Source organism: Erinaceus europaeus, chromosome 12 (genome assembly GCF_950295315.1).
Source record: "Erinaceus europaeus chromosome 12, mEriEur2.1, whole genome shotgun sequence".
Lineage (NCBI taxonomy): Eukaryota > Metazoa > Chordata > Mammalia > Eulipotyphla > Erinaceidae > Erinaceus > Erinaceus europaeus.
This window is the reverse complement of record NC_080173.1, coordinates 92,631,723-92,775,901: the sequence shown is the minus strand read 5'-3', so window position 1 is coordinate 92,775,901 and position 144,179 is coordinate 92,631,723.

The window sequence follows — 144,179 nt, the reverse complement described above, 5'->3', positions numbered from 1 at the left end:
TTCTAGATAGAACGTGTCCATTGTTCTAGAGAGAACGTGTCCATTGTCCTAGATAGAAAGTGCCCATTGTCCTAGATAGAACGTGTCCATTGTTCTAGATAGAACGTGTCCATTGTTCTAGAGAGAACGTGTCCATTGTTCTAGATAGAACGTGTCCATCGTTCTAGATAGAAAGTGTCCATCGTTCTAGATAGAAAGTGCCCATCGTTCTAGATAGAACATATCCATTGTTCTAGATAGAACATGTCCATTGCTCTAGATAGAAAGTGTTTATTGTTCTAGATAGAATGTGTCCATTGTTTTAGATTTGTCAGATGATGCGACACATCAGTTTGTTCCTCTAGCTACTAATGAGCTTTAGGCTCTGTCATCTTGGAGCATTAGAAAGAGGATCTAAAGTCAAGAGACCAACACTCCTTAATGAAGGCCCTTTTGATCACTAGCTGGCCACCCCATCATCTGGGGCTCAAGTCAAAGAATGCTGGGGTTCCCACATAAATATAATGGGCCTACACCTCTAACAGATCCTTCTCTCCACTATCACTGGTCATCTCCATCAGGAACAACATCATAAACTCCACTGTGGGTTTCTACAATTTGCCCTCTGTGTAGAACAACAATGGTAGAAACTGCCCTACTCTCTTAAATGGAGGCTGGGTCAACATACTCTATCACTTGAGGAAGACTGGTCCTTCCAGTGGCAGGGAGAGTATATAGAACTCCGGTAGTGAGAATTATATGGAATTGTACCCCTCACCTCACAGTCTTGTCAATTATTATTAAACTACTAATAAATTTTAAAAAAAGATCTAGTCACTAAACTATAGGCTCTAGTCTGCTAATCTACCATGTACCTCAATTGTCTCTCATGATTTTCTAACTTTTGCCAGCCATGAAAAAATAAAGATTAGACAAAATAGGGGCCAAGAAGTGGCACAGCCAGCTATGTGCACCTAGTACCATGCACAAGTACCTGGGTTAGAGTCTCCACTTTCCACCTACAAGAAGAATGCTTCAGGAAAAGTGAAGCAAGTCTGCAGTATAGTCCCTTTCAGTCTCTCTTTCCCCTCTCAATTTCTTTCTGTCCTAGCCAATAAACTAGAAGGGGGGGAATAAGACTAGACAAAATGCAAATCTAAAGTTAGCGAAAGGATGTGGAAAGTGGTTGCTCTTTTTTTACTGGTTGATTATACCACCACTGCCATTGTCTAAGACTTAAGTTTCTCTCTTAGTTGCCATGTATGAATACATGGCATACTCTCATGCCTTTAATTAGTCATTTATATCCCTGCTGATTCAATTTTAAATTTAAGTGTATTTTATTGTGAGAGATTTAAAGGTAAATAACCAACTCACAGGCTTAACCTATCACTTTCTCTGACTTTAGACCCCTACCCTTGAAGTTGCAGTGGGGCTGAACTTGGCCTTCAGAAGCTGAACTAGCACAAACTCCATCTGGTGAAAATGCCTTCCTCTGAGGCCACTTACAAGTTTACCACTCCGTCTCCTAGACCTCACTTTCCCCAAACTAATGAAGTCAATTCTTCCCATTTATAAACTACTTTAGACTCATTTTTAATCATGTTTCCTCTCTCAAATGCCCCCCTCTTTTTTGCATTCTGTCTTTATTTCATGATAGGAACTCAAACTGTGGATTAGATCGAGAGCACCTGCAGTCACCCCGTACTTACTGCTAAGATATCTATGAAGAGACCTCCCTGGGAAATCATTAAATAAACTTTAAGGACACAAGGACAGGCTCAATTGTGAATATATATATACCATCTAAATGACATAAGCAGTTAAAAGGACAATAGTGAGGAAAGACCTCCGAGGAAAGGAATGCATGAGCTAAGCTTTGGGAGAAAATGAACAAGCAAAGCCTGAAAGGCTATTCCAGATAGAAGGAATTATGTGAGAAAAGGGACAGAGATAACATAGAAGATACATAGCTAAGTTGCCTATACAAGTCAGCCTGAACATTGGGGATAAGAGGCGGTGAAAAGAACTTTATGATTAAAAAAATAATAATTATAGGTAAGAGTTCAGGTTATGGAAAACCTTGTGTGACACCTAATTTTGAGAGAAAACTAGTGCTTATTCAAAATAATACCTAAGGTAGCAATGAGTAATGAACCAAATGATCCCTTGATTTTTTTTTTGGTGGATTAACATATGAAGTGTTTCCTTTTCTTTATTCATGGTAAAGCCCAATGATAAAACTTTTTTTTAGGAAGTGAGCTAAAGGTGGGCTGACTTTCATACTTGAGAGATAATCATCAGCAGATATAATCATCACAAACTTCAAATCAAGAGATGTCAAAAATAAGAACAATCTAGAAAGTAGTGAGGAGGGAAGAGAGATTATTAAGTCACTTTATTTACATTTAATTTGAAGTTCTCTGGCATATTTGTGAAAGAAGCATCTTGTTTTGTTGTCTGTTTTATTTTATCTTTATTTATTGAATAAAGACAACCAGAAATTGAGAGGGTATGGAGTAGATAGAGAAGGAGAGAGACAGAGAGACACCTGTAGCACTGCTTTACCACTCGCAAAACAGGTGAGAGCCAGGGAGGCTGGAACCCAGGTCCTTTCACATTGTAATATGCCACCACCGGCCCCTGAAAGAAGCATCTTGTAAAACCAGGTGCAGAAGTAAGCTGAAGTTGCACACATAGGTTTGAAATTTCAGGAATGGAGTTAATTTATATGCAGCCCCCTGCGAGTTGGGTTGTAACTGGCCACTTGTCCCGAAGCCTTCACTCTTTCTCTGACTCTTTTTTTTCCAATAAACTAGTTTCTGATATTAGAATACTAAATATTCTTCCCCGCAAACTCACATTTCTTTAGTTATCTGACTAGAATTTACATGATTTTTTCCCTTAACTACAAAAATGTCATGTTCATTGTAGATAACATTCGGGAGAGGGAGGTGGAGACTAGGGAGATGGATAGGACATGCCTTGCCATGTGTTCGACTCAGGTTCAAGCCCCAGCACTACACGGGAAGTGTTATGGAGCCAGAGGAAGTGCATGTGATGTGGAGTCTCTCCCTCCCTCTGTCTCTCTCTGAATGAAATGGTGTCCCAGAGTGCTACAAGCATATAGGTGCAGGCTTCACTCCCCTGCCACTCCCCCCCCCCCCGAAAAAAAAAAGAAAGCAAAAAGAGAAAGAAACTGTTTGGACTTTCAGTCAAGATGCAAGACCAGAACCAGCTCAGCATTCTCTTTCTTCAGACTCCTTATTCAAAATGGGTATGTTTAAAAAATAAAGAATGCAGATTTATTTTATAAATAAGAATTTTTCAGAGTCTAAAATCAAAGTGAGATTACACCTAGTCATTTGGTCTGCATACACGCCTTGGTTGCACTTATGCCTGTGAGCAAGGAGTTTTAAAGTCTGTGGAACAAAAGACTTTAAAGTCTTTTGAGAAACCCCCATCTTCAATCCTAGAAGGAAATTTGTAATTCTCTATCCACTGACCCAGAGTCTGAAGCTGGAAATGAGCCAAACCACACACCACTGATAGAAACTGAATTACCTGTGAGAGGTTGGATCCTTGAGCTATGTCATATGTAGCTTGGAGTCTCAAGTCCCATCATGTACTATGAAAAAATGTCCCATGGAGAAACAGCTTAAATACTGGTGTGGATTATGTGACATTTTTTAAAAAATATACATATATATATATTTATTTATTTATTCCCTTTTGTTGCCTTTGTTGTTTTATTGTATTTATTGATGTCGTCGTTGTTGGATAGGACAGAGAGAAATGGAGAGAGGAGGGGAAGACAGAGAGGGGAGAGAAAGACAGACACCTGCAGACCTGCTTCACCGCTTGTGAAGCGACTCCCCTGCAGGTGGGGAGCTGGGGGCTCGAACCAGGATCCTTATACTTGTGACATCTTTTAATTCAGAGCATAATTTAGTTCATAAGCTGAAGTTCAACTAAAGATGAGTTCTTGGTCAAGAGTTACAAAAAACCACAAGGAAATAATCCTAATGAATATATATATATTTCCAATTATAATACTATTAAATATTAAATAAATCTATTAAAATAAAATTATTGAAAGAAAGAACACCAAAACAAAGAACTCTAAGGAAAGAGAGAAAAGGACGAGATGGATGGGAGTGCTCTGGTGTATGATGGTGAAGAGGACCCAGGCTGGGGGAGAGAATGCCTTGCAGACAACTATAATGGAGAGGAGAGAAGTTGTACCTATCAGTGTGTCAACAACTCAACCTTAAGTCTTTAACCCTCCTCCCAATAAAGTGTGTCAGGCCCAGGGGAAATCATTAAAAGAAATATAAAGGAGGAAAGTGAATCTTTCATGTAACTAGCATTTGAAAAATAACTTTAAAAGGGAAAAGTAGAAATTCTATAAATAAGGATGATAATTCATAATAAAATTTAGTGGAATTTGGGCTAATAAGATATAAAAGTCCATGAAGGCAGAGTTTGGCAGTATGATTATTTTATGTTTTGTTTACTGTTTATGTCCTAGCACACAGGGCTTAAACCTGATACACTTACCCATTTAAATATTTTAAATTGATGAATCAGTAAGATAAATAATAAATTTGGTAGAGTCCCCACCTGCAAGGGAAAAGTTTCAAGAGTGGTGAGACAGGGCTGCAGGTGTCTCTCTGTCTTTCGCCTCCTCTCTCCCCCCCCCCTCGGTCTTTATCCATTAATAGATTAATTAAATGTTTGAAAAAATAAATAAATAAATTTAGTAGAGGAAAACCAGTGAATTAGATGAGTTAACAAAAAACATGGAAAGCATACAGGCATAGAATAAAAAAGAATTTAAGAGAACTGGGAAAGATAATCATTATTTCTAAATACACTTAATAGGCACTGCAGAAGAACAAAATAAAAAGAGATGATTGTCAAAAGGATGCGATTTCCCAGTGTGCTGATGTTTAACAAACTTCTAAAATTTAATAAAATTAAATGAGCAAAGAGGAAAATGAAAGAAGGTGATTAAGAGCCTATTTGCAAGCTATATTCTGTGAGTTAATAATTATATAGAAAGATACTCAGGCTCATTAGTAATTAGGAGAATCAATTGAAAACAGCAATTAAATATCATATTGTATTCATCTGATTAGAAATAATTAACTAATAGCATCAAGTGTGGGAAACTAACAACTCTTATATTTTACAGGTAGGAGTATAATTTGAAACAATTAACATTGATATTATCCATTCTAGTTAAATATATACTTGCTATAAGGCAACACACTTGCTTGTAGTTTTGACCCTAGAGAAAAATCTTACATGTGTATTCAAGGTACCATAAGAATATATAATAAAAAGGACTGTTGTATTGTCATATTGTCATACTGACATATGCAGGCAGGTCAACTAATTCTCCTTTGGGGAGGATATCGACAATTGAACTGTGGTTACTTTAGGGGCCAGGTGGTGGCACATATGGTTAAGCATTCACACTACAGTGTGCAAGGACCTAGGTTCAAGCCCCTGGTCCACACATGCAGGGGGAACGCTTCACGAATGCTGAAGCAGGCCTGAAAAATGTCTCTCTCCTTCTCTACCTCCTCCTCCCCTTTCAGCTTTTCTCTGCCTTATCCAATAATAAATAAATTAAAATATTTTTTAAAAACTGGTTATTTTATACCATAATATTATTATAACAACAAATAAAAATAGTCAAGGAGACCTGAATCCAACAGGAACAGTTCACATGAGTGAACGAAATGCAAGACTATTAATTATAATACAAATAGTGCTTATAAATATTTATTTAAATATACATATATTTATCTGTATAAAACCATGCAAGAGAATGACACACATCAATTTCAGATTAGTGATTATTCCTTGGGTCTCTAGGTTAAGTAGTGAAGGGAGTAAGATTTTAGTTCTGTCTAAACAAACTAGAAGTACATGCAGAGAAAATGGCAAAATGTCAACTTTTTTTGAAAAAAAAGATTTTATTTATTATTGTCATTTTTTATTTCCTTTTGTTGCCCTTGTTTTATTGTTGTAGTTATCAATGTAGTTGTTGTTGGATAGGACAGAAAGAAATGGAGAGAGGAGGGTGAGAGAAAGATAGACACTTGCAGATCTACTTCACCGTCTGTGAAGCAACTCCCAGGCAGGTGGGGAGCTGAGACTCGAACCCAGATCTTTAACGCAGGTTCTTGCTTTTTACGCCATGTGCACTTAACCTGCTGTGCTACCACCTGACTCCCCAAATGTTAACTTTTAAAGAGCTATTTCATTATTTGTGCTGTTTTGTTGTTAAAAGTTGATAAAGGAGTAACTTTTTTAAAAAGATCAATTAGAGATATTTCCAAGTCTTAAAATTTTCAGGTAGTTTATAACCTAAATACCCTTGCTGACATAAAATTAGTAGGTTTATGCATGTTAGAGGGTTTTGTTTTCTTATTTTTGGGAAGGAGTTACATATTAAAAATAGTGGTAGGCAAGAAGCATTAAAAAAATCATATTGGAAGGGGGCTATGTGGTGGTGCACCTGGTTGAGTGCATGTTATAATGCGTAAAGACCCAGGTTTGAGTCCCTGGTCTTCACCTACAGGGGAAAAGCTTCATGAGTGGTAAGGCAGGGCTGCAGGTGTCTGTCATTCTCTCTCCTCTGCCTTCTCCTACTCTCTCAATGTCTGGCTGTCTCTAACCAATAAATAAAGATAATTTTAAAAAAAATAACTATAGCTGTACACTGTTTTTAGAAAAAAATCATATTGGAAAACTTAAATAACCACAGACAGTAAGGCAGATTGGTTTCTGTGATTAATGATTTTTGTTGCAAAACCATGTGCAAGTGAAGTGACTAAATTCAGAAAGAGAAATATGAGGCCAGCATGACAGTTCACAAGACATCTGCTTTGCCATGTGTGCCACCCAGGTTTGAGCTTCTGGTATACCACGGGGGTTATAAAAACACTGGAAGAAGCTTTGGTGTTCTGATGCCGTGTCCACTTTTACTTTGACTCTTTCTTCTTTTTCTTCTCCTTCTCCTTCTCCTTCTCCTTCTCCTTCTCCTTCTTCTTCTTTTTTCTTATGGGAGTGAGGATAATGGTTGACAGTATACACGGCCTCTCACCTCTCCTTGAGAGATATCTGGGAGACACTCTTTTTCACTTTATATCTTTATATCCCCAGTAGTGATTTTAAAAAGTGGGGGGTGGGGGGGTGGGGAAATCATAATTGGAAAATAATTAAAAATATAGACATTTTCCTAGTAACATGTAATAGTTCATAAACATACAGAAGCTGCCTCCTTAGCATAGTAGGCAGCGTGTCACAGTCTCATAAACATATGCAAACATATTGGACAGGGATATGAATACAGTGCATGATTTCCACGTTAGTTGACAGGAAGAAAAAGAATGAGGAAAATATAAGATTTCATTAATTCAGGAAAAAGCAAAAGGTATCAAAAACAAACTAAAGAAAAAGCTTATTATTGAAAATGTTAAATAAAAAATATGGTAACCGGAGGGCCAGGAGGTAATGCACATAAGCACAAAGCACAAGGACGGGCACAGGGATCCCGGTTCAAGCTCCCGGTTCCCCACCTGCAGGGTGGTCGCTTCACAAGCGATGAAGCAGGTTTGCAGGTGTCTGTCTTTCTCTCCCCCTCTGTGTCTTCCCTTCCTTTCTCCATTTCACTCTGTCCTATCCAGCAGCAACAGCAACAGCAACAGAAAAAAGATGGCCGCCGCCAGGAGAACTGGATTTGTAGTTCAGGCACCGAACCCCAGCGATAACTCTGGAGATAAATATATATATAGTAACCAAAATAAGTATGAATAGGTTTAATTCATACAGCACCGTGAAACTTTCAGATCTGATAAAAACAGAAACATACTGTGTATGAGTTATTGCGCCCATATTGAAGACTGTTCCTGGAGTCAGCAAGATAACCTACTTGGAGAGTTTCCTGCCTATCATATGTCTGTCCCAGGTTGAAGTCGACATTGAAGGAAGTGTTGGTGCTGCGAATTCTTCCTTTCTGTCTTTGTCTCTCTCTTGGATCATCTGGAGTGGGCAAACATGGAGACAATAAAAAAAACTGATGTCAACTTTGACTTTCCCGGCAGATGACCTCACCAATGAACTCCTTAACCTCATCTCTCTGGAGCCCTGCCCCCGAGGGAAAGATAGAAAAAAGCTGGAAGCATGGATTGACCTGCCAACATCCATGTTCATCAGAGAAGCAATTACAGAAGCCAGACCTCCCACCTCCTGTACCCCACAATGATCCTGGGTTCATACTCCCAGAGGGATAAAGAATAGAAAAACTTCCAGTGGAGGGGATGGGATATGGAACTCTGGTGGTGGGAAATGAGTGGAATTTTACCCCACTTACCCTATGATTTTGTCAATATTTTCTATTTTTTTATTTTGTAAATAAATTCAACTTAAAATAGACTGTACCTGAAGACTTCAAATTGTATAAATGGTAGTGTATACATGGTGAATGGGGCATACATAAAATAAAACAGCAGCAAGGAATTGGGGTGGGGAATTGAACCTGAGATCTTGGAGCCTCAGGTATAAGAGTCTCTTTGCCTAACCATTATGTTGTCCCCTCCACGATAAAGCAGAAAGACTAGCGGGCTGGGTGGTGTCATCCCTGGCAAAGCACTCATATTATAGTATACAGGGATGTAGGTTCAAGCCCTCGCTCCTCAGTTGCAGGGTGGGGGAGCGAGCTTCATGAGCGGTGAGTCAGTGCTACAGGTGTCTCTCTTTTCCTCTCTATCTCGGCTCCCCTCTCTATTGCTCTGTCTTTACGCAATATAGCTAATAATAATATATATTTCATAAAGGGTAGAGAGAAGCAAAATTAAAGTGAATTTTGTGTAATAAAAGCATCCAACAAAATAAAAAGCCAACTAAAAGGGGCCAGGTGGTAGTGCACCTGCTTAAGGGCACACACACTACAATGCCCAACCGACCTGGGTTCAAGCCCCTGGTCCCCACCTGCAGGAAGAAAGCTGCACAAGTGATGAAGCAAGACTGCAGGTATCTCTCTCTCTCTTTACCTCTCTATCTCTCCCTCCCCTCTCAATTTCTCTCTGTCTCTATCCAGTAATAAATTATGAATTAGTTATTTTTTTTTAAAAAAAGCAAACTAAAACACTGAGAATTTTAGAGAATAATGTAGTCATGCATACTGGCAAAGACCAGTAATAGTCACTACTAGTATTTGTATGTGATTTTTCCCAGATTTTGTACTCAAGGATTCTGGTGGAATTTTCTAAAATTTGAATTCTGTTAAGAGCTGTTTTTATGTTTTATTTTTAGCTCTTTAATTTTACATAAATATTTCTTCGTTTCTAGACATCATTCAGTACTATAGAATGCTTTCCAGTAGAAGTCATGATTATTTTGTTGTTGGACACTAAACTTTTGGTAAAATAAATGAAACCATAATGAATCCTTTCCTACCAAATTATATATGTATATGTATGTGTATGTGTATGTGTATATGTATATGTGTAAGTATATCAGGCCCTCTTGTGCCACTCATCACACTGATGGATCCAAAGATGACAAAGGATGAAATCACTTTCTATTCATACATATAACTTGTTATACTCTTGTCTGGTGGTGCATCTGATTGAGCACAAGCTTTACAAAGCACAAGGACCCAGGTTCAAGCCCCCGGTTCCCATGAGCAGGGGGAAAGCTTTGTGAGTGGTAAAGCTTAGTTTGTGCCATGGCTTTGCAACACAAACTTCTTTTTCTAATTTTGGTATTATCTTTATTAACTTATCTAATAAAGATAGCCAGTAATTGAGAGGAAAGGGAAGATCAAGAGGGAGAGAGACAGAGAGACACCTGCAGCACTGCTTCACCACTTATGAAGCTTCTCTCTTCAGGTGGAGACTTAAACCGAGGTCCTTTCACACTGTAACGGGTGCACTCAACCAGGTGCGCCACCACCTAGCCCCCACAAACTTTTCTTTTTTTTAAATTTTATTTATCGGATAGAGACAGCCAGAAATTGAGAGGGCAGGGGGAAATAGAGAGGGAGAGAGACAAAGAGACACCTGCAGCCTGGCTTTACCACTCGCAAAGCTTTCCCTTTGCAGGTGGGGACTAGGGGCTTGAACCTGGGTCCTTGCACTTTGTAATACGTGCGCTCAACCAGATGCACCACCAGACAAGAGTATAACAAGTTATATGTATGAGTAGAAAGTGATTTCATCCTTTGTCATCTTTGGATCCATCAGTGTGATGAGTGGCACAAAAGGGCCTGATATACGTACACACCTAGGGACAAACTCAATTTAACATGTGTTTCCCTTTATTGGTGGGACTGCCCAGAAGGAACAAAAGTGGTCTTCTTGGCCTTTTTATCCCCCCCCCAACAACAACCTGGTGTTCTGATTCAGTTGCCAAGAACTCTGCAGATACACAGACGGTAGGGCAGGTTCCCAATCTGTCCTTGTGGAGTCTTTGTGCTGATGACACTTCTCTGAAGAGAATATGCAAACCCCAGAGGAAGAAGTAGGTGGCGGGTGCTCTAAGGGAGAGAAGTCCAATGGGCCTGATGGGATTTTTCAGGACTTCACTTGTTTTTAACATAAATTAGACATAGCAATTGTTGGGGAGGGGAAGAATGTGTTGAATAATTGATAGAAGTGATTAATAAACACAACCCTAAATACAGGAAATATTGTTGGCAGTGCTTGTCTTCTTGATAAGTGGCTTTTTTTTACTTTTCTCTCTTTCTTTCTTTCTCTCTCTCTCTCCTTCTCTTTCTTTCTTTCTTTTACTAGAGCACTACTTAGCTCTGGTTTATGGTGGTATGGGGGATTGAACCAGAGACCTTGGAGCCTCAGGCACGAGAGTCTTTTTTTGTATTATTATTATTTAAGAAAGGAGACATTAACAAAACCATAGGGTAGGAGGGGTACAACTCCACACAATTCCCACCACCCGATCTCTATATCCCACCCCCTCCCTTGATAGCTTTCCCATTCTCTGTCCCTCTAGGAGTATGGACCCAGGGTCATTATGGGGTATAGAAGGTGGAAGGTCTGACTTCTGTAATTGCTTCCCCACTGAACATGGGCGTTGACTGGTCGATCCATACTCCCAGTCTGCCTCCTTCTGCACTGCTGGTGGGAATGTAAATTGGTCCAGCCTCTCTGGAGAGCAGTCTGGAGAACTCTCACAAGGCTAGACATAGACCTTCCATATGACCCAGTAATTCCTCTCCTAGTGATATACCCCAAGGGTTCCATAATGCCCAATCAAAAAGATATGTGTCCACCTATGTTCATAGCAGCATGATTCATAATAGCTAAAACCTGGAAGAAACTCAGGTGCCCAACAACAGATGAGTGGCTGAAAAAGCTGTGGTATACATACACAAGGCATGAGAGTCTTTTTGCATAACCATTATGCTGTCTCCCTCACCTGTTCTTTCTGTTTGAATGTCTCTCGGACTATTAGTTTCTCAAACAGCAATCTCTATCTAATCCATGATATCCCAGTATTGTATACCTGCTCAGCATCAAAGAGCCAGAGAGTTGTATGACCCTTAAGCTGATAGGATATAGTATAATTCAGCCGGCACCTTGTGTAGACCCAGTGTAATAAAAGCCACAGCACCAATACACCAACCCTTAAGGAACTCTAGTCACTTCCCACCCATAACCATTCAGGAACACCCAAGACACTGTTCAGATGTTTTTCTAATAAGCTAATTAAAAAAAAATACTAAGACAAAAATCAGAACTGAAGGAGCAGAGAGGCAATTTTATAGTTACCACGCTGAATTTTCATCACAAGCATATTGACTGAAAACAAGGCAGATGTGGGAAAGAGCAAGGTATGCTGACAATGGCTTCACTATAAAACAACCCCCCCACACACACTCTCCCCAGAATGTGATCCAAGCACTCATAGACTTCCTTGCCAGAAAGGAACAGCTCTGCCACATGTTGGAAGAAAATACTTACACACCATGAAGAGAACTCAGCATGTGTGACTCACTGTGTGGGGTTAAAATAGATGAGCAGACATTGGGGAATTTCAAGGAAGTTGGAACATTCCAATAAAGGCACATCCATGATGACCCGACAAATACTGATGAGTGCTAACCTCAGTGAGTCAATCAGGGAACAGAGAGAGAAGGGGAAAAAAGGGGGTCAGGTAGTGGCACATTACAGTGTGTAAGGACCCAGGTTCAAGTCCCTGGTCCCCACCTGTAGGGGGAAAGCTTCACAAATGGTGAAATAGGGCTGTAGGTATCTCTCTGTCTCTCTCCCTCTCCCTCTCCTCCCTTCAATCTCTGTCTTTATCTAATAATTAATTAATTAAAGTATTTTTTAAAGAGAGAGAAGGGTAAAAAGTAAAGAGAAGTGTAAGGTTTATCCCACAGTCCTGGCAATTCAGAACTGGAACTGCAGGCAAGCTGATTCCATCCTGACTTCCCTGGGCAGACGACCTCACCAGTGTGTCCCAGAAGCTCACCTCTCCAGCACCCTACCCTACTAGGGAAAGGCAGAAACAGGCTGGGGGTATGGATCAACTTTCTGATGCCCATGTCCACTGGAGAAGCAATTACAAAAGCCAGAACTCCCACCTTCTGCACCCCTATAAAGATTTTTGGTCTACACACCCAGAGAGATAAAGAACAGGGGCGTTTCCAATGGAAGGGATAGGACACAGAACTCAGGTGGTGGAAACTATGTGGAATTGTACCCCTGTTATTGTAGAAACCTGTTAATCATTATTAAATCACTAGCTACAAAAAAGAATAAATGTGGCATCAAAGTGTGGGGGAATTTGAGAGGGAAGGAAATGCTTTAGGCTGGGAGAGTTCAAGGTGTTTCCAAGGAGAAAGATGAATGAGATGGGATTTGCGATGATGGGTGGGACTTTTTTCAAGCACTACATCTTCGGAATGCCATGAAGAAGCCCAATGAGGAGCCCCCCTGACTATAGTGGGTGAGTCCTATGCTGTCGTCCCTATGTGAGTCTCTTAGGCCAGGGATTCTGTCTTTTCCCCATGTGCCCACAAGGTCTGGCACATACAGAAGACTTAACAAGAGAAATGCCAAGACAGAGCAAGACTGAGACCATCACGGTCCTGAAAGGAAGGGCATCTAATAGTCAATACAGGGATTTGGGGTTAATAATGTGGAGTTAGGTAGGAGAGAAACAAAGAAACAAAAGGTGTAGCTGAATGACTGAAGCATAATGCATAGTCTACATAACTAATGAATTGACTGGTTTGCCAGACAAGAGAATGGTTTCATTCAACACATTTTCCTGAATAGGTATGTATATGTCCATTATATGGGCAGGTTCATATAAGACTCTGGGTGAATTGTATAAAGGTAGGGAGTTTTAGGGCCTGATCTGCTTGAATTCTTATGTCCTGTGTAGGCACTAGACAGAGATTTTCTTTAGCAGTGATAGCTCATGGGGAGCCACTGAAGGTTCTTGACAAGAGGGATGCAAAAAAAAAAAAAAAGAAAGAAAGAAAGAAAGAAAGAAAGAAAGAAATCTAAGGCTCTTCGTAACATAACTAAAATAGGCTTACTAGCTATCTACAAAATGGAGACCCCCCCCCAACTCTTCATCTGCACTATTCCAGCCTTTAGATCCATGATTAATCAACAATTTGTTTGGCTTTATATGTTAACTCTTTTTTCAGCCACCAATTCCAGATGCTAGCATGATGCAGACCAGACTTCCCTGGACAGACAACTCCACCAATGTGTCCTGGAGCTCCACTTCCCCAGAGCCCTTCCCCACTAGGGAAAGAGAGAGACAGGCTGGGAGTCTGGATCGACCTGTCAAAGCCCATGTTCAGCAGGGAAGCAATGACAGAAGCCAGACCTTCCACCTTCTGCATCCCACTATGACATTGCGTCCATACTCCCAGAGGGATAAAGAATAGGGAAGCTATCAAGGGAGGGGATGGGATACGGAGATCTGGTGGTGGGAACCGGGTGGAGTTGTACCCCTCCTATCCTACAGTTTTGTTAATGTCTCCTTTTTATAAATAAAAGAAAGAAAAGAGGTATGCTCAAGACAGTACTTTAGAAATATGGCTCAGGAGGGTTGGGTGGTGGTACACTTGATTGGGCACACACATTACAGTACACAAGGACCCAGGTTCAAGGCCCCAGTTCCTATCTGCAGGAAAGAAAGCTTCACAGATGTTAATGCAGTGTTGCAGGTTCATTGCTTTCTCTGTCCCCACTCCACCTGTCTCTCCCCTCTCTACTTCTCTCTGCCTCTATCCAAAACAAATTAAAAGACATTCAAAAAAAGAAAAATGAGTCCGTGATTGCTCAACAATTTGGCTTTGTATGTTAACTCTCTTTTCCGCCACCACGTTCCAGATGCTAGCAGGATGCCAACCAGATTTCCCTAGACAGACAACCCCACCAATGTGTCCTGGAGCTCTGCTTTCCCTGAGACCCTCTCCACTAGGGAAAGAGAGAGACAGGCTGAGAGTATGGATCGACCTGTCAACGCCCATGTTCAGTGGGGAAGCTATTACAGAAGCCAGACTTCCACCTTCTGCACCCCATAATGACCTTGGGTCCATACTCCCAGAAGGATAAAGAATAGAAAAGCTATCAGGGGAGGGGATGGGATATGGAGATCTGTTGGTGGGAATTGTGTGGAGTTGTATCCCTCTTATCCTATGGTTTTGTTAATGTCTCCTTTTTCTAAATAAACAAAAAAAATTTTAAAAAGAAAGAAAAATTATTCACTTAATATCCTACCATTACCCAATACATCCATGTTCCTCATGATAAATGTATGACTGATGTGACACACCATTTCAAGAATAAATTTGATGATCCAGGTGGCACAGTGGATAAAGCTTTGGACTCTCAAGCATGAGGTCCTGAGTTCAATGCCCAGTAGCACATATATCAGAGTCTGATTCTTTCTCTCCTCCTATCTTTCCCATAAATAAATAAATAAATAAAATATTTAATTTAAAAAAATATATAAATTTGGTCTACTGTGTCCAGTTTGTATCTCTTGGTTAACACAGCCCATTATGGGTCTGGGATCATATTTGAAAATGGATTCTGCCACTGTACTTGGTATTCCAGAATTCCAGCATGGAAACTAAAGTCACACAGTGAACTTCCAGTATCTATCTACCCCTCATACCTTCATGGGGAAGGGAAGGAGAAGTGAAGAAGGCTCTGGACTAGGGCAAGTTCAGGTCAGTGTCTTATTGTTAATGTCTTTTTTTATAAATTAAAAAAAATTAAATTAAAAATTAAAATTAAAAAAAAAGAAAGAAATGGACTTCTGAGCCAGCGGAGCTGAGGTAGGCTCAGAATCCAGAGCATGAACCTATAGAGATACACAAGGAACAGTGGTTGCTCAAACCTGCCAAGTCTTGGGGATCAGCCAGTAGGGCAGCAGGTTAAGCACACACGGCACAAAGCACAAGGACCAATGTAAGGATCCCAGTTCGAGCCCCCAGGCTCCCCACCTGCAGGAGAGTCGCTTCACAGGTGGTGAAGCTGGTCTGCAGGTGTCTTTCTCTCCCCTCTCTGTCTTCCCCTTCTCTCCATTCCTCTCTGTCCTATCCAACAATGAACAACATCAGCAACAACAATAATAGCCACAGCAAGGCTACAACAATGAGGGCAACAAAAGGGGGGGATGCCCTCCAGGAGCAGTAGATTCATGGTGCAGGCACTGAGCCCCAGCGATAACCCTGGAGAAAAAAAAAACAAAACTGCCAAGTCCAAGGGCAACCCAGGCAGATGGCTGGGGACAATATATGTCACTAGTATCTGACTTCAGTCACCCCCCCACCCCACCCCCCAAGCTCCACCTTCACTCCAAGACCTGAGACTGGGCTAAGTTCTGATTTATGCCCATACTTTTCGATTAGACTGAATATTTCTTTCCACATCTGCCCTGGCTTGATGCCAGCTCTGCTGGGATAGTTGGCCCAAGGATGGGCTGGAGCCAGGACTGGAGAGGCAAGTGACCAAAAAATTCAAGGTAGCATCCTCTAGGGTGCTTTCTGAATGACAAGTCAAAGACCACACTTTCTCTATCCACTGTGCCACCTCTGAGAACACTAAGAACACACTTTCTTGTGTCTGCACACTGTTATGGTAACTTGTAGACAAACCACTATCTATCTATCTATCTATCTATCTATCTATCTATCTATCTATCTATCTATGTATTTATTTATTTATCTTTCTTTTTTTAACCAAAGCACTGCTTAGCTCTGGCTTACAGTGGTGCAGGGGATTGAACCTGGGACTTTGAAACTTCAGGCATGAGAGTCTCTTTGCATAACCATTATGCAATCTACCCCCTGCCCAAACCACTATCATTTTAATCAAATTTATTAAGATGTAGTTTACATATAATAGAACATTAAAGGTTTTTTTCTGTATCCTATGCTCTCTATTGAAAGCTTCCCTATTCTTTACCCTTCTGGGAGTATGGACCAAAGATCTTTATGGGGTGAAGAAGGTAAGAGTTCTGGCTTCTGTAATTGCTTCTCCAGAAGACATAGGAGTTGACAGGTCAATCCATACCCCCAGCCTGTTCCTTCCTATCTTTCTCTAGTGGGGCAGGGCTCTGGAGAGGTGAGATCGCAGGACATATTGATGAGGTCGTCTGCCAAAGGAAGTCAAGATGGCTTCACAGTAGTGTCTGCAACTTGGTGGCTGAACGGCAATATAATATAAAGCAAGACAAATTATTTAGTAAACAAGAACCCAAAGGTCGTTATAGAGTAGATGAAATTAGGGGTCTTTGTGTGGAAAGAAGCTAGAAAGGATAGTTTAAGTATGTCCCAAGGGCCCATCACTTTAGTAATTTTTGCCTGAGTCCTATAGCTAACAGAGCATTCAAGTTTGAAGTACAGAATTGGGTGAGGTTTGGCAAACACAATCCATGAGCTCCTCAAGTCCACCCTGGGCCCACCACTTCCAGTTCCTGACAATCACTAATTCAATCTTCTCTAGAATTTCATGCAAACAGCATTCTACCACCCAACCCCCAATGACTTAGCTTCTTTAACTCATTCTTATTTATCCATGCCCTTGCCTGGTTTTTTTTTTACTTTTTTTTTTAATTTCTTTGTTGGGGATTAATGTTACAGTCAACAGTAAATACAATCGTTTGTACATGCAGAACATTTCTCAGTTTTCTACATAACAATACAACCCCCACTAGGTCCTCTGTCATCCTTTTCCAGGACCTGAACTCTCCCCTCCTCCCACCCCAGAGTCTTTTACTGTGGTGCAATACACCAACTCCAGTTCAGGTTTTACTTGTGTTTTCTTTTTAATCCTACTTTATTTATCTATTTATTTTAATAATGTAGAGAATTTTTTACATAATATAAGGAATCCAAAAATCAAAGAATTTTGGTCCATACTCACAGAGGGATAAAAAAAAAAAAAAAAATAGGGGAATTTTCACTGGAGGGCATGGGACATGGAACTCTGGTGTAGGGAATTGTGTGGAATTATATCCCTGTTATCTTGCAATCTTGTTAATCATTATTAATTCACTAATAAATTTTTTTAAAAAGAGCTACTGTTAATGTTTCTTATGCAAATTTTAGTGCATAGATGTTCACTTTTCTAATATTTATTTATTCATTTGCTTATTGGATAGAAACAGAGAGAAATTGAGGGGGGAGGAGAGAGACAGAGAGACATTGCAGTTCAGCTTCACCACTCATGAAGCTTTCCCCCTGCAGGTGGGAGCCAGGGGCTTGAACCTGAGTCCCCTTCTCTTGCACACTGTAATGTGAGCACTTAACCAATTGCATGGCGACTAGAGATTACAACTCTGTTGTTGGGTAGTATGCCAGCTCCCCCGGCTTAAAGCTTCTGTCTCTAATCCTGCTTAACTAAGCACCAGCATGCCTGCATGGCATTGGTTTGATCCCACTCAAAGCTGTGGTCTATTGACATAAACCACTGTTAACTAAGCACCACCCTCCCTCCGGGGCATTGGTGGTTCAGTGGTAGAATTCTTGCTTGCTCCGCCCCCACTCCTTGTCACACACTGATTTTCACCAATCTCTTTTTTTCGCTCCACCCTCTCTACCTTACACCCTGTTTACACCCTACTTGGCTAGTATATATACAAGCTGCTTTTCTGAGTAAAATCACTTGGAATTGCTTTCCGGTTCCGAGAGTTCCAGAGTGTATTTCCTGCGACGTTAGCTGGGCACCAGTTCCTGATCCCTTCCGCAGCAGCCTAGGTTGGCTCCAGTTGAGTTCTCTCCAACCCAGAGAGCACTTGCTCAGGAAGAAGCACCCTCAGGCTATCCTGGCACTCTGTGTTGCATATTTTAAATTTCCTAAGAAAGTAATACTTAACTTTTTCTCATAGTCATCTCCTTGGCCACAGTTTGGACAGAACTTGAGGGAATCATGTTAAGTAAGATAAGTTAAACAGAAAAGGGCAAATACCACAGGATCTCATTCGTAGGTGAAATTTAAGGAGAGGACAGTAAAAGAAGACATAGAATGGAACTTGGACAGGATTTGGATGATTACACTCAAGCAAAGGCCTCTGGGGAAGGAATGAAGGAAGAGAGGGTCCTCAGGGTCCTGGTGGAAAGGGACTTAAGCTGTACTGATGTGTCAACTGTACTGTAAACTATTAGCCCCACAGTAAAGCAGAAAAAGAATTATAACAACTATGTCAGGACACAACTGTTGACGAGAAGTACTGAGGTAATCACTTTGCAATGCATGCAAATATCATCTCATTCATTGCCTTGTACACCTGAAGTTAATGAAATGTTATATGCCAATTACATATCAACTAAAAATAATTTTAAGATAAATAGAAATTTTAAACAGTGACTGGGCCACATACCACCAACAACAATGGGTTAATGTTCCAGTGTGTTTGTCAGCAACTGATATTGTCATGCTTTTTCGTCTTTTATCTAATATCTTTGGAGCTTAAAGTTGAGGATCCCTGATGCCCGACTACTGAACAGCTTCTAACATTCTGTTTGACCCATTCACATTGTTTCTGATGGAAAGTGTCTAAGTCATAGAGACAAGTCGCTTTATAAAAACCATGAAGACAATGTAAAGGTTCTGGATTGAGGGTCAAAGAACAAATGTGTCTGAGTCCAGAAAGTAATCTGTAGATTCTAGTTATCTTGGTCTTACCTTTGTGATAATAATAATAATTTTAAAAGGACTAGATTTTTTACCAGATGTTTTGATAAGAAAAATGCTTTGTATGTGAGGTTACTGGATCTTATTTAAATTGCAACTCAGTTTCTTATGGTGATCATTTTGCAGTGCACACAGATGCTAAATTTATATGCAGATATCAAGTGTCACTTTTACTTTTTTAATTTCTTTTTAATCAAAGTATAATTGTCATACAGCATTATTAGTTTCAGGTACACAACATAGAAAATTGGACACTTGTAAACATTGCAAAGTAATCACCATTGTAAGACTGATTGTTACTTTTTTTAAAAAAATTTTATTTATTTATTTTCCCTTTTGTTGCCCTTGTTGTTTTATTGTTGTTGTTATTGATGCCATTGTTGTTGGATAAGACAGAGAGGAAGGGAGAGGGGAGGGGAAGACAGAGAGGGGGAGGGGAAGATAGACACCTGCAGACCAGCTTCACCGCCTGTGAAGTGACTCCCCTGAAGGTGGGGAGACGGGGCGGGAGAGAGGAGGGTTCTCGAACCAGGATCCTTACGCTGGTCCTTGCGCTTCGCTGATTGTTATTTTTTTTCTTACCTCATATACCTATACAAAAATTTTTATTAGTAATTTAGTAATGACTAACAAGACTGTGGGATAAGAGGGGTACAATTCCATATAGTTCCCACCACCAGAGTACCACATCACTTCCCCTACTTTGGGTGATTCCCTATTCTTTATCCCTCTGGGAATATGGACCAAGGATCTTTATGGGGTGCAGAAGGTGAGAGGTCTGGCTTCTGTAATTGCTTCTCTGCTTAGCATGGGAAGTAACAGGTTGATCCATACCCCCAGCCTGTTCCTATCTTTCCTTAGTGGGGTAGGGCTCTGGAGAGATGGGGTCCAGGACACACTGGTGAGGTCGTCTACTCAGGAAAGTCAGGTTGACATCTTGGTAGCGTCTACAACTTGGTAGCTGAAAATCATTAGGATATAAAGAAAAACTAATTATTTAATAATCAGGAACCTAAAAATAAGAGTATAGCAGATGAGATTTAAGGTATTCATGTTAGAAGAAACTAAACAGTCTGCTTAATATTCCAAGGGGTCCATCCATGACTTTACTAATTTTTCACTGAGGTCCACAGCTAACATGCAGGTGAGATCAAAGTATTTTCTGGGAAGATGGTTTCAGAGTTGGAGATAGAACTAGAAAGCTAGATCAGGGCAGAGAAAAGTTCCCAAATATGGGAAAAGTATATAAATACCATTAACTATAAAGCCCATCAATCAGACCTAGGGCCCATGTCTATTCATATTTATCACAGGAGACTGTGCACCCTTTGCATCCCTGTCAGTCTGAGCTCATGGTCATGGTCGTAGCTAGGAACATTCTAGGCTACACTCATTTCAGGATCAGTCTAGTGGCAGAGTATCTTGACCCAGCCTTCCTTCAGAGAGTGAAGCAGTTTCTACCATTGTTGTTCTACATTGAAGGTAAAGTCCTGTGGAAGCCCACAAGAGGGTTTATAATGCTGTTCCTGAGGGAGATGACTAGTGATGGTGGAGAAAGTGATCTGTTAGAAGTCTAGGTCCATCATATCTGTGTGGGAATCTCTAGATGATGAGGTGGCCTAGTAATGACCAAAAGGGCCATCGTTAAAACCTATACAGACTTTTAACAGGATGTCTTTCAGTATATCAGAGATTATAAATACATTTTCCATCTCTTCATTAGAAAACAGGCACATACACAGGGCCTAAACAAGTGCATAGCTGGGTCAGGGATCAGCATATCTGTTAGAGCTCACATATTTCCTTGTGTGAAACCCTGGGTTCAAATATCTGACTTCCACCTGTAGGGAAAAACTTCATCAGTAGTAGAGTAATGCTGGGAGTGCCTTTCTCTCACCTCTCTGTCTCTATCAGAAAGAAAGAAGAGGGAAAAATAGCCACTGGGAATACTTAAGTCATTGTGCAGGCACCAAGTATAACATTAGTGGTAAACAAATGACAGATAGATAGGTAGATAGATAGATAGATAGATAGATAGATAGATAGATAGTGAGAGTGCCACAGAATGTGAAAATAGAAAGAGACACTGGATATTGGATATCTCATCCTGTTTCTGCTTATATTTAGATACTAAGAATACAGCACAGATAACATAACTACATAGTAGCATAGATGCAACTAATCTTCTAATACTTAGAAGGAAATTGCTTTGCACAATCTAGAAGTCCTTTATTGTTAATACACAAGGGTAATTTCTTAAGCCTTAATTCACATTGGCTCTATTAACGATGCACATTAACATAGGAGTTTGAGAAATAGGCATATATACTGACTCTGACTTCAGAGGAAAATACCGTGGGACTAACATCTAAGCAACACGATTTTTCTGCTAACTAAAACTAGGATGTTTTAACTTACAACCCTGGCATTCATACGAGTAATAGGAGAACGATGAAGGATTAGGAGAAGTTCTGAGTCCAGACATCTGTCCGGGGATGCTTCAGCACCTTGGTTTTTGGCACGTGCATTCCCATTAAGACACAGCTCCAGCATCTGTGGCCGAGGTGGCCTGTTTACAGACTTGTGGCTGCTATAAACATCGCCACACAAATGACATTTGCACTCCAGTCTGCAGAACGAGCTCTGTAAACTGACAAGTACTTAGAGGCAGTGGTCTAGTTCTCCGTAATTACAGCACTCCATTCCCAGGGGTGTTAATGTTTATAGAAGGCTAGTTAACCTTGCTAGGGATCTGGGATCACAGGGTTGCTTATACCATTCAAGCTGCAGAGCTGAAGAATTCATTTCCACGCTAGCAACAGTCCTAGTGGACAATTGAGGCTTGTTTTCCAAGGTCAAGGCAAAGACCCTGGGCCGGGCTAACCTGGCCTTGAGTTCCTTGATTGCTTGACCAAGGCCTGGAACTTCACTTTCCCTAGACAACTCCAATTTAATGAACTGTGATGATCGGTCTTACACTGTAACTCAGTGCTGGTCCTTGAGCAAGCCTTGTAGTTAGTTAGTTACTCATTCGTTTGTAACTTTTTAAAACCCTCTAGGAAAGAAGGGGTCATTGTAAACCTTTTGAAACATAACCCAGACCTACTGAGAGCCTTAGAGATTGTTTGAAGCAACAGGAAACTGCTTTTCATCAAGCACTCAAGGAGGCTACATGGTACTTTTGTTCCATAAGTTTACAATCTATAGTTTTCAGATAGACAAAGAAATCACACAGAAGAAATTTGAGGAAAGGGTGGCACGTGTGCTAAATATCTGTTGGAGGGTATAAAAGTTAGTCTGAGAGAGATTGTGAAGCAGGCAAAATTGCTAAGGCCTGCTCATGTAAAGAAAGACTTCAGGGAGGAGATGGGTCTGAAATCACACTTGATAGGTGCTTGAGTTTGAGTAAAAAGTGAATCTGGAGGCCGGGTGATGGTGCACCTGGTTGAATGCTCATATGACAGTGTGCAAGGGCCTGGATTCAAGCTCCCAGTCCCTATCTACAGGGAAGAAGCTTTGAGAATGCTGAAGCAGTGTTGCAGATGTCCTTCTGTTTCTCTCTATCACACCCTTCCATCTTGATTTCTGGGTGTCTCTACCCAACAAATAAATAAAGACTTAATAAATTTTTTCTAAAAACTGAGAACATTTTTAAAAGTGGATCTGCATGTATGAGGTAGAGGAATTTCTATAGATAGCTCCCTGGACTATGTTGAGCCCTGGCACTACACAGGATATGCAATGGTATCTGAGGAAGCTCCAGTATCTAGTCTCTCTAGTCTCTCTCTCTCTTTCTTTTTCTCTCTCATTTTCTATCTGAAGAAGATCCAGTGTAGTGACCTCCCCCACCCCCCTCTCTCTGTGTGTAGTTGAGGAAGTTCCAGTGTAGTGGTCTCTTTCCCTCTCACATTTTCTGTCTATGTGAATGAAAAAGCACCCTGGACTGTTGAAATAGCACATGCATGAGATCCCATTTCAACACACACACAAATAAATCATATATACATGTATATACATGTATATATATATATAAAATAGATCAGGGTTGGACACAAAAGACAGACATACAGATAACCATATGCTGTGTGCCCACTGCCTTCCTAACTTCCTCACAAAGAAACCAAAGTCCAAACAATGGCCCTCCTGCCTACCCCACCCACATCACTCCCCTGAACTCACACTTGCTATTTTTCCCTTTGCTGGTTCCCACAGCAAAGCTACATCAACTTTCTTTTTTTTTATTTTTATTTATAAAATGGAAATACTGACAAGACTATAAGATAAGAGGGTACATTTCCACATAGTGCTCACCCCCAGAGCTCCATATCGCTTCCCCTCCCTTTACTTTAGCTTTCTTCTCCTACAACATGGAGGAAGCTTTTTCCCCCATGTCACTTTCATGTTTTCTTCTCCCTCTGTTAGAAATGCTCTTCCCTTGGAGGTCGGGCGGTTAGCGCAGTGGGTTAAGCACAAGTAGCACAAAGGGCAAGGACTGGCTAAGGTTCCTGGTTTGAGCCATAACATAAGAAGTCACAGGGTTTTGTCTGTTCAGTTTACTCAACACCTGAAACAATCTCTAGATAATCGAAACACACTTGCCTGAAAAATGCAAAGGACAGTGATGTTCACAAACACTAATATGACATTTTGTCCCACTTTATATCTTACTGTCTTTCAGCTGTCAAACTGCAGGTGCTATCATGATTCCATGCTGACTTCCCTGAGCAGACAACTTCACCAGTGTGTCCTAGAACCTCACCTCCCCAAATCCCTGCCCCACTAGAGAAAGACAGAAACAGGCTGAGGGTATGGATCCACCTGTCAACACCCAAGTCCAGCAGAGAAGCAATTACAGAAGCCAGACCTCCCACCTTTGGCACCCCCTAAAGTAATTTTAACTTATACTCCCAGTAGGGGAGAAATGATAGGGGGAAGGTGACCATTGGACTCTAAACTCCATCTCTGCCAAGATCTGGATAGTGAAGAGGAAAAAAAGGGAGGTATATTTAGATATAGTCATAGGTGTATGTGTGACTTGAAAGAGAAGAGAATATGGGACCATGGGGGAAAAGGGCCAAATAAATACAAATTTAGACAGATGGTTGCAGAAATAATAGTTAACTCATATCTGCAACCTTAGGACAACTACCATAGCTTCCAGTGGAGGGAATGGGGATACAGAACTCTGGTGGTGGGAACAGTGTGGAGTTGTACCCCTGTTATCTTATAATTTATTAAATCACTAATAAATTTCTTTTTTTTTTTTTTACTTCTTTTTTTTTTTTACATGCATAACATTCCCCAGATTCCCATTTAACAATACAACCCCCACTATTTCATTCATCATTTTTCATGGACCTGTATTCTCCCCACCCACCCACCCACCCCAGAGTCTTTTACTTTGGTGTAATACTCCAATTCCATTTCAGGTTCGACTTGTGTTTTCTTTTCTAATCTTGTTTTTCAACTTCGGCCTGAGAGTGAGATCATCCCATATTCATCCTTCTGTTTCTGACTTATTTCACTCAACATGATTTTTTCAAGGTCCATCCAAGATCGGCTGAAAACGGCAAAGTCACCATTTTTTACAGCTGAGTAGTATTCCATTGTGTATATATACCACAACTTGCTCAGCCACTCATCTGTTGTTGGACACCTGGGTTGCTTCCAGGTTTTGGCTATTACAAATTGTGCTGCCAAGAACATATGTGTACACAGATCTTTTTGGATGGCTGTTTTGGGTTCCTTAGGATATATCCCCAGGAGGGGAATTGCAGGGTCATAGGGTAGGTCCATTTCTAGCCTTCTGAGAGTTCTCCAAACTGTTCTCCACAGAGGTTGGACCAATTGACATTCCCACCAGCAGTGCAGGAGGGTTCCTTTGACCCCACACCCTCTCCAGCATTTGCTGCTGTTACCTACCAACTTCCAAAACTAAGTAAAGAGGAAGTGGATAACATGAACAGGCCCATCACAGCTAATGAAATTGAAACAGTTATCAAAAATCTTCCCAAAAATAAAAGTCCTGGACCAGATGGTTTTACAAATGAATTCTACAAAACTTTCAAAGAAGAACTAATACCTCTACTTTTAAAAGTCTTCCAGAAGATTGAAGACACTGGAATACTCCCTGCCAGCTTCTATGAAGCCAACATCACCCTGATACCAAAAGCAGACAGGGACACAACCAAAAAAGAAAACTACAGACCAATATCTCTGATGAACATAGATGCGAAAATATTGAACAAAATTCTAGCCAACCGGATACAGCAGTATATCAAAAAAATTGTTCATCATGACCAAGTGGGGTTTATCCCAGGCATGCAAGGTTGGTTTAATATACGTAAATCAATCAATGTGATCCACCACATCAACAAAAGCAAGACCAAAAACCACATGGTCATATCAATAGATGCAGAGAAAGCCTTTGACAAAATACAACATCCCTTTATGATCAAAACACTACAAAAAATAGGAATAGATGGAAAATTCCTGAAGATAGTGGAGTCTATATATAGCAAACTTACAGCCAACATCATACTCAATGGTGAAAAACTGGAAGCATTTCCCCTCAGATCAGGTACTAGACAGGGCTGCCCACTATCACCATTACTATTCAACATAGTGTTGGAAGTTCTTGCCATAGCAATCAGGCAGGAGCAAGGAATTAAAGGCATACAGATTGGAAGAGAAGAAGTCAAACTCTCCTTATTTGCAGATGACATGATAGTATACATGGAAAAACCTAAGGAATCCAGCAAGAAGCTTTTGGAAATCATCAGGCAATACAGTAATGTGTCAGGCTATAAAATTAACATTCAAAAGTCAGTGGCATTCCTCTATGCAAACACTAAGTTAGAAGAAATTGAAATCCAGAAATCAGTTCCTTTTTCTATAGCAACAAAAACTATAAAATATCTAGGAATAAACCTAACCAAAGAAGTGAAAGACTTGTATACTGAAAATTATGAGTCACTACTCAAAGACATTGAAAAAGACACAAAGAAGTGGAAAGATATTCTATGTTCATGGGTTGGAAGAATTAACATCATCAAAATGAATATATTACCCAGAGCCATCTACAAATTTAATGCTATCCCCATCAAGATCCCAAGCACATTTTTTAGGAGAATAGAAAAAATGCTACAAATGTTTCTCTGGAACCAGAAAAGACCTAGAATTGCCAAAACGATCTTGAGAAAAAAGAACAGAACCGGAGGCATCACACTGCCAGATCTCAAACTGTATTATAGGGCCATTGTCATCAAAACTGCTTGGTACTGGAACATGAACAGACACACTGACCAGTGGAATAGAATTGAGAGCCCAGAAATGAGGCCCCACACGTATGGACATCTAATCTTTGACAAAGGGGCCCAGACTATTACATGGGGAAAGCAGAGTCTCTTCAACAAATGGTGTTGGAAACAATGGGTGGAAACATGCAGAAGAATGAAACTGAATCACTGTATTTCACCAAATACAAAAGTAAATTCCAAGTGGATCAAGGACTTGGATGTTAGACCAGAAACTATCAGATACTTAGAGGAAAATATTGGCAGAACTTTTTTCCGCATAAATTTTAAAGACATTTTCAATGAAACGAATCCAATTACAAGGAAGACTAAGGCAAGTATAAACCTATGGGACTACATCAAATTAAAAAGCTTCTTCACAGCAAAAGAAACCACTACCCAAATCAAGAGACCCCTCACAGAATGGAAGAAGATCTTTACATGCCATACATAAGATAAGAGTTTAATAACCAACATATATAAAGAGCTTGCCAGACTCAACAACAAGACAACAAATAACCCCATCCAAAAATGGGGGGAGGACTTGGACAGAATATTCACCACAGAAGAGATCCAAAAGGCCAAGAAACACATGAAAAAATGCTCCAAGTCTCTGATTGTCAGAGAAATGCAAATCAAGACAACAATGAGATATCACTTCACTCCTGTGAGAATGTCACACATCAATAAATTTCTTTTTAAAAAGAACATTGATATGAAAAAGGGACTGTTAAGGGCACACACCCAACAGGAGACAACAAACACAGGGCACAAAACAGCTTGAGGAGATAAGCTTTCTGTTGCTTCTCTTCTAAAGATGGGACGGGTTTCAGTGAATACTCCTTTGTTGTAAGCAACAGAAGTTAACTTTGGCTTAAGCTGACTGAGGAGATGCCAGAAAACTAGACCAGGGAGCAACAGATGAGGAGAAAAAGTATCCCTTGGGGCATCACTTAGCAGGGAGTGTGATGAGCTGGCCTCTACTGAATGGAATGGACCACCGACTGTTTTCAGTTTCCTTGTTCTTCTCCTCAAGAGTTTAATTCTGTGGAGGGTACATACAATTGGGTCAGCTTGGATCTCATGCTACCCTCATCTTTCCTCATAAGGATTTATTGTCTTGGTGTTTCATAAATTGTGTTGGTGTCTCCCTAGAGTTACTAGTCATTTCTCAACAAGTTATGACTTAGTGAGATTGTAAGCAAGAACTTTCTTTTCTGCCCAAGTGCTTAGACTTGTTTTTTTTTTTTAATGTTTTTACTGAATAGTGATAAATTGAGGAATCAAATAAATAAATATATTTCCTTGTAGTGAATTTTTTATTTTATTTTTATTAGTGATTTACAAAATTATAAGATAATAGAGGTATAGTTCTTTTTATTATTTATAAAAAGGAAACACTGACAAAAACTATATGGTAGAGGAGTACAACTCCACACAATTCCTACCACCAGAACTCAATATTCCATCCCCTCCCCTGACAGCTTTCCTACTCTTTATCCCTCTGGGAATATGGATCATTATGAGATGCAGAAGGTGGAAGTACTGGCTTACATAATTGTTTCCCCGCTGAACATGGATGTTGACAGGTGGATCCATACTCCCAGTCTGTCTCTCTCTTTCCCTAGTGGGGCGGGGCTCTGGGGAAGGGGGGCTCCAGGACACATTGGTGGGGTCATCTGCCCAGGGAAGTCCATTGGCATCGTAGTAGCATCTGGAACCTGATGGCTGAAAGAAGAGTTAACATATAAAGCCAAACAAATTGTTGACTAATCGTGAATCTAAAGGCTGGAATATTGCAGATGAAGATTAAGGGGTCTCCATTTTGTAAATAACCAGTAGGCCTATTATAGTTATATTCCAAAGGACCCATGACTTTCTTTCTCTTTTTTTTTTCTTTCTTTTTTTTTTCCTGAGCCTGACATCTGATATGCAGGTGGACCCATGTATTGTCTGGGGAGATGATGTCATGCTGGAAAAAGGGCCAGAAAGCTGGATCAGGGAAGAGAGTAGCTCCCAAATATGGGAAAGATGTATAAGTATTGTTGACTGTAAACCTCATCAATTTGATCTATTCTGGGACCTATATTCAGCTTAGGAGCCTATGTGACCTCTGCATCCTGTAGGTCTGTGGTCATGAGTAGGAATGTTCCAAGCTGCCCCAATTTCTGGACCCATCTTCTTCAGGTGGAAGACTGAATATATTGTCCAGCCTCCCTTTGGAGGATGGAACACTCTCTATCGTTGTTGATCCACATTGAGGGCAAGGTCCTATGGGGGCCCACAAAAGGGTCTATTGTGTTGTTCCTGATAGAGATGACCAGTAACAATGGAAAGAGGGATTTATTTGAGGTCTAGGCCCATCATGTCTGTTTGGAAATCTTGGGACAGGGCCCCAGCTGATGGGTAGCCTGATAGTGACTAAAGAGTCATCATTAAAGTATGCCAGTCTCTTGCCCTTATTCAGCTTTTGTAGTCCTTTCTTTGATAAGGTTATCTTTGGAGTGAGTGAGAGAACTATACTAGAAAGTAGGTGAGGAGAGTATCTAAGTCTAAGTAGACACTATTTCATTAGGAACTTTATGGTGTCTTTTTAGGTCTTTCTACTTGCTGCATATATTGACTCTGCAGACTACTTGTGCACTTTTGCTTTCAGGTATATGTTTTGCCCTAATTTATGGATACATGTGAACATATGCTCTATCTCATGGGACCTGGTCTATATCTAGGTTTTGAGTCTTTGTTAGGGAGTGAACCACCTGAAGTGGAATTAGAAAATCCTATGAAAGGAAAGGTCTCACCCAAGTAATGAGACTGAAGAGCTGACATTCCATGCCTGACATCTCTGGACATATTCCAAAGTGAAACATGCCAAGGTGGTACTCATTGCATTGATTAAGTTGGGATTAGCAGATACAGTCTCAGTTGGTATGAACTGAGAGAAGCATGCAGGAAAGTGAGCCCCACCCTGGATGTTCCAGAACCGGGGGAAATATAGGATCTATAGAAGAAGCGGGGAGGTTCCTGCTGTCTTAGGTTTTAAGAAGGCAATAGATAGTTATTGCTATAATCAAATTATTTGGCAATTGGGTTGACTTTGAAAATCCTATTGTTAGGATTTGCTGTATCATACACGACCTCACCATAATTCATGTCCTTTGACTATATGTGTGTGTGTGTGTGTGTGTGTGTGTGTGTGTGTGTGTGTGTGTCTTATAGACTTTTTTCTCATAACCAGAATACTGCTTAGCTCTGGCTTATGGTAGTGCAAAGGACTGAACATAGGAATTCGGAGTCTCAGGCATGAGGGTCTTTTGAAGAACTATTATGCTGTCTCCCCTGACTCCCAGCGATCTTTTAAGGACTCAACATAACAAAAATTATTTTTATACGATATAAGACCTTACTGTTTATAAAACACTTTGACATATATTGCCTTACTCGAATCACAACCTTGTTATGAAGAACATAGGTAGGTGTTGTTTCCTCATTTTGTTGCTGGGTAAATAGAAACTTGACAATTCAAATATATATATTTCAAATTCACAATGCCAGGATAGGATAGTTTAATATCAAATGCTACAATAATGATAGTCTGTGTTTATCATCACTTCTGTATCAGATCCTATTATGCATAATACATGCATTAATAAAACCAGGTCTCACAAATTAAGAGATGATTATTAGCATTCTAGTTAGCAGATGGGGAGATTCAAATAGACCCATGAAACTTGCCCAGAGTGATCTATCTCACCTAAGCTGGAGTCTGTCTTCTATCTCTAAGCCTGTGTCCTGAATTCTAGACTATATTGTCTCTCAAGTTGATTAAATACATACTAATGAATATTTGGCACTGGCAGAACTGATATCCAGTACGAATTCCAGGAAAAAAAAATCACATTTCTGTGACGCAGATTCAACATGGCGGCTAGTCAGGAATGGTCAGCTGAATGGATGAATGACAATCTTTGCCTCACAGACTTTCTACAGCAAAAGGTTTTCCATTTCCCATAACTTGGATTCCATTTATCATGGCTATTGTTAATGTGCCCTTATTCTGGGCACAGAAGATAAACAGTCTTCCCCATTGTTTTCCTCCAGTACGCTGATTCCTGAGACACAGCATGTTTATAAGAGAAACTTAAGATTTATCTTTCTCATCTGCTATTCTGCATCTGGTCTTGCTCTGAGTGGTTCATCTGTTGCCAAATAGTGAAAAGATATCTATTCATAAAATGGCCTAGCAGCACTCACTTCCTCCTATCCAGGGGGACATATCAACATGCCAATTGAAAAGGCTCATGCCAATGAGTTTCTCTATCTGTGATTACCCTTGAAGTGAATAGGAAACAAATTCATTTTTAAGTCATTACATTATTCTTTTTAGCATTGTGTTTTATTGGCTATCAAACCAAGGGCGGTAAAACGGAATTGTGAAAATTGTCAATAAAAGTCTAGAAGAGAGTCAAGTTGGGAAACAAATGTCTTGACATGGAATATTCACTCGCTGCCCATGCCAGCCTATGTGGAGCTCTGACATAAGAGGATCAAGGTCTGTATGTTACTTACTGCTTGGGCTTGTTGTTTTCCTCCTTCCCTTTCATTCATTCATTCATTCATTCATTCGTTCATTCGTTCATTCATTTATATTTTTCTTCCTTTCTTTCTTTCTTTTCTTCTTCTGTTTTCCATTTTTTTCATTTGTGATTAATAGCAGGTAACAATGTTGTACAATCACAGGGCATAGTTCTATATCACACTCACCATTCTGCTTCTCTTTCAAAAGATTCAAGCTTGTCCTCTACATGTACTGATATAAACCATACCTTTAAAGAACTTTTTCAGGAAAAGTGTTGACAAAGTGAACTTGGTTCAGAAATCCCTGATTGGTCACTGTTGGTGCAAACTGGTGAGCCTTTACAGAAAATAGTATAGGGTCTTTGAAATGTAAATGTCCTACAATCTTGCAATACCACTTCAAGGCATATATACAAAAGACAGAAAGACAGTGATTCAGAATTAATATAAGCACCCTATGTGCATTGTTCACAACAGTCAAAAATTGAAATAGATCTAAATGCCAGTGACAGATAACTGGATAAAGAAGTTAAAGGGTATATATATATATATATATATATATATATATATATATATATATATATATATGCTCAATTGAGCATTACTGGGCCACAAAAAAGACTAATATTATGTTATACTACTAGAGAAAAAATGAATTAAACTAGAGGTGATCGTGTTAAGTGAGATTAGTAAAGAAGCAAAAGATGTCTACCAAATGGCTTCACTCATACAAGGAATATAGATAAGTAGAGAAAGCTACTTTGCAAATAATAATAACAATAACAACTAAGTTGACCCTTGGACTTTGTGAAAACTGTGGTGGTTGTCAGAGGAAATTCATTGTGGGCCCGGGGCAGAATGCTCCATATGGTATTTAAGGAAATTTGGTGTTGTATGTGGTGAATTTTATATATAAGCAATCACACAAATACATACATAAAATCGTATAATATTGTAAATCAATGACAAATAAAAAAAAATCAAGAAGGAAGAACAAGTCATTAAATCCCAAAGCATGAAGGACCATTGGCAGGGCAAGAAGTTAAAATATCTAAAATTAGGACAAATATAAAACTTACAACAACAACAACAAAAAAAAAAGAATAGAAATATCTGATCAAAAACTCAGAAAGCCAAATGAGGCCTGGGTTCACACTCCTGGTTTCCACCTGCAAAGGGATAGTTTCAAAAATGGTGAAGCAGTGTTGCTGGTGTTTCTCTTTCTTTCTCCCTCCTCTCTTAATTTCTCTCTGTGTCTATCCAATACACAATAAATTTTTTTAAAGGAAGCAAATTGGGAAGCTACAATGAATATGTGAGAAAGTGAACATCTATCAGAGCAATGCTCATGGAAATGAGATAGGAAGGCAAAGTGAAAGATGCTGGATGAACACTAGTAGTCACCTACTATCCAAAACCTCTTTTCATGTATTTTAGTATCCCCTAAACTTGGGGGTGGGAAATCTGGGTATATGAAGGTAAGACCTGACAGGTACAAAAAATGATCAAGTATTGCAAACTATTTGGATTATTACAATATTTTTAAAAAATTATTTATTTATTCCCTTTTGTTCCCCTTGTTGCTTTTTTATTCTTGCTGTTGTTATTGATGTTGTTGTTATTGGATAGGACAGAGAGAAATGGAGAGAGGAAGGGAAGACAGAGAGGGGGAGAAAAAGACAGACACCTGCAGACCTACTTCACCGCCTGTGAAGCGACTTCCCTGAAGGTGGGGAGCCGGGGGTTTCCAGGATACTGACGCAGATCTTTGCGCTTTGTGCCACGTGTGCTTAACCCTCTGAGCTACCACCAGACTCCCTATTGCAATCTTTTTTAAAAGGCTCCAAATACATTTACCGTCCCATGAATAGCCAATATTAACAGCTGCGGTGTTTAAAAAAGCGATGTCTTAAGCAGTAGTTATATTTCCAATGAGTGTGACTGCTGACTGCTGATAACTATTTCCACTGAGGAGGAAAGTTGAAATGTATTAGTCAATCTGTCTGTTTCTTTGAAAAATGCCCCCCACCCACCCACAAAAAGAGGGGGGTATTTCAGCAGCTACTTGAAGGACATAGCAAGTCCTTAATGTAACTAAATTCACATTAAGTATCAAATATCATTTTAAAAAAATATGAATTTGGGCCCTGGTGGTGGCTCACCCATGGCAAGGTCCCAGGTTCAAGCATCTGGCCCTCATCTGCAAGAGTGATGCTTCATGAATGGTGGAACAGTGTTGCAGGTATCTCTCTCTCTCTGTATCTCCCTTTCCCTCTTTTCTTCTCTCTTTCTGTTTCTTGTCCTCTATAATTTTTTTTAAATGAGGAAAGAAGCAAGGAAGGAAAAAGGGGAAAAAAATTAATGCCAGAAATGATGGAGAGGTGTTGACTCTGAACGCCAGTGATAACACCAGTGGCAATAAAAAAAAGAGAGAGACAACAGAAAAGAAATCTGCACCTTTAATGTAGCTTACAGCTGAGATCAACCCTTTTTTTCTTCATTAGGTGCAAAACAGCCTAAGTAATGTTTCCTTTACTCTGAAAGGATAGCATAAAGAAGTGAGGAAAATAAAAGTTTTGTATAAATAAATAAAACAATAAAATGTTTTGTAGAAATAGGCTCCTTCCTAGGAGAAGTGAGAGAGCATTACTCTAATCCAATATTTTCTTGATTTTTTTCAGTTGTGATTTCCTTGAATAAATGATTGTCAGCTCTAGTCAGTGACATTTTCATCTGCAAATACTGACCCTTAAATAATATGGGTCTGAACTATACTGATCACTCATATCTAACAGTAAGAACGAAAGTTACAGTAAGAACAAAATACAGAATGGTGCTATAAACCCATTTTTATCCTCCCTATGGTTGTCTTAAAAAAATAAACATTTTATTTTCCTCTGATCTATGGTGCTAAGAGTATATGTAGCAATGGCACACATATGCTAATTAGCGATGTTATCTATAAGATTGCTGGTCAGCACAGGTTATTAGTAATTAAATTTTGGGTGAGTCAAAGCTCCAAGTTGCTCAGGGGTCAACTGTAGTTTGAGTCTAATAAGCATTCTGTAATACTAAGTTGATAAAGAAAACAATCATCTGTGAGAACACGGGATTTGGGGTTATTATATTCAAGGACAGTTTTACTCTAAGCATAGCATTGAGTTTATTCTTGGAAAAACACATGAATCTAACTGGGGGGTGGGGGCGGGAAGAACCCTTAATAAGGGTCTCAGATTTTCTGACTAAACCATTCCATTCCTCAATGCTGCAGTTTCACACCTCCATGGGTTCTCTAAACATCAACAAAAACTCCACGGATTGGATGGAAAAAATGGTGTTAAGTCTCATGTTGTTTCAGGAATTTCCCAATATGCACTAAATTAACTTCAGGGCCATATGAAGCTGAGTGGTAGGAAATAGCTCCATTGGACACAGTTGACAAGCCCAATGTTTCCAACAGCTGTTACACACATATGAAATCAGATTGGGGTTAACACTTACCTTCAGAGTGGTCACACCCGGATGGGATGGCTTCTCTGTAACATACACCCAGCTTAGCTTAGGTCTCTGAAACCACATGACCTAACAGGGCTTGGGAACATTTGATCCAGGAAATCTGAACCTAGGCAGAAATCATAAAGCATCAGGTACACGTTAAACAGGAATTTATCTGCTTTTTGTCTGAAGTGGCCTCACATCCATCCAGCTTTTGTCTGTGTCAGAATGAAATATTTATAGGCAAGCTGCTTTCTAAGACAGAGTTACAGACTTATTCAGGTTTGGTGTGAAAAAAGCTTTTACTCGTTGACCACCTGCTGAAGCTTAAATTCCAAGTGCAACCAGACCTAAGTTTGTTTATACTAATGTGGTGAGTCTCAGAACTGATAGCAGAATTGTAACCAACATAGAATTTATCATACCGTCTAGCTGGCCTGTCAGTTAACTGACTAGTGGCAAACATTGATCAAGTTTGTGATCAAACCTCAGACCGTGTGTGTGTGTGTGTGTGTGTGTGTGTGTGTGTGTGTGTGTGTGTGTGTGTGTGTGTGTGTTGATATGGAAAGTTGGATATTTCCTCTAGTGAGGCTGCAATTTTGCAATTTCTGGAACACTCTTTGGCATTATTTGTACAGCTGGAGTTCCATCATCCAAATGCATTCACAGCTGTCTCAAGGTCATTCAGAACTAAACTCAATGATTTAAGGAGATGATTATATTAAGTGATGTCATACATGTCAAAATTAAATGTGAATATCAACTATTAAGGTGTATCTCATTGCATGGCTTACACATAGGATCCTACAATGACTCCAAAACCTTTATTTCTAATTTATTTTTCTTTTTTTTAATTTTTATTTATTTATTTATAAAAAGGAAACATTGACAAAAAACCATAAGATAAGAGGAGTACAGCTCCACACAGATTGGATACAGAACTCCGTATCCAATCCCCTTCCCGATAGCTTTCCTATTCTTTAACCCTCTAGGAATATGGACCCAAGGTCATTATAGGATGCAGAAGGTGGAAGGTCTGGCTTCTTTAACTGCTTCCCCACTGAACATGGGCATTGACAGGTCGATCCATACTCCCAGCCTGTCTCTCTCTTTCCCTAGTGGGGCAGGGCTCTGGGGAGGGTGGCTCCAGGACACATTGGTGGGGTCATCTGTCCAGGGAAATCTGGTTGGCATCCTGCTAGCATCTGGAACCTGGTGGCTGAAAAGAAAGTTAACATACAAAGCCTAACAAATCAAAACCTTTATTTTTAATAACGTCTATATTGCACCAATTTGTGTGATTAAATTCTGTATTTCTTGCCTGAAAATAATGTTTTATTATGCGTAGTACAGCTTTGATGTGTTCATAGTGAGGACAAACCTATAGAAGGATATATATATATAACAAAAAATCTCCCTTCAGAAAGAAAGAAAAGTAATTCAGAGTTTCTAAAACATAACTTGGATATGCTGAACTTTCCAAATGATTAATGAAGATTCCACATTTGACTTGTTAGGCTGTATTGTGGCAGATGAACTAACCAGATCTATATTTCCCTCAGATGGTCTCTTTCATTATCCCAACATTTACAACTCATCTTTTGCAACAAAGGTCACAAGAACAGTAGTGGAAATCCAATTCAAGTTTTATTTCTCTCTTATTACAAACATTTAAGTAGTATTAAGTGATTCCAGAATTCTGAAGGACTGAAATCTTTCTGCCTTTTGTCCCATTTTGAAATCCCCCTTCACGTATTATACAAGATGGACATCCCAGCACTAGCCAACATGTCCCCATGCCAGCCAGAGAATGAAATCACTCTTCTTCTGAATATACAGCCTACAAGTTATATGTACTATTTTGATCACTTCTGTTTAAGGGCTCCTGACCAAAATGTAGCTGAAAGCAGAGCTGAGAAATAGAGATTAGCTCCTAACTGTATCCAGCTCAAACTCATGGCATTGTTGAAATGAACCAGAAAGAAGAGTTATTGGGAAAATTCATGATCTCTGACATACAAAATCTTTGGTAATGTCTTGTCTGATATTGCAGATGGTCTAGGGAGTTGAGGAAGAGAAGATGTTCACACTAAAGATAATAAAAATAGTCAAGTGGTCCGGGAGGTGGCACAGTGGATAAAGCACTGAATTCTCAACCATGAGATCCCGAGTTCAAATCCCGGCAGCACATGTACCAGAGTGATGTCTAGTTCCTTCTCTCTCTCTCTCTCCTCCTGTCTTTCTCATGAATAAATAAATAAATTATTTTAAAATGAAAATAATCAAAAGACACTAGTACCAGTTGTGATATGACAAGAATAAGGAGTAGGCTTCTGGCTGAGGTGAGAAGTAGCAAGCACAGTGATGAAATGAAGAAATGAGTGAGACCGAATTTAGTTGTTGTTGTTTATCAGGACAGGCAGGGCAGCAATTGGTGTTCAAATGTTAAGGGAAAAAATAAACAATCCCAGGAAACTGGAGAAGTTTGGGGGATCTAAGCTTACACTAGTTCCACTCCCTCAAAAACTCAAGAATAGTCCCAATTCTGACATACCCACTTTTCATTTATCAGAGAAGAAAATCATTCTGATATGTTTATTTTTTAACAAATGGTAACAGACCAGAAAGGGTTAAGATTAAGGGAGAAATAATTTAAGAGCATGTGGGATTACTAGGAAACAAGTTGGAAGGAATCATTAAACTCCCTGTAGCACTTATTTGGCAAGTGTTTTACAGCAAGCATTCTCATTACTCCACAAAGTGAAAAGAGTATTTCATAAGCTCAAGATCAAGAAATTCCACAGCATCTGGCCCCATCATCACATTATGTGGATTGATGTCTCCAACTCAGAAAATATTACTTGGCTCTAAGGCAGATTTTTCTCCTCTGGTATCAATATCTAAATACTTAGGAGAATTTCCTCCCAGTACAACATTATTCATATCTAACTGTGCCCAGAAGCTAGAAACATTAGGCTAAACCTTGTCCTCAGGATCTGTGTGTTGTAATCAATACTGCATATGTTTTAAAGCACACTTATGAGAACACTTTTAAGTTAAACAAACAGGAAGACTCTTAAATTAAAAGGAATTGAAACCGTGGAAAGACCTTCTTCAGCAAGCATAGTGGAAGTGTCAGAGAGAATCAGGTTAAAGTTGGTAAAGATATAGATAGATATAGATATAGATTAGATACAGATATAGATATAGATGTAGATATAGATATGGATTAGATATAGATGTATATCCCACTTCATTCCAAACACTGGTGGAAAGTCAACTATGTAAATATTTTCTAGAGGATTGAAAACACCAATGGTCAAAAAGATAGAGAATCAATTTGACCCATAATATCACAAGTTCTGGGAGAGAAGGAACAGGAGAAGGTTGAAAAGAAAAAAATGGAGGTGGGGGGTAAAGATGGGAAGGTGGAAACAGAGGAAAAGGAAGAAGAGGAAAAGAGAAAGAAGACAGTTATTTAGAGTGTTGGAAAAGGGGCAGGGGCAGATAGCATCATGGTTCTACAAAGAGACTCTCAAGCCTGAGGTTCCAAAATCCCAGGTTCAGTCCCCTGCAACACCATAAGCCAGAGCTGGGCAGTGTCTGGTAAAAAAAAAAAAAAAAAGTTTTTTTATTAAAGTGTTGGAAAATATAGGCAATCTCTAATCAGTGGACCAGAAATATTGAGCAATTAAAAGATACAAAAAAGATACAAAAATCCAGATCCAATGTATATCAACAACCAAAAAAGAAAAATTCATAGCTTAAAATATATATATACATAGGAAATTTTCAGGAAAAAACAAAAAAGGTTCTTAAGGACCTTGAAGTCAGGGTCTATGGCCATTAAAAGAGGAGAATGTGGACTATACAACAGTGTTTGTTTTCATAACGACATTTCTTGCTATTTCTGTTTCCTCTTTCCTTTTCTGTGCCAGTCAGAAGGCAGCAGAAAGCAGCGATGATTGCTTCATGGACAGAAAAAAAATAAAAGGAAAAAAAAGACCAGGCCAGGGAGTTGGGTGGTTAAGCGCACGTGGCGCAGCGAGTTAAGCGCATGTGGCGCAAAGCACAAGGACCAGAGTAAGGATCCCTGTTCAAGCCCCCAGCTCCTCACCAGCAGGACTAACAGGGATTAACTGGACAATCAGTGCTTTAGGGGAAAAGAAAAACAAAACATGTTTCATTTCCGATAACTGCAGGAGAGATAAGTCATCTAAGGAGCATGGTGGAAGCTCACTTGATCAAACATATACTTTACCATGCAGAAGGACCAGGGTTCAAGCCCCCACTCCCCACCTGTGGAAAGGTTGGGGAAAGCTTCTCAAGAAATGAAGTAGGTGTGTTGGTGTCTGTTTTTCTCTCCCTCTCTATCTTCCCCTCCTCTATCAATTTCTTTCTATCCTATCTAATATAAAAAGAAATGTCAGGGGTCAGGTGGTGGTGCACCTGGTTAAGCACTCACATTCCAGGACACAAGGATGAAGGTTCAAGGCCCTGGTCCCCACCTGTTGGGGTGGGGGAAACTTCTTGAGTGTTGAAGCAGGATTGCAGGTGTCTCTTTGTCTCTCTCCTTCTCTATCTCCACCTCCCTTCTCAATTTCTCTCTCCCTCTAATAATAAATAAAATGTATTTTAAAAAAAAAAGACATGTGGAAAAGATAAAGTATCACATACACCCCTGACATACCAAGTTATAAGAGTGGCCCGAAGCACAAAATATATAATTATTTATTGAACAAGAGAATTTTGTACTATGAAGATGTACATTCTACAAATTAATTTATAAATTCAAATAACTTGCTTTTCTTTTCATTTTCACTGAGGCTTTACCACTCCAACCTGACTTTTTCAGATAGAAAGATAGAGAGACAGAGGCAAAAAAAAGAAAAAAGAAAAAGAAAAACACAGCAGCGCACCAGGGCTTCCTAAGTACTGTGGGGGCAAGGCTCAAACCTGGCTTGGTGCCCACGACAAGGCAAACACACTAAGTAAGCTACACTGATAGCCCCAAATTCAAATATTTCTTATCTAATTCACTGCATAACTATATAGGATGTGATCAGCTAGCTCTAAAGTTCCCAAGGAAAAGAAGAAATATGCATTCTCGTAGCCATGAAAAAAAAAAAAAAGATTAAACACAGCAGTGAGACCTGGCTGATCATGTATTTGCTTCACAGACAGCTGATTTGCTATTTTGCTTGCATTCTTAGATCCTCTTTGGATCATTTATAAAGAAAATGTACCGTACTATGCCCCAGAAGCCCCCACAAGTCCCAGGTTCAATTCCTGGCACCACTATAAGCCAAAACTGAGAAGATCTCTAGTATCTCTCTCCTTCTCTGTGTGTGTCTCTCTCATGAAAATAAAAATCTAAAATCTTCTAAAAGAAAAAGAGAAAATTAATTCATATATATTTTTAAATTTTTCTATATTTATTTATTTCCCTTTTGTTGCCCTTGTTTTTTATTGTTGTTGCAGTCACTACTGTTGTTATTGATGTCATCATTGTTAGATAGGACAGAAAGAAATGGAGAGAGGAGGGGAAGATAGAAAGGGGGGGAGAAAGACAAGACACCTGCAGACCTGCTTTACCGCCTGTGAAGCGACTCCCCTGCAGGTGGAGAGCCAAGGGCTTGAACCGGGATCCTTATGCCGGTCCTTGCACTTCACACCATGTGGGCTTAACCTATCGGCTGTGCTATCTCCTGACTCCTCATATGTTCTTATATATGTCACTTTCCTACTTTTCCCAAAATATTTGTCTGGAAATATCTGGCATCAACATTGTGACCTACTAATTTTTTAACTACATTGTATAGACAGTGGCTTGCTAAGGACCTGGGTTGAAAGAAAGATAAAAAGAATACCATCTTTATAAATAAACAGAAGTTGAAAAGACTTCAGGAACTCTTCAAAAAAATCAGTGTTCTTTTTTTTTTTTTTTTTCTGTCAGTCACTACCTCCACTGAAATCTGAAGGAAAGTCATCCCATAAATGGAATGGAATGACCAGTTTAGCACTGCCACACATGATAGTCAAAGTCATTTGCTTCATTGTTATAAAAGGGAATGAGACGATTGTTATACCATTATTCTTTCTAACTAAAAATCTTATCACATTCCTGCCTCATTACACCAGATGCCAGCAGAGGCTGCACATTTAGGTAAGTTTCACCGTACAAGTTAAACCTTTTCATTTTTATTTGAAACAGATGTTCAGAAAGAATCCAAGAGGAAAATTGATTTCTTGGTTTGTGAAAAGATTACCTTCTGTATACACATACACAAGCAACTAAGTATAAATCAGTGATAAACATAAGTGGTACATGTTCCCAAGACATTCTCTTCAATCTCTATTATCATGCTCGTTTGCAATTATTTTAATTATTTGTTTACACGTACCAGCCAAGCACTTGTCAAATTATAGACACTCCATAAATATTTGTTGAAGAGACAAAAAAAAAAAAAAAATGAGGGAGAAGTTCACATCATGACAAGACAACAGGCCAATTATCTAATCACTGTACTGCTTTTCAATCTGTTTGCTTGAAAATAGGTTTCTGTTTAAAATCATCTGTGGCCAGCCATGAACCCATCTTAATGAACCAATGCTAAGGCTTGGACCACCCATCAGCCATTTGACAAAACCCAGAGGATCTGTTATCTCCAGACCTCTTTGTTCCTTTCAACCTACACAGGAATTGCTTCCCTGGGAGCTCTGAGCATCCTCCAATCATTCATTCAGCGGCGTCATGCACAGTAGTCCACACACTGGCCCTTGGTGAGGTCATTGGTCTCAGCAACCTCGGTTGATTTTGCACCATAATGATTTGATTCCTTGTTAAAGTGGTTACCATTTCATACCATTAACTAGTCTACAGATATTTCGTTACTGTTCACATTAACCTAAAGGTCATAGTGGTCCACTCACTCTGGACTTGTGGTCTTTTTCTCTCCCAGGCTTATTTAAATGGATTTTCCCCCATCAACAGCTTCATTCCTTTATACTCATTAACCACCTCTTGCATGCATCGAGACTAATGGGGCTTCTTCGGTTAACATTCCAGGAAGAAATGTCTTTAGAAGTAAACATCATCTGCCTTCCAGTTTGAAATTGTTTCCAGTTTCCCATTAAAATACCTTTACAAGTAGGGGAAAGACAAGAAACTCAAAGTACTATAAACCCTAACTGACAAGCCACAGAGTACAAGGCAGCTCAAGAAGGAATCTCTCCTGACTAATGAGGTGAGTGGAACAAGGTCTGGAAAATTCTGATCACGGGTCACTCTTTTATGCTCCCTTTCCTCCCCTCCCCTCCCCTCCCCTCCCCTCCCCTCTCCTCCCCTCCCCTCCCCTCCCCTCTCCTCCCCTCCCCTCCCCTCCCCTCCCCTCCCCTCTCCTCTCCTCTCCTCTCCTCTCCTCTCCTCTCCTCTCCTCTCCTCTCCTCTCCTCTCCTCTCGTCTCCTCTCCTCTCCTCTCCTTGTCATATCACTAGGAAATAATGCTTCTAAGTCACTTTAAAGAATACAGAATCTGTTCTTTGTCTGTTTAACAAATAGCATAGATAAAAAAATAAACTTACTTAGCAAAATGCCCTCAAATTAGTCATGTTGCTCCCATTTACAAACGTCCCATTTTCAGCTACTCATTTCCATTCAAATAAATGGCCTCTGAGTTGCCATCACCAAATACACACACACACACAGACACACACACACACACACACACACACACACACACACATGCACGCACGCACGCACGCTGTGCCAGCAGTCTCTTAGATCTTAAGTCGTCAGCAGGGCAAAATAATTACAGGCAGACCCAAGGTATAAGCAGAGGTGTAATAAAATAGCACACAGTAAAGTATGAGGAATAGAAAAATGGATGTAACTTGCCTGCTCCAAATGCCACTAATGGACCCCACCACACTCTCCAGAGACTCCAAAGCCTCTGCTTGGTGTCAGTGTCTGCATATGGTTAGATCCTGTCTCTTCCTAACTTCCCTCTCCTCTCAGACCCCCTTTCCTACTGGTTTCTCCATTTTCCTGCCCCAGTCACACTGACTTCCTGTTTGTCTCAACGTTCACCTTCGCTTCTGCCTCAGAACCTTCCCCCTCATCTCTGCTGAAAACTCCTTTCTTTCTTAAATACCTTAATGGCTTCTTTCATTCACTTCTATTCTTACCCCATCAGAAACATCCACCCAACTTGCCTGTACCACCATATCCTCTGTTCTTCCTCTCCTTGGTTTTTCTTCATAGCAAGTTCTTGATACATGACTTTATGTCTGTAAGGACATGTGTGCATGTAGATGTCTATGTTTTCTGTTTCTTAGAGTGTAGGACTAAATATCAAGGGCATTGAATTTTCACCTTCCAATTTACTGCCATGGAACCATCCCTGAAACAGAACAAATAGTTATTCAATTAGTGAACAAGTCAGTAATGAGAGAGGTGTTTCATAACCTTCTTCTTCTAGCATTTACCCTTCTTCCGTAGCCAGTCAACAGCGTCAGGTTGAGCCTGATGTAAAGTTTCGAGACCTCCTTTGAATCTGGAGAGGTGGCAGTCGTTGACTATGTGGGTCATAGTCTGTCTGGAGCCGCAGGGGCAGTTCATAACCTTAAGTACCAATCTATCTAAATCAGAGTCTTATGAAATTTATAAACTTCAGGCAAAACAACTTTTGCTCTACTCCTGTGTATATAGTGAAATTTACATTTTATAAATATCAAATCAAGGGGTCAAAGTAGCAGCACACCTGGTTAAGTACACGTGTTATAAAATGTGCAAGGACCCAGGTTCCAGCCGGCGCTCCCCACCAAAAGGGGAAAGTTTTGCAAGTGGTGAAAGAAGACTCCAAGATCCCCCCCCTCTCTCCCTCTCTCTCTCTCTCTCTTCCATCTCTCCCCACTATATATCTTGCACTATGAATACACTGCTCCGGATGGCCATCGTTTTCCCATTGTTATCGTTGTTATTGCTGATGCTGTTGTCATTGTTGGATAGGACAAAGAGAAATTGAGAGAAGAGGTGAAGACAGGTGGGGGGGGTGGGGAAGAGAAGGATAAACACCTGCAGACCTGCTTCACCACTTGCAAAGTGACCCCCCCCCCCCGGCCCTGAGCTCCGCTGGTGGAGAGAGCATTATATGCACTTAACCCAGCATGTCACCGCCTGACCCCCTGTTTCTCTCTCTCTCTACCCCTCTCTTCCTCTCCATTTCTGGCTGTCTCTTCCCAATAAAGATAATTAAAAAATGAAATATCAAATGAATATAAAATCATGCGTGATTGTGCCAATGACAGACTGTATATTTGACAGTGATCTCAAAACTCCTTAACCCTCGGGATATCATAATCTTCTAAAGTCACAAGATTATATGCCAGTAGCAGCTTCAAGCATCTTGTGTTTATTGCATCGTTTCCCATTGTGCTTGATTTAATCTCACATATTTTGTTCATCATGAGCCCAAAGCACAAAATGCACATATAATGTTACCAGAAGTCACCCAGAGTGATTTACCTGGCAACAAAATTAAATGTGACTAAGGACTAGGAAACCAGAAAAGCACTTGTGGTAATTATTCATCTAACTGACATGCCCCATTCTACCATACCTCTGACCTTGAAGGACAGGGACAAAGTGACAAAAACAGTTAAAGACTCTACACTAAAAGCAGTAAGATTACCAAGAACTCAAGGAGAGCCTGTAGCAGATATGAATAATGTCTTTTTCCTTTCTTTACTTGTTTTCTTCCCTTTTATTCCTTTTTTTTTTTTCAGTTGCTACTCGGGTTATTGCAGGATGAATCCACCACTCCCCAGTGTTTTTTTTTTTTATTAACCTAGATTGAAGGCTAGCACTATGATGATCACCACCAAATTAAAAAAAATTTTTTGTGGGGGCCAAGCAGTAGTGCACCCAGTTAAACACACATAGTACTATGCCCAAGGATCCCAGTTCAAGCCCTGGTTCCCCACCTGCAGGGTGAAAGCTTCACAGCAACCAAACAGGTCTGCGTGTGTCTATCTTTCTCTCTCCCCCTCTACCTCCCCTTCCTCTCTCAGTTTTTTTTTTTTGGTCCTATCCAATAGAAATGGGGGGAAAAAATGGCCTCAGGAGAGATGGATTCAAAGTGCCAGGACAGAGCCCCAGTGATAACCCTGGAGGTAAATTTGAAAAAACACTGTGGCCCAGGAAGTGATATAGCCCTGGGAAGTGACCCTCAGCTAGGAAGTTCCAAATTAAGTCCCCAGAATCGTATGTGACAAACTGGTGCTCTGGTTCTCTCTCTTCCCCCATCTCTCTCATTAACTAATAAATAATAAAGTTGATTTGCTATGTTGAAGAAAATTCTAGAAGTGTGCGTGTGTGCAAGCACATGCTCACACACGCACACGCACACACGCACACACACACACGGTGCAAAAGCAAAGCTCAGTAATTTCATAAGCATACCCATGCACTCAGCACTCAGAAGGAGAAGCAGAAATCACCCAAATTCCAGAATCCTCACTCAACAACCCTCTAAACCACTACCTCTTCCCCCAAAACAGCCTCTTTCATGATTTCTTTCATTGGTGACAGGTTTTCCTGTTTTACACTTTATAAAGATAGCCTCACACAACATGTATACTTCTGTACATTGCTTATTTCACTAAAATAGTGTTTCTGAGATTTGGCCATATCACCAAGGGACTGTTGTCTCCTCTCTCCCATGGAAGGTGGACTTCGGAGTTTCCATGACTTGAATGTTACAGATAATGCTGTTATGAACATTAATGCATGTCCCTTGCTGAACTTACGTATTCAGTATTGTTTGTGCCCCTGCGGCTCCAGACAGACTATGACCCACATAGTCAACGACTGCCACCTCTCCAGATTCAAAGGAGGTCTCGAAACTTTACATCAGGCTCAACCTGACGCTGTTGACTGGCTACGGAAGAAGGGCAAACGCTAGAAGAAGAAGTTCTATGAGGAGAACTGCTGAATCATTGAGCTCACATAGGCTTAATCTAACTGAACCAATGAAACAATTATATCAAGTTCTATTACACCTCGCAGGACTCTACTATACTCTTTTGTTTGTTTTTTATGTTTTTCTAATTTTTATTTATAAAAAGGAAACACTGACAAATACCATAGGATAAGAGGGCTACAACTCCACACAATTCCCACCCCAAGAACTTCATATCCCATCCCCTACCCTGATAGCTCTCCTATTCTTTATCCCTCTGAGATTATGGACCCAGGGTCATTGTGGGGTGTAGAAAGTGGAAGGTCTGGCTTCTGTAATTGCTTCTTCACTGAACACGGGCATTGGCAGGTGGATCCATACTCCCAGCCTGTCTGTCTCTTTCCCTAGTGGGGCAGGGCTCTAAGGAAGCATGGCTCCAGGACACATTGGTGGGGTCATCTGTCCAGGGAAGTCTAGTTGGCATCATGTTGGCATCTGGAACTTGATGGCTGAAAAAAGACTTTACATATAGAGCCAAATAAATTGTTGACTAATAATAAACCTAAAGGCTGGAATAGTTCAGATGAAGAGTTGGCAGGGCAGGGGGGGGGGGGGCTCCGTTTTGTAGATAGTTAGTAGGCCTATTTTAGATATATTCCAAAGGGCTCGTGATTATATTCTTTTTTAAAAATTTTTTTAATATTTATTTTATTTTATTTATTCCCTTTTGTTGCCCTTGCTGTTTTTTTTTATTGTTGTAGTTATTATTGTTGTTGGATAAGACAGAGAGAAATGGAGAGAGGAGGGGAAGTCAGAGACGAGGAAAGAAAGATAGACACCTGCAGACCTGCTTCACCGCCTGTGAAGCGACTCCCCTGCAGGTGGGGAGCCGGGGTTCGAACCGGGATCCTTATGCCAGTCCTTGTGCTTTGCGCCACCTGCGCTTAACCTGCTGCGCTACAGCCCGACTCCCTCATGACTATATTCTAACATGTAGCATTATCCCATTAACTTTAACATTAGTGGAATGGTGTCATGGTAACAAAATGTTTTAATTTACATTTTTCTTTTGACTAATAAAGGTAAGTACATTTTCATATTAGTAACTATTTCCACTTTTTTAAAAATATTTATTTTATTTATTTATTCCCTTTTGTTGCCCTTGTTGTTTTATTGTTGTAGTTATTATTGTTGTTGTCGTTGTTGGATAGGACAGAGAGAAATGGAGAGAGGAAGGGAAGACAGAGAGGAAGAGAGAAAGACAGACACCTGCAGACCTGCTTCACCGCCTGTGAAGCGACTTCCCTGCAGGTGGGGAGCCGGGGTTCGAACCAGGATCCTTATGCGGGTCCTTGTGCTTTGCGCCACCTGCGCTTAACCCACTGCGCTACAGCCCGACTCCCCTATTTCCACTTTTTTAAAAATTGATAAGACCTTTCACTCCTTTCTTCCTTTGACTTTTCTAAATTATTTGAAGAATCTATCTTTATAGTACTTAAAGTCCTTTTTCTGTGAGCAGAAACAGAGGTGGGGGGAGAAGTGTTTCCTGGCCTTCTACTGGCTTCCTTTTCATCATTTTATGGTCTCTAAAAATATATATCCTTATGTTTTTAAAGAGTTACATTTACTTTTCTTCCCTTCAGGGCTAGCTCTTTTCATATTCTTGTATTAAACAGAAAACACACACACACACACACACACACGTTTCCTATACTAAGGTCACAAAGGTGTTTTCTTGAGTGGCCATTTAATAAACAATAAAAACTTATAATACAATAAAAACTTATAAAACAATAAAAGCTTTTATTGTTTTGCCTTCCACATTCAAATCTATAATCCATCTGGTCCTGATTTTTCTGTATAATGTGAGTTAGGGGTCAAGGTAGTTTTCTTTCTCCATATGGCTACCCAATTGACCCACCATCACAGTTTAAAAGACCACCCTTTCCTCACTGTTATTTTTTTTTTTCATTTTCACACTGCTGACTCATGGCGAATTTGTGTTCAACCAAATGGTACAGGTGCTTTTCTTCTGGACTGAATTAAAACCGGTCTTCCCCCCCCACCCCCCCGCATAGATGGCCTATGTGTTTTTATATTTGTGCTTATTTTACTTCAACATCCTGGGAAATAGATGTTTATTCTTGATAAACCTCCTCTTATTCTTTTCAACCTACTCTACTGATCATAGAATTTATTAAATTTCGTGTCACTACATCCAACAAGTTTAATAAGCAGGCATTTTCTCTTTTGTCCCCCTAAAATACTTAAAACATGAAAGGGGGGAGTCGGACGGTAGCCCAGTGGGTTAAGTACATGTGGTTCAAAGCGCGAGGACCGTTGTAAGGATCCCGGTTCGAGCCCCCGACTCCCCACCTGCAGGGGAGTCGCTTCACAGGCGGTGAAGCAAGTCTGCAGGTGTCTTTCTCTCCCCCTCTCTGTCTTCCCCTCCTCTCTCCATTTCTCTCTGTCCTATCCAACAACAACAACATCAATGACAACAATAGTAACTACAACAACAATGAAAAACAACAGGGGCAACAAAAGGGAAAATAAATATATAAAAAAAAAAAAAAACATGAAAGGGGATGAGGTCATGTATGGCCTCTGTTCCAGGCCACTATGGAATGACCTCTAGGTGACTAACAGATAGTTCAACAACCATTTGACAAGGCAAAGGATTAACCAATTATTTGTAGATGGTTGAGTCTTATTAATTGCTGGACATATTAGTTTCTTCCATAGTCCACTGTGTTTACCTACTTTTTTTTTAACCTATTTTATGTCACTAATTTACTTTCCCAAAATGTGTGCCAAAAACCAAAAAAAATATCAATTCAGCAATACGGGAATATCTTTTTAAAATATTTTTAATCTGTATTTATTCGATAAAGACAGCCATAAATCAAGTTGGAAGGGAGTGACAGGGAGAGAGAGAGAGATAGAGAGACTTGGAGCACTGCTTCATCACTCTCAAAGCTTTCCCCTTGCAGGTGGAGACCAGGGACTTGAACCCATGTCCTTGCTCATTGTAGCATGTGCACTCATGTTACAGCTTAACCAGGTGTGCCACCACCTGTCCCCCACCAGCCCATAATATCTTTACCAAAATCCAGAAAGTAGGGAGTCGGGCGGTAGCGCAGCGGGTTAAGTGCAGGTGGCACAAAGCGCAAGGACCGGCCTAAGGATCCCGGTTTGAGCCCCTGACTCCCCACCTGCAGGGGAGTCGCTCCACAATCAGTGAAGCAGGTCTGCAGGTGTCTATCTTTCCCTCCCCCTCTCTGTCTTCCCCTCCTCTCTCCATTTCTCTCTGTCCTATCCAACAACGATGACATCAATCATAACTACAACAATAAAACAACAAGGGCAGCAAAAGGGAATAAATAATAATAAATAAATATTTTTTAAAAACTTAAAATTGTCAAAATCCAGAAAGTAAATCTTAGTGAAGATTAAATCAAGCTAGATCCTCCAGAAGTAAAAATATGTAGCAAACTCCTAGCTATTCATAATAGAGAATCCTCCACCTTCTAAAGCACCACAACTAATATACATCACCATGACACTTGTCAAAGTAGTGCCCTGCTGGGCTAGCTTCACAGACAGGACACAGATGACTAGGGACTCATGGCTGAGCTGGGAACGCAGTTCAATCTTTATTGATGAGCGAGAATGCAGTGCACTCAATCTAATCTCTCTTCATTAGAAAATCCTGTCCTTTATGTCTCCTGAGGCAGAAGTGTCAGGTCGGAAGAGGAAGTATATAGGATAGGGGGTGGGGAGAAGGAAAAATCGAGCACAGAAGTATCAAGCTTCCATCTAATCAGTGGGGATTAAACCAATGCCCTGTAGGCAGGACAGGCCTCAGGTAAAGCAGTGATTATGTAAATAGATCACACCGTTAAGCAATGCAAGCGATCCTAACATGATGATCAAAACAGAAGGGGTCTTAGAAGCAGAATTAGAAGCAGATCAACAGTGCCCAGTATCCTTACCTGTGGCAAGCCAGTATTTTCTGAAAGGGAACACTTCGGGGAGATGACTTATCCCTCTCAGTCCATGTGGTCTGGGTTAAGTTGTCTCCAACTTGTTTTCCAGGAATAGACTACATGACTTAGAGCAAATCCAGTTGGCAAACTCTTTCCTATGAAAGGCCAAATAGTAAATTATTTTAGGCTTTGAAAGGTCATAAAGTCTCTGATACAATTACTTAAGTCTGCCACTGTAGCACAAAACAGTCAAGCTACACATAAACAAATGATCAGGGGCTGTGTTCCCCCAAATACTTCATTGGCAAGAATGGCATGGTTTGCCAACTCCGAAGTGAGTCAGCTCCTTTCACAGACTGAGCCTCATCGGTTGGTGCCAGTCAGCCAATTAGACATGACATGTCTCCATCCTGGGATTTCGAGACAAGGAGCAGAAGGCTCTCTCCTTCCTAAACAAGATACTGTAAAAATGCAAGATTGAAGCTGCTGGCCCTGCTAAGGTGCCAGAAAATGAATTGTTCACAGAGAAAGTTGGGTAGGGGGAGGATTACGCTTACATTTATTCAGTGGTGGGCACACGAAAGTTGTCATGGTGGCTTTCATGTGTAGGGCATATAAATTTGCCAAAACAAATAAACTGGCAAAAAAAAAAAACCCCACTAATAATACTAACACAGACTTAGTGAAATCTAGGGTGATTATTATAGGGAATGGGAAAAGATGTGGGGAGGAAAGACAGAAGGGTCTTCTTGGCAGGATGGCTCTTAAGTCTCAACAGTATGTGAGGTGAGCCTTATACATAGAGAGACATATAAAACCATGTCCTCTAAATTTATAATATTGTGTGTACATGATTTCAAGTCAACAGATCAATCAATTAATTTTTAAAGCTCTTGTGTAGAGATGGTGTAAGAGCTCACTTGAAGACTGAACTGCTTTGCCATGTGTGTAACCCAGCTTGGAGCTGGGCCCACCATGTTAAAGGAAACCATATTTGTTGCTGTAGTATCTCTTTCTCTCATTCTCTTGTATCTCTCTTTCTACCTTATAAAACAAACAAATATAGATAAGTAAGTAAACAAGTAAAGTAAAAAAGTTACAACATAACGTATACACAGACGTACCTACTCTTAAGTTTCTGCTGTGTTTTTATTTTTCCTTCTCAAGTGGATTTGTGTGTGTTCTAGTCTTGTAATTAAAAGGGACTTGTCAGATACACATAAACTCTCAATAAAGATCTCCCTTGTCTTGTTTATCAGTCAGAGCACTACCTTTAAGTGGGTCCCTGTACAATAAATCCAATCAACTTGTTTTAACTTTGCTTCACTTGGTTAGACCTTACCTGTTCTATACAATCAGTATATGTCCACACCATGACTTAAGGAGATTGACTTTATCACCCATATTTTACAAAGGTATTATGGTACATGTGTTCACAAGGCAGGGAATGTTAATAAAAATCATCAAACATATGATTTGTTTGGGATACCACCTAACAGTCTTGTGTGAGACCAATCTCAGTGATAGAAGCATAGTGAAAGGATAGTGGACATTGAAGAAAAGATAACTCCTTATAAAAAATTTGTCACAGTTTATTCATAGCTCAGTGAACTGCCATATATAGCCATGTTTTTATGGGCTTAGCATTATTTTTTTCACTGCAACCAAGCATATTTGCTATATCAGTGCAGCCATTTCTATAGGCCTATGCCAGATTTCATTCAAGTTGTTAAGAAAGTACTCTGTTCTCATTGAATGTACCTCTTCTGCCTGTTCTGGAGATAAAGACATCACAGTAAATCCTCTATTTTCCCAGGCTGCTTTGTAGTAAAAGATCATAAATACATTTTTGAGCAATAGGACCTACCCAGAATGTGTGACTCTGGAAAGAAAATTTCACCTAGGCTAAGGAGGCAAAGGTTTAAGATAGAGAAAACTGTGCCTCTGTTTGGGATGCTATTCTAATGGCCAATGACTAATCCTCTCTGTGGCCAAACTATACTCACTAGGAGAGAGCAAGAGATGCACTGGGAGGCAAAGCCAGTGCGCTGCCCCACTCCTGTGCTGAGTTAGCTTTGTTTTATGATGAAGCAAATATGCTCGTTTGCAGTGAAAAAAATAATCCTCACGTCAGAAATCTAGGTGTACACTTCACCCATCCTTAAAGAAGCATATCCAAATTTGAGAGATTCTGAAGTAGAAACAAAAGTGTATTAGAGAATATTAGCTGTAGGCCTAGGACCCATCCAAAAGATTCCTTTAAAAAAAATCTTTATTGGGGGATTAATGTTTTACACTCAACAGTAAATACAATATTTTGTGCATGCATAACATTTCTCAGTTTTCCACATAACAATACAACCCCCCCAAGGTCCTCTGTCATCATGTTCCAGGACCAGATCCCTCCCCCTTGATCCCCCTCACCCCTGCCATCACCCACCCCAGGGTCTTTTACTTTGGTGCAATACACCAACCCCAGTCCAAGTTCTGCTTAGTGTTTTCCCTTCTGATCTTGTTTTTCAACTTCTACCTGTGAGTAAGATCATCCCATATTCATCCTTCTATTTCTCACTTAATCTCACTTAGCAGGATTCCTTCAAGCTCCATCCATGATGGGCCGAAAATGGTGAAATTACCATTTTTAATAGCTGAGTAAAATTCCATTGTGTATATATACCACTCAATTGTTGTTGAACACCTGGGTTGCTTCCAGGTTTGGGCTATTACAAACCATGCTGCTGTGAACATAGGTGTACACAAATCTTTTGGGTGAGTGTGTTTGGTTCCTTAGGATATATCCCCAGGAGAGGAATTGTAGGATCATAGGGTAGGTCCATTTCTAGCCTTCTGAGAGTTCTCCAGACTGCTCTCCCCAGGGGCTGAACCAATTGACATTCCCACCAGCAGTGCAGAAGGGTTCCTTTGCCCCCACAACTTCTCCAGCATCTGTTGCTGCTACCTTTTCTGACCTATGACATTCTCACAGGAGTGAAGCGGTATCCCACTGTTGTCTTTATTTGCATTTCTCTGACAGTCAATGACTTGGAGCATTGTTTCATATCTTTGTTGACCTTTTGGATCTCTTCTATGATGAATATTCTGTCCGTGTCCTCTCCCCATTTTGTTTTTGTCATTTGTTTTCTTGTTGTTGAGTTTGGTGGGTTCTTTGTATATTTTGGCTATTAGCCTCTTGTCTGATGTATGGCATGTAAAGATCTTCTCCCATATGTGAGGGGTTTCTTTGTTTGCCACCCAAAAGCTTCTTTCTGTATATGCTACCCTGTCACTCCAGCAGATCAGTTCATACCTGTAACCTCTGAGAGCTTCTAGTTAACCCACAGCACTGACAAATATGCCAACTAAGCAAGGTCAAGAAAAAGAGCCTGTGAATAAGATCTGTCTATGCAAGGCCGTTTTATTTTTTCCCCTCCAGGGTTATCACTGGGGCTCGGTGCCTACACTACAAATCCACTGCTCCTGGAGGCTTTTATTTCCCTCTTTTGTTGCCCTTGTTGTTTATTGCTATTATTGTTATTGTTGTTGTTGTTGTTATTACTGTCTTTGTTATTGGACAGGAAGTCAAGAAAGGAGGGGAAGACAGAGAAGGGGAGAAAAAGAAAGACACCTACAGACCTGCTTCACCAATTGTGAAATGATTCCCCTGCAGGTGGGGAGCCAGGGGCTCGAACCAGGATCCTTATGCCAGTCCTTGCACTTGGTGCCATGTGTGCTTAATCCACTGCACTACTGCCTGACCCCCTGGTTTTGACCCCGGGCACTGCATATGATGAGCAGAACTGTGATCTACATTCCTCTCTTCCGTCTGTTTCTTCTTTTTATAAAATAATTTAAAAACTTGCTTTAAAAGAAAAAAGTCTCACAGGCTCTCCTTGTAGGTTCAGCATTGTTCATTCAAAAGACAGAGCAGGCTTATCTTCTTGTTATGTTTTTAAATTTTTATTTATAAAAAGGAAACGCTGACAAAACCATAGGATAAGAGGGGTACAACTCCATACAATTCCCACCACCAGAACTTCGTATCCCATCCCCTCCCCTGATAGCTTTCCTAATCTTTATCCCTCTGAAAACATGGACCCAGGGGCATTATGGAGTGCAGAAAGTGGAAGGTCTGGCTTCTGTAACTGCTTCCCTGCTAAACATGGGTGTTGACTGGTAGATCCATACTCCCATCCTAGAACAGTCTATCTTACGACGATGATGATGTTAAGTGTGGTAGGAACCAGTTTAGAGTGATGACTTACTACTCTGGTCCATCATTAAATAAAGCAATTGTGCAACTGATGTCCAAACCAGAGTAACATTGTAGAGTGAAAGGAGGTGCCAGTAAGTCCTTCAAGTCAACAAAGACCAACTAGGAATACCTTCTGGGCAAGCCAAGAGAGCAAAAAGAACAATCTACCAAGAAAAAGGCAAGGTGGGATCTGTTTCTCTGAAACTAGTATTAAAGGGACAGGATAAATGAGTCAACTACAGCAGGCCCTTCTTCATACCCTCTGAGAGTCCACAGAACCCAACCTAACAACACTTAGATGTATCGAGGACCATAGAAGTCATTCAACTGCTAAGGTCTAGCCTCTGCTATTGGGTCTCTCTGCAGTCTTCAAAGAGACACTTCCTGGAGAATGGACCTGTTTTCCTGAGTTCTGGTTAGTTTTGAGACTCTTAAGTGAACATGGCAGCAACATGCTGTGCAAACCAACAGACTGTGGTTTTGGAAGGTTTTCAAAGGCAACCATGTGCACAGCAGCCCTCAGCCCCAGCTTTAGGAGGGCTCCTTCTCCAGGCTTTGTTCTGTAACAGATGTCACAAGAAGCCTTCCTGTTCTGAGCCACACAAGCCCACACATGGTGAGTCTGCAGAAATCCAGCACTTTCTGAGACTGCGTAGCCTAACATGAGGTACACATCCACGTGGGCCCACCACCTCCAGACATCTTACAAGTTCCATCAAAGGTTTGGGAACTGGAAAACTCAAACTGTTGGGTGGGGCTACATCCCAACTCTTCCTCAGAATCAGATCAGCTGCTACAAAGACTGGGAATCCCATGAAGGAAAATAATATGTAAATCGAACTGAAATAAGATACCGGCAGGTTGAGGCTTGACTGAAATCTGAAAACAGGACTCACATATTCAGAAGAAAGACACAGCAGTCCTTTGGGCAACATTTTAATACATTAGTAATTTATATACCTATGAACTAATTTATGGAACACACACTGAGTAGTGAAGAGAACTGGTGATTCAAATAAGAGGCTTCTTTCCTGATCTCCAGGAAAAAGAAAACAGAATGATAAATAATAGTAAAAGCTTATGTATTTTGAATATTCATGAAAGAGGTAATTTTGTTTTGTATTTATTATTTATTTATTAAAAATGTATTTTATGTATTTATTATTTATTTATTATAAAGACAGAAAGAACTTGAGGATAGAGGATAGGAGGAGCTAGAGATGGAGAGAGGCAGAGAGACAACTCAGGGTCTACTTCACCACTTGTGAAGCTTTCCCCCTGCAGGTGTGGACCAGGGGCTTTGAACACTGTGTACTTGTTCACTCTACTGTGTGTGCTTAACCAGGTAAGCCACTGTGTGGCCCCCAAATAAATTTCTAAAGATTCTCAGCAAGAGAAAAAAGAAGAAGAAAGAAACAGAACTGAGCACCCATTAAAGTGTCTCATCCCTTCTAAAATGAGGGAAACTATAAGAGAAACAATCTTGAGAATTTGATCTTAGAAATATTACAGCAAAAGTGCACAATAGTTTGCAGTAAGTCAATAAATGAAGCAAGCAAATAGAAAGACCTAAAAAGACACCTTAAAGTACCTAATGAAATAGTTTCTACTTAGCCCTAGATACCCTCCTTACCTATTCTCTATTATACTTCCTTCAGTCACTCCAAAGCTAACCTTATCAAAGTAAAGACTACAAAAGTTGAATAAGGACAAGAGACTGGCATACTTTAATGATGACTCTTTAGTAACTATCAGGCCACCCTATCATCCCGGGCCCTAGTCAGGGAGTCCTGGGAGTCCCACACAAACAGGATGAGCTAGATCTCAAATAGTTCCCTCTCTCCATTGTCACTGGTCATCTCCATCAGGATCAACATAATGGACCCCTTTGAGGGTCCCCATAGGACCTTGCCCTCAATGTGGATCAACAATGGTAGAGAATGTTCCATCCTCCAAAGGGATGTTGTATAACATACTCTATCTACCACCTGAAGAAGTTGGGTCCTGAAATTGGTGAAACTTAGAATGTTCCTACTGATGACCACAGGATTCAAGTTTAGACCTACAGGGATATAGAGGTTACATAGGCTCCTGTGCTGAATATGGGCCCCAGATCAAATTGATGAGGTTTACAGTCAACAATATTTATCACTTTTCCCATATTTGGGAGCTACTCTCTTCCCTGATCCAGCTTTCCAGCCCTTTATCCAGTGATGACATCATCTCCCCAGACAATAACCTGGGTTCACCTGCATATTAGATGCTAGGCTCAGGCAAAAACTAGTAAAGTCATGGGCTCCTTGGAATTTACCTAAAATAGACCTACTAGCTATTTCCAAAAGGGAGGCTCCAAATCTTCATCTGCAATATTCCAGCTTCATGATTAATCAACAATTTATATGGTTTTATATGTTAATTCTTTTTCAGCCACCAAGTTCCAGATGCTATCAAGATGCCAACCGGACTTCCCTGGACAGATGGCCCCACCAATGTGTCCTAGAGCTCCACTTCCTCAGAGCCCCATGCCACTAAGGAAAGAGAGAGACAGGCTAGGAGTATGGATCAACCTGTCAACATGTTCAGCAGGAAAGAAATTACAGAATCCAGACCTTCCACCTTCTGCACCCCATAATGACCCTGGTCCATACTCCCAGGGGGTTAGAGAATAGAAAGCTATCAGGGGAGGGGATGGGATACCATGTTCTGGTGGTGGGAATTGTACCCCTCTTATCCTATGGTCTTGTTAGTGTTTCCATTTTATAAATAAGTTAATTTTAAAAATTAAAAAAGAAAAAAGAAATAAGAGAAATATTTGTCCCAGGAGTGGGGCAGTAGCACAGCAGGTTAAGCACAAATAGAGCAAAGCATAAGGACCGGTGTAAGGAACTGGGTTTGAGCCCCCTACTCAAACCCCCAGTAGGGTTGGGGGGTCACTTTACTAGCAATGAAGCAGGTCTGCAGGTGTCTCTATTTCTCTCCCCCTCTCTTGCTGGGCTAGCTTCGCCAGAGAGAGAGAGACGAGGCGGCATGGTAATACAATTCTTTACTGATGCAGATGCCCCAAGTCGAGTGTGAGCACAGCAGGTTTAGGCCATGTGGAGCTAGCAAAATGGCCGCCTCCTGCTATGCACACCAGCCCTTCTCCAGATCTTCTCCAGGCCAGGACGTGGAAGAGAAAGAGAGTGAAACCAGGAATAGCAGTGGGTTTTATAGGGTAAAAATGGAAGTGGCAAGTCAGGAATGGGATCAGCTAGGAGAGGGGGTGGAGAGAGGCAAAAGGCATGCTGGGAAGGTGGAAGCATCCTTAGCAACTGTTGCAATGGTTTTAACTGAATTAGCAATGCCCTGAGGGGATAACGTGATGGGGATCTTTCAGGCAAAACAATGATTATGTAAATAGACCATAGTGTCAGCAATGGAACTTGGAGCAGAGCAGGGGGGCTGGCTTTAAGGCCCGAAACTCTCTGCCTTCCCCTCTTCTCACGATTTCTCTCTGTCCTATACAGCAACAACAACAATGATAAACAACAAGAACAACAAAATGGAAAAAGTGGCCTCCAGAAGCAATGGATTTGTAGTGCAGGCACCAAGCCCCAGCAATAACCCTGGAGACAAAAGAGAAAGAAAGAGAGAGAGAGAAATAGAGAGAAAGAAAGAGAGAGAGAGAAATATATGTTAGTCCCTTCAGGAGACTGGCAAAACACAGCTATGGATACAAGTAAATTTGTAGACCATAGACTGATCTCTTTGCCTGGGAGGATGGTTCATATGGGAGAGTGGGGCCTTAGGGAGATTGGACAGTAGATTAAGGTAAATGACTGGAGGGGATTTAGGAGCTGAGCAATAGTGTATGGGAAAGGAGAAGGCTCTGGAGGCATTTCGTCAAAGTAAAGAGCTGAGGAGGAGGAGAATCCTATCCTAAGATTTTAGAGGTAGGAAATGTAATAAAAGAATTTGTTTTTTGCCTGCAGTGTTATATCCCTGGGCTCAGTGCAGGCATTATGAACCCACTGCTCCAGGTGGCCATTTTTTTTCCATTTAGTGGATAGGGCAGAGAGAAATTGAGAGAGAAATGGGAGATAGAGAGGGAGAAAGAAAGAGAGACATAGGCATTTCCGTCTTGTGAATCAGCTCTCCTGCAGGTAGAGAGCAGAGGCTCGAACCTGGATTGTTGCATGGGCCCTTATGCTTAATATTATGTGTACTTAACCAGGTGTGCCTCATAAAACAAACAAAAGATTTTTTAAATTTTTTAATATTTATTTATTCCCTTTTGTTGCCCTTGTTTTGTTGTGGTTATTATTATTTTTGTTGCTGTTGATGTCATCATTGTTGGATAGGACAGAGAGAAATGAGAGAGGAGAGAAAGACAGACACATGCAGACCTTCTTCACCGATTGTGAAGTGACTCCCCTGCAAATGGGGACAAAAAAATTGTTTTAAGTTATGTTATCGTATAGTGATTTATAAAATTATAAGGTAATAGGAGTATAATTCCACACCATTCCCACCACAAGAGTCCTGTGTCCCCATTTCCTCTCTAGCAGAAAAGGTTCTCCCAAGGTCACAGAAATGGGCTGACATATATTTGCCCATTTTTCTTCACTTCTACAGTTTTGCCTTCACTTCCTTTCTAAGTCATATACCTACACCTAATAAATTCTGAGTCTTCTTTCATTTTCGTTTTCATCTTCTCTCTCTGATAAGCGAAACAGTTCCTGACTTCCTCTGGTGTTTTCCACATTCTCTGATGGTATAAAATCAAAGATTCCTAGAGATAATTACTTTGGATTCTGGTGGAATTAGGATTCAGAGTCCTCTGATCATCTTCCCCTATCAATTTCCCCCTCTTTGGGGGAGTATGTACCAAAATTATTTTGGGTGTACAGAAGGAAGGAGTTCTGCCTTCTAAAACTGCTTCTAAAAGGGAATTTTTGAGAGAATATTTATATTACCCAGGGATGAGGTGACATAGCAGCACTGTCTTGAGGAAGTTCTATGGACTAGAAGGAGGCAAGAGTCATAAGCATAAAAAGAGAGACTTCAAAAAGCATCTGTAAAAATTAGTGATAGACCAGAGGCCAGAATAGGGGCAAAAGTGGACAAGGTCCTGGTCTTAAATCTACAATACGTGGATATGACAAGACTGAGAGGAGATTTGAAATTTCAGTATAATTATTTTTCCATCATAAACTTACTGATTTTTCAATTTATCAGGTGACTTTGCCTTTCCATCAAAGTTTGATTATTTAATAATTGTAAATAACATTACTAAACTATCAATGCACTGCACTATAAAATTATTTATGTATTTATTTACTATTTGTTATTCTCCAGTACCACATGAGTCACAACTCAGAAAACAAACAACACTGAATTGGACCTTCTGGATGACAAACCAGCTTTCTTGAGTTCTGTGAAACCACTGGCATTAAAACCCACTAAAGTATCCATCTCTTCTGAAGTTAAGAAAATGCCAGGAAAAGAAACTCTGGGAACTTTGACCTTAGAAATATTTGACACCAGCAACTCTAACTAAAAAAAAACAAACAAAAATGCCTACACACCTGCCAAGGATTCAGTGCCGTTCCTCAAGGAACATGTGTTGCCTCCATTCAGAGCAAAGCAGATCCATTTAAGATCTTGCTTTAAATTCTGACTTTCAACAGTGCCATGTGAGGCCCTGAAAAATGAGAGCCTGCCCCCAGCATCTGTGCCTAAAACACCTCAGAAACAAGCCTGCAGAAGACAGGCGCCTCTTAGCCAACTGATAGATTAGCTCACATAAAATTGTAAAGTATCTCCGCGTTGCAAAAACACCACTAAGCATCTTAGAAAGCAGGCACCAAGTGGGAAAAGTATTTGCCACATACCTAATGGATCAAAGTCAGCAGCATCCTTACAGATCCATAAGAAAAAGGAAGATATGTAATGTGCGGGGGGGGGGGGGGGACTGAGAAAAGCATACAGACAGGCAATTTACAGAAAAATATAGTCAATGAGTTTTGAAAAACGCACAACCTATCTGTGATCCAAACAGTTTGAATAAAGTAGCATTATTTGGTTTATTAAATTGGTGAAGGTTTTTTTTTGTTTGTTAGTTTGTTTAGTAATAAAGAAAAATAAGATCCCTAGTTGGTTCTAAGTATCTATTTCAGAAAACAGATCGATATACAGCCAAGTGTGCTGGGTTCCAAGTTTCCAGAGTGAACCGTGGATCAAATGAATTATTTTAGGCACCATCAGTAGTGAGAAAAAAAAAAATGCCTGAAGGAATGGACATGGGTATCCATCTCGCAGAGAGATGTCACTGAATGGTGCATGCAGTCTCCCTCCTCTTTTTATTGGATATATGGTCATACATCAAAGCAGTGATGTCAAGTATAAACATCTTAAGGGTGAACATAAACCTTTTAAGAGAGTACATATTTGAATAATCTCTTTCCTAGTATGTAAACCACACTATATCAGACTTGTTATCTCCAATTCTAATGACTCTATCAGATTCTATGTTTACTCTGCAACTCTTGACCTTACCCCCAAGGATACCTATAGTTCACAGGTATCAAAAAGGCTTTTTGCCAGCAAGGTCTTTTGACCCATTATCTGTGTTTACACTAATGTTGATCAAACATCTCTGGAGGCTGGAGACAGAACTAGCAAGAGAAAAAACAAAGAATGTCTAATATGACTAGCTCTACTACATAGTTCTTTAATTAGGAGAATCACATACCCATAAGTAATGGCATTACATGAATCACATGGTCCCCAGCACAAGTGGAAGTGTGAAATGTTACAGCATTTCTGGGTTCACGTTGGCAAGATGTTCCAAAAGCCCTGGATAATGTGCATACTGTATTTTTCTGCTGCACTAAGAAATTTACGGGTGGCCGGGCAGTAGCACAGTGAGTTAAGTGCACACAATGCAAAGCGCAAGGACCGGCATAAAGATCCCTGTTCAAGCCCCCAGCTCCCCATCTGCAGCGGGGGTCGCTTCACAAGTGAAGCAGATCTGGAGGTGTTTGTCTTTCTTTTCCCTTCTCTATCTTCCCCTCCTCTCTGTATTTCTCTATCCAACAACAACAATAATAACAAGAACAATAACAACAAAATGGAGAAAATGACCTCCAACAGTGGTAGATTCCTAATGCAGGCAAAAGAAGAAGAAGGAAAAAAAAATACATATATATATACATATATATATATATATATATATATATATATATGCCAAGAAAAACACCATGTATGTTTATAAAACTGCAAAAGTCTAAGTGTTAAAAAAGAGAATGATTGGGAGTTGGGCAGTAGCGCAGCGGGTTAAGCACATGTGGCGTAAAGCATAAGGACTGGCTGAAGGATGCTGGTTGGAGCCTCCGGTGTCCCACCTGCAGGGGGGTTGCTTCACAGATGGTGAAGCAGGTCTGCAGGTGTCTATCTTTCTCTCTCTTCTCTGTCTTCCCCTCCTCTCTCCATTTCTCTCTTTCCTATCCAACAATGACAACATCAATAACAACAATAATAACTACAACAACAATAAAAAATAAACAAGAGCAACAAAAGGGAAAATAAGTAAATATTAAAAAAAATTAAAAGAGAATGATTCTAAAATGTATGACACACCCATATAATAGTATTCCATCATTAGAAACTATAATGTGGACGCTTATAAATAGACATACTAAAAGGCAGGCAAATCAGTAAGTGTTTTTCAATGGAAGTTATAGTTAAGTAAGTGTATAATGATCCTATTTAGACTAGAACATAAATCTGTTTGAGTATATATGTATTTTTTAAAGATTTTAATGCATTATTATGTATTTTCTCATATTTGACAGGATAGAGAGAAATTGCAAGGGATGGGAGAGACACAAAGGGGAGGATAGACAGGGAGAGTAAGAGAGACCTGCAGCACTTCATAGCTCGTGAAGCCTCCCTCCTGCAGGTAGGGACCAGGAGCTTAAACCTGGGTCTTTCCTCACTGTAATGTGTGTGCTCCACTTGGTATGCCCCTGGCTTCTTATTATCTTTATAGAAAAAGGATCTTGCCTGGAAGAGTCTAAGCTAAAATAAAAATAGCAGCCAGAAGGGCTATGGATTATTATTTTTTTTTCTTTCCTTTACGGAAGACAGACTTATATAATGAAAAATAGTAATTAAAGCAAATTTTTTTTAAAAAAAAAGATATTAGACAGAACTTTAATTCTGATTCTGCAATTTGTCTAAGACAACTGTTTCAGAGCCAGAAGGTCACGCATGTCTCAGACAGACAGCAATCCAAAGTGTAAACCATTCCTCTGGTTGAAATGTGTCCACTATCATTTCTTTCTCAGACAAAATTTCCCTGACCCACCTCTTGCCTCTCCCTCCCTGTCTTCTCTAAACAAATATTGACACTAACTGAGGGTGAAGTCTGCTGAAGGTTCCCATCCAGCACTAAGTAGTTGTGTTTGGGGCATGCAGCTGGTGAGTCAGAGAGAAGCCTCAGCATCTGCACAGCTCAGCATCTGCACGGGAAACCGCTGCCCCAGGAAGTGGGAAAGACCTCACAGTAGCCAGAACCAAAACAGAAGATGCGGAATTTAGCTTTGTGGGTCTGGACAGTTTATAACAACAGACCAACAATTTTGCACACCTGGAAATTTGATGTGTTCACCCCAGGAACTTTCAAAAGTTCTGGAAAGAGAGACAAGTATATAAGAGAAAGCCCCTAGAGCTGCCAGGTTCCTTTCCAGGAACAGGAAATGTAAAGTGACCATGGAGGGATAGATTCATTCATTCATTCATTCATTCATTCATTCATTCATTCATTCATTCATTCACTGGTATTTATTTGTGTAACTGAGGACTGAGGCCATATACACACATTCATTGCTCCAGGTCTTTTTTTTTTTTTTTTCTAATTCAGGTGAAAAGATGGAGGTAGAGAGAGAGATGGAAAAGAAGAAACATCACAGCACCAGTGGGAGAGCCCAACAGCCCTGTGGAAATATCACAGCACCAGAGCTTCTTTCAGTGATATAGGACTTCCCATGTGATGCTAGGGCTTGAATCTGGGCCACAGACATGGCAAAGCAGGTGCCCTACTGGGTGAGTTATCTAGCTCAAGCCCCTTTATTTGAATGTGAACCATTTTTTTTAACTTTTCTTTTTTTTAATATTTATTTTATTTATTTATTCCCTTTTGTTGCCTTTGTTGTTTTATTATTGTAGTTGTTGTTATTGATGTCATCGTTGTTGGATAGGACAGAGAGAAATGGAGAGAGGAGGGGGAAACAGAGAGGGAGAGAGAAAGATAGACACCTGCAGACCTGATTCACCACCTGTGAAGCGACTCCCCTGCAGGTGGGGAGCCGGGGGCTCAAACCGGGATCCTTACGTGGGTCCTTGCACTTTACGCCATGTGTGCTTAACCAACTGTACTACCACCCAACTCCCCAGAATGTGGACGACTTCTATGACCAGGTTCAGAGTCTTTCTCTCAAGGCAGGCTGGGTGTATGGATCAACCTGTCAATGCCCATATTCAGTGGGGAAGCAATGACAGAAGCCAGACCTCCCACCTTCTGCATCCCATAATGACCCTGGGTCCGTACTCCCAGAGGGATAAAGAATAGGAAAGCTATCAGGGGAGTGGATGGATATGGAGTTCTGGGGGTGGGAATTGTGTGGAGTTGTACTTCTCTTCTCTTATGGTTTTGTCAGTGTTTCCTTTTTATAAATAAAAATTTTAAATAAAAGAATCTCTATTTCTCTCTTCTTATTTATTTATTGCCTTTAGGGTTATCGCTGGGGCTTGGTTCTGGCACTATGAATTATGAATTCACTGCTGTGGAAGCCATAGTTTTTCCCCATTTTATTGGCTAGGACAGAGGGAAATTGAGAGAGGAGAGGAGACAGAGAGGGAGAGAGAAAGATAGACAATTACAAACCTAAATGTCCCCATGACAGGTAGAGAGTGGGGGGTGTGTGTGTTGGGGCTTGAACCCAGATCCTTGCATGGATCCTTGTGTTTAGTACTATGTAAGCCTAATTGGATGTGCCACCACCTGCCCCTGCCCTCTTAATGTTTTCACATGACCCTGGAAGTGCCTCTGTGAGGCATCTTCCCATCATGAAGTAACCCAAAATCTTAGGGAGCAAAGAACATGTCACTCATTTCAAAACCTGGCAGTGAGAACCCTGGAGGAAGAAGCATCCTGGCCCTTGTCATAGCCTCTCAACTGTTCCCTGTGGTGGGATCTATCTTGCTGTCACAGCAACCAAGGAAGCCATTTCTTCTGAATCTACCTGTTTCTTTTTTGCCTGTCCCCTTCCATTGTTCTGCTATGGAAAGGGGGAGGTGCCCCAAGGATCTCTGGCAATCCTAAATGCCACATGTTCTAAGACTAATTCTTGGGAGCCAGGCAATAGCACAGTGGGTTAAGCGCACGTGGCGCAAAAGTGCAAGGATGCTGATTCCAGGCCCCGGATCCCCACCAGCAGGGGAGTCGCTTCACAGGCAGTGAAGCAGGTCTGCAGGTGTCTATCTTTCTCTCCTCCTCTCTGTCTTCCCCTCCTCTCTCCATTTCTCTCTGTCCTATTCAACAACGACGACATCAATAGCAACAACAATAATAACCACAACAATACAACAACAATGGTAACAAAAGGTAATAAATAAATAAATAAATAAATAAATAAATAAATATTTTTAAAAAGTGATTTTAAAATAAAAGACTAATTCTTAGAGGGAGAACTGCACCCCACTTCTCAGGAGTTGGGAGGGCTCCTGTGTAAAGAAGGAAAGATGCAGTGCCCCTTGACAGAATGGTGGGAAATCTTGAGGTGGAAGAGGAAGTGAGCAGCCGTGGATCACGCCAAGTTGATGCAGACCAGGTCCTGAAAGTTCATCAGCTAGACCTGATGTTTCCTCCATGACCTGGTTCCTCCCAGTGTGGTTTGTGGTCTAGATGCATGTGTCATCTCGGAAATGGTTCGAGGAGCAGAATCTTTTCTGAACATCAGTAAAGACACTGGAACAAAATCAGAAATGTTGCCAGAATCGTGAATACAAATTACAAATGAGCCTTGCACAAAGTAGGGTTAGGGATGCCAAAGAGTTCAAAGCTTGAGCCCTCTGTATCTGTGGGCCCTCTCAGTACCAAGGAGCTCTACATCCATAATTCAGCCAGAGCATGTACAATTGGTTGAATCTGTGATTAGGAAATTGCCAAGTAGGATAAGTTTTTTGTTGTTTTGTTTTTGTATACTCACGAAGCTCATACCTACTAATTGACCTAAAAGTCCTTTGTACCTTAAAAGGATTGAAAAGTGCCTCTCACCCCACCAATGTGTTCTGGAGCTCCACTTCCCCAGAGACACACCCTACTAGGGAAAGAGAGAGGCTGACTGGGAGTATGGACCGACCAGTCAACGCCCATGTTCAGCGGGGAAGCAATTACAGAAGCCAGACCTTCTACCTTCTGCAACCCACAACGACCCTGGGTCCATGCTCCCAGAGGGATAGAGAATGGGAAAGCTATCAGGGGAGGGGAGGGGATATGGAGATCAGGTGGTTGGAATTGTGTGGAACTGTGCCCCTCTTATCCTATGGTTTTGTTAATGTCTTCTTTCTTAAATAAAAAAAATACATAAGTAAATAAATAAATTTTTTTAAAAAGAAAGAAAAGTGCCTCTCTCAACACAGGTTATTCAACTCTAGTGTGAGAACACTGATCATTGCACCACACCTTTAGGGTTCCTGATTCTTTTTTATTATAATTGTTTTATTTGTGATTTAGTGTTGATTTACAAAATCACGAGATAATGGGTGCAACTCTGCACAATTCCCATCACCAGAGTTCTGAATCCCCAGTCCCTCCATTCTCCCCAAGGTTGCAGATATAGGTTAGTTATTATTGTTACAACACTCTGTCTCTGTATTTATTTGGCCTTCCCCCCCCCCTGGTCCCATCTTCTTTTCCTTTCCAAGTCACACATACATCTATTACTATATCCAAATGACCCCCCTTTTTTCCCTCTTTGCTCTCCTGGTCCTGATGGAGTTGGTGTTCAGAGTCTTCTAGTCATCTCCCCACTCTCACTTCTCCCCCACTTAGAGAATGAATCAAAATTACTTTGGGGGTATAGAAGGTGGGAGTTCTGACTTCTTTAATTGCTTCTCTACTGGACATGGGCATTGGCAGGTTGATCCATATCCCCAGCCTGTTTCTATCTCTCCCTAGTCAGGTAGATTCTGTAACTATGTGAGGTTTGAGGTTGTGTCTTTTCAAATTACTGGTGTGAGCACCAAACTGTGAGGACCTCTAGGTCCTCAGCTAACTGCTCTTGGCAATCAGCATTTCCAGGAGGAGGGGACTGACCCATCAGGAAATCCACCTTCCTTCTGATTGGCCAGAAGCAGTGAGAGGAAGAACAAGATGCAGTCTCACCCCCATCACCTTGGGATTTACCCACATCTGCTTTCACAGTCTTATTCTGTAGTCCTCCTGACAGAGGGGGACCAAGTGGTGTTGAAAACTTTCTCATAGAATCTCACATCAGTCTGACGTGTTCATTGCCAGAAAAATATCTCAAGTTTGAGTCAACCTTTTGACTTTTCCCTTATTGCCTTCTGTGAGTGATCCTCTCTGTAAATGGGGGGAAGTGTGAGGGTCAGATATGAGTGACCCCTTTACAAATGAGAAACTCCACCAGGGGAGAAAAGGGCACTCTCCTAGTTGCTGACAAATCTAGAATAAAAATCCATTTCTCATCTATTACTTCATTAATTTCCTTCCAAACGGTAATTCATTACCCTTTAGGGTTCTATTACGTGAGTGTAGCTAAAGGTTTTCTGGTCAGATTCCAGGTGGGGCAGGTACATTGTTATTACAGATGAGTGGGGAAGAATACTTCCACTCATATTATATAGAAGAGCACACACAGATAGAAATCCACACAAAGAAATTGAGTGACTTTTTCCAAATCCATAGCACTAAACAACAAGTTGAACTCAGCATCAATGCCCAAAGGATCAAAGACTTTCAAGGGGGAAACCATCCTCAACAAGAGAAAAATCTGGTACTAATTTAACTTAGCAGTGTCAAAACTTGAAAAGTGCTGTGCTCCAAAGCTGAACAAGAAGTCAGTTTCTTGAAAAAAGCCCCTCCCTCCCCCCTTCATTCAGTGCACAGTGGGGATTGAAAAATGAATGCATTCCTTTGAAAATTAGAATGGTGAAAATGGGGGGGAGCTTGCTATTTCCTAGGCCAGTCCATAAAAATCTACTATCGCTCAATGCAAGATATCTGAAATATCATATACCTCTCTGGCAGTGTCTTCTGAGAGACTTTCATTCAAAGTTCTAATTCAAAGCATGCCACACGAAGCTTCGTTATGATTGTCCCACATTGCTCGAATCGCTTGACTTCTTATCTGTCTCCCCTTCTTGAATGTTAAGAAAACAGAAACCGTGTGTGTGTTATCGTTGCACCTGAATGCACTGTTTGACACATAAAGATATTTAAGGGATGATTAAGTAAATACTGTTCCTTAGGTCTGGAATGTTCTTTGACCGGCTAACCCATTCTCCCAGTTATAAAGCCAATCAATCCTCCCTGGACTTCTGTCAAAGTCACAGGCCCACTCTTGTCATATTTTCCTACAACACCCAAAACTATTCCAGTCACAGGATAGCCATGCTGAACTTGCTATTCTTAACATTTTTCTTACTGATTGAATGTTGGTTTACAGGATTATAAGACTCCAGTGGGAACTGTTTCACATTACACCTACCACCAAAGTCCTATGCCTCCCACCCCACCCCACTCCTGCCCCACCCCAACAACCAAAAAAAAAATCTCATGAACTATTTAACTACCTTCCCCCCCCTAATTTTTCTTTTTTTTTCTCTCTCTCTCTCTCTTTATTTTTTACGCAAGTTCATGTGTTTCAATTCTCATATGAGTGAAACCAAATAGATTCTTCTTTCCGTCAAGTATCGTTTACCAAGATTACAGCCACATGCTCAAAATGTCCAGTTAGTTCTCCTGGTCCCTCTTCTGAACATTAGATGAAGAAGAGGTAGACAGTTAAGGCTAAGATGGAAATAAGCAATATGTCAGAAGCCAACTACAGGAAGACATCAGCAGGTGGCAACCGGAGGCTTAAAACCCTGTCCTTAAGCACAGTAAGGTAAGGTATGCACTTTGCCAGACATATGACCACTGGGCCCCTTCATCTATTTATTCTATCTTTTTTTTTTTGCCTCCAGGGTTATTGCTGGGGCTCAGTGCCTGCATTACGAATCCACGGTTCCTGGAGGCTGTTTTTTTCCCTTTTGTTGTCCTTATTTTTATCATTGCTGTTGTTATTATTATTGTTTTTATCACTGCCATTGTTGTTGGATAGGACAGAGAGAAATTGAAAGAGGAGGGGAGAGAGAGTGGAGGAGAGAAAGCTAGACACCTACAGACCTGCTTCACCACCTGTGAAGCAACCCCCCCTGCAGGTGGGGAGCCGGGGACTTGAACCCGGAATTTTATGCTGACCCTTGTGCTTTGCACCATGTGCGCTTAGCCCACTGTGCTACTGTCCAACCCCTATTTTACTTTTTACCAGAGCACTGCTCAGCTCTGACGTAAAATGGTGCTAGGGTAGGGACTGAACCTGGGACCTTTGGTGCCACAGACAGAAAAACCTTTTGCACAGGTCTTCAGCCCCCATTCAGCTGGTTTTAAGCACATAATTGTAATATTTCAAAGCTCCTGGTGGAGACATGTCAGGAGTACAAGAAGTTAACATCACTAAAATAGATATCAAAGTGAGTTTGAAAAAAAAAAACAACTTATCAAACGTAAGTCAAATTAGACCAGGCAGTGGCACACCTGGTTGGTTCTCACACATTATACTATGAAGGGACACAAATTCAAGCTCCCAGTCCCCACCTGCAAGAATGTACCTCTTGGGCTAGGGAGATAGCATAACAATTATGCAAATAGATTTTGTAAATGTTTTTTAATTATCTTTATTTGATAGAGACAGCCATAAATTGAGGGGAAGAGGGAGACAGAGAGGGAAAGAGACAGAGAGATGTCTGCAGCCCTACTTCATCACTTTTGAAGCTTTCCCCTTGCAGATGGGAACTGGGGCCTTGAACCTGGGTATTTGAACATTGTAACATGTGCGCTCAACCAGGTGTACCACCATCCAGCCCCCCAGCAAATAGATTTTCACACCTGAGACCCAAGTACCCAAAGGTCCCAAGTACAGTCTCTGCCATCACCATAAACCAGAGCTCAGCAGTGCTCTGGAATAGATAGATAGATAGATAGATAGATAGATAGATAGATAGATAGATGGATAGATAGATAGATATATAGATAGATAGAGATAGATAGATAAGTCTTAGGGAATATACTCAGAAATAGTAATAGATGTAGGCATGACTTAGGTAGAAAATGAAGGCAGCAATGTAGAAAAATGGGCAAAAAATAGATAAATATATAGATAGATAGACAGATGATAGATAGATAGATAGATAGATAGATAGATAGATAGATAGATAGATAAGTCTTAGGGAATATACTCAGAAGTAGTAATAGATGTAGGTATGACTTAGGTAGAAAATGAAGGCAGCAATGTAGAAAAATGGGCAAAAAATAGATAGACAGACAGACAGACATAGACACAGATAGAGAGTTAGAGATATAAAGTCATAGAGATATAAAGTCAAGCCATATTTCTGACCTTTGGAGAACTACTGCTCCTTCAGTGAAAGGGGTGAAAACACAAAACTCTAGCAGTGGGAACATTATAGAATGATACCCCTATTATCTTATAATTTTGTAAATTAATATTAAATCTTTTAAAATACAAAAAAATTAAAATTAAAGACAAATATGTTCTCCTCATGTGATGATTTTGGTTATTTCACACACTATCTTGCACCAAATAAAATGGTTTCAAAAATGAAACATATATGTCCCATACTTGGAGAGAGACAGAGGATGTCAAAAACACTATCTCAACTTCCTCTGTCAAAAAAAAGATCAAGCCAGATGAAGCCTGGGGTCCCTTTATTATCTATGTCTTGGGTCTGATTGGTTTTATTAGCTCCAGTCAGACCCAAGATATAGATAATAGTCCAATCTGCTAAAGTATCAGGAGACAAAAATATGGTATCCCACAGATAAGAGGCACAGAACTACTCCGTATGCTGAGGCTAAAATGCATTGTCATGTGCTTTCTTAAGTGTCAGATCTGTTCCTTCAAGAGTTGAAAAATAAATTGTGTCACATGCTCCAATAAAAAAATAAATAGACTGCATTCCTGATTTATTCACCAAGAGCAGTTCTGATCCCTGCTAAAAATAAAGCCTTTACCCTGAGTCACATCCAAGTCATAATAATTAAAAATCAAGGAGCAGGAGCTTGGAAAGGGTGAGGTCTGATTTCATTCCAGATGTGCATTTTTCAGTATCAAAGTCACGGAGTTTCTGCGTGAGAGCCAGCGAGGCTCTGTGCCAATGTGAGCATTTTCATTTACCTACTGAAAATTAACCTGGTGGACCTGAAATTTGGAGAGAGCCGAATTCATTTTCCAGAGCGAACTAATATTTTAATGACCCTAAATGGACTCTAATCTACCTATGAACATATGTGCAATCACAGCCACATTTCAGCCTGATAGTATTTTCATGATGTGTCCACTTCACTGTGTCTTATGGCAGACAAACAGCTCCTGATTAACATCCATTTCAGAGGCTAACAATGCCACAAGGTCATTTGATCCATTGGCCAGTTTTGGTTGTTTCCTCTCTCTTTTATTTTATTTATAAAAAGAAAACATTGCCAAAACCATAGGATAAGAGGGGTAGAACTCCACGCAATTTCCACCACCAGAACTTCGTATCCCATCCCCTCCCGATAGATTTCCTATTCTCTAACCCTCTGGGAGTATGGACCCAAGGTCATTGTGGGCTGCAGAAGGTTGAAGGTCTGGCTTCTGTAATTGCTTCCCCACTGAGCATGGGCATTGACAGATTGATCCATACTCCCAGCCTGACTCTCTCTTTCCCTAGTGGGACAGGATTCTAGGGAATCGGAGCTCTAGGACACATTGGTGGGGTTGTCTGTCCAGGGAAGTCTGGTTGGCATCATGCTAGCATCTGGAACCTGGTGGCTGAAAAAAGAGTTAACATATAAAGCCAAACAAGTTGTTGACTAATCATGACCCTAAAGGCTGGAGTAGTGCAGATGAAGAGTTGGGGGGCAGGGGTCTCTGTTTCGAAAAAAGGGAACCAAAATGGTTCTTCGAACAATTGCAGTTGTCCTGATCTACTGTGAGAATTTTTTTAAGTAGGGTACATTAGTAAGTTTGTTAAAAATATATATATACTATCACCAGTGACAGGAACTTTTCCCACTTTCCCAGAATAGCTGTGACCACTTATAAAATGTTCTTTAAAGTCAGTATTATTATCAGAGACATTCAGAAGTCTGTCTGTTTATCTGTCTAGAGAAGAAACAAGAGTCCCTATCATTATTTAGTGTTTGGCATAACTAAAGCAGGATAGTTTACTGAAATACACTAGTTCACATTCACAAGTTTTCCTCATTCCTACTTGGATCTAGCCTACATGTTTTTCTTTCCTTGGGCATGATTAAAGGTGAAAAATCTAGGGCTGTGATTCTGCCTGTCCTTTATAAAGACTAAATTTCATGATGAGATTGCAGTAGATGTCTGAAAAGAGGACAAAGAGAAAGCCCCAGGGGATGCCCTCGTATCCTCATGAGAAAGAATTATTTGCATTCTCTCCAAGAGAGGGAAAAAAAGTGGGGGGCATGACTCCTTGAAGGGAATGGACCTGAGTCTCCACAGTTGTCCACCGAGGTGACTGGAATTCAAGGGGGACAGTGAAGTGTAGAAAGGGTTCTGCTCATGGAAACCAAGGGGGAACTCATGGAATTACCTGGTCCACATATTTAGGAACCTCTGTCTATTTTGGTGCCATTTCAAATGGAGCACCCAGGTCTGTTACACACAGCTATGTGACACATGCCCTGGACAAGGGTATCTGGCCATAGTAGCAAGCAGTAGTTGAAATCCAACTCCTCCAGCACCAGTTACGGTACAGATGTTATCTCCTCTAGCAGAAGGGATGCACGGAGATGTCACACGGTCTGGTACTAGCCCCACTGGTACCTTAGCCCTAGCTCAAGGAAAAAAAAAAACACTCTAAAGAATATGAATGTAAACCAAACCTTTTTTTTTAACCTCTCTCTCACAGAAAACCAAAAAAAATAATATTAAAAATATAACAAAATACTAAAGGAAAAAGGAAGATTAAAAACACAAACTTCCACAGCATGACAATAAATTCTACAAACACAATATAATTATATATAGGTAACAACTAGTGTGGCTCTGTTCGCTAAGTTAAAAAGGGTCTGTGAAAGTGTCTACCCTTCCCTTCATGAGAGTATGATTGGCTTTAAAGAGAATAAAGCAGTAAATTTTTTCTATTACTGACAGAAATCCATATTTTCTATACTTTAAGTAAAAAGTTGCCTTCTTATATCCCACCCACCGACTTTAAGGACCTTTCTATATCTCTGAAGCACAGGAGTAGAGGAGGGAATAGAGACGCCTCATTAGTTCACAAAGAAGGGCGATAAAGACATATTAGCTATTACTCCACCTGGGTAAATTTGAGACCATCAGGCTCTCTATTAAATGCCAGCAGCTGGGATAAGGGTGGAGAAACACCTCCCTTGAAAGCTGTTCTTTGTCGAGAAAGCACCACTTCCCAATGTCCTGAGACACACATAGGTCTCTATTCACACACAGATCCAGAACGGATACCATCCTGCCCTAACAGCAGCAAAGACCTCTGGTCTTTGACCCATGAAAATCTCAATTAGCCAAAATTATTCAGCTATGTCCAAGCTCTGTCTTCCTTCAAAACACCAAATTGTGTGAAAGCCATATTCCTCTGAACCACAGCCCCGCCACTCACACACACTCCATGATCCTCCCACGCCCGCCAGTCTCTCTCAGGGAGATCTCCAGTTTTGTTTCTTTTCTTAATGAACTGTGCCAATCATGAAGGAAATTCCTCTGAAACAGCATTACTCTTCGTGAGCTTTCATTCATTAGCCACCGAGTCAAGCCAATGTTCCTATGTATAACAGCTTCCAACTTCTATGTCCACCCAGGCACTTCAAGATCCTCTTAGCCTTCCCATCCACCCTGCTGAGAAAACATAGCCGGACAAATGCTCAAGAAACATAAAGGAATGTTAATATTGTACCAGAGAATAGTGAGCAAACCTACCAGCCAGTGATTATGCATCCCTTTCCTCACTCTGAGTCTCTTTCTCCTAACCTCTGTGGAATAAGTCATTAGAGGTAGAGTTGTATAACCCAGAGCAAACATTAGAGATTCATTTGAATTCCCAAATGGTGAACTCTTTGAAATGTACACATGTTGTTTATGTTGATGTGATCAAATATCCCTATTTAATGGTATTTGTTTTTGGCAGGAGGTTAGACATGATATGAAACCAAACTGAGATCTCATTATTTTGATTCGCTTTTAAGAATAAGACACTATCCATGAAGTAACACTAGTGATGTTGTTGACAAGAACAAGGCAAAAATCCAGGAAGTCACAGGCATTCCCCTAGTAAAAAGAAGCATGATATGCTCTCAAACTGTAACATAAAAAAAAAAAAAGAAGAAGGAAAAAAAAAAAGAAAAGAGAAGAAGAAATCTGCCCTGATCTGATTCAGGATAATGTCAAAACTCTCAAATTCATGTCAAACTCATTTCATAAGGGGGAAAATTCATTAAAGAAAATCTGGCTACATTAATTGCAGACAAGCGAAAGTAAGATATTTAGAGTAAGGTTCTTTTTTAAAAGATTTAATTTAATTCTTTATTACTGAGAAAGACAGGTGGAGAGAGAGGAAGAACCAGACTTCACTCTAGTACATGTGCTGCCAAGGATTGAACTCAGGACCTCATGGTTGATAATCCAATGCTTTATCTACTGTGCCACCTCCTGGATCATTTAAGGGTAAGTTTTTTTCACTTCTCTTCCTTTTTTAATAAAAATTTTTTGTGTTTGTTTATTTATTCCCTTCTGTCGTCCTTGTTGTTTTATTGTTGTAGTTATTATTGTTGCTACTGATATTGTTGTTGTTGGATAGGACAGAGAGAAATGGAGAAAGGAGGGGAAGATAGAGAAGGGGAGAGAAAGATAGACACCTGCAGACCTGCTTCACCGCCTGTGAAGCAATGCCCCTGCAGGTGGAGAGCCGGGGGCTCGAACCGGGATCTTTCCACAAATTCTTGCACTTTGCACCACATGCGCTTAACCTGCTGCACTACCCCCAACTCCCATCTCTTCCTTTTTCACAAAACCAAATCAGACACATGAACTCCCTACCGAGTAAGAAATGGAATTAAATTGGGCAAATGAAAACAATAAATATTCACCCTGAAAATTCAGGCTAGGCCACTTTGACTTAATTCTCTCTTTACACAAAGCAAGAAAACTCCTTTGGTTTTGTTCTTTTCAGTGATCAAATACTGCTAGCTTACTGTGTCAAGAGAAATCTCATATAGACTACTCAGTTTATGAATGTTGGGATGTAAGTTGTCATAGAAGGTTCACTCTTCCTACCCATTTGCCTAGATTCCTGGATGTAAAACTTTAACAAAACCATCTTTAGATGTAATATGAAGAATAAAAGCTACCCCAGGATACTGAGGATGCCTGGCAGGTCTGCTCTATCAGGTTAGTTGGTTTACTACTAATATCCTTTTGTGTTTCTTGAGCACCCGCCTAACTGAATTTTCTCAGCAAGGTGGATAGGAAGGTTGAGGGATTCTGAAGTGCCTAGTTGGACATGACTCATTGGGAAAGGACAAAAAGAAAAGCAAAGTGAGGTGAAGGGTCAGGGCTAGAATGTGTTGCTGGAGTACAATATCCTTCCTGCTTGGGACTTACTAAGTCTCCAGACCTTTTTCTAGAACCTTCTAGAATCAGAGGCATCAGCATGATTTGGTTGCTGCTGGAAACGCAGGATCTCACACTTGTAAATCAGAATCTGCATTTTGAAGATGTGGTCCTTATACAGATTAGCACTGAAAAACAGTACTATCAAACATAACTGAGTTTACATTTTATTGCCCCAAGAGAAATAAAAGGCATAAAAAGGGAGACAAGATTGAGCCAAATATGTCAATATGGTATCTATTAAATATCATACAGAGAGAGAGAAAAAAAAAAAAGAGCTAAGTATAGAATTCATCTACCTAGCAGGATGTCAGTTGCCTTTTTAAATCTACTACTTCCTTTTACTTTTAAGCTTCCAGATAAAGCATTACACCCACTAGCAATCATTCACCAGTCACTCACCGCCTGTCATCAGAATTCTTTGGAAACTTCTGGGCTGTCCTCCATGGCTGTAGTCACTCTTCTTAGAACATTTCTAACAAACCACCTACAAGTCGATCTTCTTTACACATTTCTGATCATCCCCCACAGTTCTGCTCATATATCTACAGAGAAACATGGCACATTGAAGTTACATGTTTATTGTCCCTTCCTCTATAACTCTCATTCAATGGAAGAGCTGTCTTTTTTTTTTTTCAAATGTAAACCTATCCCCACCTGCAGGGTGAAAGACTTCACAAGTGGTGAAGCAGTGCTGCAGGTGTTTTCCTTTCTCTCTCCCTTTCTATCTCCTTCTCTCCTCTTCATTTCTCCTTGTCCTATCAAATAAAAGGGTAAAAAAAAAAAAAGAACACTGAGAGAAGTGGAATTCTGCAGACGCTAGGCCCCAGTGATAACCCTGGTGGCAATAAAAATAAATAACAAATAAAAAAATAACAAAACCAATAAGCATAAAAGGATGCTCTTTAAAAAAAAAAGACTAGAGCTTTCTGATCTGTGTTGTCTCTGTTTCTCTATAACTTTTGTTTCCAAACATTATTTCTTGTATTGACTTTTATTTTTAATATTAGTAACCTGCCTCAGAGTTCAGTGATCTTAATTTTTGCGGAGCAACTAGAATTTTGATGGGGGGGGGGGGATGATGCGGTTGTGAGTTTTACTGGTGGGTGTCATAGCTGGGCTATAAATTGATAATCCTGATCTTTAACTATTCAAGTATAGGATAATGTAGGCTATTGTTCTCTGAGGCTGTTCAGCCTCTCCAGAGAAGAATCTTCTCTCTGTTGGAAAATACTTGGCTCTTTTGCTTTCTAGGAATCAGAACTGAAGGTCTTAATGGTTAATATGCAAATTTGATTCAGTCTCATTGTTCCTGGCTCCTCCTTAACCTGTGTGCTTTTTTTTTTTTTTCCTCCAGGGTTATTGCTGGGCTAGGTGCCTTCACCACGAATCCACCACTCCTGGAGGCCATTCTTCCCCCCTTTTTGTTGCCTTGTTACTGTAGCCTCCCCGTTGTTCGTTGTTGGACAGGACAGAGAGAAATGGAGAAAGGAGGGGAAGACAGAGATGGGGAGAGAAAGATAGACACCTGCAGACCCGCCTCACCGCCGTGAAGCGACTCCCCACCGGGGAGCTGGGGGCTCCAACCAGGATCCCTACGCTGGTCCTTGCGCCTTGAGCCACGTGGGCTCAACCCACTGCGCCACCGCCCGACCCCCCCCCCCCCCCCACGTGTGCTTCCTGTGATGAGCCTGGAATCCTTGTTTCAGGAATTTTCATGGTTTAGCTTCTCTTCTTCTTCTTCTTCTAGCGTTTGCCCTTCTTCCGGAGCCAGTTAATGGCTTTGAAAGTGACTGGGATCCATGTGGATTCAGTCGGCTAGGAAGGATCGTCAGTTTCCCCAATGAATGGGTGGGTACTCACGGGATGCACCACGGGAAGGATCCAATGCATCCCGCTTCTCTGTGACTAGATCACTATCTCCTGTAGGGGTGGTGTGAGGAGGGACCTTCGATATAATCCTGCATGTACACAGCCTTACCCTGCCTTCCATTGTTATGCCCAGAAGTTCGAGTCCCAATCTCACGCAAAAAAGACCAGAATCACAGGCAATAGCAAGAGCCTCTATTGGGAAGCTTAAGCTTTGGCCGCTGACACCCTTCCAAGCAAGGGGAAAGTCTGCAACCTCGATCACTTCTCGTCCCACCTTTTTATAGTTATCACCTCGTGGACACAGGTGGAAATACCCAAATATCCACATGAAACAAGGAACAGTTGGCCTTGGGCCAACAGCTGCTCACAATATTTGGGGCTCCCCTCCAACCCCACACCATCATGCAGGTAAGATTTCTTCCGTGACACAAGAACTAGAGATAAAACAAGAAGTCAGAGAACAAGAAAATATGAAAAAAAAAAGTGAACCTAAGTATCAAAAAGTATTAAAATTCAAAAAAGAGGTTAGAAGAGCACGTACATAGAGACAACCTCTCATAAAATGAAGCAAAATGGGGCCAGGTGGTGGTGCACCTGGTTGGGCTACATGTTATAGTGCGAAAGGACCCGGGTTCAAGTCCCTGGCCCCCACCTGCAGGGGGGTAAGCTTTGCGAGTGGTGAAGCAGGGCTGCAGGTGTCTCTCTGTCTCTCTCCTCCTTCCCTCTCGATTAAAGATAATTTTTTTAATGAAGCAAAATAAAGAATCATATAAAGACTCAAATAATAAAATAATTGTGTAATAAGAGAAAATGTTTAAACCTGGAGGCTTGATTCAAAAATTCAATATTTTATAATAAGGAACTTGAGGATAACAATGAACATAAGAATTAATCAGGATATAATTACAAAAAGAAAGGAAGGAAAGAGAGGAAGGAAGAAAGAAAGAAAGAAATGAAGGAAAGGAGAGAGGAAGGAAGGAAGGAAGGAAGGCCAGGTAATGCTGTGCATGGTTGACCACACATGTCACAAAGCCCAAGGATCGAAGTTCAAACCTGGTCCCCACCTGCTGGGGAAAGCTTTGCTATTGGTGAAGCAGTGCTGCAGATGTCTTTCTGTCTCTCTTCCTCTCTATCTCCCCCTTCCCTCTTGATTTCTGGCTGTCCCTATCCAATAAATAAATAAAAATCTATTTTAATTTTTTTTAAAAGGGGAGAAAGAAAATTTTCTAGTGGTAGAGTATTGGGGGACAAAAAGATTCAGCACATTCCTTGCGTGATGAATGAAGAATGACACACAGCAAGAGAAAAAAATAATGAGGATGAAAGTTAACGGATGGCAGGAGGGCATAGGGTTCGACAAAGCAAAGCAATGCTTTGAAGTTTATAAGGGAAAATTGTTTCAGCTCTAAAATTTTTTCCTTCAACCAAAGTATTAGTCATGTGTGAAAGAAAAAAAAAAAACAGACATTTTCTAGAATGCAAGGATTCCAAAAATAGACCTCCATGTGTTATTTTCTCAGCAATCTTTTAAAGCAGTATGAAAGCATAAACCAAGACAAAGGGAGGTGGGAGGCCTGGTAGTAGCCCACCAGGTTAAGACACATAGTAGAAGCATGCACAAAGACCAGCGCAAGGATCCCAGTTCGCGCCCCGCAGCTCCCCACCTGCAGACGACCTCCCCAGAGCCCTACCCCACTAAGGAAAGATAGAAACAGGCTAGGGGTATGGATCGACCTGTCAACATCCATGTTCTGCAGGGAAGTAATTACAGAAGCCAGACATTCCACCTTCTGCACCCCATAATGATTCTGGGTCCATGTTCCCAGAGGGATAAAGAATACGAAAGCTTCCAATGGAAGGAATGGGTCTTGGAACTCTTGTGTTAGGAACTGTATGGAATTGTATCTATTTTACCTTATAATCTTGTTAGTCATTATTAAATCACTAATAAAAACTAAAAAAATTAACTGTACCCTATTGCAAAGACCCCCCATTCTTTGTCATGGGCTTAAGTAAGCAATATGTAGAATCCACCTTCATTTCACAATGTACATCTAAGTTTCACTGGAAAAGAAAAAAAAACTCATAGTCACACAGCTAAAACAGGAAGGAGCGTACGTATCCACTGAAGAATGGTGGATAAACTACAGGATGTATGTATACACAATGGAACACAATACAGCTGTGTAGAATGATAAATCTGTGACCTTTACAACAACATGAATGAAACTTGAGGTGGGGATGCCAAATAAATAAATTAAGGAAGTTAAAGACATCACCAAATATCTCCACACACAGCGGAATATAAAAAAATAACCATAGCAAATGAAATGGCAAAAACACAGCAAAAATAATCCCCCTCCCACTTCTTTTATTGGCTGGATAATGGATGAGAGAATAGTTATGGACAGGAGTACTATTTCTCATCTGTCTGTGATAGGTGTTTGTAGAACACTCTCAGCCCCAGCTTGGATCCCTTTCATCATCATGTATCAAGACCCCAAAGCTCTCCGGACAGCACCTTCTCCTTCATTCTCCTTCCTCCACTTTCCCAGGGTCCTTCACTTTTGTGTGATACACCACATCCAGTCCTATTTTACTATGCACAACCCACATGCCCCAGGACAGATTAGTAGGTAAGAAAGGTGGTACATAGACACAACGGAATACTACTCAGCTATTAACAATGATGACATCATCTTAGACAGAATTTGAAATAATCATGTTAAGTGAGACAAGCCCAAATAAGAGGAAGATTAATACTGAATGATCTCTCTTACAAGTGGAACTTGGGAAACAGAAAGAGAAGGGGATAGCACACACACACACACACACACACACACACACACACACACACACACACACACATACACACACACACACACACAGAGGGTCAGTCAGTAGTGCAGTGGGTTAAGCACACATGGCACAAAGCGCAAGGACTGGAGTAAGGATCCTGGTTGGAGACCCAGCTCGCCACCTGCAGGGTGGTAGCTTCACAGGTGGTGAAGCAGGTCTGCAGGTGTCTATCTTTCTCTTCCCCTTCTCTGTCTTCCCGTCCTTTCTCCATTACTCTCTGTCCTATCCAGCAACAATGACATCAATAACAACAACAATAATAGTTACCACAACAATGATAAAACAACAAGGGCAACAAAAAAAGGAAAAAGGTAGCCTCCAGGAGCAGTAGATTTGTGGTGCAGGTACCAAGCCCCAGCGTTAACCCTAGAGGCAAAACACACACACACACACACACACACACACACACACACGCACATACACAAAAAACAACTGTTATACTCTTTGTAAAGAATGTAGGAGTTAGACTGGAGTGATAGGGATAGGAATGATGAAGTCATTTTGATTAATTGTAATGGCACTAGTTATAAGACCTATAATTTATAAAGGTCTAAATTTACAGTCACAAGATTTTTTTAAGATTATAAGCCAATAAGTAAATCATTAATATTTGATCGAAAGAAATGACAGGGTCTTGGGATGTGAGAATTCCTCACTCTGGATTAAAACATCAGCTCTGATAACTACTCCAGTTCGGACGTAAAGAGAAAAAGGACTTTTCCAAGAGTAGAGAAGTAAAGCTGGATGACTATCTGAGGAGAGCCCCCAGGGGCCAAAAGGCACAGCTAACCCAAAGTAGATGGAAGGAACACCTTTAATAACACAGTCACTTCATGCAGTCTGGAACTCATTACCTGAGGCCCCCACATGAGTTGAGTAGTAAGAGGTCAAGGAAGGCTTCGAAGGAAGATTTGCTCACTTGATCCAAATTGGATTATTAAGAGAGGAACTGAGTCTGGAAATATTTTCCCCTGTGTTTAAGGATGATGCTGAAAGATTAGTAAACACTAATCCTCAGATAACTTGACCTGGGCTGAGCCAGAGTGGACCTTTCTAGGCTCACACACAAACCACTGGGGTTAGTTTTCATAACAATCCCCCAAGACACTCTTAGAAGTATATTGGCATTGTCACAGGGCTAATGTTTAAGAGAGCACTCCTCCCACCCCAAGTTATAGGCCTTTTCATTTTTTTTCTAACCTCAATTCTGAGTCCCAGAGCCTTTGAGATTATTTCATTTCTGACTGTTTTTTTTTTAAAGGCAAATGCAAAAAAAACCAAAATGTTGGTTCAGGGTAGGGGTAGATAGCATAATGGTTATGCAAAGAGATTCTCATGCCTGAGGCTCTGAAGGCCCTGGTTCAATCCCCTGCACCACCATAAACCAAAGCTGAGTAGTGTTCTGGTAAAAAAGAAAAGAATAAAAAGTTGGTTCAGCGGTTCACATTGTTCAGTGAGCTGTGATTTGGATCCTAGTAAAGTAAGTAAATAAGTAAATGAATTTTTCTTTATGAAAAAGAAAGTGAGTGACCAGGCAGTCATGCACTGGGTTAAGCACACATAGTATGAAGTACAAGGACCCGCACAAGAATCCTGGTTTGAGCCTCCTGCTCGCCACCTGCAGGTAGGCCACTTCACAAGCGGTGAAACAAGTCTGCAGATGTCTATCTTTCTCTCTTCTTCTCTATGTTCCCCTCCTCTCAATTTCCCTCTGACCTATCCAAAAATTCAAGGGGGTGGGGGGGAACGGCCTCCAGGAGCAATGGACTTGTAGTGTAGTCCACCAAGCCCCAGTGATAACACTGGAGGCAAAAAAAAAAAAAAAAAAAAAAACCAGAGAGAGAGAGAGAGAGAGAAGAAAAAAAAAGGAAAAGAGAAGAGATACTCAATTTGTCTGGAGATATTCTAGGGTAAGCCCCTCTTACTAGGAAGTCTTAGATTAAATATTTTAATATTTATTTATTTATTCCCTTTTGTTGCCCTTGTTGTTGTTTTATTCCTGTTGTAGTTTTATTTTTGCTGATCATTATGTATTTTTTTAAAGATTTTTTATTTATTTATGAGAAAGATAGGAGGCGAGAGAAAGAACCAGACATCACTCTGGCACATGTGCTGCCAACGATCGAACTCAGGACCTCATGCTTGAGGGTCCAAAGCTTTATCACTGCGCCACCTCCTGGACCACCATTAAGTATTTTTTTAATCAAAGCAATGTTGGGGGAAACAAGTTGATGAGAAAGTGTGACATAAGAATAAGTACACAGCAGGTCCTGGAGACTGGTTAGGAAAGAAAATAAATCTCTTTAACAATTTTTACATTGGTTCTGTGTTGAACTAAAATGTACTCTAAGATTTCAAAGACTAAGTTTAAAAAATGAGTATAAAAATCACTCCCTACTAATTTTATATGATGATTTAAGTGATTGATTATTTTTCAAGCTATTAGGCTATAAAAAACATATTGTTGCGTTTAATTTCACCTTTTGTTATAAGAACAGAGCGAATAGTTTGCTATTCGGGGTAAACAAAAATAGTGGAGGGCCTGAAAAAGACCCTCAACAAAGGTGTGTCTTGGGGAATAAAATAAATGCAAGGATACATTTAATTTAATGAACATTTTAAATTTAATGAAAAAAAACCTGAACAGAAAAGCAGAAAAACAGACAAAATAGTAAGTACCTTGGAGAATAAGAGGACCAAAACTTGATATTGAGAATGGAACATTCACCATCAGTGGTGGCACACCTGATTGAACACACATATTACAATGAGCAGGGACCTGGGTTCGAGCCTCCGTTCCCCACGTGCAGGGGGAAATCTTTATAAATGGTGAAGCAGGGCTGCAGGTGTCTCTCTGTCTCTCTCCCTCTCTATCTCCCTCCTTCCTTTTCAATTTCTGGCTGTCTCTATCTAATAAATAAATGAAGATAATAAACAGGGAAAAGTTGGGCTGGAGTAGATAGCATAATGGTTATGCTCCAAAGTCCCAGGTTCAATCCCCCCACACCGCCATAAACCGGAGCTGAACAGTGCTGTGGTAAAATAATAATAATAATAATAATTAATAATAATTCTGAAAAAGCTTTTAAAAAATAAATAGAGAATCTATCAGTCAAATGGGCAATGCTTAAACCCCAAAGCAGAGATTCTGCATGTGGCTAAGCAGGAAGCCAAGAAAGGGTTAGGAAAGGAAAGCCCCAGGCACAGAGCTGTTGTCAAGAAAGTCACCAGGAGCTCTCCCTCAGATAGCAAAGTATTCAGCTATCAAGCATGCGAATAAGCCCAGGCTTTCTTCCCTGGGCTCTCCCCCAGAAAACCATGCACATTCTCATTCCCAAATTATCTCTTATTAAGTATGTGACACACACACACACACACACACACACACACACACACACACACACACACACACCAAGTGGGCTCCCTGGCTGGCCACAATCTAAAATAAACAGTGGCGAAGAAAGCGCCTGAGATAGTGCTCCCCTCTAATCACTAAAGGCTTTCCAAGTCTTCCTTATTTGCTATCAGCAGCCACTGAGCTGAAGGTTGTGCTGGCCCAGTTAATCCCTCCCTTGACACGAGGTTGGTTTCCCAAGTAAAAACTGTAAATCTTTGCTGTTACTCCTCCAGACTTCTAGCTCATTAGAGCAGCGAGAGCTCTATAATATAATAACCCTTCATTAGCCACATTTCCTGTGGCAGGATCCAGTTGCTATCTCACCACCGCGCTGGAAAATGAGGAGGGATTTCTTCCTGGGATTTCAGGTTCCAGAGAAGTTCAATGGTACCCCCAAGGTCATGCAGTTCAGTCAAGATAAAGGATGAAAATGGAATTCTGTGCAAAATACAGAGACATTCTTAAGGGTTCAATAGTACATCTTCCTTCCCACTGGAGGAGGGCCAAGATACAAAGGAAGTCTTCCCTCATGGAGGAGGGAAGAGGCCCTGGAAACTGATTTTGAATTTCTAAAAGTGGAAGAAGACTAAATCCCTTTAATATGTTAATAGAAGACATAGCCATTCGGTTTTTCAGTCACCCCAGTAGAAAGCTTGATGGCTGTCTTTAATGTCTCCTGTAATTCTTTTACCCTTGTCAATGCCTATAAACTCTTAATCTGGTAGAATTTCCAACCCTGTATGCCCAGCTTCCCAACCTTGATTCGACTTCATAATCTCTGACTGAATCCATTAACACTGCTCTCTAGATAGCAGTCCTTCTCCTGTTCTCACCATCTCATTTGCTTACATCCTTCACGTTGATGTCTTCCTAAGGTAGAGCTTTATTCCTTAAATAATTGTAAATGCAATGATTCCTTTTTAATTGTTTTTCAAAAACCTGATCACCTTAATCTGGCATCCAAGATTATCCATAGCCATAACATTTGTTCAGAGATTCCTTTCAGATATTGTCCACGCAAGGTTACTGAGCGTCCTCAGTTCCCAGTACACGCACCAAAGTTCACTGCCTCTGTGTCTCTTTCCTGTTTTGTATTCTTCATCTGTGTCTGTCCGATCAATATGGTAGCCCTGCGCTTGAAAGATGACTTGTCTGAATTGAGCTGTGCTGTAAGGAAAAGTATACAGCAGGTCTTGGGGATTGAGTAAGAAGGGCCAGGCGTCGGTGCATCTGGTTAAGCACTCACACTACAGCACAAGGACCCAGGTTCAAACCTCTGGTCTCCACCTGCAGAGGGAAAGCTTTATGAGTGATGAAGCAGGGCTGCAAGTGTTTCTCTGTCTCTCTCTCACTCTCAATCTCCTCCTCCCCTCTCAATTTCTCTCTGTCTCTATCTAATAAATAATAAGAATAAGAATAATAAAGACACTGACTAGGAAAGGAAAGAAGGCAAATTATCTCTTTAGTAGATTTTAATTCAACATGATTCCATGTTGAATTAGAATGTGCTCAAAGATGCAAAGACTTACAAACAAAAATGAGTATGGAAAGTACTCACTAATAATTTTATATGTATTATAAGTTTAAATGGTAGTATTTTTGGTCTATTAGGCTAAAAAACATATTGTTGCATTTAATTTTGCTTTTTAATTTTTTTTGCTGCTACTAAAGATGTGGAACTTCCTCATATGGCTTTCTGGTGTAGCTCACATTAAGTTTCTATTTGACAGTACTAATCTAGAATGACTATCCCCACTCACTCCATGTGTGCAAGTCCTAACCATTCTTCAAAGTCCAGATTGAAGCTATTATCAATTAAGCCTTGCATGGTTTCCAGAAGCCAGAACTGATCTTTTTGCTTTTCTGAAATTCCATAAGACTTATCTGTAATCTTATCAATCTCTACCTTATAAATTATAATTATTTTTGTCTATGCCTCCCTGTAACACACCACATTCCCCTCAAAGGCAAGGGCCATTTCTGATTCATGTCCCAGTTTCAGTGTTGCATGGTGATTAAGAGCATATGTACCCACTCTGATTTGGTACTGATGCAATGATTTTCCATCTGTGCGATGCTGGATAAGTTATTTAATCTATCTGAGACTGGATAACAATAATAGTGCCTTTTTCTCATATAGGGCTGTAGTTATGATTAAATAATATGATAAATAGAGAGCGTTTCTCTGGATCTCTAATATGGGGCAGCTTTGAAGAAAATGGTGGCAGTCGTTTTGACCTTGTGTTAATCAGTGATTATGGGAAGAAATTTTGTTGGAATCATAGACTTAATAAGATAGTATCCTCTTAGGCATGTAAAGCATTTGTGTCTGTGTATGTGTGTGTGTGTGTGTGTGTATATATATATATATATATATATATATATATATGTATATGTATGTGTGTATATATATATAGTAATATGAGACATATTTATGCTAAGGAATCAAGTCACAGTTGTGGATGTTATAGTCTAATTCTAAAATCTGGGCATAGTGGGGGGGGAACCTGGCCAATTCAGAATGTAGGTTAAGACTTGATGTTACTCAAATTCTCCTGAGAATTTCTTCTTCAGAAAACTTAATTCTTCCCTTTGAAAGTCTTTGATGGATTAGATGAACTACACACACACACACACACACACACACACACACACACACACACACACACACACATATATATTATGGAGAGTAAGCTTTTGCATTCAAAGCTTACTGATTTGGGGGCTGGAGAGATAGCTCAGTGGGCAGTGTGCCTGCACAAAGGAGTGAAATTATACACACACACACACAGAGTCGATTCACGGGCAGTGAAGCAAGTCTGCAGGTGTCTGTCTATCTCTCCTCCTCTCTTGATTTCTCTCTGTCCTATCCAAAAATAACAACAAGGGCAACAAAATGGGGGAAATGGCCTCCAGGAGCAGTGGATTTATAGTGCAGGCACCGAGCCCCAGGGATAACCCTGGAAGGTAAGAAATACCTTCGTTGTGTTTCATAGGTAGGTCAGCACATAACCATTCCAGAAATAGGATAGAGTGAGCCTCCTCTCCCCATCAATGACCCAAAATGGAAAAGGTTCTTCCTGCAAAGAGATTTTGACAGATATATTTTTAAACATGTCAGTAGTCCTCTTTGATATAAAGATAGACTCTGGAATGATTTCCACATCAGGAGCTGCAAAAAAAAAAAAAAAATAGGAGAAGGAGAAGAAGAGTGACTAGTATTTTAAGATGTTTCACTATATAGTAAGAGAGAGAAAGGAATGAAAGATCCAGACCCTCAAAATTATTTTTTGTTGAACACAGACTCTTAGTTTGTGCTTTTTCTTCTACCTACACACCTCTTGACTCAGAAAATCACCATCGGCCGTAAACATAGTCCTTAAAAACTGACTTCTGAGGAAGAACTGGGAACTGGATTGTCAGAAATGATTAGCCATTTTATAAGTCCTAAACAAGGGCACTCAAGCTCAAAATTATTTTATACCACCTGTAAATACTTGGTTTGCAAAAATGCAATTCCTTTATGCTGCAGCGAGAGACTGTTTCCATGAGGTATGGAAACCCTGACACATTCTTCTCTTTCTTGAGCAGACACAATACACATTTGCATATTAGAAAACTGAGCCAGCCGTGGGGGGTGGGGGGCGGGCTATAGCACAGCGGGTTAAGCACACATGGCTCAAAGCACAAGGACCAGCCTAAGGATCCTGGTTCGACACCTGCAGGGGGGTTGCTTTACAGGAGATGAAGCAGGTCTGCAGGTGTCTATCTTTCTTTTCCCCTCTCTGTCTTCCCGTCCACTCTCTGTCCTATCCAACAACAATAACAATAAACAACAAGGGCAACAAAAGGGAAAAAAATAGCCTCCAGTAGCAGTGGATTCACAGTGCAGGCACCGAGCCCCAGCAATAACCCTGGAGACAAACAAACAAAAAAAAAGAAAAGAAAGAAAGAAGGAAGGAAGGAAGGAAGGAAGGAAGGAAGGAAGGAAGGAAAGAAACCTGAGCCATCTTTTATTGAGAGACCTGATTAGCTCTTTTGAGGTAATATTTATCAAACTATTCTGCCCTCAAAATACTTTTCACAAATAATATGTTCACTTCTCTTAACAAAAGTGCACAAACTGGAAAATACTGGTCTGGAGAATTTTTTTTTGTTTTTTTTTTTTCCTCCAGGGTTATCACTAAGGCTCAGTGGCTACACTATAAATCCACTGCTCCTGGAGGCCATTTTTCCCATTTTGGTTGCTGTTGTTGTTGTTGTTGTTGTTGTTGTTGGAAAGGACAGAGAGAAATCTAGAGAGGAGGGGAAGACAGAGAGGGGAAAAGAATGACACCTGCAGACCTACTTTGCTGCTTATGAAGCAACCTCTGGGGAAGTTTTATTCAATTTCTTTGGAATAAAGCTGGAATATTTTTGGAACTTGAAATTGAAATCATAATAAGTATGTTTAAAATGCCTATTAATTACTGAGACAACAAGATGTCTTAGAGACACACATTTATTTTATTCTTGATTTCATAATGATAAGCAAAACCACAGGATAAGAGGAGTACAATTTCACACAATTCCCACCACCAGAGTTCCATATTCCATCCTCTCCATTGGAATCTTTCCTGTTCTTTATCCCTCTGGGAGTATGGACCTAGGATCTTTATGGAGTGCAAGAAGGTGGAAGGTCTGGTTTCTGTAATTGTTTCTCCTCTGGATGTGGACATTGACAGGTTGATCCATACTCTCAGCCTAGAGAGACTCCATTGACCTTGCCTAAATTGAGGCATAGATTGTACATACACTTACATACATATGTACATATGTCTATAGGGGAAGAATTATAATAATGGCTCCAAATCTGCATCCTTGCTGGTGCCCTTGCTTCTTGCCCTATAACTTCACAGTTCTTCGCTCAGTCCACCATGAACAAAATAACCTCACTTGCCTCTTGACCTTGTACTCCATCTTGTCCCTTGCCTTGGTCAAAGGAAATTGAGTATAGCCTTGAAATGTGCTTTCTATGAAGAGGATCCTGCAGAAAAAGTAAGAGGCCTGTGGAGGAGAAAACCTGACCCCATTCATTTGTTCGATGGACCTGAATTCACGCCAACTGAATCTCATCTAGATGAGTCAACTCCAGTCAACAGGCAGGACTTGAGGGAGCTTATTTATCATGGATCAGTGGAGCTGTTTGATGTAGCTTATCTAAGTCTTGCAACTGAGAAAGAAAGAAGTGATTTCTTTTTCCACTTTGTGTTTTATGTAACATTGTGTGGTCTTAGATCTCTAATGCGGGGAAAGTGAAGCTGGGAGACGTATTCTTGATGATAGAGGTGGAATGAAAAAGATTTTAAAAACTTAGCTTCAATAGTACGTAGAAAGTCTGCAGTACTGCTGCAGACTTAAAAGAACCAAAAGAAGGATGGAAAGGAAGAAAATAAAAAGGAGGAAAAAGGAAGAAGAAATGCAAAAATACTGTTTAAAAATTTGCAAAACTAAAGTATCTTCTGGAGATAAAAACAAGAGAATGAAGGAGTCGGGAGGTAGTGCAGCAGGTTAAGCGCATGTGGTGCAAAGCACAAGGACCAGCATAAGGATCCTGGTTCAAGCCCCTGACTCCCCACCTGCAGGGGAGTCACTTCACAGGGGGTGAAGCAGGTCTGCAGGTGTCTGTCTTTCTCTCCTCCTCTCTGTCTTCCCCTCCTCTCTTATTTCTCTCTGTCCTATGCAACCAACAACATCAATAATCACTACAACAATACAACAACAAGGGCAACAAAAGGAAATAAATAAATAAGTATTTTTAAAAAACCAAGAGAATGGTCTGAATAGTAAGAGATAACAGTTTTCTACTAACTCTTTAATCTATTTGAATATATATTAACAGAATTTTTTCATTTAAAAAAACATTTTCTTAAAAAAATAATGAAGACAGAAAATAAAACACCTAAAGGAAGCTGAGCTTAAAGCCAAATAAAATTTTTAAATGAAAAAAAATCAAAAAGCTACAAGACAAAAATATCAGAGAGTAGACTGGACCTAGTAAAGCTATCCATGAAGAATGACTTAAGCTTAATGAGATTTTGAAAAGAAGAGCAACAGAGACCACGAAAGAATGTTTATTGCAAGTTTATTCTCCAGAACTCAGTGGCCCAATAATCAAGACTGAAAAGAGTCCTAATTTTTTACTAAAGCTACATCTTGCCCTTCACTATTTCAGATAGTTAAAAAAATTTAAGCCATAAAAGAAAAAAAGAAGACACTTTCCTCACACAAAACAGAAATTAAACTCATGTCAAACTGCTCGTCAACCAGTAGAAATCAAAACACAGTTATGTGCTATCTTATTTTTTTTAATATCTTTACTTATTTATTGGATAGAGACTGCCAGAAATTGAGAGGGAAGGGGGCGGTAGAGATGGGAGAGAGACAGAGAGACACCTGCAACACTGCTTCACCACTTGCAAAGCTTTCCCTCTGCAGGTGGGGGGGACTGGGCACTTGAACCCAGGTCCTTGTGCATTGCGATATGTGCGCTCAACCAGGTGCGCCACCACCCAGGCCCAGTTACGTGCCATCTTCAGATTTCTGAGGAAATATGACTTTCAACTAAAGCACATCAGTGATCAAATGTCAGGGGTCAAAAAAGTCCTACTTCAACATAAGACGTGAACTATCTGGAGTTGGTGTATTGCACCAAGTTAAAGAACTCTGGGGTGTGGGTGAGGGTGTTCAGGTCTTGAAACATGAAAACGGAGAAGGACCTAGGTGGGGTGTTAGACTGTTACACAGAAAACTGAGAGACGTTACACATGTACCAACTATTATATTTTACTATCAACTGTAAACCGTTAAATCCCCCATAAAGGGAGTGGGGAAAAGACATGAACTATTTATGTCCCTCAAACCATGTCTTTTAGGAAATTCATTTTGAGCTGTTATAGGTACAAGCACATGCCAAGAAAAGGGAAACTCAGGGGTCGGGCAGTAGTGCAGTGGGTTAAGTGCACATAGGGTGAAGCACAAGGACCAGCGCAAGGATCCCAGTTCAAGCCCTCAGCTCCCCACCTGAAGAAGGTCTCTTCACAAGCGATAAAGCAGGTCTGCAGGTGTCTGTCTTTCTCTCCTCTGTTTCCCCTCCTCTCTCAATTTCTCTCTGTCCTATCCAACAACAACATCAATGGCAAAAATAACAGTAACGACAACAAGGCCAACAAAATGGGAAAAAATGACCTCCAGAAGCAGTGGATTCGTAGTGCAGGCACTGAGCCCCAGCAATAACTCTGAAGGCAAAATAAATAGATAAATACAAGGGAAACTCTTAGGCTGGGAAGTGGCACAGTGGATAAAACATTGGGCTCTCAAGCATGAGGTCCTGAGTTCAATCCTCGGCAGCACGTGTACCAGAGTGATATCTGGTTCTGTCTTTCTCTCTCTCTCCTCCTATTCTTCATAAATAAATAAATGTTTAAAAGAAAGAAAGGAAGGAAGAAAGGGTTAAACTGAAGCCTGTAAAAATAACCAGTTCAGGAGATGAGTGACAGGAAAATTAATTCACTGAATAATTTAAAAGAAGAGAAAAACATATGAAATTTGGTTATTTCATATGTTGTCTATTTATTCATTTATTTTCATTGCCTTTATTTATTGGCTAGGGACAGCCAGAAATCAAGAGGGTATGGGAAGAGAGACAGAAAGACAGACACCTGCAAACCTGCCTCATCCCTCACAAAGCTTTCGCCCAGCAGGTGAGGTCCAGGGGCTGGAACTTGGGTCCTTACACACTGTAACATGTGTGTTCAACCAGGTGCGCCATCACTCAACCCTGTTGTCAATCAGGGAGGGGATAGAAAGAGAGCTCACCAAATGGGGCGTTTGTTTTGCCAGACACGCGTGCCAAGATTGAGTCTCCAGACCATGAGGCAGTGTCACACCCTGGGGGAAAAGCTCCAGTGCTGAGGTGTCTTTCCCTCTCTCTATCCCTCTAAATAAAAACATCCGCTTGGGGGCCGGGCGGTAGCACAGCGGGTTAAGCACAGAGCACAAGGACCAGAGTGAGGATCTGGTTCCAGCCCCTGGCTCTCCACTTGCAGGGGCGTCACCTCACAGGTGGTGAAGCAGGTCTGCAGGTGTCTTTCTCCCCTCCTCTCTCCATTTCTCTTTGTCCTATCCAACAACAACAACATCAATAATAACTACAACAATAAAACAACAAGAACAACAAAAGGGAATAAATAAATATTTTTTAAAAAAGGGCAACAAAAGGGGGGAAGCAGTAGATAGATAGATAGATAGATAGATAAATAAATAAATAAATAAATAAATACATCCACCTACAAACGGTGAAATCACAAGGTCCTCCCCCCTTGCTTGGCAAGATAGGGGGTAGGGGGAAGGGCAGATGTCAGTCTGGATCAATGTCTTCTGAATAATTCTGCTAAACAGGCAGCTCGATTACTATTTTGAGATAGTAAAACTAAATATGTATTTTTATTTCTCCACCCTCATGAAATCTAATAGTAATGAAAGCTTTTAGGAAAAAAAATCATAAATGCAAAGCAGACATGCACACAGAATAAGAGACATCAGTAAGTGAAAGATTTGAGCCAATGCTTAAAAAAAAAAAGAAAAGTAGACGGAATCTGAAACGCATATGGCAAACTGTTCGCATGTGTTAAATCTGGGCGGCAGGAACCTGGGTGTCCTAATATTTCTCGTAGACTTAAAGCATTTCATAATCGTAAAAAATTAAAATTAAATTAATAGCAGATGGACGTGCACGGGTGAATGAAAAGGAGCAGATAATTCCACAGGCTGCAGTGCTGCTGAGAAGCTCATGGCCCTGGAAGTGAACATGGCGGAGGCCTGGCAGGCTTAGGAAGACACAACAGAAGTGAAGAAAGGAACTGACACAAGAGTCCTAATTAAGATCTGCAATCACCCTCTCCATCTTCCCGAAGAAACACAAGTTCTTAAACATTTCCTACCAGGCAACATATCTCTCAAGACTAAACTGAGTACCGACCCTCCAGAATATGGCATTTTCTGGCATCTGCAGAACCCTAGCTCCTCGTCCACTTTCACTAAACACATAGAAGTGAGTGCAGGGGGCCGGGCGGTAGCGCAGCTGGTTGAGCACATGTGGCGCGAAGAGCAAGGACTGGCATAAGGATCCCGGTTTGAGCCCCCAGCTCCCCACCTGCAGGGGGGTTGCTTTACAGGAGATGAAGCAGGTCTGCAGGTGTCTATCTTTCTCTCCCCCTCTGTCTTCCCCTCAACTCTCCATTTCTCTCTGTCCTATCCAACAACGAACGGCATCAACAACAACAATAATAACCACAACAAGGTTACAAGGGCAACAAAAGGGGGGGGGGAATGGAGCAGTGGATTCTTGCTGCAGACACTGAGCCCCAGCAATAACCCTGGAGGGAAAAAAGGGGGGGAGTGCAAAGGACTCTGGGGAAAAAGGTCAGGCAAAGGGGTGGGGGGAGGAGAGGCTTTCAGGATCTAATGGGGGGGACGGGGCGGTGGTGGGAATATTTTGCAAACAGCTATCTTGGTGAGATGAGAAATTGTACCCATGTGCGAACAGCGGTACTGTAACGACTAATCTCGCCAGAAATAATAATAATAACAAAGAAGTATAAAATTTAAAGGGGACCAGGTGGCGGCCACCTGGTTGAGCGCGCATATCACCAAGCGGAAGTACCCGGGTTCTAGGCCCTGTTCCCCACCTGCAGGGTGGGGGTAGGGGGGTGGCTCTTCACGATTGAGTCATGAAGCAGGTCTACAGGTGTCTTTCTCTCCCTCTCTCTATCTCCCTGTCCTCTCTCAATGTCTCTCTGTCCTATCTAATCAAAACAATAATTAGGAAGCAAAAGGAAAAATATGTCCACCAGGAGAAGTGGATTCATAGTGAAGGCAATAACCTTGGTTGCAAAGGAGGAGGGGGAGGGGAAAACTCGCTTATTTTCTATCCATCCGCGAGGTTAATCTATGGACAAAATGCAATGACATTTTTCTTTTTCCATCTGAGCACCAAAGAATCCAGACTGATGAGGGAACACAAAGAAAAGGGCAGTGCTGGAGGAAGGAATGCCTTCTCCTGCCTGCTGAATTCTTGTGAATCACACAAGAAAAAGAAAAAGAAATGAAATGTAAGAACCCTACTTCCTGTTCTCTAACAGAGAAAAAGAAAAAATAAAATAAAATAAAATAAGACTATAGATAAACTTAAACATTTACCTCAAAACTACTCCTGAATCTAGACTTGACCCCCCCTCAACACTGTAAAGATTAATCATTTCACTCATAAAGGGTCATTCTCATCTCCATACCTATGAGGTGCTATAATTAAAAGCAGACTCCAAAGTGTGTTTAAGCGGTGATGAAAACATTTCCCTCTGTACTGGGTTCCTGGGACTGAGAAGTTTTTCATGAAACCAAAGATGTGTGTGAAGATGAATGTACAAGGATGGTCATTGCTTATAAGGAGGGAAAAAAACTGAAGGAAAGCTGCATTTTCAGTGATATGGAAATAGTTAAATAAATTACGGTATAAGTACCTGACATAGTGTGTCCATTTAAAATTATTGACCCCGAGAAATGCTTAAATGGCCTGGGAAAATGTTCTTAGAACAGTATTAACAGGAAAAGGTAGTGTGGAAAAAGCATGAACAGTAAGATTCCACTTTTGAAAAAAAAAATGATGTTAACGTGTAGAGGCTACATGCTTTCATATCCATAGGTGCCCTGAAACATGTCTGCTCAGAGACAGACTTCTTTATATTTAATTTAAAATGCTAGTACTGATGTCTCTAGAGCAAAGGTACAGATGCCTTGCGTCTATTTGTTTTTCATTGTTGAAATTTTCTGAAAATAAGATATATTATATTTCTGACTGGAGAAAAAAATCATCGTCAATAGTATGAAAATCTTCTTTGGCTCCTGGCAGATTCTTACTTATTTATTTATTTGTTTGGTTATTTATTTTGCCTTCAGCGTTATTTTCTAGGGCTGGGTGGGTGCCAGCACTATGAGTCCATTGTTCCTGGGGTTTTTTTTTCCCCTGTTGTTGCCCTTGTTTTGGTTTTTTATTATTATCGTTGTTGTTATTGATGTCGTTGTTGTTGGATAGGACAGAGAGAAATGGAAAGAGATGGGGAAGTCAGAGAGGAGGAGAGAAAGATAGACACCAGCAGACCAGCTGCATAGCCTGTGAAGTGACTCCCCTGCAGGTGGGGAGCCGGGGGCTCGAACCGGGACCCTTTGGGCTTTGCGCCTTGTGTACTTAACCCACTGCGCTACCGCTCAATTCCCTTTTTTATGTTTTTTAATTGGATAAGACAGAGAAAAATTGAAAGGGAGGGAGAGAGCAAGATAGACACCTGTAGACCTGCTGCACTGCTTGTGAGATGACTCCCCCACCTCCTGCATGTGGGGAGCCGGGGGGCTCGAACAAGGATCCTTTAGTGAGTCCTTGTGCTTCATACTATGCACGCCTAACCCCGTGCACCACTGCCGGGCCCCCAGATTCTCATCTTTGAATCTCATCTCAGCTCGGCAAATAATGAGTCTCAGCCTGAGGTTCAAGTTCTCTCAGTTTTTTCTCTCTGCTCCCCACTCAGTGGAAAACTTAAGCAAAGAAATCTAGAGAAAGTAGTCAGGGGAAATAGCATAATAGTTATGTCAAGAGATTTTTATGCCTGAGGCTCCAGAGTCCCAGGTTCAATCCCCCCCACACTACCAAAAACCAGAGCTGAGCGGTGCTTTAGGTAGGGCGGAGGTCGAGAGAAATCTAAAGAACCAAACTGAGGTATCTATACCAGGCACTTATGACCTCTCAGAGTGTCCCATGCTAGGTAGAGCTTAAATAGGTTCTTTTTGATGATACAGAGGAATAACAGAAGTTACACACTGACTTCACTAGGCTCTACTTTCTTTATTATTATTAATTTTGATATTTATGTATTCCCTTTTGTTGCCCTTGTTTTATTGTTGTAGTTATTATTGTTGCTGTTATTGATGTTGTCATTGTTGGATAGGACAGAGAGAGATGGAGATAGGAGGGGAAAGCAGGGCGAGGGAAAGATAGACACCTTCAGACCTGCTTCACCACCTGTGAAGCGATTCCTCTGCAGGTGGGGCGCCGGGACTCAAACCAGAATCCTTACGCTTATCCTCACATAGGCTCTACTTTCTAAGCAAATTTTAAGGTCTTGCTTCAAGAACCATTTATTTATTTATTTATTTATTTATTTAGTCATTGCATTTGATAGGACAGGGAGAAACTGAGAGAAGGAGAGAGAACGAGAAACTTTTGCAGCACTGCTTCACTGCTCATGAAGCTTCTCCGCCCCTGCAGATGGAAGTCAAGGGCTTGAACTCTGGTCTTTGAGCATGGTGACATGTTCACTCAACTAAGTGAACATGTTACCTGCCCCCTAGTATTTGTTTCTAGGCTTCCTCATTGTGGCTTATTCTTCATATATATATATATATATATATATATATATATATATATATATATATTTATATAAGTGTCCTACCCTTGTGTTTCTAGAAGTGTGTGTGTGTGTGTGTGTGTATGTGTGTGTAACTCACACACGTGTAGGAGAAATTCTGTCTGCCTCTCCCTGACTTCATCTTAGAAATTTTTATTTTTTTAATTCTATTATTAGCTTTATCTATTTACAGCCAGAAATGGAGAAGAAGGGGGGAGGTAGAAAGGAAGAGACACAGAGACACACACAGCTCTGCTTCAACATTCACAAAGCTTTCCCCCCTGCAGGTGGGGGCCGGTGGCTTGAACCCGGCTCCTTGCATACTGTATGTAAGATGTCCACTCAGCCAGGCGCACCACCACCCGGATCCCATCCTAGAAATCTTAAAAGGACAAGGATTTTTTAAATAACAATGTTTCAACTGTGCTTAGAAGAGAGATGAGTGGAGGCTTTCTGTGTGTGTGTGAACTTCATTCATTATGGAAACATTGTTTGAACATTCCCAGACCTCAAAAATTACCTGCCAAATCACACCCATCAAGCACACAGAACCCACAATGACATGGACGTTTAGAGAAGACGGGAATGAGGTGATAAACATCCTCAGGAAGGAGCTTGGAAGTGCCACTCTGGCTGCTTAGGTTGTGTTTTCTACAACAGCTGCTGCAAAGCCAACACTGCAAATTCCTCTAGCTCTTCGCCTTCTCATAGAAAAACAAAACTCTCATCCCTTTCAAATTTCCTTTGGTTTTTGAAAAAAAAAAAATCTCTCACATACATTTCTTTGTTGAAAAGAGAAGGTATAGCACAAGCCTTTTAAAGGGGACTGGCTGCATCAGTTAAGTGCACATGGTACAAAACTCAAGACACAGGCAAGGATCCAGGTTCAAGCCCCACACTCCCTGCAAGGGGTGGGGTTCGCTTCATAAGTGGTGAAGCAGGTCTGCATGTGTCTATCCTTCTGTCTCCCTCTCTATCTCCTTCTTCTCTCCCAATTTCTCTCTGCCCTATCCAATAAAATGGAAAAAAATGGCCACCAGGAGAAGTGGATTCGTAGTACAGGCACCAAGCCACAGTGATAACCCTGGAGGCAAAAAAAAAAACCCAGGAGAGCTTTGTTTGATTTAAGGGCATTCCACAGTGAAGAATGACAGATATAGGATAAATTAGAATTGTGAAAACATATTCATGATTCAAAAGTTTCTAAGAAATGATAAAGACTGGGGAGACAGAACTTGGGTGGTGATGTGGTGTGGAGATATATAATATACCCTTATTATTTTGTTTTGTTTTATTTATTTTGTATTATCTTCATTTATTAGAGATAGCCAGGAATCTAGAGGAAGCGGGTGGCAGATAGGGAGAGAGACAGAGAGACACCTGCAGCCCTGCTTCACCACTCATGAAACTTTCCCCACTCATGAAACGGGTGGAGGGTACCCTTATCATTTTACAGGCTTGTAAATAGTTATTAAATCACTAATGAAAATGCAAAAAAAATTTATGAGAGAAGAGGGAAATGGGGGAGAGGAAGTAGAATGATAAAAAAGACTCCTCTACGCCCCCTGCAGGCCAGTCTGGACATAACTGAAAAGAACCCCTTGAGAATGACTGAAGAAATATCAAAAGTGCCTTCAGGTCCATGAGCACATGTACAGAGTTAAATATTGAATCCTTTGGAAGACAGAAAGTACCCTGCTGTTCGGTGTCCTCTTATAAGCTCTTCCCTTACATCACAAGAGAAATTCGATTAAAATTTTCAAATGGGGAGCTTTTACCTGGAGGAGGAGAAGGTGAGGAAACTTGTTTTTAAAGAGGATAAAACGTTAGTGGTGTGTTTGAGTTTTGTCTGGGGTTCAGCGAACTAGCATCATTCATTGCATGCTCAGCAGTGATCCCCAGGGATATGCAAGCTGCTGTGTTTCCCTCAGACTGATTCCCGCATGAGGCATGCCTCAGTAGTCAGCATCCTGCCCCCATGGGCACAACAGACTCAAGCACACAGGAAACACTCACCACCGGAAGCAACGCCGGAAATAAATGAAGGTTAGGATGAATGAATGTGGTACAGGAAGGTGTGGGCTGTCCTTTGGTGCTGTCACAGCACAAAATCTAGTCTCAGGGTCATTTAGCAATAAAAGTCCTGCTGCTGGGGAGGTACTACTAATTCTCTGTGCTCCGTTTTATGAGAGAACTTTGCCTCACTTATGCTTAATAATTTGCACAAGAGCAGACACTTTCTGCAGAGAAGCTGAAACAGAGGAAAGTTAGACCACACTGTGTGCCAGGCATCTTCTCACAGAAAGGCCAGTGTGGCCTAAGGGGTAGAGAGCATAATGGTTATGCAAAGAGACTCTCATGCCTTAGCGCAGCGGGTTAAGCACAGGTGGCGCAAAGCACAAGGACTGGCATAAGGATCCCGGTTCGAACCCCGGCTCCCCACCTGCAGGGGAGTCGCTTCACAGGCGGTGAAGCAGGTCTGCAGGTGTCTATCTTTCTCTCCTCCTCTCTGTCTTCCCCTCCTCTCTCCATTTCTCTCTGTCCTATCCAACAACGACAACAACAATAATAACTACAACAATAAAACAATAAGGGCAACAAAAGGAAATAAATAAATAAAATAAATATTAAAAAAAAAAGAGACTCTCATGCCTGAGGCTCTGAAGTCCCAGGTTCAGTCCCCCACACCACCATAAACCAGAGCTAATTAGGGCACCGGTTGGAAAAAAAAAAAAAAAGCTAGTGGAAACCTGTTTTAGTAGAAAGGGACTTGGTTCATGCCAAAATACTTCAGTTAAAAATGTCTGCAATATTTTTGCCTTTAGGTTCATGATTAGTCAACAATTTGTTCAGTTTTATATGTTAAAAATTATATATGTTTCAGCCACCAGGTTCCAAATGCTGCCATGATGCCAACCAGACTTCCCTGGACAGATGTGTCCTGGAGCCCCGCTTCCCCAGAGCCCTACCCCACTTGGGAAAGAGAGAGACAGGCTGGGAGTATGGATTGACCTGCTAATGCCCATCCTTATCAGGGAAGCAATTACAGAAGCCAGACCTTCCACCTTCTGCACCCCATAATGATCCTGGGTCCATGCTTCCAAAAGGGATAAAGAATAGGAAAGCTATCAGGGGAGGGGATGGGATACAGAGTTCTGGTGGTGGGAATTGTGTGTAATTGTACCCCTCTTATCCTATGGTCTTCTCAGTGTTTCCATTTTATAAATAAAAATATAATATAATATGATATAATATAATATAATATAATAAAAAGTAGCTGAGAAATCTTGACATAGCTAGATCCACCTCATAGTCTGATTCCTGGTGAAATTTAAATCTTGCCCATTGGCCCAGAAAACATTATACAAACTAGAGGCCCTAGAGAGTAGAGCTAAGCTAAGTAGAGCTAGAAGTATACAGTAAGAGAGATCTTTAGGAAGAAACAAATTCAGTAACTTGAACTGGCCCAAAATCGAGCTTGTGTGAAGAGGGGGTGAGCTTTCCGTCCCTGAAAAATGATCACAGAAGAAGTCAGAGGTTAGAGCTGAAACTTCTCAGCAACAGGAGGGTGGAGGGAGGGTGGAGAGGAATGATCATGAGAACTGAATGTAACAACTTACCATACCTCCCTCCTCTCAATTTCTCAATGTACCTTTGGAGCAGCACGGTCTAGTGAAAGGAACTTGAGGCAAATCTGAATTTGAACTACTCTTCTGTCTTCAGGGGATTATGTAAATTTGAGTTGCTTAATCTCTGCATTTAAACCTCCTTACCTGTGAAGTATAAGAATAAGGTTCCACAGGGAGTCAGGCGGTAGCGCAGCGGGCTAAGTGCAAGTGGCTCAAAGCGCAAGGACCGGCATAAGGATCCTGGTTCGAGCCCCCAGCACCCCACCTGCAGGGAAGTCGCTTCACAGGCGGTGAAGCAGGTCTGCAGGTGTCTATCTTTCTCTCTCCCTCTCTGTCTTCCCCTCCTCTCTCCATTTCTCTCTGTCCTATCCAACAACGACGACAATAATAACCACTGATAAAACAGCAAGGGCAACTAAAGAGAATAAATAAATAAATAAAATTTAAAAAAAGAAGAAGGTTCCACTGCAAGGTGTGGGGATGAATCCACAATGTAGGTACTGATTGGTCCATCTTTATCTGTATTGGAAACAGTCATCAGTGGAAGCAGTCTGTGTGTCCGTCAATCTGTGACTAAATAAAGAAGCTGTGTGATATATGCTCCATAGAAAACAACTCTGCAAGTAAAAAAATAAACGAAAAAGATGATGCTGTGTGCTTTGAGGACAAAAATCAATGGAACTGGAGTTGATAATGCCTAGCAAAATGAGTAAAAGTGAAAGACAGTGATCAGGTGATCTTACTTACATCTGGAATCTAAAGCCCAGAAACTCATGAACTTGAAGGGAAAAAAAATTTAAAAAGAAACTTTCCTTAAGACTTTCTGGGGCTGGGGAGATAGCACAATGATTATGCAAAAAACTCTCATGCCTGAGAGTCTCTGGTTCAGTCCCTAGCACCACCAGAAGCCGGAGCTGGGTAGGTCTCTGTCTCTCCTTTCTGTAGCTCTCTTATTAAAATAAAATAAATAAAATACTTAAATTTTTAAAAAGACTTTCTGAAAACTATGGCAGTTATTAATTGGGAGGGTGTGATGTGGAACTATAAGCTTACAATGTTAGAATCTTATTAACCACTATCAACACAAATTTTAAATTGGCTTGTGGCCCCGGCTCCCCACCTGCAGAGGAGTTGCTTCACAGGTGGTGAAGCAGATCTGCAGGTGTCTGTTTTTCTCTCCCCATCTCTATCTTCCCCTCCTCTCTCCATTTCTCTCTGTCCTATCCAACAACAATGACAATAAACAATAAGGGCGACAAAAGGGGGAAAAAATTAAAAATTAAAAAAAATAATAAAGGGGCTTGTGAAAAGAATTTTAAGTAATAACTCTCATTGAACAAATGAATAAGAGATATTTCCAAGGAGACAGCATAATGATTATGCAAAAAGACTTTCATACCTGAGGTTCTGAAGCCCCAGGTTCATCCCCAGCTATAAACAAGAGGTGAGCTGTGCTCTGGCCTCTTTCTCTGTGTATCTTTCTATTTCTTTCATTAAGATAAATAAAAAATGTTGTGAAAAAGAAAATATTTCCAATAGGCCCTGAGGATAGCCTAGTCTGTCTTTCTTCCTTTATGTTGGTAAAAAAACAAACAAACAAAAAAAAAAACTCTAGCCTGTACAAATGATCTCTGCCAAATTAGGCAAGAATTTAAGTCTTGAGCCAGTATTAATATTCAGATCCATTTGTAACTCCAGAAACGCCTTGCTTCTTTTCTACCACTCAGTTTAGCATGCTACCAAGAAACTCCTTCTAGCCAAAAGCACTTCTCAATCTCTGGGAGTGACATTTATCAAACACCACTCTATACAAAACCAACATGCCAAGTGCAGAGAAGCAATGATGAAACATTACAGTGTGTACCCACACAGAGTTCAAGACTTATTTGCTCTGATGACAGAGACAGTTATTATAGACCCTAAAGATAAAGAAATGACGAAGTGGTATAAAAACCTGGTTCCCACAATCTCTGAACCCTCGTGTTGAAAGGGACAGGTATCTGAGACTTAATGATGTTAACTTATTTGAAATCTGGACAGTGTTCTTACTTCTAAGTCAAAGTTTTCTGTGCAACGCTATGATGATGGCCAGAACCCCGTGACATCCTGAAAGAGAACTATAAATGGCCATAAGAGCTCATAAAATTTGATATTCACATAACTTTTTAAACCAGACTTTTCCTTTCTCTTTAGGGGTACTACCCAGAGCATCAGAATTATATGCCTTTATGTCAGCCACCTAAATTATTTTTGAGTTCCTTCTTAAGCCCACTAGACACCGTTCAACGAAGTCCTGCTCCCAAAAGGAATTTGTTTGACCGACTAAGTGTACACAAGTATAATAAGTATATTTGGGGGGGGGCATGAACTTGACCACATACTCACATGAAGTAATGTCTTAAGCCTCAGTTTTGTCTGTCCAGGTGACAGCACTTGCACAAGTCATTTTAACTCCCTGGGTTTGCATTCCTTAACTTGTCAGCATGGAGAACAAGACTGAGGCAGTGTACAAGGAAGTAAAATGTACAATTTCCACTTAAAAGATAAGCAAGTACTGGGGATGTAATTATGACAGCTTATAATACTTATGTGCATTTGAAATTTATAGGAGCAGATCCTCAAAGTTCTCATCACAAGAAAGAAAAAATTATAACTATGGGGGGGGTGGCTGGGCAGTAGAGCAGTGGGTTAAGCACACATGGTGCAAAGCACAAGGACCAGGGTAAGGATCCCGGTTCGAGCCCCCAGATCCCCACCTGCAGGCGGGTCGCCTCACAGATGGTGAGGCAGGTCTGCAGGAGTCTTTCTCTCCCCTCTCTGTCTTCCCTTCCTCTCTCAATTTCTCTCTGTCCTATCCAGCAACAACATCAGCAATAACAACAACAACAATAATAATAACAAGAATAAACAACAAGGACAACAAAAGGGAAAAATAGCCTCCAGGAGCAGTGGATTTTTAGTGCAGGCACCAAGCCCCAGCAATAACCCTGAAGCCAAATGTGTGTGTGTGTGTGTGTGTGTGTGTGTCTGTAGAGTGATGGAGATCAGTGAGACTTCCTACAGTGACCCTTTCACCATGCATGTAAGTATTGAATTATTCTATACAAGTACAATTCATACACTGTTATACGTCAAATATTCCAGTTTTTAGAAATGCAAAAGTCATCTTGATAGCCAGGGGTAATGAAAAAATTAAAAGAAAATATTTTTAAAAATATATTTTATTACCATGCAAAAGACAGTGAAAAGCTACACACCTAGAGTCAATTGTTTCAACAGCTGTACCAAATTTAAATGGACTCAGTATCTCAGCTATGATTGGTAGTAGGGAGAGGGGGGGGGTTAACTTGATCAAGTCCAGGACTGCAAACCTCTTCCTCCATCCCCAATACCATTTATGCTGGAGTATTACTCTAGTCTCTCCTCTTGTTCTCTCACCTTTAAAATAAGTAAAGCTTTTTTAAAAGACATGATTGCCAAATTGATTTTTTTAAAGGCAAGAACCAAATTAATGTCATGTGTAAGATGCGATTTTTTTAAAATTTATTTAAGAAAGGAGACATTAACAAAACCATAGAATGAGAGGGGTACAATTCTGCACAATTCCCATAACCCGATCTCCACATCCCACCCCCTCCCCTGATAGCCTTCCCATTCTCTACCTCTCTGGGAATATGGATCCAGGGTCGTTGTGGGTTGCAGAGGGTGGAAGGTCTGGCTTCTGTAATTGCTTCCCCACTGAACATGGGTGTTGATTGGTCGATCCATACTCCCAGTCTGCCTCTCTCTTTCCCTAGTAGGGTGGGGCTCTGAGGAAGTGGCGCTCCAGTACACACTGATGGGGTCGTCTGTCCAGGGAAGTCTGGTCAGCATCCAGAACCTGGTGGCTGAAAAGAGAGTTAACATACAAAGCCAAACAAACTGTTGAACAATCATGGACCTAAAGACTGTAATAGTGCAGATAAAGTGTTGGGGGTATTCCCTGCACTCTCTTGTGTACTTCTGCTTTCAGGTATATATTTTTCCCCTAGTTTATGGGCATGGGTGAACCTATGCTCTATATCTCAGGGGACCTGGACTATATCTAGGTTTGGGGACTTTATTGGGGAGTGGAACACCTGGAATGGAATTAGAGAATACTATGAAAGGAAAGGTCTCACCCGAGTGATGAAGCTGAAGGGTTGTCATTCCACACCTGAAGTCTCTGGTCACAGTCTGAAGTGCAGCATGCTGGGGTGGCACTCGTTGTGTTGATTAGGTTGCGATCCACGGATGCAATATTATTTGATTTGAATTGAGAGCAGCATGCAGAAAAGTGTGCCCCACCCTAAGGTTCCAGGACTGGGGGAAATATAGGCTCTATAGTGGAAATGTGAGGTTCCTGTTGTCTTAGGGTTCAAGAAGACAATGGATAGTTATTGTTATCATCACATTATTTGGTGATAGGGTTAACTTTGGAAAGTCCCTTTGATAGGGTTTGGGGTATAGTACCCAGCATCTTGTATATAGCTGTGCTGTCAGTTGCATCTGTTCTCCAAGATGCGATTTTTAAGTATATAAATAGATAGTTCAGCACTAAATGAACAGAAAACAGATACACCATGCTAACAATATACAAAAGATTAAGAGTGGTTGTTTGGATAGCACACACAATGGACTTTGAATACTATGTACAGACAAAGAGAGAAAATTCATACTGTCAAAATACCAAGATAATATACCAAATATAAATACTGTATCTAATAACAGAGCTTCAATATGATCAGATAAATATAGAGAAATTTTTTAACTGCTTCAGAGAGTTATGACATATGTACAACTTGTTTCAGATACTAAGTCAGGACAGGAAGACTCAGGAAAATGAGGCTCGGTGTATTCTGTTCCTCTGTCCTCTCTCCACTGGTCTCGCTTCTATTGCTGCTTTTTAAATACTGTTTTGTTTTGTTATACAGAACTATGATTTCAAACATGTACCATTTTATCGCTTGAGGGCAACTCAGTCAGAGTCAGAGAGAGAGAACACAGCACTGGAGATTTTTCCATTGCCTTAGTATCTCCCAGGTGGTGCCTGGTTTTGAGTGTGGGCCATACACATGTCAATGTGGAGAATTAACTTTCTAACCCTTGCATCTTGGCTTTTCACATACAATTTTAACTAAAGAGAAGACTCCACTGTTTTTGTTTATGTTTTGTTGAATAGAGACAGAAAAATAAAGAAAGAAATGGGGAGATATAGAAGAACAGAGAAAGAGTGACATCTGCAGCACTATTTATGAAGTCCCCACACACACATGTAAAGACCAGGGGCTTGAACCTGGATCCTTGCTCATGGTGACGTGTGTGTCCTACTGGGTGTGCCACCAGGACTCCACTGTTCTAAAAAGACCTAGTATTCCCTAAGGATTCTTCCAACCTGAAGATGCACTGGCTTTTTAGTATTCAGTACTGCACATAGGAAGTGAACATGCTGTTGGCTAACCCAAGTCTTTTTATTTGTAAACAAATTCAAGAGTGATTTTTTTTTTTTACAAAATGGAAAAAAATATATTCAGGTTGTGAATCAAAACTCTCGTTAGGTGATTGTAGTAGTCACCTGTCCTTGTTAAAGTTAGTGGTGGGGGTGGATGCAGTACTATCCAGATTCAAAGCTCTTGCCTACCAAGCAATAACAATGCCACCTTTTATAGACTAGCCAGCTGAATATCTCACAGGAAGTAATTTTACCTGATTCTGTCACCCAACAGTACCTTCTCTGATCTCTCTAAGCCTCTATTCCCTTATCTATGTTTTGTGCTCTACTGTCTTTTAGAGTATAAATTGGAAAGGTTTCATTGTTTCCTCTCAGTGAGACAGATTTCAAATGGAAACTGTTGTCTTTGATTTCAACTAGTGCATTTTATTATTATCTTGATTTAAAAAGAAAACCTAAAAGCCTCTTTAAAACTCTTGTGAATCATTTGTCTGTCTTAACTTGAATGTGATTTAAATACTTTCTTGTTGGATTTTTTTTTCCATCTCACCTCAGCTTAGGGTTATTGGCCACATAGCCAAGTATAGAAGAAGAAGAAGAAGAAGAAGGAGGAGGAGGAGGAGGAGGAGGAGGAGGAGGAGAGGAAGAAGAAGGCGAGGAGGAGGGGGAAGAAGAAGAAGAAGAAGAGGAAGAAGAATGAGAAGAAGGAAGAGGAGGAGGAGCAGGAGGAGGAGAAGTGTTTTGAACAGTTGAGGAGATTACTAAATAGCAAGATGAGTAGAAACTTGAGAAATTAGACAACTCCCTTTCTGTCTTTCTATTTGTATCCTCTACAGTATCTCAATGCTGCTGATTTATATTTTGAAAAGTATACTAGTTATAAGGAGGAAAATAAGAAGGAACTCATACAATTTCCCCATATTTGGGAGCTACTCTCTGCCCTGATCCAGCTTTCTAGGCCTATCCCCAACTCTGACATCATCTCCTCAGACAGTACCTTTGGTCCACCTGCATGTTAACTGTTGGGCTCAGGCAAAAATTACTTAAGTCATGAGCCCCTTGGAATACAGACCTACTAGGTCCTTGGAATATAGACCTACTAGCTTTTTCTAAAATGGAGACCACCACCCCGCCCCACTGATCTCATCTGCTCTATTATTGCCTTTAGGTTCCTGATTATTTAACAATTTGTTCTTTTTTGTATCTTAATGCTTTTTCAGCCACCAAGTTGCAGATGCTACCATGATGCCAACCTGACTTCCTTGGGCAGGCAACCTCACCAATGTATCCTGGAGCCTAGGCATTCTCCTAGCAATAGACAGGGTCAGAGTCATTAATGACCACTGTTTCCCACTTTTTTAAAAAAAAATAATTTTTAAATCTTTATTATTGGATAAAGACAAGAAGAAACTGAGAGGGAAGTGGGAGATAGAGAGGGAAAGAGACACAGAGACACCTGCATTCCTGTTTTGTCACTCACAAAGCTTTTCCCCTGCAGGTGAGGACCAGGAGCTTGAACTTGGGTCCTTGTGCATTGTAACGTGCACTCAAACAGGTCCACCACTTCCTGGTCCCTGTTTCCCACTTTTATGTCTCATCCCACCAAATGATCTTCAGGACAATAACTTGCATTTCCTCTAGTAGAAATTCCTTCTTCTTTTACATCCTAAAGGACCTGCTCAAGGCTACTGTGAATTGGTGTCATTTTTTTAGTGTTTTTTTTTTTTTTTTCAGAAAATGCCAATGATGGACTGGTGAGACATCTACCCTAGATAGTGTGCTGCTTTGCCATATATACAACCCACTGCACTGAAAGAGACTTCCATGCTGTAGTGTGTCTCCCTGTCTCTCTGCCTCTCTATCTGGGGGGAAAAAATCCTTTTCCTCTCTTATCCTTCTCCCTGTGTTATCTAGTTCACCCAAATTCCTTCCATTCTTATTCAACCTTGGAGGTGAAGATTAAAGTGTCATCATCGATTGGCTGAGGGAAGGCTGAATCTTTTCACTGTCTATTTCCTGTTAATAATACCAAGTCTTAAAAATTGCTAGAATTCTTTTGGTTGGAGCAAAGAGATGGCCCACCAGACTTGAAAGAACCTTATTTCTATATATAAGATAAGGCAGAAATGTCACTAGATAAGCTACAGCTATATGTAAATAGCATTTAATGGCATAAATCAAGGTAAGGTGATACAGCAAATCCTAACCATGGGATTTTCAAAGTAAACCAAATTCCCTAATACTTGGTTATAATAATAATTATCTATTACCTTCTTAGACTCTAAGACAGCAGGAAGCCACCCATTCTCTATAAAGCCCATATTCCTCCCAGTCCTGGAAACTTCAGGGCATGGCTTGTCATCCAGCACACTTCACTCGATCCATACCATTTGATACTGCATCTGCTAAGCTCAACCAAATCAGTGAAACCAGTACCACCTTGACAAGTTTCACATCAAATGGTGTCCAGAGATGCCAGGTGTGGAATGTCAACACTTCAACTCCAACACTTTGCCATCAAGTTGCAGATGCTACCATGACACCAACCTGACTTCCTTAGACAGAGGACCTCTCCAATGTACCCTGGGACCCCACCTCTCCAGAGCCCTACCCCACCAGAGAAAGAGAGACAGGCTGGAAATATGGATCTGCCAATACCCATGTTCAGAGAAGAAGCAACTATAGAAGCCAGACCTTCCACCTTCTGCACCCCATAATGGTCCTGGGTCCATGATCCCAGAGGGATAAAGAATAGGAAAACTTCCAATGGAGGGGAGGGGATACTGAACTCTGGTGGTGGGAATAGTGTGGAATTGTACCCCTCTTATCCTATGGTCTTGTTGATGTTTTTAACCTTATAAATAAATTGATAACAAAAAAAAAGTAAGGCAGGATCAAGAAGTGTCTTTTCAGCAACCTCAAAAGAGTATGAACCCAAGTTATAGGCAAAAATACATATCCTTCCCAGAATTCAGTTAGCAGCTGGTCCTTTACTGGCTACCTCATCACCTTCCTTAGTGACTATTTCTTGACTTGTCTGTTCCAAAAAATTTACATTTTTCTATAACTGTCTGCTCATTTATTCTCTTGGGTCCTTCACATATCCGACCACCATCACCAGCCAAAGCTAAATCATTTAACTACTTTCAAGACTTTGTTCCTTTTCTTCAACATCACAACTATGGTGGGAAAAAAATGTGCATGACTTGACAGCAATAATCATCTCTGAGTTTCAACCTCTTTATCCTCAGTCACTTTTAATTTTACTTCAAGATCCATCAGTTAAGGTGGGATTTTACTGGCAACACTAGCAGTGGATTTTGTATGCTTAGAAGTCACCATGAATAAAATAGTAGGATATTCAGTCAAGTATGCTGTTAACAAGAGACATGCTGGTGTAAAATGCTATGACATTAAAGCAGCTATGAAGTCACTGGTCAGTAGGAATTTTGGAACACCACTGACCATGAAATCCTTTTTTAAACAAAACACACAGTCTATGGTTGTAGTTAATAGCATGAAATGCCTGGGGTTTTATGATTTAGCACACATAGTACTAAGCACAAGGATCCCAGTCCAAGCTACGACTCCCCATCTGCATGGGGGTCACTTCACAAGCAGTGAAACAAGTCTACAAGTGTCTATCTTTCTCCCTCTGTCTTCCCCTCCTCTCTCAGTTTCTCTCTATCCTATACCATAAAATGGAAAAGAATGGCCACCAGGAGTAGTGGATTCATAGTGCCAGCACTGAGCCCCAGTGATAACATTGGAGATATAAATAAGATAAAATAAAAATTGTTCCTATTTCTGGCACAAAAATTCTAAAATGTTGGAGTTTTCTAAATGATGAAAGTGAGGAAGGCATCTTTTATTATGTTTTTATGTTAATGGAGAAGCTTTTGAAAATCTTCAAAGGTTCGAGGCTCATAGCCATGGCAGCCAACCAGGTGATTAGAAACTTGGAATTCCCTTTCTCACCTCCAAATTCCTGGGCAGGGAAAAGAGATGAAAGTTGAAGGCAAAGATCAGCTGATGGTGCAGCTGGAAGAGAAGTTGTGTTACAATGTATAAAGACCCAGGTTCAAGTCCTTGGGTTCCCACTTACAGGGGAAAAACATGTGAAATGTAATGAAGTTGTGTTATGGTATCTTTCTCTCTCCCTCTCTATCTCTCCCCTCTCCTACTGATTTATATGTCTATCTCTAACCAATAAATAAATAAAATATTTTAGAAGAAAAAGAAAATTGAGGGCTATCTTCAGTGGCCAATTATTTAATTACTCATGGTTATGTAATGAAAGGCTTCACAAAACTCTAATGGATTTGTGGTGCTCCCAGGTTCTTAAACATGTAGAGATTGGGGAAGAGTAGTGTGCCCAGAGGATATGGAATATGAAATTAGAACTGTTAAGAGATGATGAATAAGAGGAGTGTTAGAGCAGTTTTGTGGGGGCTGGTTTTCCCCCTGCGCATTGGCCAGCGATTGAAGAGGAGGGAGAGACGGGCCATCCTGTGGTTCCTGGGGAGACTGCTGAGGAGGGTGAGCATGCAGAGTAAAGTACCACCTCTGGGAGAGTTTTGGGGAGACATCTTGTTTATTGGGTGTACAAGCAGGCAGATATACTCAAGCGGTTAGGGAAGAGAAGAGGTTATTTGCTAATCATTAAGCCACACAGAGTACAGGGTTAAGTCTTTAATTTTATCATTGCTAGGAAGTTACCGTATAAGGTCTGATCTAAAGGTCAATCATGAGCACCTCAGGGCAGGGGGGTAGGGAGGCAGTTAAGCAAAACCAGGATGTTTGTGGTGGGCTTTAGTTGTCCATAACTTATGGCCTTTGTTCAACGGGAATAAGGAAGCATGTGCAAGAAAGTCCCCAGCCTGGAAAATTCCATCACCAGCCATGGCGTTGAGTGGGGACCTGCCAACCGCACCTCCTGTGAGAAGGAGGCTCAGAGTCAACCCTCTCAGACTCTCATGGAGATAATGGTTAGGTTTTTCAGACACTGGGCCTCTCCCCACATAGTTGGAACAAGGCTTGAAGGAATCACTATTAAGAGACACCAGAACTGTTTGACACCATCATGCCCATTCAGGACTGATGGTCATGCATGTGTCAGGCACAATCCCATCTGTGGTCTTCCAGCTGCTCAGACATAGGAAAAGGAAAGTATTCAAAGAGTGTTGCTCTAAAATTAAAATTCAGTTACATGAGGTATGATGAAACATCAAAAAGCAAAGTTTAGATCATTGGCAGTAATATTGCTGAAACAACGGCATTCAGGCTTTAAATAGGATAACAAAACAAAGTGAAGGGAGATAGAAAATGGGTAAACTAGGAGATATAGAGACTAGAAATCACAATGAGATCAAGAACTATTTTAGTAGTTTTATTAAAAATAGAAAAAAGCCAAAAAGGGAGGAAGCTGTGGTCAGGACTGTGGCATTTACATTAGTGATACTAAAGATGATGCCGAGATCCAGAGGGAATGACATGATCCAGAAATCCCTGAAAGGAGACAGTTAATGAGTGAAAACACCAACATGTTAGATGCCTATGTTAGATATGTGAAATGACTATCTTTGCCCTACTCTTCAGTAATTTGAAAAGCATGTGTTCTGTTTTTATTTCAGCTAATTTTTATTTTGTGGTTTAAAAACTACGTCCCAGAACATATTTATCTGTTTATCTTTATTAAGAATGAAATAATATGTCTTTGGGAAATGGTGAGCAAATTGTATTTTCACCTATCAGTCTGTCTCTTGGTTTTTGCTTTTGTGACAACCCTTTAGACTCAAATTAATGTAATTAGAAACCCTTCTATTTCTTCCTTTTATTCTTCCACTAAACCCAAATGACAAGGCTACCTCTTACAATCCACCTCCTTAACTCTACTATTGGGGTTGAGGAGCGCTGCAAAATAAATTATTTTGTTAACTGTTGTTATCAATTGATGGATCCTAAAAAGTGTCTGTGAGGTAAAAGGAACTCTGATGCCCTATCAAAAGAAAAGGGAGAACCTATTAATGTTTCTTTAATCTGAACACTAAAAATAATTTCTAAAAATATATTTAAAAACTTTCACTGAAGGCTACATTTCACTCAATTTCATGACCAGATGAGAAGTCGTCATGAACAGAGTGATGTCTAGCAATCATTCTGTGATAACCTGAGGTTTTCCAAGTCTCCACACAGAAACATCTTAAGGAAAGGGCAGACATTTTGTCATCATGTCCTATAACTGACACAGAGTCAGAGCCCAGGAAGTGAACAATAAATGTTCAATAAATGGTGTTTATGATATTCATGGTGAAGAAATTTATTCTTTTTATTTTATTTATTTATTTGCCTCCACGGTTATCATTGAGAGGCTTGATTCCCTGCACTATGAATTCACTGCTCCTAGTGGCCTTTTTTTTTTTTTTTTTCATTTTATTGGATAGGACAGAGAAAAATTGAGAGAGGAGAGGGTGGTAGAGGGAGAAAGAGAGAGAGTGAAGAGAGACACCTGCAGACATGCCTCATCATTAGTGAAGTGTCCCTCTGCAAGTGGACAGCTGAGGGCTCAAACCCAGATCCTTGAGTGAGTCTTTGCACTTCATACTGGGTGTGTCACCACCGGTCCCCCAGGAAGTTTATTCTCTCCTAGTGATCCTAGAAGATTCTCTGAACTTAGAGAAGATAGCTATGGAGGACTGGAGAGATAGCTCAGCATTAAAACTCCTGTTTTGCATGAGTAAGGCCTTGGGCTCAATCCTTGGCACCATTTAAAAACAGCAACAACAATGAGAAAAAAATGGCAATGGTAGTAATAGATGACACACTATCCTCTTACTTCTTCGCACTGGCCCTTTAAGAGAAACAGCCAAAATTAACCAAAGTAAACAATGTATCCAGAAACTGTGGGTTCTTTGCCCTCTGACCTTCCCAGGAGATATTCTCAAATAACTCCACTGTTGCTATATGCCCCCCCTGGGTAAGCCTATTTATTGTCCCCCACACTCACATAGAGGTTCAATTAAAAGTCAGGGTTTGGCAGAAACAACCTGTTTTCTTGTCAGACACGTTGTAAATTGTATTAAAAACTATTTGGGGGCAATTTACAACTTTGGAAATAAAAACACACTCATGCAGCCGTGTGCCTGCTAGAGCAGTAGGAAGTCTGGATGTCCCAAAACCTGGTGAGAGCTGGATGGTGGCCAGAAAAGGAAATATTTTTGCAGTGGAGTCCATGCAGTGGTGACCACCAACAGGTAGGTGTGGAGAGAGAAACACACTCCATCTCCTCTGGGTGCTGTGGAAAGATTAGGCTAAAATGTATTTAAAATATTTAAGCCAGGAGTCAGGCGGTAGTGCAACAGGTTAAGCGCACGTGGTTTAAAGCACAAGGACCAGCATAAGGATCCCAGTTCGAGCCCCCAGCTCCCCACCTGCAGGGGAGTCACTTCACAGGCGGTGAAGCAGGTCTGCAGTTGTCTATCTTTCTCTCCTCCTCCCTGTCTTCTCCTCCTCCTCTCTCCATTTCTCTCTGTCCTTTCCAACAACTACAATAAAACAAGGGCAAGAAAAGGGAATAAATAAATAAATATTTTTTTTAAATTATTTAAGTAGTGGGCAGAGGTAGGGTTGATAGCATAATGGTACACTTGTTACAATGCACAGGGACCAGGGTTCAAACCTGGGTTCAAGTCTCCACCTGTAATAAGACTGTTTCAAGAATGTTGGAGTAAGCCTGCATTTGTCTCTTTCTCTCTGCCTTTCCCCTCTCAATTTCTGTCTGTCTCAATCCAACAAATAAACAAATAAATACTAATTTTTTTTTAAGAAAAGAGAAGGAATAATGCTTTTTCATTACAGTAGTGCTCATAAGTTTTGAGCTGGGGTCTGGAAAACCTTGGTTCCAGTAAAAACACAAATAATTAGCCCAGTCTATCATTCTAGAGTCCAGAAAGGATGAGTAAAGACACAGCAAAAACAGATTTTATAAAACCAGGTAGTTTGCAGGTTACTAGTTATGATTTGAAGCAAAAAGAGGTAGGCAGAACTTAAAGGAAAAAAAATCAGTCTTTGGACCTGAGAATAATCAAATTATCTACTTATTGTTCTCCTCCAAAATTTCCAGATAATACTGAGTGAAACAAGGACAGCTGCTGGATAGTTTCACTCCTGTGTAGAATAAAAATAACTGCAAAAAAACTTGCAAAGATAGTAATAATAACCAAACTGGCTTTTTTTTTTTTTTTTCAAATTGCATTAGTGATTCAGTAAAGATCTACAAAAGGTGGCTGGGCAGTAGCACACTGGATTAAGCTCACATAGGAAGAAACTCAAGGAGCCAGCAAGGATGCCGGTTCGAGCCCCTGGCTCCCCACCTACAGGAGGGGGTCACTTCACAAGTGAAACAAATCTACAAGTGTCTATCTTTCTTTCTCCCTCTCTATCTCCTTGTCTCCTCTCAATTTCTCTCCATCCTATTCAATAAAATGGGGGAAAAATGGCCTCTGGGAGCAGTGGATTCTTAGTTCTGGCACCAAGCCCCAATGATAATCCTGGAGGCAAATAAATAAATAAATTAAATAAAGATCTGCAAGGTTATAATATTATAGGGTTATAGCTTCAGACTGCATCCACCACCAAAGTGCTGTGACACACACACACACACACACACACACACACACCATAGTTTTCCCAAGACAAACTGACTCTGAAGACTGTGATATTTATCAGAATATGGGGAGGTAGAGTAGTGGGGTAAGGAGAAGGGTCTCTACCTTTGGTTTGCTTTAAATAGTTATTTATTTATTATTATTTATTTATAAAAGAAAGATAAAAGCACTGCTCAGCTCTGGCTGATAGTTGTTCTGGGGGTTGAATCTGGGACCTCAGAGCCTCAGGCATGAAAGCCTTTTGTTGGAGTCCGGTGGTAGCGCAGCTGGTTAAGCGCAAGTGGTGCAAAGCGCAAGGACGGTGGTGTAAGGATCCCGGTTTGAGCCCCCAGCTCCCCACCTGCAGGGGAGTCACTTAACAGGTGGTGAAGCAGGTCTGCAAGTGTCTATCTTTCTCTCCCCCTCTGTCTTCCCCTCCTCTCTCCATTTCTCTCTGTCCTGTACAACAACGATATCAATAACAACAACAACTATGACAATAAAAGACAAAAAAGGGCAACAAAATGGAAAATAAATAAATATACATATACATATATATATATATATATATATATGAAAGTCTTAAAAAGAAAGAAATTATTTTGTATAAATATTGTAGCATCTCTTCAGCCACCAAAAGGGTCTCTGATGTAATAACACTAGAACCTTGATGGCAGGTGTGATGAGTGTAGTTTTATAAGTCTTAGACTATTATAACCCCATAGTAAATCAATAAAATATTATTTATTTTAGAGGTTCCCTCAGAGCAAGAAGAGGAGGAAAAGTTGTAAAGAAAAGATGGTAGATTTCAAGACACTAAATACATTCACATTAAAAATAGACTGAACAGCAGGATATAATTAAATCGAGAGCAGGGCATCAATGTAAAAACACTGTGGTGAAGGGGAGGGTGGCCATTGGGCTTCCCGGCATGGTGGAGGGTGGGGGGCAGGGGGTGGGTGGTGGGGATGGGACACCGTCTTTTGGTGGTGGGAGTGCTGTTTATGTACAATCCTATTAAAGTGTAAACATTATACAAACCACTATTTAATCAATATGAAAGGCAAAAAACTGATATGTCTAGAACCTCTTAAAACACAGACTCTTTTTAATACATAGGTGGTCTTTGATATGTTCTCTCCCAAAAGCCTAGACCAAGGAGAACAGAAGCAACCGGTAGCACAGCTATATACAAGATGCTGGGTACTATACCCCAAACCCTATCAAAGGGACTTTCCAAAGTTAACCCTATCACCAAATAATGTGATGATAGCAATAACTATCCATTGTCTTCTTGAACCCTAAGACAACAGGAACCTCACATTTCCACTACAGAGCCTATATTTCCCCCAGTCCTGGAACCTTAGGGTGGGGCACACTTTTCTGCATGCTGCTCTCAATTCAAATCAAATAATATTGCATCCGTGGATCGCAACCTAATCAACGCAACGAGTGCCACCCCAGCATGCTGCACTTCAGACTGTGACCAGAGACTTCAGGTGTGGAATGACAACCCTTCAGCTTCATCACTCGGGTGAGACCTTTCCTTTCATAGTATTCTCTAATTCCATTCCAGGTGTTCCACTCCCCAATAAAGTCCCCAAACCTAGATATAGTCCAGGTCCCCTGAGATATAGAGCATAGGTTCACCCATGCCCATAAACTAGGGGGAAAATATATACCTGAAAGCAGAAGTACACATGAGAGTGCAGGGAATACCCCCAACACTTTATCTGCACTATTACAGTCTTTAGGTCCATGATTGTTCAACAATTTGTTTGGCTTTGTATGTTAACTCTCTTTTCAGCCACCAGGTTCCGGATGCTGACCAGACTTCCCTGGACAGACGACCCCATCAGTGTGTACTGAAGCACCACTTCCTCAGAGCCCCACCCTACTAGGGAAAGAGAGAGGCAGACTGGGATTATGGATCAACCAATCAACGCCCATGTTCAATGGGGAAGCAATTACAGAAGCCAGACCTTCACCCTCTGCAACCCACAATGACCCAGGATCCATACTCCCAGAGAGATAGAGAATGGGAAGGCTATCAGGGGAGGGGGTGGGATGTGGAGATCGGGTTATGGGAATTGTGCAGAATTGTACCCCTCTCATTCTATGGTTTTGTTAATGTTTTCTTTCTTAAATAAATTTAAAAAAAAGAAATTTAATTCTTAAAAAAAATAGACTGAACATAAAAAAGACTGAATATTAAATTATATTGAATAGATAGAAAATAAAATCCAGTGGGAAACAGGAAATTAATCTAAATACATTTAAAAGTTATTATATGATAAAAACAATATGATTATGTCTTTATATGTAAAAGGTCGGTGAGGAAAAGGTCAATTACAACATAAAGTCATATTGGGAAAAAATATATATAGCTAGCTGGAAAGGGAAATGAAGCTAGGTCTTGAACATATAACTTATGATAACAGCAAATTAAAGGTAAGAAACCATTGTAATGTGTAAGATGAATTCACAAAAGTACTTTAAAGGCATGAGACTCAGAATGAATAAGGATTTGTTAAAATATTGTATGTTAAACCATTGAAAATTAAAGCTGATTATCAAGAGAAAGATCTGCATGAGAAAATATAAAAAATGGGGGGGGGGGAAAGTAAGCCAAGGAAAGGCCTATACAATTGCAGACTGCATCACAAAAAATATTCCCAATATAGAAACTGTTTTAGTAAGTAAATTAAAAAAAAATGAAAAAAATATATGTGGACTGCTCACAGAATTCCAAAGAGTTGTTCCTAACATACTGGAATCTTAGATCTGCTTATAGTAAAGAAATTAGTATTGTGAGTTGCAATTGTCTCACCTTTCAGATTGGCAATGAAGAGTAGAAAGTCTCTGAAGAAATGTGGTGAAACAATAAAATCAAGATCTATAGCTAATTGATAAAGATACTATGTACAAAGCATTGCAATCTGTAGGTACTGACACATACATGGCCTTATAAGTTCATTAAAAAAAAAAAATCCTGAAAGTAGTGACAGGAAGCAGATGCCTGTCATGATGTCTCAGAGACAGAAATGGATAATTAGGAAGGGGGGGAGGCTGTACTTCTCACTTTATGTTCTTTTATATCTTGGGAAAGTGTATGTACATATACTGTCTACTTATAAAATTCAACACAATAAAATGTAAGTCAGGGAGAATAACTAAAAACAAAGTTTCCCATCAATTCTCTCCCCACCTATTCCAAATGAATTCCTTTAAAAAAAAATTTTTTTTTGCTTTGTGAAAGCAAAGAGAAATGAATTAGGAAAGAATTGAGAGAAAAGTTCCCCATGGGAGAATGATAGCTGAGAAAGGTATACACCAGCTGCCAACCTCAAGTTCTGTTACGTATCAATATCGATGCAGAAGAAGACATTTTCAGAAATAAATATTTGTATGCAGAGGCTATCAGAGGCTGTGAGGAAACTTGGGCAGACAAGCAAAGTGAACTGACAAATTACTAAAAAGGCAATTGTCAACTCCAGGAAATATATAAAATAAGGGAAGAAATAACTGTTTTGAAATCTTTGTTAAGTAGGAACCAACTGTTTCTTTACACACACACACACACACACACACACACACACACACACACACACACACTATCTGAATATGTTTGATGCAAATTTGACTGTATTACACAAAAACACAAAGAAAATGTTATAGAAGTGCATAATTCTCATTTCCCACAGTTGAAAGTCAATAGCTAATCTTTAAAATGTGTAAGGTGAAAACTGGGCAGGGTAAGGTATATTACACCAAAGCAAAGGACTCTGGGAAGGAGAGGAAAGGATGGGGTGAGAGGAATAGGGGCTCTGGTGAAAAAAACAAAAACAAAAACAAACAAACAAACAAATAAATAAATAAGAAAATTATGGGGGATGGGCGGTAGTGCAGCGGATTAAGCACATATGGCGCCAAGCACAAGGACCAGTGTAAGGATTCCGGTTCGAGCCCCTGGCTCCACCGACAGGGAGTCGCTTCACAAGCAGTGAAGCAGGTCTGCGGTGTCTTTTTGTCTCTCCCCTGTCTGTCTCCGCTTCTCTCTCCATTTCTCTCTGTCCTATCCAACAACAACAACATCAGTGGCAACAATAATAACAGCATCAAGGACAACAAAATGGGGAAAAAATGGCCTCCAAGAGTAGTGGACCTGTGGTGCAGACACTGAGCCCCAGCAATAACCCTGGAGACAAATAATAATAATAATTATTATTATTATTATTATTTAATGAAAAAATACATCTCTGAATACTTGCAAATTTTTGTTCATTTCCCTGAAACACTGTTCTCTCCAGTCCCCAAAGAGTTTGCGTATTATATTATAAGGCACCATCAGAATTTTTTTTTCCTCTTCCAACCTGTATGTGCCACTACTCACTAGCTATGTGATCTTGGTTAGGTCACTCCATCTCCTTGAATCTCAGAATTCTAGCTCAAAGTAAAGTTATAACGGTTGAATAAGATAAGAGTTGAAAAAGAGTTTTGACAGCTAGAATCCTCTGGACATTTTCTGGACAAGCAATTCCAAACAGGTCTCTAGAACTGTGTTGATAGAATGGTGAAGAAAGGGAAGATGACTTGGGGGAGTTAGAGTTTTAAAAATTGTCTCATCATTGTAGCTCTTCCCAGAGTCTTTAACAGGCTGATACATATTATCTCTAAAACCAAAATGAGAAGTAGATGTTGCAGTGTTTCTCAGTGTTTTCCCAAAAGGATGACTTTAGGAAATCTTGGTCTCAAATCAGTATTCCATTTGGAAGGCAAGATCTCCATCTTTTTCCATTTCCTGCTACAGAATCTCAACAGATTGCCAAATGTTGCAAGGGATTTTGTTCTTGTTTTTGTTTTTGCTTTTTTGTTTTGTTATTGCATTGACTGTTCTCAGGATGCTACCATCACCATGTCTTCTTTACTTCATACTCCTTTTCTCTTCAACCCTGTCTTCCTCATACACATTTCTTTGACTCCTGGGAACTGTTTAATCCAGACTTCCTACTCCTGTGATTGGCATTTGGTTCAATCAACAGAAAATATAGAGAGTAGAGGATTCAACAGAGGGAGAGATTGAGGTATTTCTTCTCTTCCTTGTATGGATGTCATAGTTCTAGAAGAAACTATATCCTCATGACATTTTAAACTAAGATGCATAGACATAAACTCCCCATCAAGGAACACAAACAGTGCCTTAAAAGTCTCTTTTGTGCTTTTTCTTCCCTGTAGGCTATGGGAGCCCAAGGGCTTTTAAAGTATAAGTAGGCTTCTTGGCTTAATCACTGACTCCTGAGCAAGAGATAAAGCAGGGTGTGGCAGAGATAATCCAGCAGTTATGCGAAGAGACTCTCATAGTCCCACCACTAGGTCACTGAGGTATAAATATTCTCCTGAGCTCCAACTCAGGGATTAAAATCCTATTGAAATAACTGTCAACTTCCACAACTGTGAACCCTTTAATTACCTTACTTAGCTACTAAGTCTATCCAGGCAAGAGTGATCAGTAATTTGAAAAGTACTGAAAGAGGGACCTCATAACATAATATATAAAATGGTTAAACCAAGAAGAAGAAATATTGGAGATATGAACCAGGACAAGAGTCCAGCTAAAAGCCCCCAAAGGGTGAAGCACAAAATAATGAAGTCAACATCCAAACACTAGTTAAGGAAATAATCACAGGAGTGAGTAAAGATTTTGAAAGAATTGTCATCAGAAATGCAGAAACAACAAATAGGACTGTGAGAGAAAACACTATCTCAAGGTTATTAGAGAGCTTAAATAGTTGAGCTAAGAATACAACTAGCTGAGCAAGCTAAAACAGTATCCAGTATCAGAACAGGGTAACAAGATAGATGAACTCCAAAAAACAGTAGAGGGGAGAGAGAATAGAATCAATGAGGCTGAAGACAGAATTAGCAACATCAAGGATGAATTAAAGACAACTAAAAAAGAAGTAAGATATCTCAAAAAGAGATTAAGAGATACTGAAAACAACAACAGAGACCTATGGGATGACTTTAAAAGAAATAATCTTCACATTATTGGCTTACCAGAGGAAGAAAAAGAGGGAGGGGAAGAAAGCATTCTTTAAGCCATAATTGCTGAGAACTTCTCTATTCTAGACAACATAAAAGACATAAAGGTTCAAGAAGCCCAGAGGGTGCCAAACAGAATTAACCCAGATTTAAAGATACCAAGTCACATTATATTTAGAATGGAAAGGAGTAAGGATAAAGAAAGGCTCTTGAAGGTTGCAAGAGAAAAACAAAGAGCCACTTACAGAGGAAAACCCATAAGATTAGTAGCAGCCTTCTCCACACAAACACTACAGGCCAGAAGAGAATGGCAAGATATCTGTCAAGTGCTCAATGAGAAAGGCTTTCACTCAAGACTACTCTATCCTGTGAGACTGTCATTCAGACTAAATGGAGGTATAAAATCCTTCTCAGACAAGCAGCAGTTGAAAGAGTCAACTATTACCAAGCCTGCCCTGAAAGAAGTTCTGAAAGGTCTCCTATACATATTCACACCACCATAAATAGGCCATACATTAGAACAAAAACTCTACAAGAATGGTGTTAAAATATCTTCAATCTTTGATATCAATAAATGTCAATGGACTGAATTCGACTATTAAAAGGCACAGAGAAGGAAGATGGATCAGAAAACACAACCCAACAATATGCTGTAGACAGCATACCTAACTCAACAAGACAAACACAGACTCAAAGTGAAAGGATGGAAAACTATCCTACAGGCCAATGACCCACTAAAAAGGCCAGGAACAGCTATTCTAAAATCTGACATGATAGACTTTTAAATAAATGAATTAAAAAAGATAGGGATGGATACTACTTAATGCTCAGAGGATCAGTCAATCAAGAGGATTTAACTATTATTAACATCTATGCACCCAATGGGAAGCCATCTAAATACATCAAACATCTACTGAAAGAACTACAGCAATATATTAATAGCAACACAGTCATAGTAGGGGACTTCAACACCCCACTCTCACAACTTGACAGATCATCCAGGCAGAAAATCAATAAAGACATGAGGGAGATAAATGAGGAGATAGATAAACTAGAACTACTGGACATTTTCAGAGTCATTCACCCCAAGAAACTGGAATACACATTTTACTCAAGTCCACATGGGTCATTCTCAAGGATAGACTATAGTTAAGCCACAAAGACGACATCATCAAATTCAAGAGCATTGAAATCATCCCAAGCATCTTCTCAAACCACAGAAGAATTAAACTAACACTTAACAATCAACAAAAGATTAGTAGGAGTCTCAAAATGTGGAAGCTCAACAGTATACTCCTTAACAACTACTGGGTCAAAGAGGAAATAAAAGAAGAAATCAATGAAAATGAAGACATAAGCTATCAAAATATTTGGGACACAGCTAAGGCAGTACTGAGAGGGAAGTTCATAGCCATATAAGCACACATTAGGAAACAATAAAAACCACAAATAAACAACCTGATTGCAAATCTTAAAGACCTAGAAGAAGAAGAATAAAGGAACCCTAAAGCAACCAGAAGAACAGAAATAACTAAAGTTAAGGCAGAAATCAATAACATTGAAAATAAGAAAACCATACAAAAGATCAATGAAAGCAAATGTTGGTTCTTCAAAAGAGTGAACAAAATCGACAAACCTTTAGCCAGACTCACAAAACAAAAAAAGGGAGAAGACCCAAATAAATTGAATACTAAATGAAAGAGTAGATATCACAACAGACACTGCAGAAATTCAACATATCACGCGAGGCTTCTATGACCAACTATATGCCACCAAGCTAGAGAAACTGGAAGAAATGGATGATTTCCTAGATACCAACTTCCAAAAGTAAAGAGGAAGTAGATAACATGAACAGGCCCATCACAGCTAATGAATTGAAACAGTTATCAAAAATCTTCCCAAGACTAAAAGTCCTGGACCAGATGGTTTTACAAGTGAATTCTACAAAACCTTCAAAGAAGAACTAATACCTCTACTTTTAAAAGTCTTCCAGAAGATTGAAGACACTGGAATACTCCCTGCCAGCTTCTATGAAGCCAACATCACTTTGATACCAAAAGCAGACAGGGACAAAACCAAAAAAGAAAACTACAGACCAATATCTCTAATTAACATATATGCTAAAATATTGAACAAAATTCTAGCCAACCGGATACAGCAGTATATTAAAAAGATTGTTCTTCATGACCAAGTGGGACTTATCCCAGGCATTCAAGGTTGGTTTAATATACATAAATCAATCAATGTGATCCACCACATCAACAAAAGCAAGACCAAAATCCACATGGTCATATCAATAGATGCAGAGAAAGCCTTAGACAAAATCCAACATCCCTTTATGATCAAAACACAACAAAAAATGGGAAAAGATGGAAAATTCCTGAAGATAGTGGAGTCTATATATAGCAAACTTACAGCCAACATCATACTCAATGGTGAAAAACTGGAAGCATTTCCCCTTAGATCAGGTATTATACAAGGCTGCCCACTATCACCATTACTATTCAACATAGGGTTGGTAGTTCTTGCCATAACAACCAGGCAGGAGCAAGGAATTAAAGGAATACAGATTGGAAGAGAAGTCAAACAAACTCTCCCTATTTGCAGATGACATGAAAGTATATGTAGAAAAACCTAAGGAATCCAGCAAGAAGCTTTGGAAATCATCAGGCAATACAGTAAGGTGTCAGGCTACAAAATTAACATTCAAAAGTCAGTGGCATTCCTCTATGCAAACACTGTTAGAAGAAGTTGAAATCCAGAAATAAATTCCTTTTACTATAGCAACAAAAGCAATAAAATATCTAGGAATAAATCTAACCAAAGTAGTGAAAGACTTATATACTGAAAATTATGAGTCATTGCTCAAGGAAATTGAAAAAGACACAAAGAAGTGGAAAGTTATTCCATGTTTATGGATTGGAAGAATTAACATCATCAAAATGAATATACTTACCCAGAGCCATCTACAAGTTTAATGCTATCCCCATCAAGATCCCAACCACATTTTTAGGAGAATAGAACAAATGCTACAAATGTTTATCTGGAACCAGAAAAGACGAGAATTGCAAAAATGATCTTGAGAAGAAAGAACAGAACTGGAGGCATCACACTTCCAGATCTAAAACTGTATTATAGGGCCATTGTCATCAAAACTGCTTGGTACTGGAACATGAATAGACACACTGACCACTGGAATAGAATTGAAAGCCCAGAAGTAAGCTTCCACACCTATGGACATCTAATCTTTGACAAAGATGCCCAGACTATTCAATGGGGAAAGCAGAGTCTCTTCAACAAAAGGTTTTGGGGAAAAATGGGTTGAAACATGCAGAAGCATGAAACTGAAACACTATATTTCACCAAATACAAAAGTAAATTCCAAGTGGATCAAGGACTTGGATGTTACACCAGAAACTATCAGATACTTAGAGGAAAATATTGGCAGAAATCTTTTCCGCATAAATTTTAAAGACACCTTCAATGAAAAGTAATTACAAAGAAGAGTAAGGATAGCATAAACCTATGGGACTACATCAAATTAGAAAGCTTCTGCACAGCAAAAGAAAATACTACCCAAATCAAGAGACCCCTCACAGGATGGGAGAAGATTTTTACATGCCATACATTAGACAAGAGGCTAATAACCAGAATATATAAAGAGCTTGCCAATCTCAACAACAAGAAAGCAAATAACTCCATCCAAAAATGGGGAAAGGACAGAGACAGAATATTCACCACAGAAGAGATCCAAAAGGCTGAGAAACACATGAAAAAATGCTCCAAGTCTCTGAATGTCAGAGAAATGCAAATAAAGACAACAATGAGATACCACTTCACTCCTGTGAGAATGTCATACATTAGAAAAGTAACAACAGTAAATTCTGGAGAGGGTGTGGGGTCAAAGAAACCCACCTGCACTGCTGGTGGGAATGTCAATTGGTCCAACTTCTGTGGAAAACAGTCTGGAGAACTCTCACAAGGCTAGAAATGGACCTACCCTATGACCCTGCAATTCCTCTCCTGGGGCTATATCCTAAGGAACCCAACACACCCATCCAAAAATATCTGTGTACACATATGTTCTTGGCAGCACAGTTTGTAATAGCCAAAACCTGGAAGAAATCCAGGTGTCCAACAATGCATGAGTGGCTGAGAAAGTTGTGGTCTATATACACAATGAAATACTACTCAGCTATAAAAAATGGTGACTTCACTGTTTTCAGCTGATCTTCGATGGACCCTGAAAAATTCATGTTAAGTGTAGTAAGTCAGAAACAGAAGGATGGATATGGGATGATCTCACTTTGAGGCAAAATTTAAAAAACAAGATCAGTAGAGAAAACACAAGTAGAACCTAAACTGGAATTGGCATATTGCACCAAAGTAAAAGACTCTGGGATGGGTGGGTGGGGAGAATACTGATCCAAGAAGGGTGACAGAGGACCTAGTGGGGGTTGTATTGTTACATGGAAAACTGGGAAATGTTATGCATGTACAAACTATTGTATTTACTGTCGAATGTAAAACATTAATTCCTCAATAAAGAAATTAAATTTAAAAAAAAAGAAGAAGAAATTAAGTGTAGGAGAATAGAGAGTACACTTGTTAACAGCTAGGAGCTTTGCTAGACTCTGCCATGATCAGTCTGGCCTCTCCCTTAGCTTCAAGCAAAAGGCATAGCTGTCACCAGACTGGAAGGCCCACATACCCACAGAGTGACCAGAACATCCATAGAGGTACAATATGCAAATGCATTTCTGTGTGTGTGTGTGTGTGTGTGTGTGTATGAGTTTTACTTCATTTTGCTCTCTACTCTGAATCTAAATCAGAAATCCATATTTTAAAATTCCATAATGCTACAAAGATGCCCTTCATGTATTATGTTTCATGTTCTAATCCAAAACTTTTTCCTGTTTTGACTGAGCAATATGTTGTTTCAGACTACTTTAACTTGCAGATAGAGACTTGCGTTATCTGGTAGTAATTTTATTTTATAAAAATAACTATTAAATGCAGGGAAACTGTCTTTAAGTCATACTTTTTATTCATGTGAAGACATCAACTATTTTATTTTTCATTAAATCCCAGGCTTCACTGCTCCAGGCCTGCTTTTTTCAGATAAAAAGAAAAAGATGGAGACAGAAACACAAAGGGGGGGGGGGGAACACAACACTGAAGCTCCCTCCAATGTGGTGGGTACTGGACTCCAAACTGCATAGGACATCAGATTTTATAGTAAATCAACCTTAAACCTAAGTATTATGTTTCCATTTGGTCAATTCCTCCTCAGTTGTGTTTGATATTTTTTGGGTTTTTTGTTTTGTTTTGTTTATTGATTGATTTGATTTGATTTTTTATAAACTCTTAGCACTATGAAGACAGATAAGAAGATAGAAGGTATTGCCTGTGATTTCCAGAAGCCTGGCTACGGAATAGCAGTTGTCTCACTTCACTTCTCTTCCTGATCAACTAGGAAAAAAGCAATTAAAAATTACCTTAAAACTCAACAAAATACAACCAGAATTTCTTTGAAAATTCACAAAGCCAAAGGTAAGTGCAAACACATGTGGTCAATAGATGGAAAAAAAGAGTTAGGGAGAGATTTTTAGGACTCAAGAAGTGGTACTTACTAATGGTGATTGCCAAATTGGGGGTTATAGAGCAGAGGAAATTGCTAGTGGCAGGAAAGTGCTTAACCTGTGAACCCAAAGGCAACAAAATATTGAACTTCATGCAAGAACACACTACTGTGTAAACAAAAAATTCTGGCTAAGTTTAAAGCCCATGATTGGCTCAGGATCCCACAGCCGGCTAGAAAAATTAATGCCAGCCAGCATCAGGCTGTATGCCAAGGTATTAGCAGCTGTGGTGTATCACTACTGAAACTGAGTTAAAACAACAATTTGTTTTTTAAAAAAAATCACTTAAAAACTTTTTAGTTTACAGCTGTCACTTTTGTATTTTGTTGACCTTTTTTTTTTGTCCTCATGTCTGTTCTTTTGTTGTGAGTAGTGTGTTAGGGTCTCCTACTAATACTGTGCTCCTGTCCATGTCTCCTTTGAGATGCTCCCAATATGTGTAAAAAAAAAAAAAAGTACTTACTGACCTCAAGAGAGACACGGACAATAAGGCAATAGTAGTAGGAGATCTTAACACATCACTCACAGCAGAAGACATGATCAAGACAAAAAAAAGAAAGAAAGAAAGAAATGGAAGCATCAAATGAAGTCACAGATGAGATGAACTTAACAGATATATTCAGAATCTTTCATCTCCCCCTTCCAGAAAAAAAAAGTATATGCATTCTTTTCAAGTGTGCATGGACTATTCTTGAGGATTAACCATGTTTGGAACACAAAGACAGCCTTAATGAGATGTGAAAATTGAAATTATTAAAAGCATCTTTTCTGACCATGAGGTGGTAAGAATAGAAATAAACCACAAAAAGAACAAACTGTGGAGATAAATGACATATTTCTGGATAACACCTAGGTCACTGGATCACTGAAGAAATCAAAAGAGAAGATAAAAATTACTTGGAGAGCAATAAAGGTGAAGAGATTGACTACCAGAAACAGACCCTATGGGACAAGGCAAAAGCTGTCCTAAGAAGGAAGTTTATAGCAATACAGGTCCATATTAGCAAACAATGAAGACCTCAGGTAACATCACAACTAAGGCAACTAGTAAAGAACCAACATGGAGACACAAAAGTCAACAGGAGGAAGGAAATAGTACAAATTAGAACTGAGACTAATAAAATAGAATCCAAAAAGACCAAAGGCAGAATTCTGGTTCTTCATCAGACCCCATCACTCCAAGACCACTGGTTCCCAATCTAATGCTAGACATAATCAAGATATAGATACTGGATAATAGGAAAAAGAATTTGGGATCCAGCACCAGTCATGTACCTATTGTGTGATCAAATCATAGGCGTATTTCATTCTCTATTTTTCTGTTATCTTATCTTTGTTATATCTATTACCTCTCTTAATCACTAGTGAGTAATTAAGTCAAAATTATAACTTGTTTGTGCCCTCTTATTTTCACTTTCTTATCTGTTTTATCTCTTAATCATTAGTGACTAATTAAGAATCTAGATATTGAAGCCCCCAGAGCCAGCTATAAAAAATTATTCCCAGCCGACTTCCCAGAAGCATGTCAAGGTATTATGAACTACCTTGCTTCACCTCAGGGATTAAATTAAAGCAAAAATAACTGTAAATTTTATAACTGTGACCTCTTAAGTAACTCACTTGACCATAAGTAGATCCAGGCAGGTGTGATAAGGAGATTGAAAAGATGTGAGGGAGGGACCCTTCAAGACTTAAGAAACCATGCTCAGTGTAAGTGGGTGCTATCTTGCTGTTCTATTCATCTCTCACTTCAATTTGAACACAAGATATTCTACCTCGCATCTTCCAGAGGTAGTGGTGTAACCATTAGATTAATAGCTCCACCCACACTTGAAACTCATCAAAGATAACTGACTTCAGGGGTACAGGAACCAACAGACCAGAGGCCACCTCATACCAAACCTGAACACCACCACCCAGGACACAAATTTCAAAAGACACCAAATACAATGATCACTGCAGAAATGAACCAGGACAGAATCCCAGAAAAAAAATTTTCAACAAGCCAGGAGCAAATAAGAAAGAGGAAAACATCCAAACATTAATTGGTGTGAAAAACAACAAAATTAAGGAAAGTTTTTGAGGCAAATATCAGAAATGGGGAAACTACAAATGAGACTCTGAAAAAAAAAAAAAGCACAGAGTATTTCCAAGTGGACCAAGTGGTCGCACACCAGTTGAACATGCATATTACAAACTATTTCTAGGTGATCAGAGAGCTAAAAGCTTAAATAGCTGAGTTAAGAGTCCAACTGCCTGAATAAGCTAATACTGAAACTGAACATGGTAACAAAATAGCTGAACTAAGAAATGAAGTTGAGGGAAGTAACAACTGAGGAAAAAATTCTACATCAGCAGGATTAAGGATAAATTAGAGTAAACTAAGAATAAATAAAAGAACTAATAAAAAATGATTAAGAGACACTGAAAACAGCAAGAGAGATATACGGTATTACCTCAAAAGAAGTGGTATACGCATTATTGACTTACCAGAGGAGGAAAGAGAGAAAGAAAAATAGAATAAAAAGAAAGCATACTACAGGAGATAATAGAAGAAAACTTCCTAATTCTAAATGAGAAAGGTCATAATGATTTAAGAAGCCCAGAGAGTCCCAAAGAAAATCTTGTTACAGATGGCAGAAGACCTAATGGGAGTTGTACTGTCATTTGGAAAACTGAGAAATATTATGCATGTACAAACTCATATATTTACTGTTGACTGTAAAACATTAGTCCCCCAATAAAGAAATTAAAAAGAAATCTTATTATGAAAAATAATAGTTGCAGGCTGGGCAATGGCACATTGAGTTAAGTGCACACAGTACAAAGTGCAACAACCTGTGCAAAAATCCCAGTTCAAGCCCCTGGCTCCCCACCTGCAGGGGGGTCACTTCACATGTGGTGAAGCAGGTCTACAGGTATCTCTCTCTCCCTATCTTCCCCTCCCCTCTCAATTTCCCTCTGTCCCAGCCAATAAAACAGGAAAAAATGGCCACCAGGAGCAGTGAATTTGTAGTGCAGTCACCAAGCCCCAGTGATAACCCTAGAGAAAATTATTATTATTATTATTATTATTATTACTTTTATTATTATGATGATGATAGCTGACCTGAATAGTGCACTTAGTTTGCTAGCTTATTTACATTCTGGTGCAAATTTCAAATATTCTTAGGGGCCAGTGACAAACTGTTCTAGACTGACACTTATCAAAAGACCACACTTTGAGTAGTACTGCTAAATCACTGTGCTTTTATAATACCTTTCATTCTGTCTTGTATGTAAGGTATAGTGCCTCTTTTTTAAAAGAATTTATTTATTTATTTATCTATTAATAAGAAAGATAGGAGGATAGAGAGAACAAATCAGACATCACTCTGGTGCATATGCCGCTGGGGATCAGATTCTGGACCTCATGCTTGAGAGTCCAATGTTTTATCTACTGTGCCACCTCCCAGACCATGGCATATAGCTTCTCATATAAGATAAATCATTCATTTTTTTCTTCTTTAAGACTAAGATTATTAGCTAGAGGTGTTAGAGAAGGTTAGCATAAGTCAAGCATTATCAAAGGGTGCCTCAATTTACAAAGAAAATATTAAAGGGAGGAAAGGATTTCCAAGTCCCAGCCCACACAACACAAGAAGCATTTGATATCCGTAAGGTATAGAAGCCTCCATGGGAATGAATGCTTTCCAGAGGGATATGCAAAAAGCATTTTACAGGGTGACAGCTTTGTAATTTAGCTGAGCTTTGAAAGCACTCAAATAGGATGCAAAATTATGTCAAATTATGGCTACTCTCAGAAAGAGATAAGACTCCAAGATTTGTCTTTTCTTTTATATGGATGACCAGAGACTAGAGCCAGAGAAGAGAGCTCAATTACAAAGCACACTTGAAACAGAATCCTGTTTCAATCAGTCAATTCATATGAAATTTGGACTGAATATGTGCAATTTCATGTGTCGAATGTGGAAAGATAGAGAACTGCAAACACATGCAACTCTGATTCAACTAAAAGTTAGGAAGTGAAGTTCCCAGGAGCTTACAGTCAAGAATTGAAACCATTTCTCGAGAAAAACACCAGAAAAATTCAGTATTCATGACACCTTCTGAAGAATTGAACATACTTTGAAGACTCAAATCTCCATGCTGATACTGTAATTTACTGACCAAATATGGGCTTTGAGTCAACTGCTGGCTCAGCTGTTTACAGATAGGTAATCATTGTAGTCTCTGCCATTTCTTGCCCTCTGTATATACTCTTATAATACTTGAGAGAAACTTTTTGCCTCAGATAATTGTTGGTATGCATCAATATTCCTCCACCTGTTTTCTTTCTTTCTTCCTCTCTTTCTTCCCTTCTTACCTTCCTTTTTTTTTTTTTTCTCCATGGTTATCACTAGGGTGTGGTGCCAGCATTACAAATCCACAGTTCCTGGCGGCCACTTTTTCCTTTTTTTTTTTTTTTTTTCATTTCATTGGATAGGATGGGATAAATTGAGAGGGGAAGGGAAGATAGTGATGAGGAGATAGAGACAGACACCTGCAGACCTGCTTCACTGTTTGTGAAGCGACCCCCTGCAGGTGAGGAGCTGGGGGCTCAAACTGGGGGATCCTTGCACAGGTCCTTGTGCTTCACACAATGTGCACTTAACCACCTGACCCCTGTAACTCTGATTCTTAAGTCTCTAGAGAATCTGGTTTTAACAGCCCAGTGGGCAATTATTTTCTGCAGCTTTACTGGGCAGGATAACCTCATCCATTCACCCTTGTGATGAGATCTATATCTGGCCTGTTCTGAAAGGTCCAGATGGATTCTACTTTAAAGAACTAGAAACAGCTGGATGATGGTTTACTTAGTTTTCAATCAAGCCCAAGTAAGTCACATAGAACATGATAGTGACTATTTTGATAAGGATTATGCATATCCCCAGAGAGGCGCTTGAGTAATCCTTTCCTTGTCTGTAATATAAAGATAGAATCCAGCTTCTGTTTACCTTTAATCATTCCAATTTACCTAAAGTTTGGGGTTTGTCGATTTTTGGACTCCAAAAACTGATTGCCCCCTCCTACCACCCTTCCCAAAAGCAACCATAGAGAAGTATTTGTTCTTAGTCTTCTTGTTGGGAAATATAGCCAAGTAGTTGGGTGTCTTCAGTGCCTAAGTGGGATGCATTGGATCAACCTTCTCGTGGTGCATCCCGTGAGTACCCATTCATTGGGGAAACTGACGATCCTTCCCAGCCGACTGAATCCACATGGATCCCAGTCACTTTCAAAGCCAGCAACAAGCAGACATCAGGCTCAACCTGACGCTGTTGACTGGCTACGGAAGAAGGGCAAACGCTAGAAGAAGAAGAAGAAGTGCCTAAGTGATTCAAAGAAGGTCCCATTGGCTTCAGTAGATGTAGCAGGGGTGGGGGAAAAGCAAACAGGATTTGCAATTGGCCATACCTGAATTTAAATCCCATCCCAGGGCAGGAGAGGTAGTATAATGGTTATGCAAAAAGACTTTCATGCCTGAAGTTCTGAAGTTCCAGGTTCAGTCCCTTACATCATAAGCCAGGGTGGTGCAGTGCTTTCGTTAAATAACGAAAACCTCACCCCAGACAGATTGGCAGCCCCAACCTATGGTGCTATGTGTTCTCTTACAGCCAGCTTTCATTCTCCAATTGCCTCTTGGTTTTCCTTTTCTGTCAGACAACAAACAGCGGTCTCATTCACTAACATTGAACCTCAGCGCCTAGCATCATGCCATATGCAAAACCAGGGCCAAACAGTAGTATCAATGAATAAATGAATGAAAAGTTCTATTGCTGACAAACTGTGTGGCCTGGACAAGTTTTCTTGTCCACAACATAGGAATAAAAAAAATTAAAACATTAAGTACCTCCCTTAAAAGAGTGCTTTGAGATTTAAAAATTGTTAATGGCATAGAAAGAAATGCACTAGATATTACCTGGTATGTGTAAGGGTTCAATCAGTTTTAGGTATTGTTTCAATTTCTCTACCTTCATTCTTAAGCACAGAAGTGTTCATATATTCTTGGAAGTGTGGTCTCAAATAATGTAGAACTGAAGCAATTGGACACTTTGTTATAGTTTTGACAGTAATAATAAACCAACCAAGTCACTGATGAGTGTGGGAAGCCCACCCAGAGTCTTCACGAGGTGTATTTTGCTCTCCCCCCCGCTCAGCTGTCGGAAAATCAAACCCGCTTTTCCCAAGTAGGATGCACCTTCTTCAAGATTGCTAAATCAAAGGCAAAGTCAAGGGGAAACTCATCATAATTAGATTGAGATTCTTGCAGGGAAAAGGAATCTTAAAATATTCCCTGGGTTATTCCCACGCCACTAGTAAAAGGGAGAAATTATAGCCATTCTTATTTACAAAGTAAACTTCATCATTTTAATCTATTGCTTTGTTCATTTCTGGTTTTCAGCAACTCGCATCTTCCTGGTGAAATCCAATTTCCATAAATACTTTGCAAAACTCACAGAGGGCAGAACTTTGAATCTTCCTAATATTCTTAATAAATGCTAAGAGTCTGTAGCACAAAATTAATGGGAAAATTTAATAATTCTCCTATTGGAATTTCCTTTCCACTGGCTTCCCTGAGGGGAGAACGTTAGTGCGTAGTTGCTGCAGACAATATTGTTTAATGGAAACTTTGCAAAAAATGAGAATGAGGCCTTTGGTGAATAGGGATCTTTAATTTAATTTGTTTTTACTGCCAGAACCCAGGGAGTTACTCACAGTGCATTGCACCAGCAGGCAGTCCGTTAGAATTCAGTTTTGTTGTGATCACCAGAGTAATGACTTCTCCAAAGGCCCCAGTGTTAGGAGAACAGCATGGTTTAGTTATTATGGGAATCGTAAATGTCCTGGAGGAGCAATCGCATTGCAGAGCAGCCTTATAAACATGGGAGGCCAGTCACTCTTCACATACTTGAGAAGGGGGAGCGAGGGGCGGCTGCCATGCACTGGGAATGGGGAGGAAAGAGATGGGGGGGGATGGGAGCCCTAGCTTTCATTTGGACTTTTTCCTTTAAAGTCTGTCTCTCGTTTATAACCCGACATAAAAGCCACCCATGGCTAATTCTTGCTTTGCTTTCCTGATTCTTCCGGGTCTGCGGCTCCCATCTCTACAGTCAGTCTAACTAAAGATGGTGCAAGACGGTCAGGTTTAAAAGGAAGATGATATCTTTTAAGAATACAGCTAGCAGAATTGAAAACAGGGGTTTTTAACAGACATTCATAGCAGCATTTACAATATGCAAAAGTAAAACTAACATAGGAATGGATGAACAAAATATATACATGAATGATACATATACACCTGTGTGTGTGTGTGTGTGTGTGTGTGTGTGTGTGTGTGTGTGTGTGTGTGTGTAAATATTATTCAGCTTTAAAAAGGAAGTAAAGGGGGCTGGATGGTAGCACACTGGGTTAAATGCACATAGTACAAAACAGAAGGACCCTAGCAAGGATCCTGGTTCAAGTCCTTTGTTCCCCACCTACAGGGGGGTTTGCTTCAAGAACGGTGAGGCAGGTCTGCAGATGTCTATCTTTCTCTCCCCCTCTCTGTCTTCCCTTCCTCTCTCAATTTCTCTCTGTCCTATCCTATTAAAAAAAAAAAGGAAAAAAATGGCCTCCAGGAGCAATGGATTTGTATTGCAGGCACTGAGCCCCAGCAATAACCCTGGAGGCAAATAAATAATAATAATAATAATAGTAATAATAATAATAAGGAAGTAAATTCTGACACTTGATACAGTATGAGGACATTACACTTAGCAGGATAGCCAGACATACAGAGATGATATTTTATGACTTCACACTTGTGAGACACATAGAATAGAAAAATTCATGGTAGTCAAAAAACGGAATGCAGGTTGCCAAATGTTATAAAGATGGTGGTAGGGTATCAGAGAAATGCAAATAAAGACAGCATTGAGACACCACCTCACCCCTGTGAGAATGGCATACATCAAAAAGAACAGCAGCAACAAATGCTGGAGAGGCTCTGGGCACAGAGGAACAATTTTGCACTGATGGTGGAGAACTCTCACAAGCCTAGACATGGACCTTCCATATGACCCAGTAATTCCTCTCTTGGGGATATACCCCCAAGGACTCCATAACACCCATCCAAAAAGATCTGTGTACACCTTTGTTCATAGCAGCACAATTCGTAATAGCTAAAATCTGGAAGCAACCCAGGTGCCCAACAACAGATGAGTGGCTGAGAAAGCTGTGGTATATATACACAATGGAATACTATGCAGCTATTAAGAACAATGAACCCACTTCTCTGACCCATCTTGGATGGAGCTAGAAGGAATTATGTTAAGTGAGCTAAGTCAGAAAGATAAAGATGAGTATGGGATGATCCCACTCATCAACAGAAGTTGAAAAAGAAGAACAGAAAGGGAAACTAAAAGCAGGATTTGACTAAATCTAGAGTAGGGTACCAAAGTAAAAACCCTGGGGTGAGGGGGAGGGTGGATATTCGGCTTCCTGGGGTGGTGTGGGGGTGGGGTGTTGGGGGGAGCTTGCTATACAGTGTTTTGGTGGTGGGAATGGTGTTTATGTACACTCCTACCAATTTTTAGTCATATAAATCACTATTTAATTAATATGAGAGGGGAAAAATTTATTGTATGTCTCAAACTTTTTAAAGCACAGACTGAGTCTTTTTAATATATAGGCAGAGTTTTGATATGCTGACTCTCTCAAAAGCCTACATCAGGGAGAACAGAAGCAACCGGTGGCACAGCTAAATGTAAATAATGTCAAAGGACATAAATTATAAATAATTTAAATAATGTCAAAGGACATAAATTATGTTGTATATGATCATATACAAGGAAGGCTGGACAACATACTCTATGTACCACCTGAGGAAGATGGGTCCTGAATTTGGAGCATCTTGGAATGTTTCTACTCATAACCACAGAATGTGAGCTCAGACCTACAGGGATGCAGAGGTTACATAAGCTCCTAAGCAGAGGTTACATGGGCCCCAAATCAAATTGGTGGGTCAACTGTCAACAATATTTATACACCTTTCCCATATTTGGGAGCTACTCTCTTCCCTGATCCAGCTTTCTAGTGCTTTTTCTAGCCATGACACTGTCTCCCCAGAAAATAACTTGGTTCCACCTGCATATCAAAGGTGAGGCTCAGGAAAAAACTAGTATAGTCATGGGTCCTTTGGAAAGTAACTAAAATAGACCTACTTGCTATCTTCAAAACGGAGACCCCAAATCTTCATCTGCAATATTACAGCCTTTATGTTCATGATTAGTCAACAATTTCTTTGGCTATATATGTTAACTCTTTTTTCAGGCACCAGTTTCCAGATGCTACCATGATACCAACTGAACCTCCCTGGGCAGACAGCCCCACCAATATGTCCTGGACCCCTGCTTCCCCCAGAGCACTGCCCAGACTAGGAAAAGAGAGAGACAGGCTGGGAGTATGGATTGATCTGCCAACACCCATGTTCAGCGGAGAAGTAATTACAGAAGCCAGTCCTCCCACCTTCTGCACCCCATAATGACCCTGAGTCTATACACTTAGAAGGTTAAAGAAGAGGAAAACTATCAGAGGAGGGGATGGGATGCAGAGTTTTGGTGGTGGGAATTGTGTGGGGTTGTACCACTCTTTTCCTATGGTTTTGTCAGTGTTTCCTTTTTAGAATTAAAATTAAAAAAGAAAGAAAATCTGATGATAAAAAAGGACAAATATATACAAATATAGACATAGGGTTGTATAAATATTAGTTAACCCATACCTGCAACCTTGGGAGAACTGTTGTAGCTTCCAGTGCAGGAACTGGGGAATTCAGAACCCTGATGGTAGGAACAGTGTGAGCTATACCCTGTTATGCTGTAATTTTGCAAATCAATATTAAATCACCAATAACAGTTAAAATTAAAAAAGACCTTACAGCTGTGGAAAAACACCAAATAAAAAGGTTGAAATACAATGTACAATTAGAAATAAATAGGCATTGGATACTTATAGCTACATTTTTCTTTTTTCTTTCTTTCTTTTTTTTTTTGTACAGGGAGAGAATAACCCTAAAGAACATGTCTAATTAAAAAAGAATAAGAATAAGAATGGGAAGGAGAAGGAGAAGGAGAAGGAGAAGGAGAAGGAGAAGGAGAAGGAGAAGGAGAAGGAGAAGAAGAAGAAGAAGAAGAAGAAGAAGAAGAGAAGAAGAAGAAGAAGAAGAAGAAGAAGAAGAAGAAGAAGAGAAGAAGAAGAAGAAGAAGAAGAAGAAGAAGAAGAAGAAGAAGAAGAAGAAGAAGAAGAAGAGAAGAAGAAGAAGAAGAAGAAGGAGTCTAATTTGATTTCTTTTACCTACCATTTGAAACCCCATTACCTCCCCTTAAAATTGGATAATAATATAATTCAACTAGAGGGATAAACTCTAGAGTTTTTTTTATCTTTATTTTCCAAATTTGACGTAGCTATTTGCTGTGATGATGAAAAGCATGATGTATTCTATGGTTTTTTTCCTAGCCAAGCTGTTTTTATTAAAACTTCTTTCTAACTGTAAAGTTTAAATAATAAAAAGACAAAATTCTGACTTGTTTCCTCAAATCATCATGCAATGCTTACTATTTAACTACTGACAAATTGCATGTCTGGCTTATGTCTGGTAGTAGTTTGTGGCTAAATTTTTAAGGAAATTAACCAAAGGTTTCTTGAGCAATGAACTTGGGAAAATACATCCACAGAATAATGACAACAGATACATATCACTCTTTTTCACAGTGCAGGCTTAAAGCATTTAAAAGTCTACATTTTTAAAAAGATTATGCCAACCTCCTCCCTTTGTGATTCAAAATGCAATTAAAAAAAAAACAGTAAAATGCACTTAGTGCTGTTGTTGTTGAGACAGATTGCTTGCATTGCACAGGCTTTCTTGAGCTTAAATGGCACACTTTAGAAGCTCAAGGCCACCCAGGTGCTACAGCAAGGGTCCCGCATGAAGAAGGCAGTATTTTTCACTGCTAAGCCTAGATTAAATGAAAACACTAAACCAGAAGCCGTTGATCTCTGTATTTTCAATCATCTTATGTGCCTAATTGGATCAACCATTTTAATGTAACTGGTTCATCAATTCGAGCAGCCAGTCAATTCAATTCAACAATCAGTTTAACAGATCTCCCTACCACCACCACCACCACCACCGCCGCCGCCATCACTACCACCATCACCACCACCGCCAACTAAACAACCAACTATCTGAGAACATGGAATTCACACGTTGTTTTCACATCATGTACACCTGGCTTTAATGATGAAATTGGACTCAAGCCACTGCTGACCTCATCGATTGTATAGAAAGCATTCCTTGATATGTGGTCTCCCCCCACCTTCTTCCAGAAAATATAATAAGATCAGCATAGAATCAACTGATGCCTTGGCCAATGAATACTTTGTCCTGAGATTGACAGGACAGCAAACCCCAGATCCTAAAATCTGCTCATGCAGATTCTTTTAAGATATGTTCTCGAGAGCAGATAACTACTTGGTAATAAACCCCCTACATTACACAGACATCTGAGCTCGACAGTATGGCTATATATGCCAGAAAATTCACAACACTCTCTTGTATAAACAGTCTGCCCTTTTTTCTCCATATGGTTACTTTCCTGAGTCCTTGCTTTTTTTTTTTTTAATTCCAAAACTATGAATGTCTCCAAGGATCTGAGACATCAATGCCCTTAACCGTCCCCTCCTGGCCATATATTAGATCCCAAGTGGACATTAAAGAATAGTTATGGAACTTTCTCATAAATTGCCAAAGTGTGTATAGTATACACACTATACTTATTATGGAGTAACCAAAAGATATGTTTAGTCACTACAGTCAGTTTTGACCCTAATGGCAGATTACAAGAATCAACTATTGGTCAGGGACAGAGTGGAGCTGGGAGAGCACAAAACAAGACTTGCATACCTGAGGCTCCCATATCACAGTGCTATTCTGGGGAGCTGGGCAGTAGTGCAACGGGTTAAGAGCACGTGGCGCAAAGCACAAGGGCTGGTGTAAGGATCCTAGTTCCAGCCCCCAGCTCCCCACCTGCAGGCGGTTGGTGAAGCAGGTCTGCAGGTGTCTATCTTTCTCTCCTCCTCTCTGTCTTCCCCTCCTCTCTCAATTTCTCTCTGTCTTATCCAACAATAATAACAGCTATAAAAATAATAACAAGAACAACTACAACAAGTGCAGCAACAAGGGCAACAAAAAGGGGAAAATGGCCTCCAAGAGCAGTGGATTCATAATGTAGGCAATGAGCACCAGGATATCCCTGGAGGCAAAAAAAAAAAAAAAGCACTATTCTAGTTTCTCTCTCTCATGTGTTTTTTCCAGTCTCTACTCCACATAAGATAAGTTTTTCCCACACCTATGGACATCTAATCTTTGATAAGGGGGCCCAAAGTATTAAATGGAGGAAGAAGGCTCTCTTCAATAAATGGTGCTGGGAAAACTGGGTTGAAACATGCAGAAGAATAAAACTGAACCACCTTATCTCACCAGAAACAAAAATCAACTCCAAATGGATTAAGGACATGGGTGTTAGACAAGAAACTATCAAATACTTAGAGAAAAACGTTGGTAGAACACTTTCCCACCTAAACCTCAAGGACATCTTTCATGAAACAAACCCAACTGCAAGGAAGACTAAAGCAGAAACAAATCAATGGAACTACATCAAACTGAAAAGCTTCTGCACAGCTAAAGAAACTATGACACAAAAAGACCCCTCACAGAATGGGAGAAGATCTTCACATGCCATACATCAGACAAGAGACTAATCACCAAAATATACAAAGAGCTCATCAAATTTAGCAACAAAAAAGAAGATGACCCCATCCAAAAATGGGCAAAGGATATGAACAGATCATTCACTACAGAAGAGATCCAAAAGGCTAACAGACACATGAAAAATTGCTCCAGGCTGCTGATTGTCAGAGAAATGCAAATAAAGACAACACTGAGATACCATCTCACCCTTGTGAGAATGGCATACAACAAAAACGACAACAGGAACAAATGCTGGAGAGGCTGTGAGGAGAGAGGAACACTTCTGCATTGCTGGTGGGAATGTAAACTGGTCCAGCCTCTGTGGAGAGGAGTCTGGAGAACTCTCACAAGGCTAGACATGGACCTTCCATATGACCCAGTAATTCCTCTCCTAGGGATATACCCTGCCGGGCTAGCTTCACGGGTGGGAGAGAGACGACCAGGAACTCGTGGCTGAGCAGGAATGCAATGCAACTTCTGCCTTTATTGATCAGAAAAGAACTGCCTTTATACCTTTCAGAGCAGAAGTGCCAGGCCAAAAAAGGAAATGGGTAGGATAGGGGGTGGAGAGGGAAAAAAAGAGCACGAAAGTAGCAAGCTTCCATCTAACCAGTGAGGGTAAAACCAATGCCATGCAGGCAGGGCGGGTCTCAGACAAAACAATGATTTTGTAAATAGACCACAGCATCAAGCAATGCAACAGGGGGGAGCTGGCATAACACCTAACAGTACCCCAAAGACTCCATAACACCTAACCAAAAAGATATGTGTACACCTATGTTCATAGCAGCACAATTCATAATAGTTAAAACTTGGAAGCAATCCAGGTACCCAACAACAGGTGAGTAGCTGAGAAAGTTGTGGTATATATACACAATGGAGTACTATGCCGCTATTAAGAACAATGAACCTACTTCTCTGACCCATCTTGGATGGAGCTAGAAAAAAATTATGTTAAGTGAGCTAAGTCAGAAAGATAAAGATGAGTATGGGATGATCCCACTCATCAACAGAAGCTGAGAAAGAAGAACAGAAAAGGAAACTAAAAGCAGGATTTGACTAAATTTGGAGTAGGGCACCAAAGTAAAAACGCTGGGTTGAGGGTGAGGGTGGATGTTCAGCTTCAGGGGGAGAGGGGAAAGGGAGGGGGAGTGGGATGGGACACAGTCTTTTGGTGGTGGGAATGGTGTTTATGTACACACCTATTAATTTGTAGTCATATAAATCATTATTTAATTAATATGAGAGGGGAAATTTATTGAATGTCTCAAACTTTCTAAAGCACAGACTGAGTCTTTTTAATACACAGGCTGAATCTTTGATATGTTGACTCTCTTAAAAGCTTAGACCAGGGGGAACAGAAGCAACCAGTGGCACAGCTATATACAAATAATGTCAAAGGACATAAATTATGGTGATATTGGGTATGATACAGCAAATCCTAACAAAGGGATATTTCAGAATTAACTCAATTGCCAAATAATGTGATTATTGCAATAATTATCCATTGTCTTCTTAACCCTAAGGCAGCAGGATCCTCCTGCTTCCTCTTTAGAGCCTATATTTCCCCCAGTCCTGGAACCTCTAGGGTGGGGCTCACTTTCCTCCATGCTTCTCTCAATTCATACCTAACAATATTGCATCCACCCATCCCATCTAATCAACACAATGAGTACTGTGGAGATTAGAATGTAGAGATTAGAAACTGTTACTTCTTAGAGACTGTTACACTGAAACCAGCTGTTACTTGTTAGAGACTTTTACATTGAAACCAACAGTTCCTTGTTACAGCCCTTAAAGCTGTTAAACTGAAACCAACCGCTCTTGTTCTGTGTAGTATAAAAAGCCGAGAGCAACAATGTTGTGGGGTCCTCGGCAGCAGACTCTCCCCTTGTGTGGAAGGGTGTCGACCAGCCCAAACTTAAGCTTTGCTAATAAAGCCTCTTGCTATTGCATGTGATACTGGTCTTCCTTGTGTGAGATCGGGACTCGAACTTCTGGGCACAACAGTACTACCTCAGCGTGCTTCACTTCAGACTGTGTCCAGAGACGTCAGGTATGGAATGTCAACCCATCAGCTTCATTCCTCAGGTTAGAAAGAATACTCCTTTCATAGTATTCTCAAATTCCATTCCAGGAGGTCCACTTCCTAACAAAATCCCAAAACCTAGATATAGACCAGGTCCTGTAAGATAGAGCATATGTTCACATGTATTCATAAATTAGGGCAAAATATATACCTGAAATCAAAAATACACAATATTCTGTAGTGAGTCAGTATAAAGTTCATAATGAAATAGTGTCTACTTAGACTTAGATACCCTCCTCCCTACTTCCTATTACAGTTCTCTCACTCACTCCAAAGCTAATCTTAGCAAAGCAAGGACCGCAAAAGCTGAATAAGGGCAAGAGACTGGCATACTTTAATGACTCTTTAGTCACTATCAGGCCTCCCCATCAGCTGGGTCCCTATTCAGGAGTCCTGAGATTCCCAAACAGACATGATGGGCCTAGACCTTGATGAGCCTAGACCTTTCTCCATTGTTACTGGTCGCTCCTATCAGGAACAATACAATAGACCCCTTTGTGGGCCCCCATAGGACCTTAACCTCAACTTGGATCAACAATGGTAGAGAACGTTCCATCCTCTGAAGGGAGGATGGACAACATACTATAAGCTATACCTGAGGAAGATGGGTCCTGATATTGGGGCAGGTTGGAACGTTCCTACTTATTATCACAGAATGTGAGCTCAGATCTACAGGGATGCAGAGGTCACATAGGGTCCTAAGCTATTTATGGGCCCCAGATCACAGCAAATTGATGGGGTTCACAGTCAACAATATTTATACACTTTCCCATATTTGAGAGCTACTCTCTTCCCTGATCCAGATTTCTGCCTACTAGCAATATGCAAAATGAAGGGCCCCCCAACTCTTCATCCGCACTGTTCCAGCCTTTAGGTCCATGATTGGTCACAATTTGTTTGGCTTTGTGTGTTAACTCTATTTTCAGCCACCAGATTCCAGATGCTAGCATGATGCTGACCAGACTTCCCTAGACAGACGACCCCACCAATGTGTCCTGGAGCTCTGCTTCCCCAGAGCCCTTCCCCACTAGTGAGAGGGACAGGCCGGGAGTATGAATTGACCAGTCAATGCCCATGTTGAGCGGGGAAGCAATTACAGAAGCCAGACTTTCCACCTTCTGCATCCCACAATGATCTTGGGTCCATACTCCCAGAGGGATAAAGAATAGGAAAGCTATCAGAGGAGGGGATGGGATACAGAGCTCTGGTGGTGAGAATTATGTGAAGTTGTACCCCTCTTATCGTATGGTTTAGTCAATGTTCCTTTTTATAAATAAAAAAAGTTTAAAAAGAAAGAATAAATTAATTTTATTTTAATTTTTTAAATATCAATTTTAAAAAATAATCATTTAGAAACTAAAAGTCCACCAACAAGTGACTGGTAAAACACATTATTATAAATCTATCCTGTTGTATATAATATACAGCTGTAATGAGTAAATGAAGCATGTATACATTGATATGAAATAATCTTCTAGGTATAATAGGAATAAATATATATATATATGCCTTAGTTCACCAACATTGGGCTGTGAATGCGGTTTACAGTCAAAAATATTTATACAACTTTCCCATGTTTAGGAGCTACTCTCTTCCCTGATGTATCTTTCTAGTCTTTTTTACAGCCAATTATCTCCCCAGATAATAACCTGTGTCCACCTGCACATCAGATGTCAGGCTCAGGAAAAAAAACTAGTATAGTCATGAGCCCTTTGAAATATACCTAAAATAGACTTACTAGCTATCTCCAAAACAGAGACCCCAGACTGCAATATTCCAGCCTTTAGGTTCATGATTAGTCAACAATTTGTTTGGCTTTATAAGTTAACTCTTCTTTCAGCCACCAGGTTCCAAATGCTACCTGGATGCCAACCAGACTTCTCTGGGCAGCTGACCCCACCAATGTGTCCTGAAGCTTCACTCCCCAGTGTTCTTCCCCACTAGGGAAAGAGAGAGAGACAGGCTGGGTTTATGGATCGACCTGCCAATGCCCATGGTCAGCAGAAAAGCAATTACAGAAGCCAGACCTTCTACCTTCTACACCCCATAATGACCCTAAGTCTATACTCCCAGAGGGATAAAGAATAGGAAAGCTATCAGGGGAGGGGATGGAATGCTGAGTTCTGGTGGTGGGAACTGTGTGTAATTATACCCCTTTTATCCTATGGTCTTGTCAATGTTTCCTTTTTATAAATAAATTTTTAAAAAGTTATAGATATATATTCCATGGAATACTACAGTCAAAAAGATGAGATTGTGTTCTTTGGGACAAAATGGATGGACCTAGACATGATTATGTTTAGTGACGTAAGAGAGAAAAGGCAACTATCAGATGTGGAATTTAGAGATCTGACTAACTTGAACTTGGACAAAAAAAAAAAAAAGAAGGAAGCTAAGTTCTGATCCTAAGACTTTGTGAGAACTGTGGTGGTTATCTTTGGGGGGGGGGGTGAAAGGTTGGGTATTTAAGTGGTGGTTGTTGTGTGGAACTATACATTGTAATCTTACAATTCTGTAACCTACTATTAATCATAAATAAATTAAATTTTAAAACAACAAAGACACTTACTAAACCATACTTTTGCGTTGGTCATTCTGGGATGGTACTCTCAGGAATGTGCTAATTTCTACATACAGCTTCCAAACTTCCTATATTTCAGAGACATACTTGTCAGTCAATATTCTTAGTTCTGGCCACAGGTTTTACTTTGCTTTGCATTGCTCTGTGAGGACCACTACTTCCCAAATGTTAGAGGCCATTCCTGCAACACATTTGTCACAATTCTCAATATACACTTCTCTCTCTCTCTTCTCTCTCTCTCTCTCTCTCTCTCTCATATTCTCTCTCATATTTTCTCTCTCATTCTCTCTCTCTCTTCCAAGCATTCAAGCATCCTTACTAATCACTGCACTCATTTTTCATTTCCTCTCTTACTCATTATTTCTCTACTTCTTATACTTTCATCTCCTCACTCTGAAAACACCCTGAGTCCTTAAAAGCTAGCATTGTTTTATTCATGTCTTCTGTATCCCCAGAACTGCCCCCCCCACTAAACATCTCCAAGCTCTTATAGATATTCATCAGATATTCTTATAATTGAATTCAAATAGCCTCCTTTCCCTGAGGTCCCTCTGATTGGTTACAAGGTGGGGGGAAGGGGGAGATAGTGATCTAAAAGCAAAAAAAAAATTCTTTTGAATTTTTTTTGTTGCAGTTTAAGAGTAATGTCACTAGCTGTCCCCTCCCTGTGGACCTTGCTTAATCCACTGACATAATCCTGGATGAAATGCATAAGTCTCTTCTGCTAGAATTGATTGTTTGGTTAAAAAACAAATGCATAGCTTCATAGATCATTTTCAGCAAGAAAGAAGAGCCATTAAATGTATTTAATCATGCTTGATGGGTTTATGGTCAAAGCCTGTACCACACACTTACTTTGTTAAATAGTTTCCTCAGAATGGGAGAAATTCTTAATTCCGTTTTTCATAATAGGGGTAATCAATATGCACTGTATCAAAAGAATTGTCTCGTTTTATCTTTGACTGTTGTTGGACTGATGTATTCCAGGTAACTAAAGTCTTGTTCATATTGTAGAGTTTTTTTTTTTTTATCTACAAATAACAGTTGTTTTGTGGGTGCTGTGTTCACTGTGATTTTATAGTTCGATGCTTGCTTTCATTCATTTTTTATTGTAGAAATGCAATATTTTGGAAAAGCAAAAATAAAATTTTTAAAGAAAATAGATAAGACATATGCTCAAATATGAAGAAAAATTTCCAACCAAGTATTATTGAATTCAGCTTGATAGTTATCAGAGAATAGCCAATAAAAAGTTTATTGATATGATTTCAGTTTCCACACTACAACCAACTTTTAAGGAACTACTATGTTCAACAACTCATTTGAATAGCATATTGCTTCACTGTTTACCAGACACAAGATTGAGGCCCACCCCTAAGGTCACTGAAGGAAGTATGAGGGCTGTGACTTCTTTCCCTCTTTCTCTCTGTCTCACTCTTTCTATCTGAAGGAAAAATAATAATAGTCAGCCTGGCATGATGAAACCTCAGAAATGACTGTGTATTTTTTTGATAAATATATAGCAAACATTCCCATACATATATGAAACTATTATGTAATAGTCAGGAAGTTCTTCCAATACATTGAAAATTAAATTCTCTTCTCTCTGCCTTGACCCAGATTTCTAGTTCTCTCCTCAGCTCTGACACTATCTTCCCAGACAATACTCCTAGCCCACCTGCATGTTAGCTGTTGGGCTCAATCAAAAATTAGTATAAAGTAATGGGACCCTTGGAATATACCTAAAATAGACTTTCTAGCTCCTTCCAAAATGAAGACCCCAAATCTCATCTGCTATACTGTTACCTTTAGGTTCCTGATCATTAAACTATTTGCTCTGCTTTGTATCTTAGTGCTTTTCAGCC